Source organism: Gorilla gorilla, chromosome 17, assembly GCF_029281585.2.
Source record: "Gorilla gorilla gorilla isolate KB3781 chromosome 17, NHGRI_mGorGor1-v2.1_pri, whole genome shotgun sequence".
Lineage (NCBI taxonomy): Eukaryota > Metazoa > Chordata > Mammalia > Primates > Hominidae > Gorilla > Gorilla gorilla.
Window position 1 is genome coordinate 28400208 of NC_073241.2, and position 134793 is coordinate 28535000.

Here is a 134793-nt window from a genome sequence, read left to right on the forward strand (position 1 = left end):
AGAAGGACAGGCAGTGGGGTGAGCAGGTGGCAAAACCAGGATGCTCCAATAAAAATAGTTTCTCTGGGAGTCCCGCTCATTTTTGGAGTGAGCTGTTAGCGGGCTGGTCTGTCCTTTAGTGCTTGTTCAGTCTTAGGTGGTGAGCGAAGGTCCAGGGGCCTGAGGAGAGGAGACAAGACTGTCTGAAGTTTGATAAAATCAAGTCAATGGGTAGTTATGAGTAATTGTGAGCAATCGGTCAGCTTTGGGCTCAGCACACACCCCACCTTATGTTGTTTACCACAAACAAAACTTGTCCCTAAAAATTTTTAGGAATGGCATCAGACATAGCGAAGGTTTGCAAACTGATTTTCAGGGTTGGGCTGGTCTTCATGTGTTTGTTAACCTTGAGGACTAGGTATATCATTTGTTAAGTGTGTTATTGGACTGACAGCTGCTCTCTATGAAAAGTAGATAATCATTGAATATAATAAAAAGAATAATTATTGAAGGTTGGATAAAGAGGTCCGCGATGGGCGAGTACGCGGGTGCCACACGCTCCTCGCCTTCTGCTGCCTGCAACTGGTGGCAGCGCTGGAGCAGCAGATCTTTGACTTCCAGGGCCGCCTACCAGTGAGCTCCCACCCTAGCCAATTTCCTGCGCCTCGTGGCGCTCACCCTGGGCATTGTGGGCACCGCAGTGTGGCTGACACTCCGGGCTGGCCTGACTGCGTTTATCACCTGCTTCTACCCGAAGGCTGGACCCAATATCCCCAGACCGCGACTTCCCCACAGCGTCCAAATGCCCCTGTACCGATCCAGGGATGGAGAATCGCCGGGCAGCGGGCGACTCCGGTTCTGAACTTCCCCTGGCCATGGGGGGCTGCCGTGCAGTCTTGTCCCTCGCTGCCTGCTGCACTGTCCCTGCAAAGAAGCCCTCAGCAGCGCCCGCAGATCCTCCTGGCGCTGCTCCACTTCCTGTTCGCCAGCTGTGGGAGCAAAGTCTTCCTGAAGGAGGAGGCAGCTTTGACTTCATCAGCGGCTTCCACTCCTAGGGATGCCAGGCGCCCCAGAAGACGTCCCGTTGACACCAGCAGCCTCTATGCGCTTCGGGTAGCCCTGCCCTGCCTGCCCTGGCCCTGTGCCCTTGGCGCTGGACAGACCTCGGCAGCCGCGATCTTGGTCAGGACCAGCGGGCACAGCCCTGGGGGCTCGGGACCCACTGCAGCCTGTGAAGGCCCCATGGCTCTGCACACAGAGAGGCGGAGCAGCAGACTTTGGGACTTGGCCCTTCACAACCAGGACTTCAGAGAGGAATGGGGCGGGTAAGGGAGGGGCCACGGAGTCCGCATTTTAAAAAATTTCAGACTTAGTGTGAGCTGGAGCTTTTCTCCCTTCTCCAGCCTCTTCCTTTCACCCTTCACCCAGCATCCCGCCCCTGTCCAGAGAGAAACAGCAGGAGGGCTTGCCCTTTCTATTCACCGCACTCACTCCCCAGCCTGAGGAAAGCCGGGGGAACTAGGGGCAGGAGTTCTGGTTTCTCATCGCAGGTCCATCAGACTCTGGGTGACAGCTAGCAGAGCCCTAGCCCTCTCGGTGCCTCAGTTTCCCCACCTTGCCATTAAAAGAGTCCCTTGGTAGGTGAGCTCTTCTAGCCTTCTCATATAACTCTGAATTCTGTGGGCTGGGGTAGGATTATAAATCCCATTTTGCAGATGTAGAAACTGAGGCCAAGAGAAGTGAAATGGTTTGCTTGAGGCCACACTGCTAGATTTTGGTGGAAGCAGGCCTTGAACGCAGCGGACTTTCTGTAGTTTCAGCCTCTAAAACCCAGTGTCCTCTCTGAGTTCCGTTTTCAGGCCCCTCACTACATTCACACATCACCGCTTGCCAAGACCTCTCCTCAACAACCATCTTATCAAAGGTGACAAGAGTCACCTTTGCTCCAGTTCCCAGCAAGTTCCTCATCTCCATCAGAGACTGCCTCAGCATGGATTTCATTGTCCATATCATTATCAGCATTTTGGTCAAAGCCATTCAACAAGTCTCTTGGAATTTCAAACTTTCCCACATTTTCCTGTCTTCTGAGACCTGCAAATTGTTCAACCTCTGCCAGTTACCCAGCTCCAAAGTAGCTGGGATTACAGGCACACACCACCACACCCGGCTGATTTTTGTATTTTTAGTTTCATCATGTTGGCCAGGCTGGTCTTGAACTCTCGACCTCAGGTGATCCTCCCCCCTTGGCCTCTCAAAGTGCTGGGATTACAGGTGTGAGCCACTGGGCCTGGCTGCTGCTCCTTTTTTTGTAATGGACCTGGGAGATCTTTAGGAATGAGGGAAATGATCATTTCTTTGAATAAGGCAGAACACTAAAGACTAGCCAGCCCTCAGGCTCATGGTGGTTGCTGCTATTCTGTTGAACGTGAACCATAGCCTTTAGAAAGGAGCAAGTCTTTGTGGAATACACAGGATTTGAAGTGCAACAAAGGGGTGGAAACGCAGCTGACCATGATACCTTCAAGTGAGTTTTTCCACTGAATTTGATTATTTTCTCATTTGGCACTTCTTTCTGGGTTTTTTAAGCAGCCCAAAAACTCTAGGTGATTTTACTTTTGTAATTGTATTCTCTTGGGAATGCTCATTCCTGATTCCTCGTTTCACCAAATAGGTGTGTAACCTTCTTGTTTCTGCCTATAATAATTCTGGAGTCTTTAAACAAAACGACTGTGACTTTTCATGATGAGTAGAAGATAGGTTTTACTCATGCTACAATCAATATTAATTCATTGCAGTTCAAAAACACTGAGGCCCTGTCTAATAATATAGAAGTGGAACTTGGACTTGGGAGATGACTCCTGCCTGTCATCCTCTCTGTGGCTCTGCTTTCTATTATTTTACTCATAAGCTTGTTTTGTCTCCTTGCTGAGAATTGTCAAACATGAAATGTAATTTCAGGCTATAGTGAAGAAAGATGACGTAGGCAGAAGAAATTGGCAATCATTTGGCCTGTACATGTTGCTTTTTGTTTTTTTTTCTGGACTTAGGATATAGACCACACCTTGACATTTCTGGCCTTTGAGTCTTTCACAACTGTGATTATAATACATTAGCTCTTCTAGAAGTTAGAAGTGACTTTGGATTAAGTCTTTCATAAGGTGGCTAAATGAATTTATATGGCTCATCACAATTCACTAGATTGGTTAAGCAGGAAGTTTACAGAGATTTTTTTCTTTGCTGTAAATGTTTTTCTAAATTGAAAAACTTCTATTACTGTCTTCTGGAGTACTAGAAATAAGTGCAAGTGATTGTTTTTGGCAGGAGGCCACATAAACATTTCTGCTTCTCTGTGCCTTATGGGTAGCATTGATATAAATTGTTAAAAATAAAGATTGTAGATAGATAATGTATCAGAGTTTGGGCTCAGCCATGGTAGCTGCTGTTGACCCAGAGGGACCACTGGGATCCTCACATCTCAGGGCAGCACATCGTTTGCAGCAACGGTTGGTTCTACACAACCTTTTATGAAATTAGGTGAGGCCCTTGCTTAGAATTTTTTAAAAGCTTAATATGAGTTTATATCTCTTTAAATATCAGTTTCTAATATTTTTTTAAAGGCCTATGTTTACAACAAATTTGGGAGATACCTATATGCACTACTAACTAGTGTTCTTTTGTGGTGCTTTAGAAATTCTGGCTTACTTGTATTTTTGCTGGCCTTCTAATGATTTCACTCATCAATCAGAAGATATTTGTGTCCACCTCCCTGCTTCCTCTCCGGTGATCTTGTCTATTCTTGGCCGTTTTAGAGTTGACTTAGCAGCCTTCACAAAACTGATTGGAATTTCCACTGGGATTAAATTGATAGGTCATTTTTGGGAGACCTTTGCAATACTGAACTTTCCAATCCATGAACTTTACTTATCTGCCCATTTATTATGTTTGTTTTTGGTAGATTACAAAATTATATGATCACTCCAAAAATTACCTTGCCTTTTATAGTAAAACCTTCCATTGTAAACTTCTGGCAATCACTGATCTGTGTTCCTCTAGCATTGCTTTTTTTTTCAGAATTTTATACAAATGGAATCGTTCAGGATGTAGCCTTTTGAGTCTGGCTACTTTCATGTACTGTATCAACAGTTATTCCTTTTTATTGCCAAATAGTAATCCATTGTATAAATACTACATGGTTTGCTTATTGGTTTGTCATTGGAGGAATATGGACTATTTTCACTTTTTGGTAAATTATAAGTGGATTGGAATTCACAAAGTGCTTTTTTGTCTGAGCATAGGTTTTCATTTCACTTGTGCAAATGCCTAAGGGTAGGATTGCCGAGTCACATGGTCCATGTACGTTTGACTTTATCAGAACCTGCCAAATTGTCTTCCAAAGTGCTGTGCCACTTCTGTTTCTTTAATAAATACAGGGGTATTCAAGCTGTCTGTTTCTTCTTGAGTTTTGGTAGTCTGTCTTCCAAGGAATTGATCTATTTCACCTAATTTGTAGAATTTAGAAGCATATAGTTGTTTGTTTTGTTTTTGTAGTATCCATTATAGCCTTCTAGTGTCTACAGGATTTGGAATAATATTCCTTTCATTTCTGGTATTGGCAATTTGTGTTTTCTCTTCTTCCTTTGTCAGTCTGCTAGAGGCTTCCTCATTTGATTGATTTCCACCTCCCACCACCCCTGCAAAGAACCAACTTTGGATTTCGTTGAATTTTTTTCCTTTACTGTCTTTGTTTAAATATTACTGATTTACTCTGTTTTTCTTATGCCTGATTTGAGTTTATTTGGTTCTTTTTTTACTTAAAGTAAATGCTTACATTATTGATTTGATGCTTCATTTCTCATAATTTAGTGCTATAAATTGCCCTGTAAGCACATATTTTGATAAGATGATGTCATATTTATTAAGTTCAAACTGTTTTCCAGTTTGTCTTAAGATATTCTCTTTGACCTATGGGCCATTTAGAAGTACGCCATTTAACTTCTCATATTTGGGGATGTTCTAGAAATGTTCTAGATTCCTAGTTTAATTCTGTCATCAGAGAAAATAATTCACTGAATTTTAATTGTTTAACTTTAGGGTTTGTTTTATGACCCAGAATATGATCTCTCACCACCGCCATCCAGATAATTCTTCAGGTTTTGACGTTTCCCAACCTGTCTGCTGGTTACTTTTCAGAGTACTTGGGTCATTGCTATTTATATTTTGTCCAGAGTTTCAAATTGTGATCAGTGGAAATGACAGGCCGTAGCATGCATACGCCATCCTGGCCAGCATCACAGGCGGTCAGCATATCTTTCTGTTGTTGTTTTGAGACAGGGTCTCACTCTGTTGCCCAGGCTGGAGCACAGTGGCATGATCAGGGATCACTGCATTCTCAACCTGCTAGGCTCAAGTGATCCTCCCACCTCAGCCTCCCAAACAGATGGGTCTGTAGGTGTGCTGCCATGCCCAGCTAATTTTTGTATTTTTTATAAAGACGGGATTTTGCCTTGTTGCCCAGGCTGGTCTCAAACTCCTGAGCTCCGGCCATCCTCTCACTCGGGCCTCCCAAAATACTAGGATTATAGGCATGACCACCACACCTGGCCAGTACATCTTAAAAATAATTGCTGATCCATGTTGAATAATGATGGCCTGTAAATATTTTTTCTTGCACTTGCCTTGTTGGGTTTTGATATCAAGGTTATTTTTATTTTAACCTTGTAAAATGAACTGGGGAGTCTTCTTTTTTTATTCTCTGTTTGTGTTGGTGGCAGAGTTTTTTTTTTGTTTGGTTGGTTGGTTTGTTTCTTTTGTATGTTTCATGGAACTTTTTAGTGAAGGCACTTGGGCCTGGAAATTTCTTTATGGGAAGTTTTTTCATTACTGATTCAATATAGTTAATCTATGTAAGTTTTTTTCTACTTTTTGAGTCAATTTTGATTTTTTTCCCTAGAAATTCATATCTCACCAAGTATGGTGGATTATGCTTGTAATCCCAGCACTTTGGGAGGCTCAGGTGGGAGGACCACTTGACTACAGTAGTTCAAGACCAGCCTGGGCAATATAGTGAGACTCCATCTCTACAAAAAAAATAAAAATTAGCTTGGTGTTGTGGTGGGTGCCTGTAGTGTGAGCTATTTGGAATGCTGAGGTGGGAGGATCATTTGAGCCTGGAAGGTCGAGACTGCAGTGAGCTGTGATTGTGCCACTGCACTCCAGCCTGAGCGACAGAATGAGACCTTGTCTCAAAAAAAAAAAAAAAAGATTTTTCATCTATGCTTTAAAGTCTGTTGGCATAAAGGTATTCATAATTTTACATTATGAATTTGTTTATTTGAGACAGGTTCTCACTCTGTTGCCCAGGCTGGAGTACAGTGGTGCAATCATGGCTCACTGCAGCCTCCACCTCCCAGGTTCAAGCCACCATCTTGATTCAGCCTCCCAAGTAGCTGGGATCACAGGCACGTGCCACCATGCCCAGCTAATTTTTGTATTTTTGGTAGAGACGGGGTTTTGCCATATTGCCCAGGCTGGTCTCAAACTCCTGAATTTGAGCATTCCTTCCACTTCGGTCTCCCAAAGTGCTGGGATTACAGGTGCGAGCCATCGTTCTTGGCCTGCAAGTTATGACTTCCTTTCAGAGTCTTTCTATCTGTAGTACAGTCCTCCTGTGCAAGATTGTTTTTTGAATGTTTTTTCTTGACAAATCTTGCTAAAGGTCTGTGAATTTTATAATGTATTTTTAAAGAACCAGGTTTTAGTAGGGCATGGTGGCTCATACCTGTAATCCCAGCACTTTGAGAGGCACAGGTGGGAGGATCGCTTGAGCCTGTAAGGGGGAGGCTGTACTAAGCTGTGATTGAGCCACTGCACTCCAGCCTGGGCAACAGAATGAGACCCTATCTGAAAACCAAAAAAACCACAAGTTTTAGCTTGGCTGATTCTATTGTGTGTTTCTTTTGTATTTCATTTGTTTGTTATGTTTTTCCTTTTTCTTTCTTTGAATTTAACTTGTTCTTTGTCTGATTTATTGACTGATGCTTAGTTTTTTTTTGTTTTTGTTTTTGTTTTTGTTTTTTTTTGAGACGTAGTCTCACTCTTTCACCAGGCTGGAGTGCAGTGGCACAATCTCGGCTCACTGCAACCTCCAGCTCCCGGGTTCAAGGGATTCTCCTGCCTCAGCCTCCCGAGTAGCTGGGGCTACAGGTATGTGCCACCACACCCAGCTAATTTTTGTATTTTTAGTAGAGCTGGGGATTCATCATGTTGGCCAGCACAAAGTGCTGGGATTACGGGCATGAGCCACTGTGCCTGGCCAGTGCAAGTGTCTTTAGCCAGCTTCACTTACTCCCTAACTCCTTGCCTCAGGTTCTGCATCCATAAAGTGAGGTCACTAGGAGTATTTACCTCAGAGGGCTGTTGCCACGGAATAAGAAAACTCTTAGTCACATTCTGTGTCATGAGAATGTTACTTAACCTTGAAAACCATTTCCTTGTCTGGTAAATGCGGCTGTAATGAAATCGACCCCATTCACTGTTGTGAGGATTAAATGAGATGATGTATGCAGAGCAACTAGGACAGTGTCTGGGAAAGTGCTACTCATGATCATTTATCTTCAGTTTAGAACAATATATACTTGCTTATTTAAAAAAGGAGGCAATAGAGAAAAGGTATTGAGAAAAATAGGAGAGGAGAAAATCACTCACATTTTCACCATTCAGTGATTCAGCCCAGTATCATCAATGTTTTGTTTGGTTGTTTTTGTAGGTGTAGGATTTTTTTTTTTTTAAACGTAATTTTCCTGCATATGCAGTTTTGCATTTTTAACCCAAACTTAATGTTCTTTTTAATGTTCTTGTACTTACAAAGATTTATCCTGTTTTTAGATTGATATCTCACCTTGACAGAAATGAGATAAAATTTTAAAATATTCATTTGGTGGCTTTCACAGTATTATTTGATCTCTAGGGTCTCCTGTGAGTTTGCTACATGGTGCATTGTATTACTTTCATCTTATAGATGAAGAAAGATACTAGTGTGGCTGAGTCGCATGCAGAATTTGGAGGAGCATGGTGCTGAATGGGCTTTGATGATTGTAGGGGCCACAACTGGAAAAGTAGATGTAAAATGGTGAGGTTGATCCCTCTGACACTTTCACATGCTCAGTCACGCATCTTGAACATGTAAGTTGGATCCTGTGCCTAGAGAGGTAGGTTTCTGAGCCAAGGCATATTCCAAAAATTGCATGAGAAGCTGGCTTTCCCAGGCAGAGTGAGCCCTCCCAGCTCACTAACTCCCGAATCATACCTCCTGCCCCTAGCCAGGTTTATCTAGGACTTGAGCACAAAGAAAAAGTGGGAGCATCTTTGAACAAGAAATATCTTGAAAAACTAGTTAAGTGGTATCATATATTTGTGGGATGGGTGATTTCAAAACCCAGTCTAAAAGGACAGGACCTTGCTCAATGACAATTTATTATCTGATGCAATGTTTCTTAATCTTTTTGGGTCTTGGCCTTTGAGAATCTTTTGAAGTTTATGGACTCTTTTCCCAGAAGAACACTCTCATGTGTATGTAACACAATTTTGCATCCAATCTTAGGGATATTAGTTATATATTGGTGTAAAAAAAAAAGCCCCAAACTTAAGGCTTAAAGGAAAAATAGATGTTTATTATCTCACAGTTTCTGTGGTTCAGAAAGTCAGTAACATCTTAACTGGATACTTCTGACTCAGAGTCTCCCAGGAGGTTGCAATCAAGATGTTGTTGGGGGGAAAGGGGCAGGTTCAGTGGCTCATGCCTGTAATCTCTACACTCTGGGAAGCAAAGCCAGGAGGATTACTTGAGCCCAGGAGTTTGAGACCAGCCTGGGCAACACAGTGAGACCCTATGTATTAGTCAGTTCTCACATTGCTATAAATACATGAGACTGGAGAATTTATAAAGAAAAGTGGTTCAATTGTCTCACAGTTCCACAGGCTGTTCAGGGAGCATAATGCTGGCATCTGCTCGGCTTCTGGGGCAACCACAGGAAACTTTCAATCATGGTGGAAGGTGAAGGGGAAGCAGGCACGCCTTACATGGCCAAAGCAGGAGCAAGAGAGAGAGGGGGGAGGTGCCACACACTTCAATTAGATACTGTGAGAACTCTAATGAGCACAGCACCAAAAGGGTGATGCTAAATCTTTCATGAAAGATCCATTCCTGTGATCCAGTCACCTCCCACCAGGCCCCACCTCTAACATTGGGGATTATAATTGAACCTGAGATTTAGGTGGGTACACAGACCCCAACCATATCATCCCGTCTCTATAAGAAATAAAAAAGTTAGCCAGGCATGGTGGTGTGTGCTGGTGGTCCCAGATACTCAGGAGGCTGATGAGGGAGGATCACTTGAGCCTCGGAGGTCAAGGCTGCAGTGAGCTATGATTGCACCACTGCACTCCAGCCTGGGTGACATAGTGAGACCCTGTCTCAACAACAACAAAAAGATGCCTGGGGTTGACATTATCTGAAGGCTCAACTGAGTTGACTGAGGCTGGAGAATCTACTTCCAGTCACATGCTAGCAAGTTAGTGCTAGCTGTTGGCAGGAGGCCTCATGCGGTCCTCCCCATATGGCTGCTTTGATGTCCTCATAACATCGTGCTTGTCTTTTTATGACCTAGCCCTGGAAGTCACATTCCACCATTTGTGCATTTCCTATTGGTCACATAGGTCAGTCCTATTTAGTGCATAGGGCAAGGTCTGAGAGGGGAGTAGTGCTGACTGCCCATGCCCTCTCCTGGTGCACGCCGCTTCCAGCACCCAGAAGCTCTCCTAACTCCGTTATTTAGGGTTTTCATATGGGATTTCATTACATGGGTATGACTGATCAAATCACTGACCAATGCTGATTGGATCAATCTGCGGTCCCCCTCTTGTCCTTGGAGGTCTAAGGGTGGGGCTGAAAACTCCACAACTCTAAGCGTGGCCAGCTCCTTCCTTGAAACTGCCTCCGTGCTCACCTTCAGTCACCTCATTAGCATAAACTCTGGGATGGCCAAAAGGGGTTTCTTATAAATAACAAAAGGTATTCCCATTGCTTAGGAAGTTCCAAGGGGTTTAGGAGCTCAGTGCCAGGAACTGGGGACAAAGACCAAATATGTATATATATATATAAATACTACAGTAGTGAATTTTATATAGCAAACATGCATTATTTTTCTTTTCGGCTAAAATTTTTTTCTAGTTATAAAACTGGTACACACTCATTGCAGAGGACTAGGGGAAGGAGTAAAATATTAAGAAAAAAATAAAAATCACTTGCCATCCTGTCACCTAGTATTTTCTTTCTAGTTCTTTTCATGCAGTTATATATAACATTTTGATCTTTCTTTTTATGTTACAGAAGTCATATTTGCTTATTGCAGAGTAATCCAAAGAGTACAGAATGTCTAAAGTTAAAAAAGTTATTTAAAAAAAATGATCCTTGCCTGGGAGGAACTTTCTATTGTAGGTTGAGAGGGGAGATAGAGGGGCTGTGGGTCAGAGGATGCCCTGGTCAGGGTTGGGTGCCTGTGTCTCTTTGGAGACAGCAGAGGTCTGCACAGCAGTGTATTACCATTATAGGGAAATGGGGGGGGGGGTGGGATGTGTGGAAGGGGAATTAAACTGCCAAGAAGAAAACAATTATTTTTATGTTGAGAAGCATTATTTTCAGGGGTCAGAAGCCCTTTGTGGGGCAGAGGAAAATTAAGGAGGTATTTAATAAACAGGTGCAGCTGAATGTGTGTGGTTGAAGTGCAATCCAGTAGTTATTTATTTGTCCGGATTGTTTATAACCTGCTTCCAGCCTAGACAAGTAGATTTGACCCTGCTGTCCTGGCTCATTCAGGCCACTTAACACTGTTTACCTTTGGGTGGGGAGGACATGCATGATCCGCTGGCCGAGTGCCTTTGTAAGGTCTGTAAATAGGATGCATTCTGGTTAAACTCATTATTGCATCACAAAAGCCAGTATCTGATGGGTCTCAGCTCTTTTCTTTTGCACTGGGGAAGACTGGAGGAGAATGAAACTTCCTTGAACCAGTGATTGGGTCTCTACCAAAGAGAGAAACTTAAAGCTAGTGAGAGCCTTAAGATATTTCATTTGAGCACTTGGCCGGCACCATGTAGGTAGAGACACTTTAAAGTAACAGTGCTTTGCTACACCTGATTTGAATCATCTGTGGAGCTTCAAAAAAAATCCTAATTAATCCTAAGACCAGTTATGTCAGGTGGGGTCCAGGCACTGTTATTTTTTTAAAGCTCCCCAGGTGATTCCAGTGTAGGTCCAGGACTGAGAAGCAGTCCTTGAAGATGCTGGTGTACCCTGACCTGCCTCCAGCCTTCTTTGCAGGAGATGGATGGGGGTTGGTTGTAGTTGCTCTGTCATACAACACTGCAATTCAAAGGATACCTAATGTTATGAATGTAGGTAAAAGGTTTGCAAAATGTTCTGTGTTTCAGGAATACTGCAATCATTTGATTCAAATGTCACCATATGTGTGTGTGTATACAGTCATGGGTCACTTAATGATGGGGACATGTTTTAAAAAATGTGTCGTTAGGCAATTTCATTCTTGTGTGAACATCATAGGGTGTATTTCAACAAACCTAGATGGGATATATATTTTCATTTATATATTTTATTATGGAAAATCAAATGTCCCAGCACTGTTGCTAAATAGCAGTCATTTCCCCTACTTGATCTGCCACGCCAACATTAAGTGCCATATATTAGATCTCTATATATGCTCCATTATAATCTTACAGGATCACTGTTGCACATGTGCTTCCTCATTGACTGAAATGTTATTCAGTGCATGACTGTACATATAGTAAAAATGTTATGCAGCATATTTTAACATACTGATATTACTAATGAGTTGTCCTCATGGTGACTTTAAGTATCATAATTAATGCCATCAACCAAAATATATCAAATAAATTCAGATACCACTTGTTCTGTTTATTTCCTTCCCCTGCCAATTTTTTATTTTTCCTGATTCTGCTGAAGCCAAGATGGGGTTCTGTGTAAGATTTTGTTTGTGAGGAAAGGTTCTGCATGAATTAAAGTTTTGCAAGCCATGGGCATTTTATTGTATGGGCCGTTTTGAGGTCTGTCATCTTGCAGATTAGATTAGCTTACACTGAGGCACAGTCACCTGCTGGGCTGGGCAGAGAGCTGCACTCCACTAGTATTTGAGCTGTCCCAGCTGTTCACCAGCTGGATCCACTTCAGATAGGCATAGCCAGGGCAGCCGCCATTCCCATTTGTGGGGGAAAAGGGAAGCTATCACAAGAATGGGCTGCAGCTGTGGGATGAGGTGGGCAGCCCAGCGATGGTGTCATTGTCAAGGGGCCATTGAAATGTCCTTAAGCAGTCATTGGCCAAATCCTGTCCTCTATGGATCCAGAGCCACAGAATGTTCCAGCAGAAATATGTCTTAGCCAGCAGCTCTTTATTGAGGACTGATTGTGGGCTAGGCTCTGTGCTACGGTCTTTACAGATGTTACTAAATCTTCTCAATAACCCTATGAGACAGGCATTATTATCCCAATCTTACTGATGAGAAAACTGAGGCTTAGAGAGGTTAAGCAGCTTATACAAGACCACAGTTAATAAGTGACAAAGCCAGCATCGGAACCCATGCTAGTCCTCTCTAAAGCCTTCTTAGAAATCATGTGATAGATGAGAAGATCAAGGTCTGGAGAAGAAAAGCAAGTTGTCTGAGATGACACAACCAGCTCTAATTGGTGGCAAAGCTGCGCCTATAACTCACCTGCGCTTTTCACAACCTGCAGTACGTGAGCACTGCCGAAATGAAGAGGCAGCGGTGTGCCCCTCCCACCTTCTGAGTGGCTCAGGCACAATCAGTGTTGAGTTGGCATGAAATGAGAACTTAAACTCACCATGCCACTTTAAGAAGAACATGGAGAAGGCAGGCAGAAGTGACCTTGGAGAACAGTATCTGAGCCAGAAGGCAGGAGGTCAGCGGGGGAGTCTTGAGTGGGAAACTCAAGGGTAGCCTGACTGTCCTTGTCACAGGTTTAGCTGGGCACTGTTAGTTCCCCCCTTTGTCAGTTTGTGGGAATCTGGGCATCAGGGATCTGTTTCAGCCCTTCACATTTGTATTTGGGTGTGCTCAGCTTAAAACGATAGCAGCCTGCAGGAGCTCAGCTCTGCCTCCATTTATGGAGGGAAGAGAAACTAAGGAATGCTCCTTGGGGTGGTGTTGGGGAGCAGCTACATGGGAAAATGAAGGGTGCAGCACCAGTAAAAAGGTGCTCCCAGGACTCCCTCCCAACAGCACTCGGACCAAGGAAGAAGCATTTAATTTCAGCCAGATTTCTAGATGGTTGCTTTTATTTGTTTTCATCTGAATTTGTGCCAAGGATTCAACTTTTCCTGCTTATTTTATTAAAAACTTTATACACAGCATTAATAAATAGATATAAACTGCCATATACATGACAAACAGAGGGGCTAAATGAAATTCCCAAGGGTCAGCTGTTGAGTAAGTAACAAAAGCACATCTTGGCATGATCAAATTCCCATATATGCAAATTAGGGACAGTGCTTTACCACAGAGTGTTTTAATTAATATTTATAAGTCACAGAGTGCCTTTGAAAGGGCCAGTAAGCTGTTTATATTATTATCATGTCACACAAATAACAAACCCTTTGGAGATTGCTGTCTACTTTGCATTTTGGTCTGAGAAGTAAGTCAGCATGTTGCGTGTGTTTCTCTCCCTTGTAGGTGTGGTGTCAGCACAGCGGCAGGTCACCGTTCAGGAAGGACCCTTGTACCGCACGGAGGGCTCCCACATCACTATCTGGTGCAATGTGAGTGGCTACCAGGGACCTTCTGAGCAGAATTTCCAGTGGTCCATTTACCTGCCTTCGTCGCCAGAGCGAGAGGTGCAGATCGTCAGCACCATGGACTCTTCCTTCCCCTATGCCATCTACACCCAGCGCATCTGCGAAGGGAAGATCTTCATAGAAAGAGTCCAGGGGAACCCAACCCTATTGCACATCACAGATCTTCAGGCCCGGGATGCCGGAGAATATGAATGCCACACACCCAGCACCGATAAGCAATACTTTGGGATTTACAGTGCAAAGATGAACCTAGTGGGTAAGGAGAAGCTGTCTTCACGTTGCCAGCGTCTGGCCTGACTCAGTTCTTTAGTAGTGTAATTTTGCTTTATGCCATGCATTTGACTTTAAAAAAAATCCCAAAACTCCCAACATATTTTAGGGGTCAACAGATAGCACAAGGAAACTAAATTTCTGTGTTCACTTCTAAATAATAGGTGGTTGAGGGTGAAACTTTAAAAAGATCTAATACAGATGTTAAGAATTTCATAAGTTAACTAACTCTGTAACTGGTGAAAAGGGATATGAAAATATAAGGCAAGGACGTTTGTGGTTGATGATCTGAATGACAAGGAAGGTGAGACTTATGACATCAGTTGGAAGAGAGGAGAAACCTCTCGGAAGGATAGGCCTTTGGGTAGCTCTGAGACCCACGGGGCACTGCTGAAGCAGGAAGCACATGTGGCTGCGGGTCCTTGCTCAGACCTTGTACATTGAAGGTCCTTTGGCTCCATGCGTAAGGAACTATGAACTGGCTGTCTCCCTTGTTGCTCCTTAATGCTGAAGGAAACATGAGGAAGAGGGATGCAGGAGCTTCCAGTGTGGGCAGCACTGGTCACAGTGTTTGCCAGTGTCAAAGGGTTAACCATATCAAGGCTGTTCTGTTTTTCTGCCTATCTTAATGTCCAGTTTTTATTATCACAACTAAGCAGTGGGTGTTGCTAGTTCTTTTATTAATACACATACTATCATTTGTTTATTTTTCCTTTCTCTAACTAGTCTGTGTCCCAGCAGGAGACCTTTTATTTTTCATGTGTGTGTGTGTGTGTGACAGAGTTTCACTCTTGTTGCCCAGGCTGGAGTGCAATGGGGCTCACTGCAACCTCCACCTCCCTGGTTCAAGCAGTTCTCCTGCCTCAGCTTCCTGAGTAGCTGGGATTAGAGGCATGCACTACCATGTCCGGCTAATTTTGTATTTTTAGTAGAGACGGGGTTTCTCCATGTTGGTCAGGCTGGTCTCGAACTCCCGACCTCAGGTGATCCGCCTCCCTCAGCCTCCCAAAGTATTAGGATTATAGGTGTGAGCCACTGCACTTGGCCGTTCCCAGCAGGAGACCTGTAAGACCCAATCCTTGGGTGAGAACAGGGAGAAAACACATACTAGTTGTGACTAGGGTACTCTCATCATACAGAGAGGTGGTGCTATTTAATCTCCAGAAAGGTGCAAGCAAGGATCAGGGTATGATTCTGACCAAGGGATCACGGAGAAAATCTCTTCTCTTGCCTGAATCTCTCCAGACTGTGGCTTCCTTCCAGTGAGGACCCCTTTGATCGATGAATTACGTGAAAATTAAACCCACTAAAAATAGGGTATGATGATTATTGTTTCTACCAAAAATGGTTTTTTAAAAAAATCATCTTCCTAGGGCTGCATTGCTGAAGTAAGTTACAGGATGGGTATGTGGGAAGGAAAGAAAGGATGTTGTATAGAAATGTAAAACTAAAAGTTCCAGGAGGTATTTCCATTAGAGGATCAGTCAGAAGTGAAGTTAAAGTATCTCAAAGCAGTGCCAGAATCAACAACAAATGTTATTTGACCTATAAGACAATTGTTTAAAGACAGTATTTTCAGGGAGTTCATTTATTATGTAATATGAAATACACCCCATGTTTTATCCAAGTGTTATTAAAATTCGAGACAGGTAAGTGTAAGCACCAAATAATGCATTTCCAAATCTGAACAGAAAACTTTCTGTTTATGTGCATTTGGGGCTGTCTGTGGCCTTGAATCGATGGTTCAAGGATGACTGTTAGGGACGCAGTGCAGTGACACCTGCGTGGAATGGGAGCTTAGCCCCGGGAGTCTCAGATTCTGTGGCTTTGTGACTGCAGTCTCAGGACATTTCTGTGTTGCAGTGATCCCAGACTCCCTGCAGACCACTGCCATGCCCCAGACTCTGCACAGAGTGGAGCAGGACCCACTGGAGCTCACTTGTGAGGTGGCCTCGGAGACCGTTCAGCACAGCCACCTGTCTGTGGCCTGGCTCTGGCAGAAAGTTGGCGAGAAGCCCGTGGAGGTCATCTCCCTGAGCCGAGATTTCATGCTTCACTCCGGCAGCGAATATGCCCAGAGGCAGAGCCTGGGGGAGGTGCTGCTGGACAAGCTGGGGAGGACCACCTTCCGCCTCACCATCTTCCACCTGCAGCCTTCTGACCAGGGCGAGTTCTACTGCGAGGCCGCCGAGTGGATCCAGGATCCGGATGGGTCATGGTATGCTATGACCCGAAAGCGTTCCGAGGGAGCCGTGGTCAACGTCCAGCCAACTGGTCAGTCCCTCTGAGCCTCTTGTCCTGTCCTTTACTTGGTGGTGAAAGCTGTCAGATACTGGGAGAATGTGGAGACTCCTTCTTTGGGCACCTCTACCAGGACGGCAGGTTTTCATGTGAAGTTAAAGCAGGTCTTGTGTGCGGCCGGAGGGAGCTGAGGGATGTGCGGGACATAGGTATCCTAAGACCTGAGTCACAGGCAGGTGCCACACAGACTGAATCCTGCTTAGAGACATGCTTTCTTCCACCTATGTGGTGTTTACACTTTTTTGAATTAGAAACTCATTTTAAAAATTGGGAGATTTCTGAGAAACCATTTGTATCTTAAAACTCTGGGCTTTCATTCCCATTAGCCACAGTTGCTGCCCCGTTTAATGATGTTGCCTTCCTTGGGTACCCATCTGGTTTCATTTGCAGAAGCCATTTGAGATAATGAGACTTCCATCCAAGGTCTAACATTATGAACTAGAGAAATTTTGGCTTAAATTATTATTTTTTATCTAATAATAGTCTTTGGTGATATTTTGTAATTTCCAAAATGCTTTATCACGTATTACTTCACCATCCCCCAGACGTTCTGTGAGGTGAGTAGGTGGTAGTACTCCTATTTTGCAGGTGAGGATGCTGAATGCAGATTACTTTATGTTGGGGCTCAAGAGGAGTCATAGGGCATGTTGATGAGGCCAGTCTGAGAGTACCAAGTTCCACTGTAGATGTTTTCTTAAGTGAAGGCCTGGAAGCGGTCCTTAAGAGGTTGCATGATGTCTTTAGACACCATCATTTGTCTTGAGGCAAAATGATGGTGGCACAGCCAGCTGAAACCCTCCCTGACTTCTCTTGGTATCTCCTGTGGCCCCAGACTCTACTCCCCAGTCTCATGAGCCCACCAGGCTCCAGGCCAGAGCTGACAGCTGTTGCTGGCTGCCTCTGCTGGGCTGAGGGCAGGTTCTCACATGGGCCTTCAGTTCCCCCAGCTTTGATGGGAGCGTGGTTGTTGTGCCATCACTAAGTTGGTGATGAGTGGCCTGAAAGCCTTTCCTTGTGCGGATGCTCACTTCCAGTGAGGACTGTGGTGGTTCTGGTGAGTGAGTGTGGCTTTGTGGGAAATGAGCTGGTGAGTTGCAGTACAGGTGGGGTCCTTCTTCAGGACCTGTCTCTTGGGCTCCCTGTCCCATTTGCTGCAGTTAGTTGTCTGGGTCTTTGCATACTTTCTCTGCCATTCTAGAGTAATGCCTCAGACTCAGCTAACAGTACACATTTTGGGGCTTCTTCCCAGAAGTCTTCAATTGGAGGCTCCTGGGATGGGACCTGGGAAGCTGGATTTCTGGCATGCTTCCCAGGTGATTCTTCTGCTATCTACATTTTTTTCAAGCAAAGCTTCTAGGGCAGAAGCAATTCTCTGGACATCACTTTAATAAGTCATCTAATGGATGTGAAATCTTTTACCATAGGGGTTGGTAGGGATAGGGAGCACTTTATCTGCTCTGTAGGACATTTAGCTGCTTCTGGATTTTTCAGTATTAAAAAATCTATCCATGGGGCTTTATTTTATATTTATCCTTTCCCTTCCTGGATAGTTTTAAGATCAACTTCAAAAATTTGGGCCAAATTTTGAGTCTTAATGCTTTTAAATTAGGTTGCATCAGTTAATCTTCTTTATTTTAATCTTACCAATTTGGAATTAGAACTTTTTGAATTTACCCTGAAAATGTATCTAGACTAAGCCATCAAAAGGAAAACTAAGTGAAAAAAATTTGATGACTTCACTCTGCATTCCTGTGCTGTTTAGGTTCAGCAGTTGCATCTCCAACTCTACCCTTCTCAGTTTATTTCAGTAAACATGTAGCCAGTCTCCACAGCATTGAAGGTGTGATGGTGATAGGCATTAAGGGCTTCAAAGATGACTAGCACTGGTCCCTGCACTTAGGCAGACCTGAGAACCAATGGACAAGTAAAATGTGCTAAGTGCATTGATAGCATTTGTTTAGAGTGCTCTGGGAATACCGGAAATAGGAAGTGTTCTTGCCACCATAGTTTTCTCTGAATGGGATGGTTGATAAGACAAATCCAGGAACACCAATAAGTTTCTTGACTTGAACTGAGTCTGGAAGCTTGAGGAGTCAGCAGTAGAAGAAGCATAAAAGTGCAAAAGTGTTTGATATGTTTGGCAAGCAGAAAGGAGTCAAGTATGACTAGTTCCAGATGTTGAGTTCCAGATGTGTGTGATGAGAGGAAAGGGAGCCCAAAGCCCCAAATGCAGTGATATAGAGCCGGGGCTTGACTCTGTGGGCCAAGAGTTTTCAAGCTGTTCTTGGAACCCTGGAAGCCCCTCAAAGGTGCCTAGGAGGTTAGACATGGGTGTGTGTTGGTCTTCATGTGCATGTGTGCATACCCAGGAGTGCAGGGAGAAGGCATGCGAGGGCCTGGGTGGTCCCCCCTTGCTTCAACTATGTTTGGCAGCAGAAGATTTTATATGAATAAAAAGTCCCCTTCCTTTGTCCTCTTCTTCATGAAGTTTGAAGACCTCTGCTGCAGACAGCTGGAGAGGAGGTAGAGATTTTTAAGCAGGGAGTAAGACAATCAGATCAGGGTTTCAGAAAGAAAAACCTATGGAGGCCACCTGGAGGTTGATTAAATCCGTTGCATCTGAAGCCAAGAGACCAGGTAGAAAAGAGCTAATAAGAGCCAAGGCTAGGTCAGTGGGTGCCAGAGGTGAAAGAATAAAGAGCACAATGGAAGGAGGGGTCCAACTGTCTAGAAGCCCAGGGGCTGGGGCTGTGGCTCTGGGGGTTCCTTGAACTGTGGGAGGGAAGGAACAATAATGAGGACATGCGGGACCTTTGCATTTGTGGCAGCATTGGCTGCCTTTTCTTTTTGTAAATTCTAATGAAAGAGCCCATCCATCAGATAGACTCTGATAGAGATGCTCAGTATGCGAAACACCCAGTGGGTCCTCAGACATAGGGGTCTGGGGCTCAGAGACCGAGCCTGAGAGTGATCAGGGCCCTGGAAGAGCCCATGGGGTTAAAATGGGAAAGGGCCTGGGAGAACAGCAGCAGTAAGAGGTGACCAGAGAAACAGGTGAGAGAGTGGAACAGAATGGGCAGGCCAGCAAGAAGAAGAGCAGGAGAGAAGGGATCACAGAGCAGGCTCAGAGGCCTCAACCTGCTTAAGGAAAGCCTTTGGTTAGGATGGGGGTAGGGGTAGGGGTAGGGTGGATCATTCGTGACATTTGCTAAGTCAGTGAAGCCTAATTTCAGTGAGATGAAGTGGAAGGGGTATTGGAAAAAGCACAGGTCAGTTTCTAGAGATGTAATTGACTGGGCATAACCAAGGGCAGAAACGGGGGTGATGCGGGTAAATCTTGTGTCTTCAACCTGGGAACATGAAGGTGTCACCAAGGCATGGGGGGATTCCCCTGAGATAAGCAGAGTCTTTGGCCGCTGAAAGAAGAAAGCCAGAGTTACAGCCAGGCTAACCTGGAGCAATGGAAAGGTCTGAGGTCTAGGGTACCCCTTGCACAGCTCCAGTGGTGTTTATGTGGAAGGAGTGCTTTTCTGCCATTGATGTCGGGTTATAAATGACTAATTGGGTTGACGTGAGAGATAATATCCAGCAGATAACACGGGGACTGTCCCATATGGGTGTGTTCATCCAGGCAGATGGTGGCAGAGTGAAATGTGCTTCCTTCAATCCATGCCTCTTAAGACTGGTCTCTTGGGAGCTGGAAGCTGTGACGGCAGCTACTTCATTGGAGGGGAGGCCCTGGAGTTGATGACGTGGTTTTCCCTGTCAGGAAGTTTGGCTGCTAGAGGAAGTAGTTAGGTCACTGGAAAGAAGGGGTGTTTGCAGCAGGACACTGGCCTATATCGGGGGGAGGGGCTGGAGAGCCTGAGGAGTGGGAGGGGTAAAGCTGAGCTGGGGCTGGAAAAGAGGAATGTGGATGCTGCTCATTCGTGACTCTTATGTTTTCTCGGGGAAACAGAAACCTCGTCCGCTTGAAGAGTGCCTAGGACGGGATGAATGGGCAAGATCTTGAAGATAGTGGGAAAGACTAGACATGCCAGTCTAGGGAAGGCAGACAAGGTCAGAGCTAATGAATCTACATGGAATTCAAACATCTCTGCCATGAGATTTTTTCCACCTCAGTGTTCTTTTTAGAGGAACAGAGCTAGAACTGGGCAGTGGTCACAGCTCCAGTCCCTAACCCTTAACTCCGTTTTCTTCCCCCTGACTTCTGCCCTGGGTGCCTATGAGATACGATAGCTATCTAATGGGATTAATAGCCACTGTACACTGGTACACCGGTTGTGGTGATGCTGTTAGTGGTGATGAGCCCCTCTTTGGTCACCCCCTCACGCCTGGTTAAACACCCAACTCAACAAAAATTAGCCAGATATGGTGGCTACTCCGGAGGCTGAGGTGGGAGGATGGCTGGAGCCTGGGAAGTCGAGGCTGCAGTGAGCCATGATCATGCCACTACACTCCAGCCTGGGCAACAGAGCGAGACCCTGTCACAATAAATAAGTAAATAAATAAAAATTTAAAAAACACCTAGCTCTTTGGAGGCTGCTTGGGTTTAGTAATAATTTCAGAGGCTGTCTGGCTTTCAGCAGAAGTAGGTACTTTCCTACTAAAGTACCTACTAAGTACTTCCTAAGTGGGAAAGTACCTACTAAGGTTTAACCAGGCGTGAGTACTTTGTAGGTACTTTCCCACTAAAGTAGGTACTTTCCTACTAACGTAAGTACTTAGTAGGTACTTCAGTGGGAAAGTACCTACTTCCATTGAAATCTGCCTAAAGATTTGATCTGACAGGTGGTAAACTAGTGAACAGACATTAGTTTTTATTTTTTCTATGTAATTCTGTTAGGGTTTTGTCATAGCTACATCTTATTTCTAGTATTCACATGGCGGGGGGTAGAGAGGGAATTTTAATCTTTGAGCATTTGTTAGGATTGGGCCAGCACCTAGGCCACTCTGTAATTTTTTCCCACAGACCTCAGTGGGGTAAGTCTTACAATATCTGCTGAAAATGTTTATAATGCTGTTGCTTAAATAGAGTTCTGGGTGCATATATCAAGGCTAGATATTTGTAATCCACCATTTGAGTGATATTAGTAGCTTCTCACTGAACTGGGGGTCTCATGCAAGACATCTAAAGCTTCAGACTGAGCCCCATTGGTTTAACTGGGGTAACAGTTTGCTTAGACCGTCTGGGCTGAAGTAGTTTTGAATTCTGTCTGTGATATTCAGGCGTTTCTCTGGACCTCAGATAACCTGGGTCTGAGTTGGATTTTACTCTCAAGCCAAGTGCTGTGGTCCTCCCCGCAATTAGTATTGTAAAGAAGAGGAAGGATAGTGGGAATGTGCTAATGTGGTTTAGTTGGCTGGGGCCCTCATTCACCCAGAATGTGTCTCTTTTCTTAATTATTCTCTCAGACAAAGAATTCACTGTTCGGCTGGAAACAGAGAAGCGGCTGCACACGGTGGGCGAGCCGGTGGAGTTCAGATGCATCCTGGAGGCTCGGAATGTTCCCGACCGTTACTTTGCTGTCCCCTGAGCCTTCAACAGCTCGCTCATCGCCACCATAGGCCCTAACGCTGTGCCTGTCCTCAACAGCGAATTTGCTCACCGGGAAGCCAGGGGACAGCTTAACGTGGCCAAAGAGAGCGACAGTGTCTTTGTGCTGAAGATCTACCACCTCCGCCAGGAAGATAGAGGGAAATACAACTGCCGGGTGACTGAGCGAGAGAAAACCGTGACGGGGGAATTCATTGATAAGGAGAGCAAGCGTCCCAAGAACATCCCCATCATAGTCCTCCCCCTCGGTAAGTAGAGAGATGTGCTGCTTTCTTCTCCTTTGGCTCAGCATCATTTAGGAGAGGTAGGGGGAGAGAGAATAGTGTGGTGAGGGTGAGGGGAGACAGATGGAACCCTCGAGGTTAATGCAGAGCTGGGGGAAAAACCGTTGAGCCTCTCTTCCCTGTTGTAGCCCACCTGCCTACATTTAGCAGTCTCCCCATAGCAGAGGATCAGGATCAGGGGTGTCCAGGATCAGGGTGTCCAGATAGGGCTGGGCATAGGCCTATCTGATTGCTAGCAGCCCTGTGCATACACAAGCAGTGCCAGCTCAGCTTGGAGGGAAACCAGGAATCCCAGAAAGCTGTTTGCTCTTGTGTGGGAATCAAGTCCCAGAAGAAGTGGGTAGATAGATGCCTGCCTTGAAATCTCACTTAAGGAGAGCAGGTCATTTATGGGAGGATTTTAAATCATAAAGTGCATTATTAAGGATTTGCCATCTGGGTTTTTCAGGTATAAAGGCTGGCATTTCCCTAAATGGCTTTTTCCCTGTTGAAATTGTGTTTCTAAAAGTCAGTGGACAGGACCTCTCACATCTTCCTGGAGCATAGCCTTTTAAGCTTAGCTGATTTCTGAGGCTGCCTCAGTGGGCTCCCAGCCTTCATGTAGACTGGCCTTGTGTGGGTGGGTAGTGGCCATTGCTAGGGATTCCAGAAACTACCGGTGTTTGCTTGTGTTGTGTTTAAACGTTCACAGTATCAAGATATTCTTATTAATCTCATTCTCCCATAGTTCTGTTTTTAGTAAAGAGAATAAAAACCTATGATGCTCTAATTTTAAACAAGTGGTAAAGTTTTAAGACTAACCTTTAACCTTTTCTCAGCTGCTAAAACTATTCTTTCTCTGAGGCTTGTAATAATTTCCTTTACTTTTCATTTATATGTTTTACTATTTAAAATATTTCTCTTCAAGTGTGAAGTAGAAAGTAGCCATAGGGGTCCTCTTGTCAGTCTTTTCTTCTTTTCCCATCAACTGGATTATTTTCTTTTATGCTTATTATTATTTTGTTAAAAACCATGCACACACATATCTAATTATCTTTTTTTTTTTCCTGGCAATAAATATTTTAATTTGTTTCATTTTTATGATGACAAATAATTTTCAAGTTTATTTCCTTGTTTAAATACAAAGCTAAACCACAAACAGGTACAATCAAGACATTGTGTCTCACATTTATACTCCCATCGGATCCTCTTCCAATTTGCTGACCACTGACCAGGCTAGCGGGGTGGGGGGTTTGGGAGGGAAGACTTTCTTAGGTAACACCGTCGTAAGGCCTGAGGTGGGGTTGGGGGGAAATCAAAGATGAGGACAGGCTCTCATACCTGTCTCCATTCACATTTACCTGGGACCAGGGTGGGCAGGAGACACCAGGTCATGGCTCCTGAGCCCCGGCCCCCTGGACTGAAGGGACAGTGTGTGAGAATCAGTTCTGTGAAGGGCGGGAGGAAGCAGCCACCTATTCCTCCTGCCTTCACAGTTAAGGTGAAAACCTTAGCCCTATCCTTGATTCCTGGGGGCTGCCGGGCCCTGTGTGCTCCCCTGCACACCTGGGTGCCTTTCTGAGGCTGGCAGCAGCGGCTGGGGTCAGGGGTCCTGGGCTCCTAGGCTCACACTTCAGCTCAGTTGCGTCCTTGCAGGAGGACACTGGGTATCTGACAAACACAAGGCCTCGACAGCAGGTCTGGAACTTTCAACCCCAGCAGGATGAGGGGGAATGGGGGTGGATGTCAGGTAAGTAATTTCTGGTTCCACTACAAAACTTTATTTTTGATTAGAGTACCATTCTCAATCTCTTCTACAAAAAGCAAAAAAAAGCAAAAAAAAAAAAAAAAAGCAGCCACTTCAATCACTTCAAGACCTATATACATGTAAGTTGTTTTCGTGGTTTTTTTAAAATTATTTTTAATTTTTATTATTATTTTTAAAATAAATTCAGTGTTCACATTTCTATAAAGAATTAACCTAGTGTCAGGAAACCCTGCCCCAGCAGGGCAGGTAAGCAACACTCTCCCTGCCCACATCTAGTTTGATTTCGCGCCCTGATGCTTCAAGGTGCCCAGAAAAGCGGCAGCTTGTGGAAGAGGAAATCTATGCCCGGCCCGTGCTTGGGGCCAAGGGCTCAGTAAGCTTTCAAGAAAACAGAGGGGAAGACTAGCTTACTGCAAAAACCTTTTAAAAAAATATTCATACACTTCAGTGAGCGCCTGTAGAGACGTTAGGAGAACAAGAGCTTGGAAACATCCCGTCCAGGCCATTGGGAGGCAGCGTCTTCCTCACACCCCGTCCCTGGATGTCGGGGGTGCAGGGGGAAGGTCCCGGCTCTTCCACTGGAGAAAGGAGACTCACCTAGCTTCCTAGTTCATGTTTGACTATTTCCTCTAAAACCTGTGCTGAGTCTTTGACTGCATGCACGGGAAGCACAAACGTTCGGCTTGTATGCAAAAGAAAGTACAAAAACAACTAGAATATAAAAGTTTTGGTAATATAAGGCCATCTGTTCAAGTCCACCTTGGAAACCTGTAACAGATATTTAAATACTACAGTGAAAAGGCATCTTAATATACTTTTTAAAAACATCTGAAGTAATCCGCTAAGATTAAGTGTGTAAAAAAAAATTCAATTCCCTTTGAGGGCACTTTGTCCTTTGAAGAAGGGAAAGTGGGGCGGGGAGGGCGCGGGGCCCACCGGTTAATGCTTCAGCCACGGGTGGGCTTCAATGGAAGCCTTGCTGCGGTCCCCATAGTCATACAGGAGCTCCTCCCCAGCCGCCATGTCTTGGGAGGCGATGAGGGTGAGGTGAGGTACGCCGTCGATGTCGTGCAGTTTGGTTTGGCAGTTCCCACATTTGCTGTGACTGATCGGTCTTCCTAGGCAATTTGTCTCTCTAGTTGCATCCACGCAGTAGGTTTTGCTCAGATACTGAAAATAGTACATGTAGCAGCACGTGGAAGGGTCCTGTGCGTACAGAGCCTCCCGTTTCTTGGAGTCGGTGATCTCGATGAGGTCCCCGTGGTATTCCACCACAAAGTCACCCCGGGAGAACTGCTTGGTGGCAATCACACCCCTGCCTTTGCCATCGATGAGGTCAATCTTCATTCCTTCTTCCTTCCCACTTTCAATCAATTCATCTATTCTTTTCCTTTCTTCAGACTGCAACTCGGCTTTGCTCTTCCTGGAGCTCCTTTGGACAGGGTAGAAATCCGTAAGTTTGCGATTCTGTTGCGTTTTTCCTTGAGCTTTTTTTCGGGGGGCCTGTTTGCCCTTGATGGGCTTTTTCAGGGCTTGCTTGGCGATGGCTGCATTGGTGGAATCACAAGATGAGGGTGGAGTTTTTGGAGGTTCTGCTGCTTCAGATTTTTGGTTTGGAAAAGGTACCAGGGGACCTCTCCTGGCGTCTTTGATCTTCTGTTCCTCGGACTTCATGGCGCTCCGTACTGCGTTCCCAGCATTTCTTTTCTCTTCTCGTTTCCTGTAGATTCCGGCTAATGGTTTCCCCTGGCATTTGACTTGGTGATGTGTAACTGAGTTCTCTTCCTGAAGGGGGAAACGCATTCCAGAGCATTTGTTCGGGCTCATGTAGGAATAGATCTTTGACTGCCCGGTAAATACGTTCTCCCGTCGGTGCGGGACCTCCCCGGGCCCCTCCGCTCCACCATCTCCGGGCCCGGAGCCGTCGCTGCCACCGCCACCGCCGCCGCCGCCGCCGCCGCCTCCACCGCGCGGGGCTTGGACATCTTCCTGCCTGCAGCCCGGCCAGGCCCATGGCAGCGCGCCCCGCGCCCTAGCCGCCGCCGCTACCGGGCCACCACCGCTGCCGCTGCCGCTGCTGCTGCTGCTGCCGCCGCCACCAGCGCTGCCGCGGCGCCCCGGGGAAGGGCCGGCAGCGCCCCATGGCGCCCCCTTCCCCCGTGGCCGGCAAGGCAGGGCCCGGCACCCGCGCACCGCGGCAGCCCCGGGCCGCCCGGGGTGAGGCACACAGGGAGGGAGGCGCAGGCGGTGCGTCCTCAGCAGCCCGCCCGCCCGCCCGCCCGCCCGCTCCACCTAATTATCTTGAAATTCTTTTGTTTCTTAGCCTTTTCCGCCCTGCAATGCCTAGCATGGTGCTTTGCATAGAGTAGGTGCTTGCTGAATACCGTACAACTGAAATTATTGAATTGAATGCCCACTGTCTTTACTATTTTCCTGTCAGTCTGTGCTTGCCTTAACCACGGACTCTCTACTTTTAAATCTGCAACTAATTCCTCATTGTTTTCTAAGGATCAAGTGAAGGGCAGCCACGCTGTTTACTTCCTATATTTTTTGTACTAAGATTTCCCCCAACCCCTTCTGAGAACTGGTTTGATTATCTGTGGCCTGCTATATTGCTTTTCCAGCAGATAACTGGGTAGTTAAAATCCCCCAGCACCACCAGATGCTGTCCCAAGGCCACTTGGGTAAGTCGGCTGAAGAACAACAACAATCACATCGGTAATGGTGATAATGCCTTGGATTTTAATGGCGCTTTTCCTCCTAAGAGACCAAAGTGCTTCTGCATATATCATCTTCTCCGCTCCCACCTCTCAAATCCTCGTAGAGGCCAATATGATATCCATCGAATGAATGAAGAAATCAGAGCACCACACAGGAAGTGACAGAGCTGATTGTTCAGTTAGTGGTTGAGCTTGCATTGCATTAGGAAATATTTGCTTCTAACTCCACACCCACCGCCCTGCGCTTAGCCTGTGCTACACCATCAACTTCCTGATTTGAAATTTCATTTGCGAATGTGTACTCAGATTTTTATTAGTTCTGTCCTAGTTTTCACTTAATCCAGAGAGTTTAAAATTGTCGGCTGCCTTTTCTCAGGCCTGGAGATTCTTGTAAATAGTGTTAGTGGGCAGTGAGGCACCAGGTCTGTAGTTGCCTTTGCCTCAGCTGCTGTAATAAAATAGCATTTCTTCTTGTAGCCCCACATTCTAACTATGTGGGTTTCCAGGCTTGCTCAAGCAACAGAGCACCACCAAACAGTAGCCCTTTCAATCAATGAGCTACGACTTGCGTAAGAGTCCACTGGGATGACAGTAGGGGATGAGAGTAAGGTCCTGCAAGTCATTCTCCTACTTAAGACAAGTGAAAGGATTTTCTTCCTTGATGCTGCAGTTGCCCTTTTAATCCCTTATTTTGAATTGGTAACAGTGGGGATGAGTCTTTAATCTAAAGAGGAATATTGTTGTTATTAATGATGATGAAAAATAATTACCTCATCTAATCCTGTCAATGTCATGCCCTAAGAAGTAGGCACTATTAGTATCTCAATTTTTCACATGAGAAATTGGAGCTTTGGTAGGTTAAGGAAGAACCACAGGATTACAGAGTTAGGAAGTCTCCAAATGCATCCCCTTAACCATTAGTGCTATAGATGGTGACTGTTCAGGAGCCTGATTATCTCTATGAATCATCCTGGTATGACTCCTGGGGGAGGTTGCCCTCCTGGGAAAATTGCTATTCCCTGCCCCATCCAGACCTTTTATTTTTCACATAAAACACGCACATCCAGAATGGCTAGCAGGCATCCTCACTATAATAAGAGCTACATTTTGAGGCTCAGTGCTCGTCTTTGTTTCTGCTTGTTGGGGAAATAAAGGAGAGAAAAGATTTGATTCAAATGCATTGTTATGTGTATGTGTGTGTTTTCTCTTGGTAATTGGGTGTGCCTCTTAAAATCTGGGATTTGATTTAATTAATTGGTTTAAATTATTGCATGTATTTAATGTGGGTGGTAACCCAAAATTGGAGCCAAATTAGTTACTTTGTGTTCTTTAATACTTACAGACCTTCTGAACTCAATATAGATAATTATACAAAATACTACAGGCATAATTAAAACATATTAGGCTATCTGTGATGCTTATAAAAACAAAGAGTTATGTGGAATAGTAAAATTAATCATGATCATGATGACCAGTTTTTGAAAACCTACTATGTGTTAGGTGAATCTATACGCATCATCTCATTTACTTTTTAATATTTAAAGAATTCTACAATTAAAGGTTGCTCTCTACCTGTCTTACAGAAGAAGAGGCTGAGGCATGTCGAGTTTAAATAATTTGATTGAGTGAATTCAGATAGTTAAGTGAGCAGCAGAGGCTAGATGAGACAGAGAAGGGAGTGGAATCCTTATCCCAAACTTTTGATTGGCCGAATGTTTCTAGAAAGAGAGCAAAGGAGCCCCAGGGCTGACTGGACAGGCGGGAGAGTGGTGGATGACGAGCTGCTGGCTTTGTTTTCTTCCTGTGTGTTAATGAAAGAATGAAAGCCTGCTCCTCATGCACTCTGCGAAACTAGACCATCTGTGCTCCCTTATTACCCACACTTAAGCACACGTTATCATCCAAATACTTACTGTCAGTTTTTTTTTTCATATTTCCTAAATTGTCCTGAAGGACTCAAATGGCACATTATGGATGTTCAGCTTTTATTTGACTGCTGTAGTATCGAATGGTAGGAAGAGGGAAGTGAAGTAGGATTTTGGAGTTACTCTTCTTGCTGAAAATTCAACTTGAAAAACCCTGAACTCCAGCTGAATAGATTACCCAATAAATTGTTTTATGCCCTAATCATCATGCCACTATGTTGTATTTCTTAGGTTCTTATTCAGGCTCTGGTCTTAGAACCTCGTTATCACAGTTCTCTGCACACAGCAAAGAACATCCTAGATTATCAGATCTAAAACCACAGGGAGCAATGCCCAGAACCAGCCAGGGCTTACATCAGCTAGGGTCAGAGTGTTTTTGACCCTCTGAGGCTCACCGTACCTGAATATGATTCCATTTACACCCCTCCTCCTGTTTCCTCTGTGGGGAGGGCGCTGTGGAGACCATAAAGCCTCCAGGGTGTTTCTCTCTCCCTCTTCCTAGAGAGCAGCATCTCCGTGGAGGTGGCCAGCAATGCCAGCGTCATCCTTGAGGGCAAGGACCTGCGCTTCTCCTGCAGCGTCCGCATGGCAGGCAGGCTGCAGGGTCGCTTCTCTGTCATCTGGCAGCTTGTGGACAGGCAGAACCGCCGCAGCAATATCATGTGGCTAGACCGGGATGGCACCGTGCAGCCAGGCTCGTCCTACTGGGAGCGCAGCAGCTTTGGGAGCGTCCAGATGGAGCAGGTGCAGCCCAACTCATTCAGCCTGGGCATCTTCAACAGCAGGAAGGAGGACAAGGGCCAGTATGAATGCCATGTGACTGAATGGGTGCGGGTGGTGGATGGCGAGTGGCAGATTGTTGGGGAGCGCCGGGCCAGCACTCCCATCTCCATCATAGCTCTTGGTGAGTGAGCGGTGGGACTGGCAGTGGGTCTGGCATGGAGACAGCTTCAGTGTCAAACACCTTATCCTGACTTTTGTCTGTCAGAGTTCTAGCAGGAAACTATGGCCAGTCTTTTACCTATACAGTTTGAAGTACTTTCCTTTATATCTATTTTGTTTCTTATAAGGGTTTAATTAATTAAGATAGTGCTAGCAAGGACTAAGGGACCCACAGTGGATGATGGGGCTCCTGAGGGATAGCAATAGCTGTAAGCTGTGACTACTCCTCGTCTGGCTGGGAGAGAGTGATGTTATCAGAACTCCATCCATGTTAGTGAAGCCACCCAGCCATAGTGGTGGCCCCAGGTGGAGGAGCATGGCCACTGCCAGCCTGGCCTTAAAGAGAGCAGAGTGGCTGAGCACTGTGTGGCATGTCTTTCCTGCCCTGCTGCTCAGGGGCCAGCCTTCCTGAAAGAGAGCAGAGAAGGGTATAAAATTATCTGTTGTCATTTATTTAGCATTTACTATGTTCCTGGCTAATCCTTAACACTTAAGCTTAGTTGTCCCATTGAATCCCCACCTAGCCAAGTGACAGACACTTTCATTTTATGGAGGAAACTGAGACTGAGACACATTAAATACTTTGCCTAAGGCTAGAAGTTTCTACTACCTGATGGGGCCCATACCTAACAAAGCTATTCCCTCATTAGCATGGAATGAAAAGATACCTTGAGATTTGCTAAAACCAAGGAAGATTAGATTTGCTTCTCACTGGGGTAAAGAGGCTTCTATCAACATTTATCTGCCTGGATATAAACAGTATATTAGATTTTAAATGACCAGTCTGTGACTTTGCTGGGAAAGAAATTTGTTATGTCAGGTCTTCCTGTTTATCAGGAGACATCGGTTGTCCTCAGCAACTTTATGTCCCACTCCCTGGGACTGTGTCACCACCTTCCTTGCAGGTCGGGATGGTGGTGCTTTTGGATACTTCCAGTAAAGACGGCAGCCCCGAGTGGTTTTTGTCCTTGACAGAGTCCTCCATTTTCTTACCCCTTTGAGATTAGAATTACATTTGTTTTCTAAAGCTTAATCCTAAAGATTGACCTGCTTTTTGCAGTAATTATATGGCTCAGATTTCTGTCTTAGAAACTTCCTCCAGTGATTGCGTTTCCTGATCAGCTCAGTTCCTGTGTCCATACTCAACAACTATGTGGACCCAGTGAGATGGAACTTGGGGGACAACTTTTGGATGTCCAGTACTGGTTTTTTTTTTTTAACCATCCTGGAAGGTTAGGAATGTCCAATGAGTGATTAGAGTTAGTGAGGATTGTTTCTCTAGAAGTAATTTATGGTATCAGGTTATCCCCTGAGTTTTTTCTTACTCACCATATGTCTGGTGGTTCTCACAGCCAGGGGCACTGAGGGGCTCTGCCCTGGGATCTGGAGGCCAGCACTGTTCACCTGATCTCCACCACTGAGATACCTCTGGTTACAGCCATAATCAGGTGGCCCAAAGGACTAAACAAGGAAGAATGGGAGGGCACTCTAGATTAATTGAGGTTGTCTTTTCAGTCTAAAGTTAACAATGACACACATGAATTTTCATATCAGTATAATTAGATGCGGGTCCCAAATGTACAATGGGCCATTATGGCTGTTCAGTTAGAGCAGCTTGGGTGCTCTGTGACTGTGGCATGTGTCTGTGTCAGGACTAGACAAAGTCATTTGCTTGGGGAAGCTCTCTCCCCTTCAGGTGTGAGGCCAGGAGCACCTGTTGTGGGTCCTGTCCCTGAGGTTCTGTCCTACACCACCCTCATGCAACACCTACTACACACAGATGCACAGTGACTGTCAGAGATGCTTCATGTTTAAGGATGGGCCTCCATGTCATAAACTTTTTTAAAAGGTATATAGAGATAGCCCATGAAATCCAAATCAAAGGTCCAGAGTTTTCAGCAAATTGTACCTACCTATTTGCCAACTTAACCTCCCCATAGAAAGCCAAAAGATTCATCCTGTGTCCAGTCTTTCACATTACAGTGTTTAAAGTACTTTTTTAAAATTTCTATTTCATTTTTTAACAAAATATTTAACAAAATATAGTATATCTCATGTGCCAGGTACTATTTGTAATATTTATAAACACTGATTTATTTAATCTTCACAGAGACTCATTTTACAGATTGGAAAACAGAGGCAGAGAGAAGTTAAGTAACTTTAATGTCACTTAGCTGGGAAGTATCAAAGGCTTGGCTGCTGGCTCCAGAGTCTGGACCTTTAACCACCGTGTTATGCTTTCCATGGGTAAAGTAACCTAAAAAGGCCCCTGGAATCAGTTACATGTGGTTGGAGACTAACTCTGTCATTGACTTACCAAATGCTTGATATTGAGCAATTTATCTAACCTCTCTCTGCATCAGTTTCTACATCTGCAGGAAGAGATGACAAGCCTGCCTGTTCTACAAGGTTGTTTTGGGGATTCAGTGGAGCATGATGAGAGCAAAGCAGTTGGCACCATGCTTGCACCTAGATAGTGCTCAATAAATACTGGCTACTGTTAGCTTTATGATTGTGATCAATGTATGAATATTAAACAGTATTTCCCGGCTGAAGGAACTCTGAGGTACTCATATTGAGGAGTCAGTATTAGAGCTTAGCAGTGCTGCCCATTCAATAAGGAATATTGAGAGACCCACAGCCACTGAGACTGCAGAACCCTGCATTTAGGACAATTGTCCCACCCCACTGGAGGTCCCCACCTGCTCTGTTCTTGGATTTCATGAGGGACGTGAGAAAGGGACTGGAGGCCGACTCCATCTGCTTCCCTTCTCGGCACCAGTGCACTAAGGGACCAGGAAAAGAGGTGTTGGGGCTGTGTGGTTGTGTTTTCCTCCTGTGCATTGGAGGAAATTGGCTTTGGGGTTTTCTTTTCCTGTTTTCTCATGGAATCTCAAGATTTCTAGGAGCAACCCTGCCTACATGCAATCAGTCCCTGAGAGGATTGTGATGTCTAATTCCAGGGGAGGAGCAAATGCACGAGGATCTCATTGGGAAGGGTTAGGCTAGTGCTGTTCAGGGGGAATTGTGGTGGGCCTTTCTTTGGAGTCTTGGAAACTCTTGGACTGGGCTTCAGCAGGATAGTAAAAGCAACACTAGCCTGAGAACCCAAAAGGGGCCCCGAGAGCCTCTGCTCCACACTGCTTGCTTTGCCAGCTGCCCCATTGCTGATGTCATACTGCCCTGAGAAAGCCACATGCCTCCTCTGGTTGAATCTCTCTGCTCTCTCTCCAGAAATGGGCTTCGCAGTAACAGCCATCTCCCGGACACCGGGGGTGACCTACAGCGACTCCTTTGACTTGCAGTGTATCATCAAACCCCACTACCCTGCCCAGGTCCCCGTGTCAGTGACATGGCGGTTCCAGCCGGTGGGCACGGTGGAGTTCCATGACTTGGTGACCTTCACCCGGGATGGAGGGGTCCAGTGGGGGAACAGGTCCTCCAGCTTCCGAACCCGAACTGCCACCGAGAAGGCTGAGTCCAGCAACAACGTCCGCCTAAGCATCAGCCGAGCCAGTGACGCGGAAGCAGGCAAGTACCAGTGTGTGGCAGAGCTGTGGCGGAAGAACTACAACAACACCTGGACACAACTGGCAGAGAGGACCTCCAGCCTGCTGGTGATCAGGCTGCTGCAGCCAGGTGAGTGCTGAGGACCTGTGGGCTATGTGCCCATGCTGCCTGAGCAGACGTGAGGGAAAAAGAAAAGTGTGCATGGAGCCCTTAGCATCACTTCCCCTTTTCCCAGCTCTTCATTTAGAGACATTGCAAATCAACAGGAAGTTTTAAGAATCATGCAGTGGACACTTGTATTTCCTTTCCTTGATAGCCAGTTGTTGTCTGACGGCATTTATTTTCTTCCTCTGTGTGTATGTTTGTTGTTGTTTTTGAGCCATTGGAGGCAAAGCTGTGGACATTGGGACACTTCCCCCTAAGTACTTCAGCATGTAACTCCTAAGAACCTACCCACCCACTGCACCATTATCACACCCTTGGGGTTTTACGTTAGTGTAGTCCTATCACCTACATTTCCCCAGTTGTCCCAATCATGCCCTTTATTTTTCCCTTTCAGATTAGGATCCAACCAGGGATCACACATCACATTTGTTACCCTGTCTCTTTAGACTCCTTTAATCTAGAACAATTCCCTAACCTGTGTGTTTGCGTGTGTGTGTGTGTGTGTATGTGTGTGTCTGTAGACATGGACATTTGTGAAATGCACAGGCCAATTGTTTTAAAGAAAGCCCTTTTCTTTACTTAACCTCATCTCCTGTAATCCTCATACAATTATGTGGAAGTGATATCATTGTCTCCTGTTCATAGACAAGGAAATTCTGAGTAAAGAGGGAGGGTAATAGGCACCTATTGAGCATCTTCTTTGCATGAGGTGCTGAAGGTCAGTTATTCTATTAGAATTGCACAACAACCCCAGGAAAGATTTAAGTGACTAGCTTAAGGTCATGTACCTAGTGAATGGTGGAGCCAGGATTTGAACTCCGGTTGTCTTTCTCCCACAATGTTGCCTGCACCCAGGCCCTGTCCAGTTGTATGGGCCCTGAATTTGAGCTCCTTTCTCTATGGAGGCTGAGTCTGTCTCAAAGCGGATCATCAGGATGGATTAATTTGGAGAGCATTAGTCAGTAGGGCTTTCTGCAAACACTCTCGCCTTCATCAGGCTCTTCCGCTGACATGCGGGAGGAGTTAAGTACATGCAGCTCTTATGGTTTTCCTCCATCTGTCCTTGTCTCCTGCCAGGTTAGAAGCTGGTGGAGGGTGGAGCCCAGGCGGTAGGCTCCTGTGTTCCTTCCCTCACCCAGCCTATGCCTCGGCTAGGACAGATACCTGTGCAGGCAAGGGCAAGGGTTTGACTTTGCAAAGATGGTTGGAACGTCTTGCCAAAGGGATTTTTCTGTCCACTAACAGCCATGGTTAGGGCCTGACCTGGTCTTCCCGACTACTTTAGGTGGCCACAGTGTTGTTTTCATCAACATGAGGTTAAATAACGGTAACCTTTGGGTTTCTCCTTCACCTCTTCCAACCCCATAACAGAGTTCTTTTCTGTACCAGATTTGGAACAAGTGAGTTGTATAAATGATGAGACTGTTCCCTTGGCCAACGAGAGCCTAAACTTTGACTGACAAGAGGCCCAGAGAAGAGGCTGTTTTACTTAAGTGGATTTTCAGGTTAGTGGAAGGTTAAGCAGAGACCCCATTTTATGTGAACCCTTGTTGTGGAAAATGTCGACGTACCTACTTGCCTGCGTTATTGAGTGGGACATTAGGATGGTAATTGCACCTTTTTTGGTCCCCTCTGGCTCTCAAAGTCAGTTTTCTGAGCAGCATTGCCCATCACATGGTTCTGCAGCTGTAGAAGGTAGAGGAGATGCTGACCTCAAGACCTTGTCTGACATTGCCTTTTTGAATCCATCCCTAGTATTTGCCTGTTTCTGGTACTACTTGGAATCTAAGACTGGAGTGCCTAAGGGAAGAATACAGAATGAGTTCATTGAAGGTTCTAATTATTTGGATTAATTTATGGTGTTACTAAAGGCAGACAGGGAAAAATATGTATGAAGTACCTCTTGGATGCCAGGTTTGTGCTTAGTGCTTTACTCATGTTTTCTTTTTTAAATTTATCCAACAATCTAATAATGTAGGTGTTTGTATCCCTATTTTGCTAATGAGGAAACCAAGGCTCAAAGTGGTCAGGAATCTTGATGGAGGCAAGCCAGCTGGTTAAGGGGCAAAACTGAGATTTGAACTGAGATTGGAGCCCAGGTATCTCTGACTTCCATAGAGCAAACGTTTTCCTTTATACCATAATTGCCTCCTGGGTAAAGTAGCTGGAGGGTTGGGAGACCCCAGATCTGCTCTGAGGTTGTCTTTGTGTCTTGGGTGTCTCGAGTTGGTTTCTGTTGTGTTTTCACTGTAAAATGAGAATGAACAGTGGTTGGCAGAGGAGACTTATGAGTATCACTGTACTTGGGCTGTTATGAGGCCTCTACTTAAAGGTGCACAGTAATATACTTTTATGGCCCTTTGGAGGCTAGGAAGAGCAAAGGTGGGTGCTTGAGGCCGTGCAGGACTCCCAGAGGACAGCTGAGGCACCAGGAGAGTGCATCCCCTTAAGTGTTACTGTCTCTCCTCTATTAAATATTTGTGCATTTAGCACTTAATATTTTCCAGAGAGCTTCATAAGAGTTTTTACTCTTTCCTGTATACTTTGGTGCTGGCGCATTGATTTTGGGGAAATAGAAGTGGAAAAATACATGAGAGCTGACTGTGTGCTGGAGACTGTTGGACACTTGGTGTATATTATCTCACTTAATCTTCACTGCAACCCTGGGAGGAACATATTGCCTTCCCATTTTATAAATGAAGTAACAGAGGCTCTGAGAGGTTCTCAGTTCCTCAAATTAAACACCTAGTGAGTGGGGGAATTTGGGATTTGAATCCAGGTGTGCCTTGTTTAAAAGTAATTGCGGTAGGGAGACTTTGACCTTTTTAAAGGCTATGCAATCAGAGATTCTTCTTTCTGCATTCAGTTAATGCTGTCCTTTACAGAAGAATTTTCTCCTTGTAGATTGATGATGTGGAGGAGTTATGGCACTAGCGTTACTGGTAGTAACAACAGTAGCAGCTGATATTCACTGAGCATTTCTTGTAAACCACTGGGAATGCTTTACACATAATAACTTAGTTCCTTGTTTCTTAATCCATGCAGTGCTGTGAGGGGGACCGTTTTACCCAACTTCACAGATGAGGACACTGACACAGAAGTTACATAAATTGCCCAGTGTGCCATAGTAAGTGGCAAAGCCAGGATTCAAGTCCAGACAGGCAGTTTGGCTCCAGAGTCCAAGTTCCTAATTTTATTATTATATGTTCTAGGCAAGTGCTTTTCTTCTCAGGAATCTTCTTTGGTACCGTATGCTTGTATTTAAAGTTTCCTCTCTCTGGTTAACCACTCCTGATTTCCTAATCCCCTTTAGCAAATCCTTAAATTTGTTTTTTGGAAGTTGGGGTCATAAGACACTGGTAGAGGTTCCTCAAGACACAGTTTGCTGATGGTGTAGAAGTTTTATCTTGTGTCTCTTTTAACTCCTGATTCTTCCAGCTTCTGCCACAAGGTGGCTCTAAGACCTGGGGATACCAGCGCTATCCTCTCTTCTTTTGCTCTCCCTGCTTACCTTGCCCCTCAAAACACAGATTCTTAGCCCTGCTCTGTTGTCTTCCATAGAAGTGTCCCCTGCTACCCCCGTTTTAAAGAATATTGTGTTAAATATTCGTATTCCATCAGAATCAAATAGGAACCCAGGGACTGTTGACTCACTCATGCTGGTCCATTTACCATCAGCCTTCCACTGCTTTGATATCATTTATCACAGCAAGCTTCTTTGTGGTCTGTGCCCCAGACTCGTCCCTGATGATCCTGCCCCCATATCAGTATTCATCAGAATCTCTGGTTGGATGGCACAGTTGACTTGTGGATCTGTTATTTGATCATGCCCTCTGTGTGCTTCCTGTTGTGTATGCACATCCCCAACAGAATCTTCAAGGAATGCCATCACTGTCATATTGCCATTGATCTAGCTTCGTCTGATCCCCATTGATCACATAGTGTGACCCCTCAAGGGGTGCTTAGGCAAGACTTTCAGCCAGTTCACATATTTGATTGTTAGCTCTTAATCAGTTTTCTCTTTTAATTGTAAAGCATAACTGCCTTGCTTCCTTCTGATTTTCTTTAGCTCAAAACGCCCTCCAATTACACATCCCTAAATACAGAAGCAGTAAGGGAAATGTCAGCACTCATTTTTCAAATGTTTACGACAATATCTTGGTTTGGCTATTAAAATTGACAAAGCCATAAACAAGCTCCCATGAGGACAGCCTCCAGTGGTGGAAAGCTGACTTGTCAGAGGGTGTATTCTGCTGGGATTTTACTGATGGGCACTCAGGATGAATATTTAATACCCTCTGGATGTTGCCAAATCGGTTTTCTTCTATTTCTTATTGCTGACCTGGCAGATTGGGATAGCAGAGGGCTTTTCTTTGACTTCCATGACTCCAGAGCATGTGAACACTGGCTCTCCTTTCACATTCTGAGGGATGACTGCCCCATCCCTCAGAGGACTGGCCTCTGCCTTCTTTCAGGGGAGTCTGGGGTTCTCCTTCTTCCATCCCAGGTGGCTTCTGCCTGTTGTCTGTGCCAAGATAGAATGGGCATGAGTGCAAGAGCCCTAAGATGAGAGCCCAGCCCCTCCCAGATGCCTCAGGCCTGTTGTCATGGTAACACCGGGGCACTTGTTATTGGCATCAACGAGCCAGGGTCACTGCCTTGTCTGCAGACAGGTAAGGCAGGGTAGGGCACATCTGGGTAACCTTCATTAGCTATTTCCACCTGCAGACTCTTGCTGCTTTCCCCTTGCCCCTCCCTCCCTGTCTCTCTGCATGCATTGAGCACCTACTAAGTGCCAGGTTGCCATGCTGGTGAGGCTGCTGAGATGGGTGTGTCACATTCCTGCCTTGCAGGCTCTGTGGGAGGCAGGAGGCCTAGGGACAGAGGAGAGCAGAAAAGCATTACAGGTGTGGAGGCAGAGCCAGCACAGGGCATGAACACGGGGCAGGGGGCAGGGGGCGTGAGGAGGGAATGGGGTAGGGGTGAGGGTGGGAGGTTGGGAAGGAGGAGTGGAGCATTTCAGGCTCAGAGAAGAGTGTGAATAAAGATAGTCATGGAGGGTGGGAGCAGCATGCTTATCTTGAGATGACTAAAGCATGGGGTCTGGGAGGGGTTCACCCCCAGGCAAGCTGGCAGGGATCAAGAAGTCCCTTTTGCACATGGGAGCATGGGGTGAGGGTGGGCATATGTAATAGCTAAAAGCAAGGACAGACCAGACGGCCTCGGTTTGAATCCCAGCTCTACCACTAAGCCAGCTGTGTGACCTTGGGCAAGTGTCTTTATAAAATTGGGAATAATATTTATTTCATAGGATTGGTGAGGACCAAATAGTTAATATCTATAAAGTGCTTAGAATAGTGCTGAGCACATAGGACCAGATGAAAGTTTGCTAAATAAATAAGAACATCCTAAACTCAGAAATTAGGACTTTAGCTCATACCCAGATCATATACTCCATTTTTGTAATAATTTATAATATTCCCTTTACCCAGAAATGAAATTCATATACAATATAACATTCCTAATCATATCTTTAAAATTTGCTATACTGTCCTAGTTGTGGGATAAAGAAAGTATTTTTTTTTATAAAGTAGTTCATAGTAAAATAATGTGTTTCAATGTGTAAATGCTCAGGACAGCTATGCTAGGAGGCACAGTCACAGTCAACGCTGTCCCTAAATGCACACTAACAGTCACCGTATCAGACTTGGCACCATGAGCAGGACTGCCATCCTGACAGGGTTTCTGAAGTCCTGAGTAACTCTTGCTACAATTCTGAACAAAACAAAGGAAAATCCTCTCTTGACTGACCTGGCATATATTAAAACCATGCAAAATAAAAGTATTATGATTATAGTAAAATGAAAGTAGGTTCTAGGCTCAGAGGCATAATTTTTGCCCACATGAATGTCATTTGGAAGTCACACAGGACACGAGGCAGAGTTTTGTTGCATGGAGTTGTCCCAGATATGATTTTACATCTTTAATGGCTTTATTCTATTGAATATATACCCCTCCCCAAATCAATATGGCAACCAGAGACCTGCTTGCAATTAGCTGCCTTATTGAGAACTGCTGTCATGGACTGTGGGGTGGGCAGCTGTGGGCAGTAGCATGCCCCATTTGCCATTTAGGGAAATCCCCTGGCTGTGGCTAGGCCGAGAGGGAGGGAGTGTCACATGCAGGCCAATTATAAGAGCCTGAGAAGGAGATCATTGAGGGCCCAAATAGGGAATGGTCATGTGGAGAGAGCAGGGAGCCAAGGGGTGTTAAGGACAGAGGGACTCAGGGGTAGTAACAGTTTGACTGGCAGGCGCCTGTGCCACTGGCTTCCCATGCAGCTCACCCTGCATTCTTTCCTTGTCTCTCATCTGACTTGCTTCTCTCCACTTGAAACATCTCTCCTGCCGCAGACACTGGCCGCCTCTATCTCTAGCATTACTGTCTGTTGTCTTTAATAAAGAGCAGTGTCTTCCTCCCTCAGTGCCCATCTCTTTGCACCTGCCACTCTGGCTGCTGCTCACACCACTGCACAGAAACCGCTTTCTCCAGACTTACCGGCAACCACCTCAGCAGCACAGCTGTTGCTTCTCAAACTTGAATGTGCATCAGAATCAATTGGAGGGCTCATGAGCCTGCAGGTTCCTGAGCCTTATTCGCAGTTTTTCTGACTTAGCAGGTGCTGGCAAATTCCCAGGTGATGCTGATCTGCAGATCCATGGCATGCACCCTGAGGGCCACAGGTGGTCAGGATCAAGTACAAGCTGCAGGCACCTTGCAGTGTGGCCGAAGCTTACCTTTCTAACCTCATCCACTACACCTGAGCACTTGCTCCTCCTTGAATAGAGTGCACAGGGTAGTTGTCATCTTTCTTCACTTGTCCCCTCTCTCTGGCATGCCCTTTCACTCTCCTTCTCCGCTTGTTTCTCAGGGCCTAGCTCAGAGGCCACATACCTTTTGAAATGTTCTCTTTTCTATCAAAATCAGAATTGCCCCTCCTTTTAAAAAGTAACCACAGTTATTCAACTATTCATTGATTAGTTTAACAATCATTGGGTCAGAGTCCCTGCCCTGCATATGCTTAGAATTTTGTAAGAAAGAGAAGACTTTAAAAATTACCTTCGTTGTAAGGCAGCAGTAACAGCTATAGTGGAACATAAGGGAATCCTTTATTGAAGAAATAAATGAGTTTTGAGTGAGAAGAGCACGCACAGAGTGGAATCTGAAGGGAGAGTAGGCTGGCTGAGAAAGCTGCTGCTGGTCTCCGCTGTGGAGTTCTTCCCTCTTCCTGATGTCTCACCTTGAAACCACCCTATCCTGGCTTGTAACAAACGCAACAGCCTCTCCTACCATACAAAACACAGATCTTCCAAGTTTTAATCACAAGCCTGGGAAGGAAACTCTCCAGCTGCAGAAAGAAAGGGCCACTCCCTCAAAGCAGGGCCTGGCCCCTGGGGGCTGCTGTGAAGGCAGCTGCTGGCGTGAGCAGGAGCAGCTCTCGGACCCTCTTCCTGTCTCTTGCTGGATTCTTTCTTCCTCCTGCCAATTCACTGTTGGGGGTTAACCAAGCCTCACTCTTTTCTTTCACGTCTGCATTTATGGCCTCTCAAAGCCCGTTCACTCACACGCCAAGTCCAGGGTTTCTCAGGCTTGAAGCTACTTGTGAATCACCTGGGGATCTTGTTAAAGTGCAGATTCTGACTTACTGGGTCTGGGGTGGGGCCTAAGAGTCTGCATTTCTAACAAGCTCCCAGTGCTGCTGGTCTGAGAACAGCACTTTGAGCAGGAAGATTACCACTTATGCTTGACAACTCCCAATCTAAGTGTTGAACTTTGAACTTGGGACAAGGCACAGAAACCAAAAAGGAATGAAAATAGCTAAAATTCACTGGGTGTTTGTTATATACCAGGTTCTGTGCTAAACTCTTTTTATAGACAATTGCTTTTAGTCTACACAAAACTCCTAATGGAGATAGAGACATTGTTCTTATTTTGCAGATGAAAACACCTGTGGTCTCTAAGCGGGCAGGGCTCTCCTAGCTCTGTGGAGGAAGGTGGTGCACGCAAGCTGTACACCACCCAGGGCAGGGCTCTGGCAGGACATGGGAGGGCTCCCTAATTATATGTGGAGATTCCAGTCTCCCCTGTGCCTCAGGAAAGGTCCTACCTGCCCTGGAGATGTGGGAGGAAATCCAGAGCATAGAATAAGAGCTGACCCCTTGCCCACCTGTCAGACATGCACCAAATTTAAAAAATGCCTCTCTTTCAAACTTCTCAACACTTCACAATATTTTGACACGGGAAGGAAAAAAAATGGAAATGCTTTGGAACATTTCTCTTCCTTGAATTCTTGTTCTCAGACCATGTGACTGAATAGAAGTTTACTCACAGGATTCCAGTTTAACATATGCAGTTACTATAGCAATTGAGGTTTCCTTAGTAACAGTTGCAAAAATAATCCAGACCCAATTAATAATACATTTTAAACCTCTTTCTACTCCATGCTGAACAACCCAGTTTTTTTGGCCAAGTACCAGATAATTCAGATGGTGTCATTTGCACTGATATAGATATCACTTGCATGCGGTGAATTGGGTTGGAAAAGAATGAAAAGGGAGCCGGTTGTTTCAAGTATTATAGGAATCCAATCTGAAAAGTCGACTGGCAAGTGAATGCAAATCTAACTTCGAGAGCTTGGGAGCTTAATGGTAAACCCTGTCCTGGATTCCTAGTGTGCCCTAGAGGACTTTCTGCATTTGAAGAAGGGAGAAGGCAGAAGATTGGACTTGCTAACAAAAAAGATGAACCCGGGAGGGTGGGGCCGTGGCACACAGGATTTCTCTCTAAGTGGTGCCTGGTGTGTTCTTGATGGCGTGAGAAGGTCTGTGGGTTTGTGAATTCAACAAGTCTTCCTGGAGAGAATGTCTGATTCACCGCCGGGAGATGCTCCGCAGTGTTGCTCAGTCATGGCATTGGGAATTGGACTTTGCCACACCTTGGCTTGCTAAATCCTTCCATCCATTCAGAACATTTGTCTGTATGTTACAGGGAGACCAAGTGGCAGTCTGTGGCTTTCACAAGTTTTGGTTCTGTGATGCATGGGACTCAATCAACCCTTGATGCTGCCAAACCAAGCTTAAGCCAGCTGGCAGGCCAGGGTCATGACCAGTGGGCTGGGTCCTGGGTCTGGATGCAGTTCTTGGGGTTGAGCTGGACTAAAGAGACAAGAGTCTGTCCAGCAGAGTGCTGGAGCCTGGCCAGGCATCCCTGCCCTGCCCCTGCCCCTGCCCTCCACACAAGCTCGGTTGGAGGAGGCCTAGGTTGCTGTCCCTGGGTGGAATCTGCACCTTGCCCCTGCTTTCCTTCTCAGCTGGGAAGTGGTTTGGTCCCTGTGGCGGAAAAACTAAGTGTGAAGAGAGTGGTGGAGGTGGAACAATGCTTGTGCTATTAGTTCCCTAAGAGGAACTTAGAATTGTTTTTTTTTTTTTTCATTTTTAGTAGCATGAGAGGCGTGGGTGGGGGAATGCAGAGCCAAGGTTAATGATGATAGGGTGGGTGAGATCTCAAATCACCTTCCTAAGATGGATTTCATTAGACCTTGGCTTCTTGCCACTGGCAAGGTGAACATCGTCATTAATTAGCTGCTGGGGAGGCGCTCCACAGGCTGCCCTCTTGTCTGTTTTTGGAGCGGGACAGTGAGGAGAAGGGAGGATTGCAGTTGGCTTTGCCTTGTCCCGTGGTTTACTGTCTTCTCAGCCTTCTCTCTCACTCCCCTAGAGGAAGCCGCCTCTCCCCGCCCCCGCAGCATCCTCTAATTACCTGTTGCCGTGTTTCTCCAATGTGCTCTCATTCGCTCACCCACTCATTCACCTATTTCAGCAAACACTGATCAAATGCTTTCCTGGCCCAGGTGTTGTGCTAGGCTCTGGGGGTGCAGCGATAAGAATGTCCGCTAGGCCTTCCGCCACATGAGGGCTGGGACTCTGGCTTACTCTTCAGGGCATCCCCAGCACTTAGCATCCTGTGGGAAACTGAGTGGGCACTCCGTAAATACTGGTTGATTGAGTGGAAAGAGCTTGATCCCTGCCCTGCGGGAGCTCACCATCTAGGATATGGGAGAGAGATGTGAGGACACACAGCCCAAAGATATATAGAGGGTTCTGAGGAAGGGTATGGAGCCCAGGGGGATGGGAATGAGGTATAAGTGGAGAGAAGGGTGAGGGTGGGAGGTGGCAGAAGGAGACTGGCAGAGAGGACAGCAAGGGCAAAGGCCAGCACTCAGGGAAACTGCACCAGGGGCGTGCACCTGTGGAGGGTACCTGAGGGTGAGTCGTGAGAGATGAGTCAGGACACTTGGGTGAAGGCCAGATCCTGAAGGCACTTTGTGCTGTGAAAAGGAATTGTTTCTCTCTAGCCCGTAAGTAGTTCAGAGCCATTAAACTTTTCAAGCAGAGACCTGATATAGCTAGATTTGTACTTCAGCAGGATCACCCTCAGAGGCCCTGTGATGGTGGGCTGTGCAGGCAGTGGATAGGGGAGAGATGGTGAAGGCCTAAGCCAGGCACATGGCAAGGAGGAGACAGGGAAGGATATTTAGCGGTGGCCTGGGCTCCGTGCTGCCTTCCTCACACTGAAGCCAGTCGGTGTTAAATCCCCCAGGAACTGTGCTGGAAGAAAACTGACTCAGAGCCTCAAGGTGGATGGGCCACGTTTCTGGGAGTCTGTGGTGATTCCTGTGTTCCCCTTTCCTTTGCAGTGACAAAGCTACAGGTGAGCAAATCGAAGAGGACCCTCACCCTGGTGGAAAACAAGCCCATTCAGCTGAACTGCTCAGTCAAGTCTCAGACCAGCCAGAACTCCCACTTTGCGGTGCTCTGGTACGTCCACAAGCCCTCAGATGCCAACGGCAAGCTTATCCTGAAGACTACCCACAACTCCGCCTTCGAATACGGTACTTACGCGGAGGAGGAGGGCCTGAGAGCCAGGCTCCAGTTTGAGAGGCATGTGTCGGGGGGCCTGTTCAGCCTCACCTTCCAGAGAGCCAAGGTCAGCGACAGCGGCAGCTACTACTGCCACTTGGAGGAGTGGCTGCTGAGCCCCAACTACGCCTGGTACAAGCTGGCAGAGGAGGTTTCTGGGCGCACAGAAGTCACTGTGAAACAGCCAGGTAAGGCCGCAGGGCACGGCTGTCCTGGGCCAGTGGGTTTAGTGCAGAGACTGCCTGGGGGTGGGTGTGGCTCTGTGGGGCTGGTGTGGAGAGACTGTCTGCAAGGTGCATGCTGAGTGTGGGTGCAGGTACACAGACCATCACCCTAGCACACTGCAATCCCATCCATTTTACCTGCAGTGGGTACTGATGCTGACGGCAGACTCATGGAAGCATCCTTGACCCTGCTTCTGTAGATAGCATCTTCACCAAGGAGCAGGGCAGCTGTGGTTAGCAAAATGTGGCAAGGCAGGGTTCATGGCAGCTCCTGAATCTTCTTCTGGGTTTGCAGTTTGCACCCTGAATCTTGGGCTGACACCAGCTCCACACCCAGAGTTCCTACCTAGAAGGCATTTTCTGGTCTTATGCATCTGCATCCCCCTTCTTCCTTAGCTCCCAGCCCAGCCCAGACAAGCCTTTCCTGTCTCCAAACTGAATCATTCCTCCTCTGGCCCTTCCTCGACCCCATGGTGTAGCCCTTATTCCTCTCCCTCACAGGTGGCACTCAACCTCTGCCAGAATGCTTCCAGGGAGGGAGAGCTACTCACTCTGCAAGCCTCAGTTCCACTTTTGGGCAGCTCTGATTGTTGAAAAGTTCACTTTCCTGTAATTTCCCTTTTGAGATCTGCCCATGGAAAAAACAAAGAGAAGTCTGCGTCATTTCCTTTCAAATACATGAAATGTATGCCCCTTCTCTGTTAAAAATCTCTAGTTCTTTCAACTTCTCACATAGTGTAGCCTTAAGTGCCTCTCCATCCCTCATTCTCACATCCCTACAATTCGTTGTTGTCTCTGCCTGTCCTTCCTGATGGGCCATGGAGGGTGCTGTGTTGCCACTCTTAGCCTTGCTAAGAGTGACAATTCTGGCAGGCTGCAGACCATGTGTGGACCTTGATCTGAGGGCTTAGAGGCTTCGGCCTGCCAGCCCTGTGGGGGCACCCACCCTATCTCATCTCATTGAATGGGGCAGAGCAGGTGAGGGCATGATGGACGGATGGGCCTCATCCCCCTGCTTACGTTGCCTGGGGTCCTCGGTCAGCCTGTCTGCTCATACCCCTGAAACTGGGGGTTGAGGAAGGACCCTCCTGGATCACGTGACTCCGTTCAGTCCAGGTGACCAGGGTCCTTGGAGTAACAGCTCCTAGAGCCCAGCCTATAGCCCTGAAAGTTGGGGAGAGGGCCTGTTAGGAGAAGCATCCCCTGCCTTGGGGTTGTAGAGGTGATCTAGGCTCCTCAGACCTTGTGGGGCCTCAGATGCTTACATCTCCAGCTCCTCCTGGCATGGGCATCTGGCTGCAGCCCAGCTCTGTGGCCCCATCTCCCAGGGAACCTTTGGTCTAATCTGCCTCCCGCTGAAACCCAGCCTCATTCAGCCCCACCGAGGCTTTCAGAGTTCAGGTCTCTCATTCAGGGTTTGAGACCCCACTGGGCTCAGAGAGACCTGCAGCCTGCAGCGGTCCCAGATCACACAGCCCCAGGGATGGGACCAGGAGCCAGCCCACATCCCACCTGCAGCAGTTCCTGTGCCTTTAAAGCCTCCCCTCCCCCCTGCCCCGCCCCCAGTCCACTGGGGGAGGGAAGGAGGAGCTGGGTCACAGCAGGGAATCTTAGCTTGGTTTTAGTGTGCTGCTGGACGACCAGACCGGGCGTCGGGTGAGCCCAGAAGGGAGAGCAGTTGGCTGCGCCCCAGTGCTGTGTGACCCAGAGGAGCCACTCACCCTCTCTGAGCTGGTGGACATCATAGGTGGGGAAGCTCAGGTCAGGGCACTCCCATGAGTGTCTGGAGTCCTGAGTCCCATTCTCAGCTCTGCCATATGCTTGCTGCGCTCTAGAGGAGTTCCTCTTCCTCTCCGAGCCTCGGTTTATGTACCCGTGCAGTGGGAGTGAGTTGCACTTTGGGGTGAACGGGGCAAGACTTGTGTGGGCGCATCCTGCAGAGGGATCCCACAGAAGGGGAGAGCCCTGGGTTCTTTATCCGACTGGGTCTGGGCTGGGGGGGGCTCTGTTTCTTGGCTGATGAGTTTACGTGAGTTTGAGTGAGGTATGCGGGTGGGTGAAGGAGGGCTGAGGGGAGTCACCTGACTTGTGCGAAGAAGCTCTTGAGAGAGCCGTGGCTTCTTGGAATTAAGAGGAAAGAGTGCAGCATGAACAAACAGGCCCTGGAGGATCTGGCAGCCCTGAGTGGGGGTGGGGGGCCAGCTCTGGAGTACAGCCAGAGCTGTGATGGGGTTGGGGGACCTTGTGTCCTTGGGCCATGCTTGCCTCGCTCCTGGGTTCTGTTTGTGGCTGTGGATTGGTGTGGGGCAGGGCCAGTTGTGCGAGGGGTCATTGCCCAACTCCAGGGGGCACCTGCTACCTCTCAGCTATATATATAGGGATATATATAGTTCTTTCGACAGGTTTCCAGCAGGTAGTGGTTATTAAATCTTACTGAAGGGGTGTTTTTTCTGATTCTCAACTCTGTGCCGCAAGGGTGGAAACTGTGAGAGACAGATTCCATCTCCACATCTGGGTAGTAAGCATCCAGTCCAGGGGTGTAGACGGTCCTGGGGAAGCAGCCAGAGATCTGTACATTCTCATATCCAGGGATAGCGACTCCAGGCTGGGGGCTGGCAGGGTAAGGGGTGGGTGGGTCCTGGGCTCACCCGCAGGTCTGCAGACTTCCTGGAGCCAGCTGACCTTGGTAAATCCCTTTTGTCTAAGCTTCAGTTTCCTGCCTGTGAATGGGGTTGGGGCTGTGCTCTGGTTTCACCTTTGTGGCTCTGGGGTTGTGGTGACAAAGCCATCAAGCTGGGTTGAAGGATTAACCAGGAAACCTCAGACTGGCTGCCGTGTCTACCTCTTCCTCGTACTCCTCTCTCTGCTGCATCCTGGGAAGCTGCTCTGCTCAGCCTAGATGAGGCTCAGTTGTGTGTGTGTGCACGTGCTTGCACGTGTGTTGGAAGTGGGTGGTATTGATACCAGAGTCAGTGTCTCTGGGTGAGTGAGGCTTGCACATTTCTCGGGACAGGGAACTCACTACCTTATGTGCCCAGGACAAGAGCTGTGGGGTCTGGAGAAGACTTCTAGGCCAGCCCCTGCAGTCTTTCCTCAGGTGACATGGCTTCTCCAGACCCACTTACCCCTAGGTGCCCTCTCTGCATTCAGGGGGTAGAGGGCTGACTTGGACAGAATGTGACACACTCAGCATGTGAGGAAATGCCTCCTTCATTCTGTAGGCCCTACCTCTATTAACATGTCCTTTGATAAAGTGCCTCCCCTCCTGTCTCCCCTCTCTGGAATCCTCAGTTGCTGCCAGGCTTCAGCTGTGCCCTGTTGAAGGCAGCTCTGTCTCCCTACTTTCCCCAGCCCAGGGTTTTCCTTTTGGGGTCAGCTGCAGGGATCTGGGCCATCCTTTACCCACTCAGACTTTCTTCCTGCCCACCTGCTGCTGTGAATCCTGTATGTCATATATATGTGTGTATATATATATATAATTATTATATTTATGTAATTTATATAATATATTATAATATATAAATATATAGTATTATATATAAAATTATACTTTAAGTTCTAGGGTACATGTGCACAACGTACAGGTTTGTTACATATGTATACATGTGCCATGTTGGTGTGCTGCACCCATTAACTTGTCATTTACATTAGGTATATCTCCTAATGCTATCCCTCTCCCCTCCCCTCACCCCACGACAGGCCCCAGTGTGTGATGTTCCCCTTCCTGTGTCCAAGTGTTCTCATTGTTCAATTACAACCTATGAGTGAGAACATGCATGTCTTATATGCTCTCAGGCAGAGAGGAAACTGCTGAGCAGGGCAGGGGACAGAGCCCTGTGGCTCTCCACTTTAGACCCCTCCCAGCTGACTGCCATGGAATGCAGCCACTCAGCAGGGCCAAATCCCCTGATGTTCCTGTTGGCTGTCTAGCCTTCAGGGACAGGTCATGGGGCCTTGGTTCCTGCCCTGTCATCTTCCCAGTCACCCTGATCTTCAGGGGGAGGAATAGCCTGAGAAAGGGCTTGTTCATAGCACCTCCATCCTAGGGCTATTGAGGATCTCACAGTTGTGTGTCTGGTGGGTTCTGTCCAGAGCCCGTTTGAGAGCAGTGGATGACAGGACAGGCCTATGTGACCCAGGCAGGCAGCAATATTGGGTCAGCCTTCATGTCCCCTTCTGTCAGCTTGGGGCAGCCTGGAAGGATGATTGTGGGGTAGGTGTTATGGGCACGAAATAGACCTCAGGTGGAGGCTGCAGGGGCTCTCCAGCACTGTAGACACAGCAGGCCAGGATCAGGGGAGGAAGCCATGACTCATGGAGACTCTGGCCCATATCCTTGGCAGATGAGGGCCACAGGGGAATGGGCAGCACTGTCCAAAGTCCCCTGGGCTGGGTCCGCAGCTGTTCCTGGCTCAGACTTCTTGGTGGGCTGGTCAGAAACATGCAGTAACTTGGGGCAGTTACCAGGTGGCCAAGTCTGCACTGCTGGGCTCTGTGAGCTTGGGCCAGCTCAGGCCCTCTCTGGGCCCTGCCTTTCTGGGCCGTTCAGGTGGTTCCTTGGCTCTGGGGTGCTAATGTTTCTGGATGGGCAGCAGAACCAGTCTGCACTCAGGGCCCCAGGCCATGTTCCCGGAACACACTTTTAGCATTGACAGCAGCGTGTGGTGAGGCCCCTTAGTCTGGGTTCTGGTCTAGTGCCAGGGGCACCACTACTCCACCACCTCCAGAGCCATCTCTGGGACACTGGCTGTGAGTTCAGATGTTCTGAACAGGGACAGGGAGAGCCAGAGGGACCGAGCCTGGGGCTCACTGGAGGGGCTCGTGGGCAGACAGTGCCCTTTGGAGGGAACTGAGTCTGAAAGGAAGGAAACCCTTTCCCCGGCTCATAGCACCTGCCATCCAGGGCCCTGCCAGGGCTGCGTGAACTTTAGTCATGTGGTGACAGGCCGAGTCACCGTGCCAAGTCACTGTGTGCCTCCTTGCTGCTGTGACGTCAGCTTCCCTATCCTCCCAGCCAGGCTGGATCTCTGTGAGAGGCCTGCCTGTCCTGCACCCTGTGCGGATGCCTCCCACTGTCCACCAGGGCTGCTGGGCACCCCCTGGCTGGTCTCTTGGACTAGGTAAGCTCATGGGTCCTCTGGCCGCTCCTGCTCTTTCCCTGCCTCTGCTCCTCCTCGGAGGTGGCCACCCCCAGATCCCACTCCCAATTCGGAGGCCCCCTGAGGAGTGCTGCAGGGGGCCGCAGGCGTGGCTCTGAGCCACTCTGGAGAGTGGGGGGGCCCAGCCAGTTCTGTGGCTGGGACTTTCCCAGGCAGACAAGTCTGTCTCTTCCTCCCCAGCGGGTGCAGCCCAGAACTGTCTTCTGAGGAAGAGGTGCTCTCCTGGGCCCCCACTGTCCCCAGGCCTCAGGTAAGCCCATCAGGGTCACAAGGAAGGGGTTCTGGGTTTGAGGCCAACCACGGCAGCTGACCTACTTTCTAGCCTCAGTTTCCCCTAGTGTGTGCAGCTCTCACACTGTTTGGGTGAGAACCAGGCCTCTGGGCTTGGACATTCTTTCAGTGAGTTTTGAGGGTGGAGGGATGGGAAATGGAAGCCCAGGACCTCAGCAGGGTGTCTTCCTCCGAGCCGGGGACATCTGCCTATGGGAGGCTGGGCCCACCCTCCCTTGCTGACCTGCCCTGGGAGGAAGGGACAGGGCCCAGCACTGCCTACTCCCCTCCCTGTTCTTCCCAGCAGTATAAGCCTGGCTGGGTGCCCCCTGCTCCTCCAGGTGCCTACTTGGGCCTTTGGGTAGACAGATTAACAGACAGGGGAGGCTGGGTCATGGTTGGACCACCCCAGGACCCTGACCGGGGGCTCAGCTCATGACCCTGAGCCTGGGAGAGATGAGGCCATGCCCTCCAGGGCACTCAGCATGACCCGGCCCAGTGGACGGGACTGGGTAGCTTCCTTGGTGCAGGGGGCTGTCATGCTAGGACAGGGTCACTCACCAGGCCAGGCCCCTGCCCCATGACTTGTGGTGGAAATGTCCTTTTGTTTTTGTTTTTTGCTTTTGTTTTTTTGAGACGGAGTTTTCCTCTTGTTGCCCAGGCTGCAGTGCAGTGGTGCAATCTTGCCTCACTGCAACCTCCACCTCCCGGGTTCAAGCAATTCTCCTGCCTCAGCTCCTGAGTAGCTGGGATTACAGGCACCTGTCACCATGCCTGGCTAACTTTTTGTATTTTTAGTGGAGATGGGGGTTTCACCATGTTGTCCAGGCTGGTCTCCAACTCTTCACCTCAGGTGATCCACCTGCCTCTACCTCCCACAGTGCTGGGATTATAGGCGTGAGCCACTGCACCCGGCCATGTGATGGGAATGTTCTCTGTCCATAATAGATGCTGCATATTGCTGGCCCAGCTCCTGAGGCTCTTTGGACCTCCAGGAATCGGTGTCTCTATCAGGAACCCTTAATCCTGACCCGGACTCCCGGCTGGGACCCAGGGTGTTGGAGTGGCAAGAGCGCTGTCAGGCCTGGTGAAGGGTGTGAGCTGTCCAACGGGGCAAGGAGGAGGCAGGGCCTGTTCTGTAGTTGGACAGACAGAACCCTCTAGCTGCTTTCTGGAAGACTGAAGGGAAGGCGATGTTGGAGGGAGGGAGTGCAGGCAGCGGCTGTGAGGGAGTTCAGGTCAGAAACAGGTGGCACCTGGATTCACACTGTGGTGGTCACGGTGGGGATGAGGGGCTGCTTTGGATTGTGCTGGGGATGTGGGGTGGTGTGCTGCTGCATGACTACTGCCAGGTCTCTCTGCTCTTGGTGTCTGCATCCAGGGCTGGGAGGGGGTCAAATGTATCACACTATCGGCCCCAGGCCCACCAAGCCTGGGGAGGTGGCCACACTTCCACGATGGCATCTGGATGTTCCCTGTGTGTGGGGAGGGCACAGGGACTCCATTCGTAGACCACCTCTTGGACAGTGTGTCTGCCTCTGAGGTCAGACGCTCTGCACTGGGACAGGGTGGAGTGGAGGGAAACCCAGCTTGGGGCTCATTGGAGGGGCTTGCTGGCAGACACCGCCCTTTGTGGGAAACTGACTGTGGGAGAGGGGAACTCCAACCTCTGTCACCACATCTCTCTTCCCTGTTGTCACACCTGTCACCTGCTGCCATAGCCATGAGACTTCCCAAGGGTCACTGCTGCCACTCACTGCACAGCCTGGAAGGGAGTCCACAGGGGACATAGAGTGAGCAAGAGACCTGTGCCACTCAGGCCTCCTGGGGGTGTCCCCAGTGCAGCCATGATGATAATCACAGCTACCATTCACCAAGTCCTGCCCACAGTCTAACCTACTCTATTCACAAAACTCCCAGCAGCAAGGCAAGTGAGGTGCTGCCGTCATCCAGGCTGGACAGTTCAGTGATTTGCCTGAGGCCCCACAGCAGGTGAGTGGCAAGTCCAGCGTCAGAGCAGGGCAGGCTGGCAGTGCCCCCTGAGCCCTCTTTGCCATGCTTACCACATGCACATCCTGGGCTTCTGCAGGAATGCCCTGTCCCCTACCTGCCCTGCTCCATGCAAAACCCTCTTTGAGCTGTGCCTGGGAGACGTGCTGAGAGAATTCATGGAAACAAATGTGTTACTGACAGCCTCTTTGCCTCCAGAGTTCAACTGGAGACAGAGAAACCAGCCAGAGGCAGAGGGAGGTAACACGGAGTCCCCCAGAAAGGTCTGGGCTGCGCGTGCTTCAGGTAACCTCCCTTGACCTTCAGGAGAACGAGAAGGCTGCCTGATCAGAGAGTCTCTGAAGAAGATCCTGTGGCTACAGGCTTCAGCAGAGTGTGAGGGAGACCCCAGTTATTTCCTCAGGTGTTTCCACCAAATCCTCCTGTCTTTCATGGCCAACACCCCAGGCAAGGCTTGGGGTCCCCGTCTGCTGCTGGACGGTAAGTCCTGGCCCCGTGGCAGCGAATCTGTGGGGTGTTCTGATTGTGGGCACTATGGAAGCTAAACCCCATGCTCCAGGTGGGGTGGAGGGTCTTCAGAGGACTCCTGGACAGTGCCTGGCTCTAGACTGAGGTGGGGGACACAGGAGAAACCAGGCCAGGCCCATCCCTACTGGAGCTTCTCCCTAAGCAGTGGAGGCTCAGCCACTGTGAGGAGGTAGGCAAGGCCCTGCAGAAAGAGGGGTGAGGAAATCTGGGGGCTCCCAGGAAGGGTCGCTGCTGGAGATGGGGTTCTTACCAGGATGGGCTCTGAAGATAAGCAGGGAGGATTTGGGAGGGCAGAGATGAGGCCCAGAGCTTCTGGCAGAGAGCATGGCCTGCGCAAAGGTCTGGGGGCCGGACAGCCTGCACGTATTCTGGGAAGCAGGAAGGAGACACAGGCCTTGTGTTTCTGAGCCCCGACTTTAGACTGTGCCCTGTTGGGGAGGGGCCAGGGAATGTCTGAGGCTGGGCCTGACCCTGCTCCTTACCCCGTGGGAGCAGCAGAGCCATGAAGAAGAAGTTAGTGGTGCTGGGCCTGCTGGCCGTGGTCCTGGTGCTGTTCATTGTCGTCCTCTGTCTCTGGCTGCCCTCAGCCTCCAAGGAACCTGACAACCATGTGTATACCAGGGCTGCCGTGGCTGCGGATGCCAAGCAGTGCTCGGAGATTGGGAGGTGAGTGGGGCAGGGCATGGGACATGGGCCCTGAAAACTGGGCAAGTGGACCAGAGCAATACCTTCACCCCTCTGAGACTCAGTTTCCCCACATGTAAGCTTTGCTTAGACTCTCTCAGTAGCCTTTGGGAAAGGGACGGTGACTCCGAGAGCAGGATGTGGGTCTCCTAGAGCCAAACAGGGCCCCTTTTCTCAGTTCTAAGAGTCTCTGTCTCTTTGGATAAACTCCACTGTTTTGTTGTTTGGTGGCTATTTTTACTTATTTCTTCCTATCTATCTATCTATCTTTCTATCTATCTATCTATCTATTTAGAGATGGAGTTTTGCTCTGTTGCCAGGCTGGAGTGCAGTGGTGCAATCTCAGTTAACTGCAACCTCCGCCTCCCAAGTTCAAGCGATTCTCATGCCTAAGCCTCCCAAGTAGCTGGGATTACAGACATGTGCCACCACGCTCAACAAATTTGTGTGTGTGTGTGTGTGTGTGTGTGTGTTTCCGAGACAGAGTATCACTCTGTTACCCAGGCTGGAGGGCAGTGGTGCAATCTTGGCTTACTGCAGCCTCCCCCTCCCAGGTTCAAGTGATTCTACTGCCTCAGCCTCCACATTAGCTGAGACTACAGGCATGTGCCACCATGCCCAGCTAATTTTTGTATTTTTAGTAGAGACAGGGTTTTGCTATGTTGGCCAGGCTGGTCTTGAACTCCTGACCTTGTGATCTTCCCACCTCTGCCTCTCAAAGTGCTGGGATTACAGGTGTGAGCCACTGTGCCTGGCCTAATTATGGTGTTTTTAGTAGAGATGGGGTTTCACCATGTTGGTCAGGCTGGTCTCGAACTCCTGACCTCAGGTAGTCCACCCACCTGGGCCTCCCAAAGTGTTGGGATTACAGGTGTGAGCCACCATGCCCAGCTTATTCTTTTCTGTTTTTTTTTTTGGATAGGAGACAATTTCTTTCTTTCTTTTTTTTATTTTATTTTATTATTATTATACTTTAAGTTTTAGGGTACATGTGCACAATGTGCAGGTTTGTTACATATGTACACATGTGCCATGTTGGTGTGCTGCACCCACCAACTCGTCATTTAGCATTAGGTATATCTCCCAATGCCATCCCTCCCCCCTCCCCCCAAGGAACGCTGTTGCCCAAACAGGGACATGAAGGGCTTATTCTTTTTTTAAGGTGGAGTCTTACTCTGTCACCCAGGCTGGAGTATAGGGGAGCGATCATAGCCCACTGCAGCCTCAAACTCTTGGGTTTAAGTGATCCTCCCGCCTCAGCTTCCTAAAGTGCTGGGATTACAGGTGTGAGCCATGGTGCCTGGCTTCTACTGTTTTATTCTATTTTAGACTCTTATCTCATGTTATATATAAAGATCAGTTCCCTTCTAAAGACTTAAACAGAAAAAATATTATGTTTTTCATATTTTGAGACAGGGTCTTGTTCTGTCACCCAGGCTGGAGTGCAGTGGCATGATCATAGCTCACTGCAGCCTTGAACTCTTGGGCTTTAGCGATCCTCCCACCTCAGCCCCCTGAGTAGCTAGGACTACAGGCGTGCATCACACCTGACTAATTTAAAAAGACTGTTTTGTAGATATGGTCTCACTCTATTGCCCAGGCTGGTCTTGAACTCCTGGCCTCAAGTGATCCTCCACCTTGGCCTCCCAAAGTGCTGAGATTACAGGTGTAAGCCACCATCTCTAGCAGGGGAAAAAAATGTTATTAATGAAGTATAGCAATTTCCCTTTTTGTCCCAATTATAAAAATCATGTACATTTGTTTGCTTCATAAAGAGGAAACTGTCTGGGCAAGGTGGTCTACACCTGTAATCCCAGCACTTTGGGGGGTTGATGCGGGCAGACCACCCGAGGTCAGGAGTTCGAGACCAGCCTGGCCAACATGGTGCACTCTGTCCCTACTAAAAATATAAAAAGTTAGCGGGGCTTGGTGGTGTGCGCCTATAATCCCAGCTACTCAGGAGGCTGAGGCAGGAGAATCGCTTGAACCCAGGAGGCAGAGGTTGCAGTGAGCTAAGATCATGCCACTGCACTCCAGTCTGGGCAACTGAGTGAAACTCTGTCTCAGAAAAAAAAAAAAAGAAAAGAAAAAGAAGAAACTGTAATCCCAGCACTTTGGGAGGTTGAGGCGATAGGATTGCTTTAGACCGTGAGTTTGAGACCAGCCTGGGCAACATAGAAAGACCCTATCTCTACAAAAAAGACAAAAAATTGCCCGGTGTGGTGGTTCTTACCTGTAGTCCCAGCTACTCAGGAGACTGAAGTGGGAGGATTGCTTGAGCCCAGGAGGTCAAAGCTGCATTGAGCCAAGACTGTGCCACTGCACTTCATCCTGGGTGACAAAGTGAGACCCTGTCTCATAAAACAAAGGCTGGGCACAGTGGCTCATGCCTGTAATACCAGCACTTTGGGAAGCCAAGGTGGGTGGATTACTTGAGCACAGGAGTTCTTGACCAGCCTGGGCAACATGATGAAACCCCATCTCTACAAAATACACAAACAAACAAAATTGGCTGGGCATGGTGGCATGTGCCCATAGTCCCAGCTACTTGGGAGGCTGAGATAGGAGTGTCAATTGAGCCCAGGAGACTGAGGCTGCAGTGATCTGAGATCACACCACTGCACTCCAGCCTGAGCAACAAAGAGAGACTTTGTCTCCAAAAAAAAAAAAAAGAGGCCAAGGCAGGCGGATCATGAGGTCAAGAGATAGAGATCATCCTGGCCAACATGGTGAAACACGGTCTCTACTAAAAATACAAAAATTAGCTGGGCATGGTGGCATGCACCTGCAGTCCCAGCTACTCAGGAGGCTGAGGCAGGAGAATGGCTTGAACCCGGGAGGCAGAGGTTGCAGTGAGCTGAGATCGTGCCACTGCACTCCAGCCTGGCAATAGAGCAAGACTCCATCTCAAAACAAAAAAGAAAGAAACTAAAAACAAAAACCCCAAAACTCGAATGGACTTCTCTTCCATCCTCCTTTGGGCAGGTGGGCAGCAGGGTGTGTATGCGGGGCCAGGGTGGAAGCCTGCAGGTTCTCATGCCTTTATGTGCCACAAGGCAGGGATGCACTGCGGGACGCTGGCTCTGCAGTGGATGCAGCCATTGCAGCCCTGTTGTGTGTGGGGCTCATGAATGCCCACAGCATGAGCATCGAGGGTGGCCTCTTCCTCACCATCTACAACAGCACCACCCATGAGTGCCTCGGAAGAGGAGAGGGAGAGGGGCAGGGGTTGTGGGTTGGGCCGAGGCACAGCTCGGTGGCCCCCAGGCTCACGTGGCATAAAGGGTTTGGGTGGGTGGGCCTGCCTACCTGCTTCTCCTTCTAGGAAAAGCTGAGGTCATCAATGCCCACGAGGTGGCCCCCAGGCTGGCCTTTGCCAGCATGTTCAACAGCTCGGAGCAGTCCCAGAAGGGTAAGCCATGCTGCAGACTTGGGGCATGGGTGCAGAGCTGGCTGAGCCACCGGGAAGGGGCCTTGCCCACAGGAGCCTGCTCCCGTCAGGGTTCAGGGGCAGTTCTAGTACCCCCCATCCCTTCCTGGCCCCATAGCACCGTCCCACAATGAGTGGTCAGGACCACCATCACCACGGTAAAGGGCCGGGAGCTTCTGTTATTTCTGCTAAGGCCTCCGGGGCCACTCTGTGCAGCACATGGAAAGAATAATTATTATGCTAGCAGACCTCATGGACCAGGGCTCACTGGGGCCCACGCTCTGCTCTGCGCTTTTCACCCACGAGCCTCTCACAACCCTCCCTGCTCCTTTGGGCTAGGGGATGCTGTGTGGATTCCCATTTTACAGGGTGAGGATGCTGAGTCTCAGACAGGTCATGCAAATCAGCTGAGGTCACACAGCTGGGAGGTGGTGAAGCTAAAATTGAACCCAGGCTGTCTATATCCTGCCTTTTCAACAGGCATCCCATTCACTCATTTGTTCATTTGTGGGGATGGCGCTCTAGAATGTGAGGTGGAGTCTCTCTTTTCTAATCTGGTCTTAAGTGGAGAGGAGGCCCCCAAATTCCCCAGGTACCTGAAGGGAAGCCACTGTCCATCCAGGAAGCCACTGTCTGTCCCCAAAGGAGGCACAATAGATTGTGAGATAAAAGTTGGAGGATGGGAGGGTCTCAACAACTCAACGCCTCTAGTCCTAGCACTTTAGGAGGCCAAGTCAGGAGGAGCACATGAGCCCAGGAGACCTGCCTGGACAACATAGCAAGACTCCATCTCTACAAAAAATGGGAAAAAAAAATTAGCTAGGTATGGCGGTGTGTGCTTATGGTCCCAGCTACTCGGGAGTCTAAGGTGGGAGGATCACTTGAGCCCAGGAGGTTGAGGCTGCAGTGAGCCATGATTATACCACTACACTCTAGCTTGGGCAACAAAGTGAGACCCTGTCAAAAAAAAAAGGCTGGGCCTTTTTTTCACAGGCTCACGCCTGTAATCCCAGCACTTTGGGAGGCTGAGGCAGATGGATCACCTAGGTCAGGAGTTCAAGACCTGCCTGGGCAACATAGTGAAACCCTTTCTCTATTAAAAGTACAATAAGTCGGGCATGGTGGCACAGGCCTGTAATATCCCAGCTACTCAGGAGGCTAAGGCAGGGGAATCGCTTGAACCCAGGAGGTGGAGATTGCAGTGAGCCGGGATCATGCCACTGCACTCCAGCCTGGGCAACAAGAACGAAGCTCCGTCTCAAAAAAAAAAAAAAAACAAGTTGGAGGATGGAGGGGCAGGACACACTCACCATAGCAGGCCTTAGACATCAGGTGGGGGTCCTGGGTGGCGCCCTTTGGAGTCTTCTGCAACATACTCAAGCTTTGATTTTTTTTTTCTTCTTTTTTTTTGAGATGGAGTCTCACTCTGTCGCCCAGGTTGGAGTGCAGTGGTGCGATCTCGGCTCACTGCAAGCTCTGCCTCCTGAGTTCACGCCATTCTCCTGCCTCAGCCTCCCGAGTAGCTGGGACTACAGGTGCCTGCCACCACACCCGGCTAATTTTTTGTATTTTTTAGTAGAGACGGGTTTTCACTATGTTGCCCAGGCTGGTCCCTCGATCTCCTGACCTCGTGATCCCCCTGCGTCGGCCTCCCAAGGTGCTGGAATTACAGGCGTGAGCCACTGTGCCCCGCCAATCTTTCATTTGTTTTTAATACTCATTGAGAAACTCAGCATCTGTAGATATGAAGTTGCTCAGGGTAAGAGAATGCGGGAATCATAGGCTTGGCACCTTGTGGATGCTTAGAATCATTTATTTAACTAGAATGTATTGAGCATTGTCTTAAAGAATCAGCTGTTGTTCCTGAAGCTGGGGTGAAAAACAAAGATGGCAGAGGAAATCTGTGACACTCCAGGTGGGAAAAGAAACTAGGCAGGTGCGGGTGTGTTACGGGCTGCAGAAAAACAGACCTGGAGGGCCTCAAAATCTGGGACTCTATGGAGGGTGACCCAGTCAGGGAAGGAGACATCTGAGCAAAGACCCAGAGGCAGAGATGGGGTCAGGGGAGTTATCTCCTGGTCTGCTATCCAGGTGTGATGGCAGGGACAGAGCCCTGTGGGGAGCTAGGGAGGCTGCAGCAAGTGACCCAAGGGAAATGGCCCAGGTTGTGTGGGATCTCTTAGGTTATGGTGAAGCCTCTGCTTCCTGTCTGAGGGAAGTGGGGGCTCGTGGAGTGTGTGAGTGGAAGGGGATGGATCTGGCCTACGGATTGCTGTGTAAGGGGCAGGGAGCATGTGGGGACCTGTCCAGAGGTCACTGCAGTAATTCGTGGAGAGGGTGCTGGGAAGTGGCTGATGCTGGACAGACACACTTGGAAGTGGAGCCTGTGGATTTGAGGATGGGTTGGGTGTGATGCTTGTGTAGGGAGTCCCCGGGGACCCCTGATCTTTTGTCTGTACCTGGAAGGATGGGGTGACCCTAATGGAGACAGGCAGAGTTCTCAGGACGCAGGTTGAGCAGACACTCAGAGCTCGGTTTTGGGCACGGTGAAGTTTGAGATGTTTTCTTCGAGCAGGCAGGTAGATACTCAGGTCTGGTGATCAGAGGAGCAGTCCAGGCCAGCAGGTCAATTTGAGAGTTAGTGCATAAATGGAGGCTGAAGCTCAGATGTCAAGCAGACCACGAGGAGAGAGAGCAAAGACAGAGGGGAGAGTAGGAGCTAGGATGGCAGGCGGGGGAGACTCGGGTGGAGCCAGGTGCTGGGATGCAGGGGCGGCTCTCAGGGAGAGTGATGAGCCCAGTAAAGCTGAGAGGGGCACTGGGTCTGGCAGTGTGGGGGTCACCAGAGAACTTGGCAAGTGTGGCGGCATGAGAGTCTGATTGGCCTGAGGTCAGGAGAAGATTTTTTTCTGATATTGATACATGATATTTTCTATATTTATGGGTACATGTGAGTGCTTGTTACATGCATAGAGTGTATAATGATCAAGGCAGGGTATTTGGAGTCTCCGTCACCTTGAATATTTTTCATTTCTGGGTGTTAGCACCATAGTCCTCTCTTCGTTACTTTGAAATATACAAAATACTGTTGCTAAGCATCATCACCCTGGTCTGCTATCAAAGATTAGAACTTCTCCTGTCTTGGCTGGGCACGGCGGCTCACGCCTGTCATCCCAGCACCTTGGAAGGCTGAGGTGGGTGGATGACCTGAGGTCAGGAGTTTGAAACCAGCCTGGCCAACATGGCAAAACCCCATCTGTACTAAAAATCCAAAAATTAGCCTGGTGTGCTGGCCTGTGCCTGTAAACCCAGCGACTCGGGAGGCTGAGGCAGGAGAATCTTGAACCTGGGAGGCAGAGGTTGTAGTGAGCTGAGATCATGCCACTGCACTGCAGTCTGGGAGACAGAGCAAGACTCCATCTCAAAAACAAACAAACAAAAAACAAAACAAAACAGAAAAGAACTTCTGTCTAACTACAAGGTGGAAGGAATCATGTGCTGGGTGTCAGACCTTCCGGGATGTATGTGCAGCTTCTAGGAATTGAAACCACCAGCTCTTGGAAACTTGCGCCAGGCTTCAGGGTGGGAGAGGCAGTTCTAGAGCAGCAGCCGCCAAGCCAAGCCAAATGGCCCCAACATCTCTCGCAAGAGCAGGAGAGTACCTGGGGGCAGAGGCCATCGTTGTACCTTTCTGGGCAAAGGGTCAGTGTCTGTAGTGTCCATATGGGCAGTGGGGCTCGGGGGGAAGCAGGCCCAGGGGTCTGTTTCCAATGACCTCCTCAAAAGTCAGAACTGGAAGGCAAAACCCCTTATAGACTGGGTGCACCTGTAATCCCAGCATGTTGGGAGGCTGAGGTGGGAGGATTGCTTGAGGCCAGAGTTTGAGACCAGTCTTGGCAACGTAGCAAGACCCCTGTCTCTACAACAAATAAAAATAAAAAATTAGGCTGGGAGTGGTGGCTCACGCCTGTAATCCCAAAACTCTGAGAGGCTGAGGAGGATGGATCACCTGATATTAGGAGTTCAAGACCAGCCTGACCAATCTGGTAAAACCCCGTCTCTACTAAAAATGCAAAAATTAGCAAGGATGGTTGTACATGCCTGTAATCCCAGCTACTTGGGATGCTGAGGCAGGAGAATTACTTGAACTCGGGAGGTGGAGGTTGGAGTGAGCCAAGATTGTGCCATCGCACTCCAGCCTGGGCAACAAGAGTGAAACTCCATCTCAAAAAAAAAAAAAAAAAAGCCATGTGTAGTGGGGTATGTCTGTAGTCTTAGGTACTTCAGAGGCTGAGGTGGGAGGATCGCTTGAGCCTGGGAAGCCAAGGCTGCAGTGAGCCATGATTGCACTACTGCACTCCAGCTGGGACAACAGAGTGAGACCCTGTCTCAAAACAGACAAACAAACAAAAACCCTTATAGTTGGATGGAGAAACTGAGGCTGCGAGAGGGGACAGGATGGAGGTTAAGGCTCAGTCTTGCCTCTCTGGGGCAGTAGAAAAGAGGAAGGGAGCCCTTTCTTAGGGCTGGCTGTGTCTTGAAGGTGGCCTGTGCTTGACCTGGGTCAGGGTGGGATCTGCTCTTGTTTTGGCACATTCTGGTGGAGCCCATGAGTCTTACAGGATAAGCCCTTGTGGTCAGCGAGATGGGAGGGGGTCTGGCCTGGCACAGGATTTTAGACATGCAGGAACCTGCACAGACAGACACCTCATCCTGGGACAGCAAAACCCAGCCGCATGCTACTGCTTCCCCTCCTGTGCCCTCCTCAGACATCCCTGGTCCATGTACACTCCTACCTGCTGAGCCCCTCTTAAAAAAAATTAAACATCCCCTCCTAAAAAAAAAAAATTAAAATTAAAAAATAAATAAAAAAATAAAAAATCCCCTTCTGCTGGGTGTGGTGTTCAAGCCTGTAATCTCAGCTACTCAGGAGGCTGAGGTGGGAGGATTGCTTGAATCCAGGAGTTCGAGATCAGGCTGGGCAAGATGGCAAGACCCCAACTCAAAAAAGAAAAAAAAAATCTTTCCTCCTAAGCCTCATTGCCCCATCTGTAAAACGAGTCAGGGACTGTGCCTGGGATGCTGCCTGCGAGAGATCCCGATGTCCCCCACTCAGGGTCACTAACTGTGGCTCTCTCTCCCCAGGAGGGCTGTCGGTGGCGGTGCCTGGGGAGATCCGAGGCTATGAGCTGGCACACCAGCGGCATGGGCGGCTGCCCTGGGCTCGCCTCTTCCAGCCCAGCATCCAGCTGACCCGCCAGGGCTTCCCCATGGGCAAGGGCTTGGCAGTAGCCCTGGAAAACAAGTGGACGGTCATCGAGCAGCAGCCTGTCTTGTGGTATGTCTGTGGGTGTGGCCCCCTGACACAGGCAGGGCAGGCACAGCCCAAGGACCTTGCAGGCTGTAGCAGCAGTGGAGCGGCCCTCTGCCTTCAGGACCCTGCGCTGATAATGGGATGAGGAGATACAGACCCTTCCCACCACGTGTGGGGACACATTCTGAGCGTGGGGTCCCAGTGGCCACTGTGGCTGGCCATGTGTCCTGAGTGGCAAGGGACACTAGGAGGTTCCCGGAAGGGACACTAGGAGGATGAGCGCTGAGTGACAGGGCCACCCACCTGTGACAGGCGCTGCCCCTGCTTTGTGCTGGTCTCCTGTGTGGGCAGGTGTGTGGGGTGGTCTGGCTAAGTCCACCCCACCTGCTGCCTCACATGAGCCCCCTCTGCCCCAGTGAGGTGTTCTGCCGGGATAGAAAGGTGCTTCGGGAGGGGGAGAGACTGACCCTGCCACGGCTGGCTGACACCTACGAGACGCTGGCCATTCAGGGTGCCCAGGCCTTCTACAACGGCAGCCTCACGGCCCAGATTGTGAAGGACATCCAGGCGGCCGGTGAGTGGGTAACCTCAAGGGCCTGGGTGAGGAACTCTGCAGTGGAAACCCTGAGCTGTAGCCCAGAGCCATGGGGTCCTCCTGTCTTGCCTGAGCCTGCAGGAAGTTCCTGGTGGAGGAGGGTCAGTGACTGGCCATGTGGGTCCACAGCTCCTGCTTATATCAAAACCAAGAGAGGCCACACAGTCCAGGAGAGCAAGTCCCTGTTGGGGTAAATGCAGGTGTAGGCAAGAGCCAGGGCTGGGGAAGCACTAGAATACAGCCTGAAGATCCAGGAGGACTTCTTGGAGGAGGTGGTGGCTGGGCTGCAGATAACTTCGTTAGGCAGAGAGAGGAAGGGATTCCTAGCAGAGGAACAGCTGGGCTAAGGCCCAGTAGAGGGGGCTTTGATTCACCAAGAGGGTTACAAGGGATGAGGGTCGCCTTGAGAGAGGCATGGGGAAGGGGATTTGTGGGGCAGGGGCCTGGAGCTTGGCTGTGGCTTTCTTCAGGTAATTTTTGTCACTGTTTCATGGAGGAGGGTGATTAGCTTGTCGACCTTTACCACTGAGGCTGGAAATTGGCATGCCAATACCCTGTCTGTTTGGAGCTGACTCCAGGAGAATTAAGAGCCTCCCTCCCTCCCTCTATCCATTCATCGTGAGGAGAAGAGGCCAAGCAGCAGGGACACCGGCAGGAATTCTCCAGTTAGAAAAGGCCCTCTGAGCCAGGTGCGTGGCTCACGTCTGTAATCCCAGCACTTTGGGAGGCCCAGGCGGGTGGATCACCTGAGGTCAGGAGTTCAAGACCAGCCTGGCCAACATGGTGAAACCCTTTCTCTACTAAAAATGCAAAATTAGTCAGGCATGGTGGGTTGTGCCTGTAATCCCAGCTACTTGGGAGGCTGTGGCAGGAGAATCGCTAGAACCTGGGGGGCTGAGGTTGCAGTGAGCCGAGATTGCACCACTGAACTCCACAGAGTGAGACTCCATCTCATAAAAAAAAAAAAAAGAAAGAAAAGGCCCTCTGAGGCCAAGCTTGGTGTCTCATGCCTGTAATCCCAACACTTTGGGAGGCTGAGGTAGAAGTTGAGGCCAGGAGGTCCAAGACAAGGCTGGGCAACATAGTGAGTCTACAAAAAAAATATTGAGAATCTACATAAATATAGTGGGGGTGGGGGTGGGGAACAAGAAAACAAAAAATTCAAAGCATAGTGAAAAGAAATATAGCAAAACCCGGCCGGGCATGGTGGCTCACGCCTGTAATCCCAGAACTTTGGGAGGCCGAGGCGTGTGGATACAGGGTCAGGAGATCGAGACCATCCTGGCTAACACAGTGAAACCTGTCTCTACTAAAAATACAAAAAAATTAGCCAGGTGTGGTGGTGGGTGCCTGCATTCCCAGCTACTTGGGAGGCTGAGGCAGGAGAATGGCGTGAACCTGGGAAGCGGAGCTTGCAGTGAGCCGATATCACGCCACTGCACTCCAGCCTGGGAGATAGAGTGAGACTCCATCTCAAAAAAAAAAAAAAAAGAAATATAGCAAAACACAACAAAAAAAATTAAAATTTGCTGGGTGTAGTTGTGCCTTTAGTCTCAGCTACTGGGGAGGGTCTGCTGGAGGATCACTTGAGCCCAGGAGTTCAAGGCTGTGATTAAGCCACTGCACTCCAGCCTGGGTGACAGAGCAAGATCCTATCTCTAAAAAAAAAAAAAAAAAAAAAACAGAAAACACTCTCTGGCCACAGATGAGAGAAGGCAGACAGGAAGCCACTAAGCCAAGCAGGCAGAGGGCAGGTGGCCCCAGACCGGCTGTCAGGTGGTGAGCAGTGTCAGGGAGACAGGAGTGCCAGAGCTGGTGAGGTTCCCAAGGAGGTGAGGTTGCCTGTGGCCCCCTCCCAGGGCACAGTCTCACCCCTCCAGTAGTGCACTCTGTCCTCCCTGGTAGGTACAGGCTTTTCCCCACCACCATGGTGAAGCCATGCCTGCCCCCAACCCCACTGGGGCAGCTCCATCCTCCACGCAGTGGTGCAGCCCCATCCCAGTGCCCATTCGAGCTGCTGTCCCATTGCAGGGGGCATTGTGACAGCTGAGGACCTGAATAACTACTGTGCTGAGCTGATCGAGCACCCGCTGAACATCAGTCTGGGAGACGCAGTGCTGTACATGCCCAGTGCGCAGCTCAGTGGGCCCGTGCTGGCCCTCATCCTCAACATCCTCAAAGCTGAGTGGTTGCACCACAGCCGTGTGGTAGGACCCATGACACTGCCTCTCTCTCCCCACGCCCCACCCCTGCTGCATCTCTGCTCGCCCCCCATGCCACATCTTTCCATCACTGAGCTCCCGAGGTGTGTCCCTGCGTCACAGCTCACCATGTCCTGAAGGAGGCAGTGCAGAGCGACAGGGCTGAAGCGGGCAATGCTCAAGGGTTGGAGGAGGAACAGGAGTCATCAGGAGGGAGAGAGGTGCAGGAGCTCAGGGCTGCAGGGCCTGGTCCAGAGGGTACCCTGGTCCAGTGGGTGACCCTGCCACTTGGTCACTGAATGGCCAGAGCTGATGCGTGACGTGAGGCCCAGGCTCAGGAGCCCTCACCTTACTTCACTCTCACCACAGCCTTCTGAAGCAGCTGCTGCTATTGGTTATTAAACGCTCCTTGAGGTGGGCAAAGTGGCTCAGGCAGTTGTTAACCCTCTGAGCCCCTCAGAGTCTCTGGGGCTCAGCAACATGCACCTGGCTCTGATCAACCAGGGTACAGCTTCTCCCGGGAGAGCGTGGAGACCCCCGAGCAGAAGGGCCTGACGTACCACCGCATCATAGAGGCTTTCCGGTTTGCCTACGCCAAGAGGACCCTGCTTGGGAACCCCAAGTTTGTGGATGTGACTGAAGTAAGGGGCAGGGGCTGGCCCACTGTGGGTGTGGGGCCTGCTGTAGAGGCATCGGGTGGGCTCCCCAGGGTGGCTACAGCCTCACATATGCTTTCTGAATCCATTCCTGCCACAAACTTTGATTGCGGGCCTACTGTGTGCTCAGATGGACTGGTGGGTGACCCCCAGTCTTGGCTTCTGCCCCACAGAACTGACAGTGTGGGGAATTAGTGGCCACCCTCCTACCTCAGGTCCTTTGCACATGCTGTGGTTCTCGAGTGCTCAGTGCTGAGATGAGGAACACATGGGGGCATTGCAGCCCTCGGGCATGGTGAGATGGATGGGTGAAAGGGAGACGGCCAGGTGAACAGAGACCTCGGCCACCCACTCCCTGTCACTCCAAACTAATGCTTCCCAGATGCCACCCTCAGCCCTGCACCACCTGACCCACTCACTCAGTAGCTGCCCCAGCTCCACGCTGGGTCCCTATAAGACCCTGTCATATCCCTTCCCGCTGAGGATCCTCACATTCCTCCTTACCTACTTGGGTCCTTGGCATTCCTGGGTGGATCTGAAGACCCCACCACACTGACCAGTGACCTCCCAGGAGGGGCGTCAGCTGCCCGGGTGGTGTCTTCTCTTTCCCCGTGAGCATTCTGCACCTCTGACTCCCGCTGCAGCCAGTGACCTGGTGTCTTGTCTCTCTGAGGGGACAGAGCCACTGCAGCGTGTCCCTCTGCCCTCCCTTTTGGCTAAGGCCAGCTCTTTCATCTACTTGCTGGCTCGGGGTGCTGTTCCCACAATGCTCCTTTCTGCCTCTGACGATTTACTTCTTTATCACGGATTATTCCCGAAAGAAAGGCAGCTGTTGTTGCTCTAGAAATTTCTATCTGCTGCCTCCTTCTGTCCTTTGCTCCTCTTAGAGCAAACATGGCTGGGCTATGTCCTCTCTCCCTTCAGGGTATCCCCTCCCCTGCTCTATCCCCATGCCACCAGATCTCCATGTCCAGCCTCAGTTTCCCCATCAGGCCCCACTCAGCAGCATCTCACACAGCTCACCACACTCTCCTCGAGTTTTCATTTTGCAAATTTTTCGCACCTACAAAAATGTAAAAAAATCCCAAAACTGCCCAAGCATCAATGTTCCCTTTTCCTGGAGTCTGCAGTGTGGACGTTTCTGCCAGATTTCCTAACTCTCTCCGTCTCCACCCACATCTATTGGGATTCGTGTTTTTCTGAAGGATTCCACAGTAGGTTACTGATGTCACACCTCAGGGTGTGTCTCAAAAGTGAGACTTGAAGATAGCACAGCAGGATGTTGGGGTGACACAACCTGCTGTCCCTTCTCTTTGCCTACAGTAGGCTCCCTTGGCTGTTTTGTTTTTGTTGTGTTTTTGTTTAGACACAGAGTCTCTGTCATCCAGGTTGGAGTGCAGTGGTGTGATCTTGGCTCACTGCAGCCTCAACCTCCAGGGCTCAAGCAATCCTCCCACTTCAGCCCCCTGAGCAGCTGGGACCAGAGGCACGTGCCACCAAACCTGGATAATTTTTGTATTTTTTTTAGAGACAGGGTCTTGCCCAGACTGGTCTCAAACTCCTGGGGTCAAACTATCTTCCCACCTCAGCCTCCCAAATTGCTGGGATTACAGGTGTTTTTTTTTTTTTTTTTTTTTTTTTTTTTTTTTTTTTTCACAGAGTCTTGCTCTGTCACGGAGGCTGGAGTGCAGTGGCGCTATCTCAGCTCGCTACAAGCTCCGCCTCCTGGGTTCACGCCATTCTCCTGCCTCAGCCTCCCGAGTAGCTGGGACTACAGGCGCCTGCCACTGCGCCCAGCTAATTTTTTGTATTTTTAGTAGAGACGGGGTTTCACCATGATTGCGATCTCCTGACCTCGTGATCCGCCTGCCTCGGCCTCCCAAAGTGCTGGGATTACAGGCATGAGCCACCGTGCCTGGCCTGTTTTGTTGATTTTTAAAGCCCAGGGCAGTAGTCTTGGAAAATGTCCCACATCGTGGATTTGCCTTTCTGTTTCCTTGAGGGCAGTTTCAGACAGAACACCTTTCCCTGGGATTGGTCAACTAATCTGTGGGGTGTTGCTGAAACTTTATTTTATTTTATTTTATTTTATTTTATTTTATATTTTATTTTTGAGACGGAGTCTCGCTCTGTCCCCCAGGCTGTCCCCCAGGCTGGAGTGCAGTGGCGGGATCTCGGCTCACTGCAAGCTCCGCCTCCCAGGTTCACGCCATTCTCCTGCCTCAGTCCCCCAAGTAGCTGGGACTACGGGTGCCCACCACTGCGCCCAGCTAACTTTTTGTATTTTTAGTAGAGACGGGGTTTCACTGTGTTAGCCAGGATGGTCTCGATCTCCTGACGTCATGATCCGCCCTCCCATAGTGCTGGGATTTCAGGCCTCGGCCTCCCAAAGTGCTGGGATTACAGGCATGAGCCACCGCGCCTGATGTTGAAACTCTCTTGAGGCATTTTCTTCGGCCTTTGGGTCCATCCTCTCTGTCTCCTCCTTGACCTCCTCATCTCCTCCTCGCCACTGCCTTGGGGACCTTGGCCAGGCTCATGGCATCCAGCAGCCACTCAATGTCAATACTTCCATGTTCATCTCTCAGCCTGCCCTTGCCTGTGAACCCATGCTTATTTATTTATTTTTTTTATACTTGCACCCATGCTCTTCAGGTCTGATGAAGTGTCCAGTATCAAGCTTCTGACCATCCCCAAACCTGCCCCTTCTGCAGGGTTTATCTCGCTAGTCGGCACCATCCTTGATTCTTCTCTTTCTCCCACCCAGGCCATCATCTCTTGCCTGGTTGATACCCACAGCCTCCCCTTTGGGATTTATCCTTATCCCTGTCATAGCTGCCAGAGGGACCCTGTGAAAACACTCCCCAGCCTGCTCATTCCTCTGCCCTAAGCCTGCATGGCACAGAGCAAAAGCCAGTTTTTATGGGACCTAGGAGGTCCTGTGGGTTGGGCCCCAGCCTGCATCTTCATCCTCTTCTCCCCACCCCACTCCATTCACTCTCTGCCTATCGCTCACCAGCCTATACCACCTGCCTCAGGGCCTTTGCACTGACCATTTAGGCTGCATTCCAGGCTCTTTTCACACGTTGCCTCCTCTGAGAAGCCCTCCCTGACCACTCTGCCCATACCTCATGCCTCTTGATTCCCCTTACCTGGCTTGTGGTTTCAGCACTTTCCCTGTGTGTGTTTGTTTTTCTTGGCATGAGGGCAGGACGTAAGTGTCTGTTCCCTGTTGATTCCCCAGTGCCAGGCATGCAGTGCAAACTCTAGAAATATTTTTTGCGTGAAGGAATGAGTGATTGAATGCGGCAAGGGTCTGGAGGCTCAGGACCAGGCAGACAGACATTCAGAGTTACTGAAACGCAACAAAGACAGGGAGTCAGACTGGTCGTGCAAGGTCCTGGGCCTGCCCTTGGGTCCTGGGGAGCCACGGAAGGTTGTGGGTGCTAGAAGGTTTTGGTCAGAGTCACAGTCAGGGGCCTTCTGAGACCTGTGCCCCCTCCCTACCCTCCCTCCCCACCTCATCAGGCCAGCTCTGGGGCCTCGACAGGTGGTCCGCAACATGACCTCTGAGTTCTTCGCTGCCCAGCTCCGGGCCCAGATCTCTGACAACACCACTCACCCGATCTCCTACTACAAGCCCGAGTTCTACACGCCGGATGACAGGGGCACTGCTCACCTGTCTGTCATCACAGAGGACGGCAGTGCTGTGTCCGCCACCAGCACCATCAACCTCTAGTAGGGGTTGCTGGGCCGCCTGGGTGGGAAAGTGCCAGAGGCGGGTGGCCCAGGGACCGCCCACTTATCCAGTAAGGTGGCTCCGTCACCTCTTTTCCTGGTGGGAAACTGAGGCCCAATCTTGGTAGCTTATCCTGGGCCTCTCAGTGAGTATGTTTCAGCCTCAGTGGGTGGATAGGGACCAGGCTGGGCCAGGCAAGGTCGGGCGCTGTCTGACCCGGCTGGGTGGTAGCTTTGGCTCCAAGGTCTGCTCCCTGGTCAGCGGGATCCTGTTCAATAATGAATGGACGACGTCAGCTCTCCCAGCATCACCAATGAGTTTGGGGTACCCCCCTCACCTGCCAATTTCATCCAGCCAGGTATGGGGTGGAAGTCCGGGGGTGGGGGGACTGGGGTGGAGAGGGGCGGGTGTCCTGGGCAGGCAGCTGACGGGCATCCCTGTCTTCTCCCATCAGCCGCAGGGAAGCAGCCGCTCTCATCCATGTTCCCAACGATCACGGTGGGCCAGGACGGCCAGGTCCGGATGGTGGTGGGAGCTGCTGGGGGCACGCAGATCACCACAGCCACTGCACTGGTATGCGTCACCCCTTTTCTCCCTGGCCCTTCCCACTCCGCACAGCCCCCAAGCCATGCTGATCACACTCCCAATGCCCCAGACCATCATCTACAACCTCTGGTTCAGCTATGACGTGAAGCGGGCCGTGGAGGAGCCCCAGCTGTACAACCAGCTTCTGCCCAACATCACGACAGTGGAGAGAAACATTGACCAGGTGGGCCAGGGGTTGGAGAAACTGAGTCACGGTGTGGGGCCCCAGAGCATCCTGGGCTGGAGGCCTGGATCATCACAGAGTGGACAATGGTTGGTGTCCTCTCTCTAGTGTCTGGGCCATCTGGAGCCCCTGTGCCATGAGGGCCAAATCCCCTGCTCCAATGAGACCCAGAATGCCCCAACCTGCTCTTCCTGATGACCTGGCCTGAAATGGCACCACCTGGGCTGAGGCCTGTGACCACACAGGCGTGGTTCAGGTGGCATCTGGAGCCCTGCTCAGGCTTCCCCTCTCCTCCCACCCCCAGGCAGTGACTGCAGCCCTGGAGACCCGGCACCATCACACCCAGATCGCGTCCACCTTCATCGCTGTGGTGCAAGCCATCGTCCGCACGGCTGGTGGCTGGGCAGCTGCCTCGGACTCCAGGAAAGGCGGGGAACCTGCTGGCTACTGGTTGCTCCAGGCAGACAAGGCTGACAAGCAACCCAGGGACAAGATACTCACGAGGATAAGGAAGAGGACTTTGGGGGACGGGCTTCCCCTGTGAGCAGCAGAGCAGCGTAATAAATGAGGCCACTGTGCCAGGCTCCAGGTGGCCTCCCTGGCCTGTCTCCCCACTCTCTGGGCCTCAGTGTATTGTGTGTGAAATGGAGCCATCTGGCTGGGGAGGAACAGAGAGGTGGGATTCGGAGATCTTCACAATGCGGGCACTGGAACTAGCCTCAGCATCTTCAGCATGGGGAGAGCGGGGCACATGGCTGGGGGCCAGGGGAAGGTTCACACCAAGCCCTGCCCCTTCCCACCCTGATCCCTCGGACTTTGGGGCCAGGCCCTCCCTTACTGGGGCTGGGCAGTGACACTACCTAGGAGCAGCCACCAGGGGGTGTCACGACCCTGGCGCTTTCTTAGGCAGAGGGTGGCCAGCTGATGCTGGGAACCCGGGCGCCTTCTCAGACCCGTAGGCCTCCAGCTCACCCTGCCGATGACACTGGCGGTGAAGCTGAGGTCCGAGGAATGGGGACTGGGCAACAGGCTGGAGGAAAACATCTCGGTCAGAGCCACGCCCCTGGGGGGTTCCCAAGAGCAAGCCCAGAGTGAAACCCAAGCTTGTGATCCTCTCCAGAGGGAGGCCTGGTTCTCAGGGAACAGCAAATGGGAAGATGTCCCCAGATCCCAGGGATCAGGGCTTGGTCCAGCCGGGGACGCAGCCCAGAGGGAGTGGGTCCAGAAGGAAACAGCTAGACACAGCAGCCTTCACCATTGGCAGCCCCTCCAGGCCTCCCTCGGGGCCTGCTCCCTCCTCTGTGCACAGTTCCAACACCTGGAGCAGGGTTCTGGGAAGGGCTGGTGGAGGTGGGCTGGTGGGAGGCGGTGATCACAGCCCAGCACCTGGATATCACCAGGGGCACTGGGGCCAGGGGCCAGGTGAGGCCAGGTCAGGGCTATCCTTCAGGAGCCCCGAAAACCTGGTGATTCCAAAGGGCCCATAGACAAACAGGGTTTTATGCCTGTGGAGTCAAGTCCCACTGGGTCTGAGCTCTGGAGGGCTGTGTCTCTGGGGCTCTGCAAGGGTGAGGTGGAGGTAGGCTCAACTGGTGTACAAGTCACTCTTCAATCCTTATTTTATTTATTTAATTTTTTTTTAAAAAAATTAAACCAATAGAGATGGGGTCTCACTATGTTGACCAGGCTGGTCTTAACTCCTGACTTCAAGCAGTCCCCACATCTCAGTCTCCCAAAGTGCTAGGATTACAGGGGTGAGCCACTGCACCCGGCCTCAATCCTTATTTTGGCCTGAGAGGAAAGGCTGTGACCCCATTTGCAGGGGAGAAGACTGAAGCTGGAGGGGCAGGCCTTGCTCTGGGTTGCACAGCAGCAAGAGAAGTGGGAGCTGGCCATGAGACTTCCTGGACCCGACACGCTGGTGGGGTACAGCCTGGTTCTCCAGGTCCCATGGGGCTCAGCCCAGGACTACCTCGGGGGGTGAGGGACTTAAATCCTCTCCTTCATTCTCATCACCCCTTCCCCCATCATTTTCTGAGGAAGGACATTCAGGGACCTGAAGGGGTGGCCTGCCCCTCCACACCTGTGGGTGTTTCTCATCAGGTGGGACAAGAGACTGAGAAAAGAAAGAGACACAGAGACAAAGTATAGAGAAAGAAAAGTGGGCCCAGGGGACCTGCACTCAGCATATGGAGGACCCACGCTGGCACCAGTCTCTGAGTTCCCTAGTATTTATTGATCATTATCTCTACCATCTCAGAGAGGGGGATGTGGCAGGACAATAGGGTAATAGTGGGGAGAGGGTCAGCAGGAAAACACATGAACAAATGTCTGTGTCATAAACAAGGTTAAGAAAAAGGTGCTGTGCTTTGATGTGCATATACATAAACATCTCAATGTATTAAAGAGCAATATTGCCACCAGCATGTCCCACCTCCAGCCCTAAGGCAGTTTTCTCCTATCTCAGTAGATGGAATATACAATCGGGTTTTACACCGAGACATTCCTTTGCCCAGGGACAATCAGGAGAGAGATGCCTTCCTCTTATCTCAACTGCAAAGAGGCCTTCCTCTTTTACTAATCCTCCTCAGCACAGACCCTTTATGGGTGTCGGGCTGTGGGATGGTCAGGTCTTTCCCTTCCCAGGAGGCCATATTTCAGACTGTCACATGGGGAGAAACCTTGGACAATACCTGGCTTTCCTAGGCAGAGGTCCCTGTGGCCTTCTGCAGTGTTTTGTGTCCCTGCTTACTTGAGATTAGGGAGTGGTGATGACTCTTAACAAGCATGCTGCCTTCAAGTATTTGTTTAACAAAGCACATCCTGCATAGCCCTAAATCCATTAAACTTTGAGTCGACACAGTACATGTTTCTGTGAGCACAGGGTTGGGGCTAGGGTTACAGATTAACAGCATCTCAAGGCAAAAGAATTTTTCTTACTACACAACAAAATGGAGCCTCTTATGTCTACTTCTTTCTACATAGACACAGTAACAGTCTGATATCTCTTTCTTTCCCCCACAGGGACCTTCCTGGCTGTGCCTCGGGTCAGGACCAGAATGACACCCATTCATTTCCCTGGGCCTTTGCTCGGGTGGTCCCTGCACCCTGGCCTCTGCCTGACGAGGATGGTGGGGAGAGGAGGGAGGACGTCCCCCACACTGCTGTCTCCACTGTTCCTGCTGCCCAGGCCTCTGGGCTTCCAGGACTGCAGCGGGTCGATGGGTGGGCTGGCCTGAGCCCAGGAATGCACTTCAGCTCCTGGTTGAGCAATGTCACTGAGGCTTGGGAGTCGGGTGGGGGCGGGAGGAGGCGTCCACAGGCCCCCATACCGTGAGAGGCAGCCGTGGGAACAGCCTACCTCTAAACAATCACTGCAGCCCAGGCTGACCAGGGGCTCTGGCCAGACATAGGGGCCTGGCAGGCTGTGTGGCCTGTAAGGACACAGTCTGTCTCTGTGCCTCAGTTTCTCTGCTACCCAGATGGAGGCGCCCGGACTCCAGGTGTAGACATCTGGAGCAGGCAGTGTTCAGCTAGGGAGGAAGCGGGGAGGACTGTGGGGGCCATGTGGGAAGGATTCCACCCCACATCACCTGCACCCCTGCTGAGGCTGGTCAACGGAGCCCCTCAGTGGGTCCTCACTCCCCTGGCTGCCTCCCATTTAGGCACCCTGAGGCCTGGGGAGAACAGAGCCAGGACAGTGTCCCCAGAGAGGCTGCGCTGCCAGCACAGTAGTAGCGGATTTGGATTCAGGGAAGCAGACCTGCAGCCAGGGTGGGGAAAGAGCTGCAGGTGGGGTGGGGCCCCCACATGGCACAGCCCCCCTCCCTGGAGGTCCATGCTGCATTTCCAGGACAGCAAGTCCCAGGGATGGATGGTGCCGGGTACCAAGGGCTAGAGGCATGGTCTGTCTGCATTTCCCACGTCAGTGTCTCGTAGTCACCAGCATTTGATGCTGTCAAGTCCCCCTGTCCTCTGTGCAGACTGGGAAGCCCTTGGCCACCCTGGGGGGGTTGGGGGACCCAGGCCAGGCTACAGAAGCATAAGGACTTGAACCCGGGTCCCGAGTGACACCACCTTGGGTCCTCCTCCTTCTGCCTCTCTTCAGCTCCACCTTGATGCTGACTAGGCTGGGCCATGCGGAGAGGGTTAGGGGATAGAGATGGGAGCTGGGGAGCAGGGCTCCACTCTGGGAGGGGGGCAGCCTTGCCGGATCCAGGGCAGAGTTAAGCGGCCCCAGCTCTGCTTTCCCAGAGCTGCTGAGAACATGGGGAATGGTGTGGAGGTTCCAGGGAGCCCTGCCCCTACCTGGCAACAGCAGTGCAGCAGGCACCAAGTTCTCCTGCACATTGCGACAGTGTGACCATGGGCTCTGTCAGGCGGTAGGTGGGGCCTTTGGACCTACCAGCAGTGAGGGAGTTAACACAGCAGCTGACTTCTCTAGGCAAAGAAAACTCCCCTCAGACGCTTTGCTGCCTGGCCTCCTGCCAGGAACAAGCAGGAGCTGAAAACTAGAAGTTGAGGCGTGAGTTTGGCCACTCCGTAGTGTGCACTTGGTGAGGGCAGCAGCTCACCACAGCTGCCAGCCATCTGTCCATTCACCCATCTGTCCATCTGGCAGCCCGCTGTTCAGACCTGTCTGTCTGTCCGCCCATCTGTAAGCCCATCTCTGTCCCATTGTCTATCTGACCATCTTTCTCTTACTGTCCTCTTTTTCTAGCTATCTGGCCTGTCTGTCGATCCATCTTCGTGTCTGTCTTAAGCCCCCACCTGTTTGTCCATCTGTCCAATTACCTGTGAGTCTATCTATGCATCTTCTTGCCCATTCATCTGCCCAACCATCTGTCCCTCTGTCTGCCCACCGGCCTCCCCTCTCCTTCTGGGCCGCAGAGCCATGGCCCAGGACTGCGGAGCCATGGTTGACCTGGTCCTGCTGGGGCTGGGGCTGGGGCTGGCGCTGGCTGTGATTGTGCTGGCTGTGTTCCTCTCTCGACACCAGGCCCCAAGTGGCCCCCAGGCCTTTGTCCACACTGCTGTTGCTGCTGACTCCAAGGTCTGCTCAAATGTTGTACGGTGAGTGAGACGTGGGAGGAAGCTGGGTGGCCCTTGGCAGCCAGCCCCTCCTGGAGAAGGCGTGTGTGTGTGAGCATGTGTGTGTGTGTGAGATTATGTGTGAGTGTGAGTGTGTGTGGGTATATGTGTGAGTGTGTTTGTGGGGTGTGGGTGGGTGTGAATGTGTGTGATTGTGTTTGTGTATGTGTGAGTGTGTGGGTGTGTGTGGGTGTGAGTATATGTGAGTGTGAGTGTGTGGGGGTGTGGGTGGGTGTGAATATGTGTGATTGTGTTTTGCTGTGGGAGGGTGTGTGTGACTGTGAGTGTGTGAGTGTGAGTGTGTGGGTGTGTGGGTGTGTGTAAATGTGTGTGATTGTGTGTGTGAGTGTATGTGTGAGTGTATGTGTGGGTGTTTGTGGGTGTGTGTGTGTGAGTGTGAGTATGGGGGGTATGGGTATGTGTGAATGTGTGTGATTGTGTGTGGGTATGTATATGTGTGGGGGTGTGTGTGTGTGCGTGTGTGTGTGTGTGCACGTGCACTGGCCCAGGAAGCAGGAGCTGTGTGTGTGGGCTTCAGCACCTGCAGGGCTTGAGCGCAAGGAGACAGCCTCAGGGCCCTTGCACAGAACAGGTGGCAGGGTGTGCCCGTGGGGCAGATGGGGACTTTGGGACAATGGTGGTGTGTGAGTCCATACCTGGCTCCAGGATTCAGGAGGCCCATTTGCATATCCCAGGTGGGAACCTGCCTGGCCCCGCCTGACCCTGCTGGCTGGCGCAGGCCCCTTCAGTGAGGCCAATTCTCCAAGGCTGGGGTCTTCTCCCAGGGTCATGGGTGAAGGGGTTTGGAGGCTCCCTGCGTGGTACTGGCCTGCTGGGGTACACACAATGCTGCCATAGCCAGTCTGCCCCAACAACCAGCCCGGGGCCACATCTCAGGTCTCTCAGTCCTGAGGAGCCCGGTGCCCCACCCCTCACATCCTCTCTTCCTGAGTCAGGGCCTGGGTCTCGTGAGCTGAGTGACTGATACTTGGTGTCCTGGATGAGGTCGTGATGGAGAGGGGCCACAGTGGGTGTTTCCTGATCCTCTTTCAGGAAGGTGCTGCTGCCACTGCAGGGAGGACACATACAGGATGCCCCTTCCTGCCCCCTGCCTCCCATTGGGCCCACAAAAGCCAGGGCAAGCCTCCCCTCCCTGCTAGCCACCTGGTCTGCTTCCCAGAAATTCTGTCTTGCAGGCTGTTGGGAGGATCTCAGTACTTTGTAAACTAAAGCAAGGGAGGAGTGGCCATTCTCTCTCTTTGTTCATTTATTCACCTTTTCATTCATTCCTTCTTCCCTCCATTCCCCCATCTGTCCATCCTTCCCTGTCCTGATTGCTCACGCCACCCCCCAACCCCTCCTGACCTGATCCTTTGGTTTCTCTTCAGGGCTTTCTGTCTCCTCCCACAGGGCTGAGAATGGCAGCTCAGGGACAAGTGGGGGCTGGGGACTGCTTAGTCTCCCCAGTGGCTCTCAGGGGATTTGAGGGTTTGACGCCAGCTGCCACCCCGGGCTGTGCCCCTCCTCTGCTCAGGAGGACATACAGGGATGCGACACCCACTTAAACTCGAAGTTGCAAAGATGCAAACGAGACTGGGGTATCAGGCACCAGAGATCACCCGTGGGCACGTGGCTTTTGGGAGTGGGGACCTGCTGCCACAGATCTCTGAAGAGTCTGGACCTGCTGGGTCTCACCGAGTGACTGTCTGGGGGTCTCCATAGCATGCCCTGCTGTGTGCGTGACGGTCACTGGTTGGGTAGGGGTCTCTACTCTAAAGCTCCCTCTGCCGGCATCCCCTCGAACTGTCCCTTGGTGAAGAGAGGATGTGGTTTGCCCCAGTGTTTTATCAAACAACTCTCTCCACTTCCAGTTTTAAGAAGCTGAGAGTGGAAGAGAGCCTGGGGCTGGCCCCAGCTGCTGCTGTGAAACAGGGGTCACTGGATGCTGGGACCCTGGCCAGGCTGGCTGGAGGCCTCAGGAAGAGGCCTGCTACAGCGTCATCCTGGCCAAGATTCCTCCCTGCAGAGGACCCTGGCCACACTGCCACAGGGTCTGCTGGGGCCACCAGAAGCCCATGCTCCTGCCTCCATCTCTCCCCTCTGTGCTCACCTCTCACCAGGAGGCCCTCCCAGAGTTCAGTGTCCTGCTTTTTTTTTTTTTTTTTGAGACGGTGTCTCACTCTGTCACCAGGCTGGAGTGCAGTGGCGCGATCTCAGCTCACTGAAACCTCTGATTCCTCGGTTCAAATGATTCTCCTGCCTCAGCCTCTTGAGTAGCTGGGACTACAGGTGCCAGCCACCATGCCCAGCTAATTTTTGTATTTTTAGTAGAGACGGGGTTTCACCATGTTGGCCAGATGGTCTCTATCTCTTGATTAGCCCGCCTTGGCCTCCCAAAGTGCTGGCATTACAGGAGTGAGTCATGGCGCCCGGCCTCATCTCCTACTGTTTCAGCACCAGGTTTTATTCTTAGGATTCTGCTACAGCCGGAGCCCCTGGGTGCGACCTCCTAAGATTTCTGTGAGTGTGGACCCAGCACCGTGCCTAGTAGACATACAAAAGGAGCATGGTGACAGTGAGGTCTGTCATCTCCAGCATAATGACTGCTTTGATCCTTGTGAAAAAGGTGATTTTTGGCTGGGTGTGGTGGCTCACACCTGTAATCCCAGCACTTTGGGAGGCCGAGGGGGTGGCTCACTTGAGGTCAGGAGTTGGAGACCAGCATGGGCAACATGGTGAAAACACGTCTCTACTAAAAATACAAAAATTAGCTGGGCATGGTAGCGGGTGCCTGTAATCCCAGCTACTTGGGAGGCTGAGACAGGAGAATCACTTGAACCCAGGAGGCAAAGGTTGCAGTAAGCCAAGATTGTACCACTGCGCTCCAGCCTGGATGACAGAGCAAGACTTGGTCTCAAAAAAAAAAAAAAAAAAAGAAAGAAAAGTTTATATTTTTGTTCTAATGGTTATCTTAATATCTTCATTGTATAATTATATGTTTTATATAATTATAATAGCTATATAAGATATAATACCCCTAGTATGTTTTTTTTTGGATATTCTACTCGTTCCTGACGGTTAATTTATGTGTCAACTTGGCTAAGCTATGGTGCCCCGTTGTTTGGTCAAATACTTGTCAATATCTTGCTGGGAGGTTATTTCATAGATGTGGTTAATACTGACAGTCAATTGACTTTAAGTAAAACAGATTACCCACCATAATATGGGTGGACCACCTCCAATCAGTTGAAGGCCTTAAGAACAAAAACAGGTTTCCCAGAGAAGTAGGAATTCTGCTTCAAGACTGTAACACACAAACCCTGCCTGAGTTTCTGGCCTCCTGACTGCTCTACAGATGTGAGGTTCCAGACTTCGAGATCAACTCTTACCTGAATTTATAGCCTGCTGGCTTGCCCTACAGATTTTAAACTTGCTAGTCCCCACAATCATGTGAGCCAATTCCTAAATAAATCTCTCTCTATGTATAATCTATTGGTTTAGTTTCTCTGAAAAGCTTTCACATCCAGTTTCCTGGATGTTAAAAATTACTGAAACTAGCTAGTAACTTTTTTTTTTTTTTGAGACAGAGTTTTGCTCTTGTTGCCCAGGCTGGAATGCAATGGCACAATCTCAGCTCACCGCAACCTCCACTTCCTGGGTCCAAGCAATTCTCCTCCCTCAGCCTCCTGAGTAGCTGGGATTGCAGGCATGTGCCACCATGCTTGGCTAATTTTTGTATTTTTAGTAGAGACAGGGCTTCTCCATGTTGGTCAGGCTGGTCTTGAACTCCCAACCTCAGGTGATGCACCGTCTTGGCCTCACAAAGTGCTGGAATTACAGGCATGAGCCACTGCTCCTGGCTCCTAGTAAATTCTTCTTTTCCATGATGTGTCTCTTACCGCTAATAATACTTTTCTTCTTAAAGTCTACTTCATTAAAAATAGTTATGCTGGGCATGGTGGCTCATGGCTGTAATCTTGGCACTTTGTTGGAGTTCGAGGTGGGTGGATCACTGAAGCCCAGGAGTTCAAGACCAACCTGGGCAACATGGCGAGACCCTTCCTCTACAAAAAATATGAAAATTAGCTGGGTGTGGCTATATGATATATTTTGTATCATATTTTAGATACTATATATCATATATGTTATATATCTTATGTTATATATCATATATTTTCTATAATATATATAATATTATATATAATATAAGAAATATATTATATATGTGTTATATAATATATGATATATAATATACAATATATCATATTAATATATTACATATTATATATATTATATCATATATATTATATATGTAATATATAGCACATTATAATATGTAATATATATTATATATGTCATGTAATATAATATGTCATCTTATATATTATATATATGTAATATGACATATAATATATTTTATATATCATATATATTATGACATATAATATGTATTATATGTTACATATATAATATATTATATCTTACATATATATTATATATGTATATAATTTTTTTTTAGACAGAATCTTGTTCTGTTGCACAGGCTGGAGTGCAATGGCACCATCTTGGCTCACTGCAACCTCTGCCTCATGGGTTCAAGCGATTGTCCTGCCTCAGCCTCCCAGGTAGCTGGGACTGCACCACACTGGGACTACACCAGCTGCCACCATGCCTGGCTAATTTTTTTGTATTTTTAGTAGAGACAGGGTTTCACTGTATTGGCCAGGATGGTCTTGATCTCCTCACCTTGTGATCCTCTTGCCTTGGCCTCCCAAAGTGCTGGGATTACAGGCCTTAGCCAAGATACATGTTTTTTAAATGAAGAAAAATTTCAAAGGTACTCTGCTTGGTACAATAATCAAATATGTAAATTGAGGAATAAAACATAACCATGAAACATATTTATAACTGCATATGGAAAATACAGAGGATAATTTTTTAAATAACATATTTTGAAAGCATTAACTATTAATTTGAAGAGTTCGCATTTGACAGGCCAGTATGAACATACCTTGAATGCAGCACACAGGTTCCCCATAAGAAATCAAAATCAGGGAAAATGAAACCACAAAGGTTCAATCTGCTCTGACCTTTGAAAAACTCAGCACAGACAGTGGCACTTAGCACCAAGGGCAGGAGATCCCTAATCCCATCACGATGGCGATAGGGCATAAACATTCCAGGGTGAAGGCACAATCCACATTGTGAAGTCCAACTGCTGCCATGTAGACAGGTGTGCTTTTACATGTATAGGAAGGTCATTGAAGGCTCAGTGTTTTGTTTCAAAAACTGAATCCCAAGCGCACTCATTATTTTGCTGTGCTTCTTAAAATAAGTTATGAGATGGGAAATAGGGCACCCCCAAATATAGCCAATAGTGGGAGTTTCAAATTGAAGAGTGGCACAACTGATACGTCGAGAATAAACAGAGATTCCATTCTGTTTTTTCTTTTTCAACTTTTATGTTAGATTCAGGGTGTACATGTGGAGGTTTATTACCTGGGTATATTGTGTGGTTCTGAGGTTTGGGGTATGAATGATCCCAACATCCAGGTACTGAACATGGTACTCAGCAGTTTTTCAACCTTTCCTTCCTCCCTCCCCCTCCTAGCAGTCCCTAGTGTCTATTGTCACCATCTTCATGTCCATGGGTACTCAGAATTTAGCTCCTACTTATAGGAACATGAGGCGTTTGTTTTCTGTTACTACATTAGTTCACTTCCTGGATTCCAGCTCTATCCATTTTCCCTCAAAGAACGTAATTTTATTCTTTTTTGTAGCTGCATAGTATTCAATGGTCTATATGTACCACATTTTTATCCAGTCCACTGTTGATGGGCACCTAGGTTGATCCCATGTCTTTGCTAACGTGAATAGTGTTGCAATAAACAAACCAGTGCATATGTCTTTTTGGTGGAATGATTTGTTTTCTTTTGGATACATATTCGGTAATGAGACTGCTGAGTTGAATGTTAGTTCTGTTTTATGTTCTTTGAGAAATCTCCGAATTGCTTTCCACAGTGGCTGAACTAACTTACATTCCCACCAAAGGTGTATAAGCATTCCCTTTTCTCCTTATCCTTGCCAGTATCTGCTATTTTTTTTTTTTTGACTTTTCAAAAATAGTCATTCTGACTGGTGTGAGATAATATCTCATTGTGGTTTTGATTTGCATTTCTCTCATGATTAGTGATGATGAACTTTTTTTCATGTTTGTTGGCTGCATGTATGTCTCCTTCTGAGAAGTGTCTATGTCTTTTGCCCCTTTTTAATGGGGTTGTGTTTTGCTTGTTGAATTATGTTCCTTATGGATTCTAAATATTAGACCTTTGTTGGATGCATAGTTTGTGAATAATTTCCCCCATTCTGTAGGTTGTTTACTCTGCTGATGTTTTCCTTTGCTGTGTGGCAGCTCTTTAGTTTAATTAGGTCCCATTTGTCAACTTTTGCTTTTGTTGCAATTTCTTTTGAAGACTTAGTCATGAATTATTTCCCATAGCCCATATCCAGAATGGTACTTTTGAAGTTTTTCTTCTCGGATTATTGTTGTTTGAGGTCTTAAATTTAAATCTTTAATCCAACCTGAGTTAATTTTTGTGTATGGTGAAAAGGTGACCAGTTTTTTGTTTTTTTGTTTTTGTTTTTTGTTTGTTTGTTTTTTGAGAGGTAGTCTTCCTCTGTCACCAGGCTGTAGTGGAGTGGTGCCATCTCAGCTCACAGCAACCTCCACCAGTGGGTTCAAGCGATTCTCCTGCCTCAGCTTCCTGAGTCGCTGGGATTACAGGCACGTGCCACCACACCCAGCTAATTTTTGTATTTTTAGAAGAGACAGGGTTTCACCATGTTGGCCAGTCTGGACTCGATCTTCTGACCTTGTGATCCTCCCACCTTGGCCTCCCAAAGTGCTGGGATCACAGTCATGTGCCACTGTGCCTGGTCAATAAGGTGCATTATTAACATCAATAAAGCTCTGGAACCAGCTTTCACCATATTTGTGTTTAATTTACAGTTTTTCTCAGAGTCTTTGGAATAGATTCCTCCCTCCATGAGCCAGAGAACTTACAATGTTCACTGCAGTGTCTTTAAATGTAGCAGTAGCAGCTGTGGGTTGAGAACACAAGTCTTCCACTTTTCCTTTTAGAGCCAGCCATTCACGGTGCTCTGTGTTCTTATTCAGCATTGGGTAGGGGCATCTGGGTGCTGGGCATAGCACCAGTGCCCCATGGAGGAGGGAGGCAGGAAGCCCCTTTCTTCCTTCTCTAAAACCTTTTTTCTTTATGTAGATCCAAGTTTTTAGCCTATATCATTTTCTTCTCTCTGGATAACTTCTTTTAATATTTTGACAGATCTACTGACAGCAAATTTGTGTTTGTCTGAGAAAGTCTTTATTTTTCTTCACTTTGGAAAGATAATTTTGCAGGATACAGAATTTTAGGTTGGTGGAATTTTCTTGCTTGCTTGCATGGGTTCTGAAGAAAAGTTTGATGCAACTTTTATTCTTATTCTAACATGTGTTAGGCCCTGCTAAAGCCCAAGGTGGTTAGACTCTTGTGAAATAGTTTCCCTGGGGCAGGCTTTTGCTAAGGAGAACGGAACACCCAGGGCGTATTTCAAAGTAGTTACTTTTCCCCTTCCCTGTGGGAAGCAGGAGGGAATTTTTCTGTGATGTGCATAACAGCGTCTGGCAGAGCTCTTGGAGGTTCATGAAAGTGTAGGGCCCCCTAAGACTGGGCTCCCTTAATTCTTAATTCTCAAGTTTATGCGCATGGAGCCTCCAGCGATTTGTTGTTTACATGTAAGTCTTCCCACCGTGGTTCTGGCTCCAGTGGCCAGCCTCCGATCCTGTTAGGCTAGGACTCACTGCCTCTCCAATTTGGGGGATAACGGTTTGCCCCGTTAACCTCAAGTCTCTGATGGATCTAAGAAAAGTTGTAATTTTCAGTTTGTTCAAGGTGTTTTTTGTTGTTGTTGTGAGGACAGGAGTGACAGCTTCCAAGCTGGAAAACAGAAGTCACATTTGGGTTTTGTTTCAAGATATTTTTCCAATGACAGAGAATGATGCCACACACATTTCCATAGATGTCTTTTGATGCAGATGTGTGTGCGTTTCTGTTATCCTAAGAGTGAAATACCTGAGTCCTAAATGTGCTCCTTTCTAGAACCATTATTCAATGCCAAACACAGTATCCCCTCCAGCAGTGATGAGAGTTCTTGTTGCTCCAGATTCTCTCCAACACTTGGTGTTCTATCTTTTACATTTTAGCCGTTTTGGAGGATATGTTATCCTGTTGTGATGTTAATTTGCATTTACATGAATATTAAGAAAGCTGAACACATTCAAGTTTTGCTTTTATAAATTACACATTTAAGTGTTTTACCCATTGTTCTTTCTCTTAGTGATTTTTAAGAGCTCTTTACATATTGTTGATGTGAGCCCTCTGTCAGTTCTATGTGTTCATAGATCTGTTTCCACTCTGCAACTTGTCTTGTCACTTAGTGGTGTCTCTTAATAAACAGAAATTCTTAATTTGAATATAGTCTAATTTATTAATTTATTCCCTTAGAACTATGGCTCTTTGTGATCTGTTTAAGAAATCTGTCCCCATTCATGGTCATAAAAATCGGCTGGGCACGGTGGCTCACACCTGTAATCCCAGCACTTTGGGAGGTCAAGGTGGGAAGATCACCTGAGATCAGGAGTTCGAGACCAGCTGGCCAACATGGTGAAACCCTGTCTCTACTAAAAATACAAACATTAGCCAGGTGTGGTGGCAGGTGCCTGTAATCCCAGCTACTTGGGAGGCTGAGGCAGGAGAATCACTTGAGCCCAGGAGGTCAAGGCCGCAATGAGCAGTCATTGTACCACTGCATTCCAGCCTGGGTGACAGAGCAGGATGCTCTTTCAAAAATAAACATAAAAGTAAATCTAATGAGCTCTAGGATTTCTAATTTGAAGATAGAAGCAATAAACAAAATGAGAAACCAAAATACATTTGTTTTGATTAAAGCAGAGGTCAGCCATAACTCTGAACCTAAAAAGGAGGTCACCTGAAGCAGCTGTGAGTGAGCAGGGTAAGATAGGAAGCAGAGAACCGATGCTCATTGCCAGATCTTAGGAAAAAAAAATAAATTAGGATGACATACTTTTGCAAAATTAAAGAAATCCCCTGAGGTGCTAATACAAAATTTCATTTGTGATAGGACTAATAAAGAAATTCAGCTAGTAGTGCGATCTGTCATGGACTGAGCTTGATTCCAAGAACAGAAGAGGCAGGACCAGTGAGAAATAGCACAGACATATTTGCAAAAGCAGCCCTCCCACGTTAGGAAGAAGGGATACTTTTGCACAGTGAACAGCACTACAACTGCTCATCTCTTTCATGTACTATCACACATGGAATGACTGAGATAATCCTGTGTTCCACACATAGTCCTCCCCGCCCCTACTGAATAGAGAAACCCAATTTCACCTTGGCTATCTCTAGATCAATTACCTGTTAATAGGCCTGCTGTTTTCTTTACCGTTAGTTTCCAGAAGAACTAAATATCCCCAAATGGTATTTCAGCTTCCACTTAATGAAACCTGTCATCTAAAGCCAGACCCTGGCCTCAGTGCAAGCTCCAGCACAGACCCCAGCACCCGCTCTGCTTGGTCCTGCTCTTCCAGGGCCCTTCCCTGGTGGCCGTGTGGTCAGGCTGCATCCAGTCATTTTGGCCTCCACTGTGGACAGCTACGAGAGACGCAACAAGGGTGCTGCCCGAGTTATCGGGACCCTGTTGGGAACTGTCAACAAACACTCAGTGGAGGTCACCAATTGCTTTTCAGTGTCACACAATGAGTCAGATGAAGTGGCTGTTGACATGGAATTTGCTAAGAACATGTATGAACTGCATAAAAAAGTTTCTCCAAATGAGCTCATCTTGGGGTGGTACGCTGCAGGCCATGACATCACAGAGCACTCTGTGCTGATCCATGAGTACTACAGCCGAGAGGCCCCCAACCCCATCCACCTCACTGTGGACACAAGTCTCCAGAACGGCCATATGAGCATCAAAGCCTATGTCAGCACTTTAATGGGTGTCCCTGGGAGGACCGTGGGAGTGTTCACACCTCTGACAGTGAAATACGCATACTATGACACGGAATGCATCAGAGTTGACCTGATCATGAAGACCTGCTTTAGCCCCAACAGAGTGGTTGGACTCTCAAGTGACTTGCAGCAAGTAGCAGGGGCATCAGCTCGCATCCAGAATGCCCTGAGCATAGTGTTGCAATATGCAGAGGATATACTATCTGGAAAGGTGTCAGCTGACAATACCATCAGGAAGGTGGGCCACTTCCTGATGAGCCTGGTTAACCAAGTACCAAAAATAGTTCCCGATGACTTCGAGACCATGCTCCACAGCAACATCAATGACCTGTTGATGGTGACCTACCTGGCCAACCTCACACAGTCACAGATTGCCCTCAATGAAAAACTTGTAAACCTGTGAAGGGACCCCAAGCAGTATGCTTGCTGGTCTAGGTCTTAACCCCAGGACTCAGAAGTGAAGGAAAAATGGTTTTTTTGTGGTCTTGAGTCACACTGAGACAGTCAACTGTGTGTGACTCTAATAAACGTAGCCTACCTTTTGTAAATTAAAAAAAAAAAAAGAAGTTAGTTTCCTCCCTGGGGAATCAGTATCTCTAAATGAGGAGAACCCAAAGTTTCACAAAAGGGAAGAAAAAGTCTGCAAGTGCAAATTAGGCATAATAGTGCAGGGAGCCCCCTCCCCTTGACTTTCAGATTCATGTGTTTTTGTTGTAAGATAAATAACACTACACGGTGGTCACTGACTCTAAGTTTATACCACACACTGTAGGACAACATCCCAACCTCACTATGTGTTGTTTGCCAGCTGGGAGCATTAACTGAGTTACATGATTCCATTCCATCATGTCAGATTCTTCTAGGTGATGGGGATTATGTTGTAAATCCAATGAATTGCACAAACATGAGCCTAATACCCTATTTTTTTTTGCAGTGAAATGAATTCCTTAGTCAAAAACAATGTTGTATGGGATATCATGATGGTGAATAACAAATTATTTAAGTTCACTCATGGTAGTACCAGCAGAACAATTGCAAATGTAAGGGGTGAGTTCATACCCAGAATAAGTGTCTATTTCGGTGAGAACAAAATCCCTGAGGGATGGGTTTCAATGTCGTCAATCTGCAAGTTGACTGGGTAGCCCCTGAGGGAAGGCTGTCATATTAGCCTTAGTTGTTCTACATTGTTCCAGATACAATTTGATTATGTAAAGTCGTGAATACCTTCTAACCTTAATATTATGTGCATTTGTCCATGAGCCCATTGAACAAGTATCAGCTGACTAACATCTATTATATAACATGTCATTGTATGCATATGATTACTCCTCTTCAGTGGATTCCCTCTAATAAGAATTTACTTGGGCTACAAGTATTTTCATACTTTGTGTCTATTTTAAGAAGTCATCTTCGGCTGGGCGTGGTGGCTCACATCTGTAATCCCAGCACTTTGGAAGGCCAAGGTGGGCAGATCACGAGGTCAGGAGATCAAGAACATCGTGGCTAATACGGTGAAATCCAGTCTCGACTAAAAATATAAAAAATTAGCTGGGCCTGGTGGTGGGCACCTGTAGTCCCAGCTACTCAGGAGGCTGAGGCAGGAGAATGGCATGAACCCAGAAGGTAGAGCTTGCGAGCTTGCAGTGAGCTGAGATCGCGCCACTGCACTCCAGCCTGGGCGACAGAGTGAGACTCTGTCTTGAAAAAAAAAAAAATCCAACTATTCAAAAGTAAAGAAAAAAATATGTCAATCCCCCATGTGTCCACTGCACAGCATCACAAATTTTAAACCATGCATGAGCTCACATTTTGAATAGAAGGATCTTGGGGACAGGGGACACTAAAAGCCCCAAATATGATCCTGTGTGGCATAATGGTTTTTTGGTAAATGCTATACTGCAAACAATGGTGGTCGCTTAAGATAACAGAGCTGAAAAATTCTTACCATCTAGTAACACTGTGGCCATGATGACATCATAGCACAACGCATTACTCATGTGTTTGCAGTGAGGCTGGTATAAGCAAACCCACTACATTTGTCAGTGGCATTAAAGGTTAGCACATCTAATTATGTACCATATGTCATACTTGGTAATGATAATAAATGACCATGTGACTAGCTTATGTACAGTTGCTCCTTGAACAGCATGGATTTGAAATGCACAAGTTCACTTATATGCAAATTTCCTTCTGCTTCTCCCACCCCTTAGACAACAGGATCAACTTCTCCTCTTCTCTTCCTCAGGCTGCTCAACATGAATATGCAGACGAAGACGTTTATGATGATCCGCTTTCACTTAATGAACAGTAAACATATTTTCTCCTCCTTATGATTTTCTTAATAGAATTTTCTTTTCTCTTTATTATAAGAATACAGTATACAATTAACAAAGTATGCATTAATTGTTTATTTGATCAGCAAAGCTTGCAGTTAATAGGCTATTAGTAGTTAAGTGTGGGGATAGCCCAGAGTTATATATGGATTTTCAACTGCACAGGAGCTGGTCCCCTAACCCTTGCACTGTTCAAGGATCAACAGTATTTACAATACTATACATTTTATTCATATTTTAGAGTGTAGTACTTCTACTCATTAAAAATAATTAACTATAAAACAGCGTCGGGAAGGTCTTTCAGGAGTTCTTCCAGAAGAAAGCCTTGTTATCATAGAAGATGACAGCTGCATGTATGTTATTGCCCTTGAAGACCCTGAAGACCTTTCACTGGGACAAGATTAGGAGATGGAAGACAGTGATATTGATTATCCTGACCCTTACAGGGCTAAGCTAGTGTGTGTGTTTGTATGTTTTTAATACAAAAAAGTTTAAAACATAAAAAATAAAAATAAATAAAGCTTATCGAATAAGGATATAAAGTATTTCTGTACAGCTGTTCAATGTGTTTTTGTTTTAAGATGTGTTATTATAAGAATCAAAAAGTTAAAAAAATTAAAAGTTTATAAAGTTACAATAAGCTAAGATGAACTTGTTAAAGAAAGAAAAATTTTAAATACATTTAGTGTAGCCTAAGTGTACAGTGCATATAGAGTCTATAGTTATGTACAGTAATATCCTAGGCCTTCGCATTCACTCACCAAGTACTCACTGACCCATCAGAGCAACTGCCAGTCCTGCAACCTCTGTTCATGCTAAGTGTCCTATACTGGTGTACCACTCTCTCTAACTTTTGTAATATATATATATTTTTTTCTTTCTTTCTTTCTTTTTTTTGAGAAGGAGTTTTCTTTTGTTGCCCAGGCTGGAGTGCAATGGTACGATCTTGGCTCACTGCAACCTCTGCCTCTGGGGTTCAAGTGACTCTCCTGCCTCAGCCTAACGAGTAGCTGGGATTACAGGCCCACGCCAGCACGCCCAGCTAATTTTGTATTTTTAGTACAGATGGAGTTTCTCCATGTTGGTCAGGCTGGTCTCGAACTTCTGACCTCAGGTGATCCGCCCGCCTCGGTCTCCCAATGTACTATGTTTTTACTGTATCTTTTCCATGTTTAGATATTACTATTGTGATATAACTGCCTACAGCAGTGGTCCCCAAAGTTTTGACACCAGGGACTGGTTTTGTGAAAGATAATTTTTCCACGGAGTGGGGATGGCTTTGGGCTGAAACTGTTCCACCTCAGATCATCAGATCATCAGGCATTAGATTCTATTTTTTCTTTTTTTTTTTTTAGATTGAGTCTCCCACTGTCGCCAGGCTGGAGTGCAGTGGCACAATCTCGGCTCACTGCAACCTCTGCTTCCCGGATTCAAGTGATTCTCCTGCCTCAGCCCCCTGAGTAGCTGGGACTACAGGCATGCGCCACCACACCCAGCTAATTTTTGTATTCTTAGTAGAGACGGGGTTTCCATGTTGGCCAGGATTGTCTTGACCTTGTGATCCACCTGCCTCGGCCTCCCAGAGTGTTGGGATTACAGGCGTGAGCCACAGCACCCAGCCTAGTTAGATTCTTATAAGGAGAACACAACCTAGATCCCTTGTATGTGCAGTTCACAATAGGGTTTGCGCTCCTGTGAAGGTCTAATGCTGCTGCTGATCTGATAGGAGGTGGAGCTCAGGCAGTAATGCTCGGCTGGCCAGCCACTCATCTCCTGCTTTGTGCCCAGTTCCTAACAGGACACGAACCGGTGCTGGTCCATGGTTTGGGTGTTGGGGACTACTGGCCTACTGTATTCAGCACAGTGACATGCTGCACAGGTGTGTAGCCCAGGAGCAATAGGCTGTACGATATAGCCTAGGTATGTAGTAGGCTACACTGTCTAGGTTTGTATAAACTACACTCTATGGTGTCCGCACAGCCACAAAATCACGTAATGATGCATTTCTTGGAATATGTTACCATTAAATGAGATTTACCTGTATTAGTGTCATCTCAGGTTTATTGTCTAGTAATTTTAAAAGTATTTGTATATTCTTTCCCAGACACATCATCATACTCCGGTGCATATCTCTATTTTATTCCCTAGACCCACTCTTAATTTTTCTACGTTCTGCTTTTTTCCTTAGGAGACTCACCTGAATTGGATACTGCAGAGATCTCCCTTACCCTCATGCTTTTACTGGGGTTCAGCTAATGGAGGGGGTGACAGAAGATAGGTGAGAGAAGAGTGTGTTTATCCCCCACCTCTGCCCCTGCAGGGTCAGCACAGGCAGACTGTGTCCCTTTGCTGAAGATCACAGCTTCTGTCTGGGGCCTTCTTGGCAAGCTGGCACTGTCTCTAGTCAGGTGACTGCTTGGCCCCTTACTACTTACACTCTTCTGTCTGGTTCCTTTGTGTCTTTCCTGCTGTGCTGTAAGTAGTCCCTTTATTAGAATCCATCCACATTACCCAGTTATATAAAGACAAATGGTTGGTCACTGATCTAGTTCACTCCCTGAGAATCAGCCTTCATCAAAGATCCCTAACAGTCAGATATTCTGTTGGCCACTCCATTCCTGCTCCCCATTATTCTAGTTGTGCCTTCCTTGTCTCTAGTGCAGTCACAAAGCATAAGCGCCTCCACTGTCACTTGTTCTTTGCAACTCTAGGATCACATCATTCCCCTTGAAATCAGAGAACCCTCAATCTCCCCAAGCCCACAAAATTCAGCCGTCACAGTACTTTTCAAGCATGCCAGCAGCCCTCCCCAAAAAACGAATCCTTGATTTCTTAGAGAAATATCTTCTGGGGCTTCCTGTGGGACACAGTGGGGGTCGGCTTGGCATGTGGATCACACCTGATATTTTTACCCCCACCTCCTACTATTCCTATTCCTTTGTATGCACCTCTCTTTATTATGCTAGGAAAGCTCTGGCAACACAACCTCAAAATAAGCAGGCCAGTGTGGATTCACAGTTTCTGTCAGACAAACTTGAGCACCCCTTCTAACTTCCTGGGCTAAGACTTTAACTTCAGAATCTCTATGTATCCATGTTGATAAACTTAGCCTATGTCAAGATTATATTCTGCATGCCTTAGTCAAACACCATGTAAACCTATGCCTCATATATTCTCTAGGCTTTAGCTGATAGGGATTAGCAAAGTAGTGTGGTTGTTTTGGTCTTTAAACAATGTCCATTTTGTACCAGCTTTCCATTGCACTCTTTTTTTTTTTTTTTTTTTGAGATGGAGTCTTGCTCTGTCGCCCAGGCTGGAGTGCAGTGGCACAATCTCGGCTCACTGCAAGCTCTGCCTTCTAGGTTCACGCCATTCTCCTGCCTCAGCCTCCCGAGTAGCTGGGACTACAGGCGTGTGCCACCACGTGTGGCTAATTTTTTGTATTTTTAGTAGAGACGGGGTCTCACTGTGTTAGCCAGGATGGTCTCCATCTCCTGACCTCATGATCGGCCCGCCTTGGCCTCCCAAAGTACTAGGATTACAGGCGTGAGCCACTGCGCCGGGCCGACTCCATTGCACTCTTACAGACCATGTTGACAAAATCATAACTGCAACAGTCAACTACAATAGCAATTTTACCTCTCATATACCACTTGAAAAAACACATCATTCCCGATAACCACATTTGATGATTTAAGTAATCGCAATACCACCGTACACTACAGGTGATCAGGTTTCTGTCTCCTCCTGACAAGAAGGTCAGGAATTCATTCTGACTAAAACAGGTCAGCAAACCAGTTCCAGATTCTCATCTGTAAAGATCTATTTCTAGAGGTGTCCACCTGGAGCCTGGTGAACATTGGACATCAAACACCAGGTTGACACTGTTTCTTGATCTTCAACAAAAGCCACACAAACAAGCTTTGGAGAAAGAACTCCCTCCTCTCAATAGATGGTGCTGGGATAAAATGGCTAGCCAGTTGCAGAAGAAAAACTGTGGGCCCCTGTGTCTCACCATGTACAGAAATTAACTCAAGATGAATGAAAGCTGTAAATGCAAGACCTCAAACTATTAAAAGCCTGCAAGGGAACCTAGCAAATACACTTCCTGACAGAGGATTTGGCACAGCATGGATATGCCTAAGTCCCCAAAAGCAAGTGCAACTAAAACAATTATTGACAAGTGGGACCTAATATACAAAAGAGCTGCTGAACAGCAGAAGAAATTACCAACAGAGTAAACAGAAAGCCTACACAATGGGAGAAAATGTCCCCACGTATGCATCTCATGAAGTCTGATATCCAGGATCTACCTCAAAAATGTTAAGCAAATAAATCAGCAAAACGAAAACTCAGTGAAGAAAGGGCAAAGGGCATGAAAACACACATCTCAAAGGAAGGTTTATAGCAACCAACGGACAGGACATTTTTCTACCTCAGTAATCATCAGAGAAATGCAAAGCAAAAGGCCCATGAGATAGTATTTCACACTGGTCAGAATGACAATTATGACACAGTCCACAAGAATGAATGCCAGCGAGGCAGAGGAGGAGAGGATGCTGGTCTGCTGTTGGTAGAAATGCAAACTAGTTCAGACACCATGGAAAACGATGTGGGGATTTCTCAAATAACTTTCTCGACATCACCAATCCTCACAAAAATGTCCACAAAAACCACACTAAGAGTCCATCTCATTCCACTCAGAATGAATACTACCAAAAACAAACAAAACACAAATTTTTAAAGGTGACAGCCAGTGTAGACTTACAGAAGAGAAACCTCTTAAATGCTATTGGTGGGGATGTAAATTAGTATACACACTATGAAAAACAGCTAGAGGTTCCTGAAAAAATTCACAGTACAACTACCATGTCAGCTAGAAGCCCCATCACTGGTTCCACAATTAAAGCACTTGAAATCCCTAGGTTGAAGAGAGTTACCCGCCTTCCCATGGGTACTAAAGCACTCCGAACTGTGGCCAAGGTACAAAACCAACCTAACTGTCCGTACACAGCTGCAGGGATGAAGAAACTGCCATACAGATACACCACGGAATATGTTTCAGCCATAAAGCTTTGGGAAATCCTGCCATCTGCAGCCACGTGAAGAAACCTGGAGAACATCAGGTCCAACAAATGAGCCTGGTAGAGAAAGTCCCATGCCACGTGATCTCAGACATGTAGACTGAAAAAAGCTTTATCTCCTAGAAGTAGAAAGTTCAATAGGGATTACCAGAGGCTGCTGGGGAGGTGGAGAGGGTCTGGGAAGGAATCAGTAATGGGTACAAAGTTACTCTTAGATGACAGTAATCAATTCTGGTCTTCTATTCTACAGCAGAGTGACTAGCCTTAATAAAAATGTATCATATATTTCAAAGTAGCTAGAAGGAAAGATTCTGAATGTTGTCACCACTCAAAAAGTAGTAACTATGAGGTGAAGAGATGCTAAATAACCTGATTTTTTCATTACTCAACACATATATATATCGAAATCTTCCTTGTACCCTCTACTTATATACACTTAGTATACGGCAAATAGTGTTTTAAGAAATACAAAGAAACAATGCCAAAATTTATGTGGGAATATGAAACACCCTGAATTTCTAAAGCAATCCTGAGAAATACAAACCATATGGGCTGCATCACACTCCCTGAGCTCTAATTAAACGAAAATCCCTAGTTAACCAACCCATATGTTACTGGCATACACAGAGAAACACAGACCAGTGAGCAAAATGAGGGCGCTCAATAATAAACACAAATTTACATAGAGTGAACACATTTTTCGAAACACCACCAACACAACACAATGGGGAAGGTTTCCAAAACTAGATATCCATATGCAAAAGAATAATACAGGACTCTTGTTGTACTAAATAATACAGGACTCTTGTGGTACCAAAAAAAAAAACCACTTTAACTCAAAAGGATTAAAGATTATTCACAAAACTTGCAACCATAAATCTCTTATAAACACAACCTCGAGTGTGTGTATATTTAGGGAAACTTGGATGTATGCTCACGGTTTGCAAAAAGTGTGGTACTAAATAATACAAATAGTGTGTATTAAATAATAAAAAATATTTTTATTTTGTATTATTTTGTATTTATACTAAATAATACAAAATATATTTAGTGTACTAAATAATACAAAAAGTGTGGTACTAAATAATGCAGAAATAATTCACAAAACTTGCAACCATAAAGCTCTTATAAACACAACCTCGAGTGTGTGTATATTTAGGGAAACTTGGGTGTATGCTCATGGTTTGCAAAAAGTAACAAAAATACAAGGGAAAAATCACTGACAATGGACTGCTTTGGCAGTGATTTTTTTTTCTTGATTAGTAACCAATAGCACACTAACCAAGAAATTATACACATGTGGGACCGCATCAAACTGAAGAATTTGTGCCCAAAAAAGGAAAGAAACAACGAACAAAATGAAAAGGCATACTAAAACTTATAAGAAAAGTTTGGGCAAACATACAGTGGATAACAGGTTACTTTTGAAAAGGCACAAGCCAGTAACACTAACAGCTGGCATAAAACCAAAACAACAGAGAAATAACCAGACCAAAATTGGGCAAATAACCTGAGTAGATATTTGTGCAAAGAAGACAGGAAACAGATTCAACATTTATAAAAACGTGGTTAACATTACTACTCATGAGAAAAATGTAGATCAAAACCACACTCAGATCTTATCTCACTCCAACTAGAATGAACATCACAAAAAGATTAAAATATTTAAAAAGAAAATTCCTGGTATGAATTTCCAGAAAGGGGGACTGTTTGTGGAAATGTAAATTGGTATTAACACTATAAAAAACAGTTGGGGGTCCTGCAAACAATAGGAAAAAAAAGAAATACCATACCATCTAGCAGTCCCGCTACTGGCTATACATTCAACCTAGCTGTTCACCCACAGATAAAGAGATCAAGAAACTCTCACATACATACACTGGGGAATATTCTTCGGCTATCAGAATAATCAAACAGTGTCATTTAGAGCAACCCAGATGAACCTGGAAAACATTATGTTAAATGTGATGAGCTAGGCCTAGAAAGACAAACTCTGCATGATACCACGCATGTGAAATCTTAAGATGTTTATCTTAAGGAAGTAGAAAGCACAATATTGGTTACCAGAGTCTGGGAGACAGAAGGGGAATGGAGAAGGATTGGTTATGGAAACAAAGTTATCTTAACATTGAAGGAATAAATCTGAGTGTTCTCCTCAGCCTGGTGACTGGACTTAACCGTATTACATTTTTCTAAAGAGCAAGGAGAATTTTGAATGTTCTCTTTACACAAAAATAATACCTGTATGAAGGAATAGAGATCCTAAGTACCCTGATTTGATCATTACCCAATTTATGTGTATAAAAATGTACCCCTAATTATGGCCCTTTATGTTGTAAAAAAATTAACAGAAATAAATACATAGTGCTAAAAATCACAGGGAACCACAAAAGCAATGAATATCTAAAGGAATCCTGAGAAATACAATCAAAGTGAGAACCCACAATCCTTGATATCAAATTAAATTGCCAAGTTGTAGTTATGCAGTAGATATATGGTACTTGCATAAAAAGAAATATCTAGAACTATGGACAAAAACAGGGAGGACAAAAACAACACAAATATGGACACAGTCAACTGACTTTGATAAAGAACACCACAACGTGGAAGGCAGAGTCTGATCAATGAATACCTTTGAGAAAAATGATATCCGGATGCAAAAGCCAGAAACAGGACCCTTATTTTACACGATGTATGAAAATCAACCGCACCCCAATCAACTGAAGGCCAAAACAAAATACCATAAACCACAAAATGTTTTTAAGTAAAACACAGGTTGAGCATATATTTTAGGTCACTTGAATCTCTGCTAACCTTTGCAAAGAGGAAAAGAAACAAACACCCTGGAAGAAAAACCTCATTGAAAATTAAATGCTTTGTTACTGATGCATATTTTCTAATATGGGTGACCATTATGACACGCATAAAACGCAAAAAAAAAAAAAAAGCATATGGGACTACATCAACGTGAAAAATTTCTGCATAGCAAAGAAAACTACTTTCCAAATAAAAAAGCATCCCATAGATTACGCAAAAATTTCAGGCAATCATGTAATTCACGAGGAGTTGTCAACTAACGTGTACACAAAAAACACTACAAAGTAGAAAAAGAATCCAATCTAATATTTCGCAAATAACCTGAACAGACAATTCTGCACAGATATAAAATTGAACAACAGATAAGAGATAAGGTCCTCAAAATTAACTATTCATTAGAATACTGTAATTCAAAACCACAAGCAGATAATCTCACACTTATTGAATATTCCTAGACAAATTTTTTAAAAATAGGAGGGGCTGGGAGCCGTGGCTCACGCCTGTAATCCCAGCACTTTGGGAGGCCAAGGCGGGCGGATCACCTGAGGTCACGAGTTTCAGATCAGCCTGACAAATATCGTGCAACCCCCTCTCTACTAAAAATAAAAATACAAAAATTAGCCGGGCGTGGTGGCGGGCGCCTGTAGCCCCAGCTACACAGGAGGCTGAGACAGGAGAATTCCTTGAAACCGGGAGGTGGAGGTTGCTGTGAGCCGAGATGGCGCCACTGCACTCCAGCCTTGGAGACAGAGAAAGACTCCGTCTCAAAATAACAGAAACAAAAACAAATTGGAATGGGGGTTTGGTTTTGGAGAACGGGGAACTCATACACTGTAGGTGGAAATGAAAATTAGGGTACACACCATGGAAAACAGTTAAATAGCTGGAAACTCCTCAAAGAATTGAAACTACAGATGTCCCCTGCTCTAGCGAGGTCTCTTTCTAAAGGTCCTGAGGCATAAAAAATAACCCTACACCCCAGCTCAGAGGCCCGTGGGGCTCGGAAGGACCCAGCCCAGCGCTTCACCGCCGGCTCTGGGCCAGGGCCCTCCTATAGGCTGGACGCGGGTCGGACAGGGGCATAGCCTTCCCCGCGGGGGTGTGGACGCTGCCTAGGCCAGGATCCCACAACCGCCCCAACGCTGATGACTCGGGCCCAGGTGCCCACTTAGAAGTCAGGGCCCGAAAGCAGGGAGCGGCCGAGAAGGAGTAGGGAGACCCAGAGGGTTCCAGGTGGGGTTCATCCCCCTCCACTTACCGCCGAGGCCTGCCACCTCCTCCACCAACAAACGGAAGCCACCACATCTTCTCCGAGACTCGCTCTGACCACGCCGCCGATGCTGCCCGGGCCTCGCACGAAGCGCAGTCTCGGCTTCCGTCGGGGCCTGCGTGCTGGCAGCGTCCCTGGCGCCAGGCTGAAGCACCACCCCCTCTTAAAGGGGCCGCGGCTGGGACTGGGCAGAAGCAGCTTCGGGTTGCACAGGCTGAGCGTCTGCCCAGCCCCAGGGGTGGACGAAAGGCCCCCAGTCTCTCATCCTCCCGGGCACTAGGGCCCTAGAGGTCGCAGAAGCCCCTCCTGTGACCCCAGCCCCTAAATCGGCTCCCTTTGCCTGATGAGCGCCCGGGACCTGCCCCTGCCCTCCTCGGGACCTCAGCTTCACATCCGCAAAGAAAGCGGCCTGGTTGCAGCTCTGGGGTCCCTCAAGCTCGGCGCCTCAGGATCCAGGGTGGGCTCCCCTGCCTCTCTGCAGAGGGGGCCCAATAGCCACGGAAAGCTGGGGGCTGGAGGGACAGTCCCGAGGGCAGCAGGACGTCCTTGGCCTCACCGTCTACATTCGTCCTGTGGGATCCCGGGGGCGTCGCTAGGGCCCAGACTCCTGCGGCCTCACCAGGGCTGCCTGGGTCGCCGGGCTCCCCAGGAGGCAGGCAGGGACCCTGGGGTCCAGCGCTGCCCCCACCTCAACTCCATTCTGCGTCAGCGTCCGCGAGGGGGTCGTGCGGACTGGACCCAGACCCACTCCTTCCCGGGGAGCGGGACCCGCATCGGTCTCTGTGACACCCACGGGAGGGGCCGTGCTGACCTCTCCCGGGGATCTGGGGGCGAGGTGGGGGAATCTCGGCCACCTCTTGAAGCTTGCTGAGCCCCTCACCCCAGAGAGCGCTCAGGAGCAAAGGAAAGGATGGAGAGCCCACACATTTTCTATCTTTCATTTCCGTTTTTTCTTTTTTCCCCACTCCAAAATGAAAGACATGTGTAGCTTTGTCCCCTGTACACCATCCATTCCCCAGGGCCGCTGTGCGGATCCAGACCGCTGGTTGCCTCTAGGGTCCTGGGCGCCCGGCGGTCCGCATGCAGCCCGGGGCCTGCCCAGGTGAGGTCTGCGGCCGCCACAGCACTGAGGTCCCGCCTGGCTGGGGCGCACGGGCCGCTGGGGATGCTGGCTGCGAGGCTCCGGGGAGGTGGAGCGGGAGGTTGCCCCAGGCCCTGGCTGCAGAGCTCTTGATGTCACGCCTGACACCCTCCATCCACCGCCTCGGGGCAGCGCTTCAGAGCCCCAGCAGAGGCAAGAAGTCGATCACTTCGTTCTTCATTCGTTGGAAAAATGGAAAAGCACATTATAATCCCTGGAACAACCACTTCAGAGATAGAGCAAAAAATTAAAATAGGATTGTAAATGACACACTGAAATAAGTTTCTTTTAAAAATGGTAGTCAATGGAAAAACAGGATCAGAAGACAGGAGAGACAGGGAAAACAAGTAAGTTATCTGACTGAAACAGAATTAGAAACTAACAACAGTAGGAAATATTGGACATCTGAAAATATGTGAAAATTTAACAACCCACCTCTAAATCATTGGATCAAAAAAAAATCACAAGATAAATTGGAAAATATTTTGAGCTGCACCCCAGTTTGGGTAACAGACTGAGACATTGTTTCTAAGAAAACAAAACAAACTTCAAAAAGCTATAAAATTAAATGCCAACTTTCCCCTTTACCCAAACTCTCCGTGGCTCTCCTTTGCCCTCAGAGTCAAGCCCATGCTTCTCACTGTGGACTCCAGCACCTAGGTGGCCTGACCAGTGCACACCCTATCACAATCCCCTCCTCTGCCCACTTGCTCACGCTGTCCAGTCACACACACTCTTTATTTTTCCAAATGCCAAGCTCCTGATCACCGCTGGGCCTTTGCCACTGTAGTTCCGCCTGCCAGGACCAGTCTTTCCCTAGACCTTCCCATTCCTGCCTCTTCCTGGCTTGGCTGCCTCTTTCTGGTGCTTCAGGTCTCAGATCAAATGTCACCTCTTCAGAGAGGACTTCATTGAAATCTCTGCCTAACACAGCCCGTATCAAGGTCAACACTTTTCTCTTTTTAGACTTAGGTTTTGATATAAAGAAGTTTCATAAAAATGACTTGGGCAGCTATCATCTGTTTAAAAGGTCCGACTTTGTTGAAATAATTTGGGCTTTCCTGTTCTTTGAGTTTTGATAAAACAACTGTAAAACCATCTGCCTTTTTAAAAAAAGTTGAGATTGATGTATACTTTCCGTTATTACTATTTTTTTACATTCTGTCTCCCAGGCTGGAACACAGTTGCTCATAGCTCATTGCAGCCTCAAATTACCTTGCCTGTGTAACAGTAGGTCCTCATTCACCTTTCTCATCTACAGATGTTGGTTTACTTAAGCTTTCTAATTACTTGGAGGTCAGCTTAGCTCAGTGGTTAGCACAAGTTGCTAATAAATGCTCGAGTATGAGGGTGCAAAGAAAGGGGTAGGGAGGTGCAAGACTCTTGGCTTCAAATGCCCAGTCCCCTACTCATCCGCTCAGGCCCCTGTCTAGCCTCTGTATCTAAGCCAAACTACACGCCTCCTCCCCTGAGAAGCCCTCTTGGATTTCTCCTGTCCCATCTTCCCTGCTCTATCCTCGGGTGAGTGGATCCACCCATCTGCCTCTGTGCTGGGCAGATGCCACTGCTCTCTGCTTTCTGGCTGGACAAGGCAAGGGGGCAGGTGGGTGTGTAGAAGTGCCCCTAAACCTTGGCCTTTGCCTCATGCCTGGCACATTCAACCTTTGCTGACACCTCCACAGAAATACCAACCTCACCAACATCTGCAGAATGGGCCGCCAGGGTCTGTCTGGAGCTTGGGTGGGATTGTCACTTGACTACAAATACACACACATACACCCTAGGCTTCCAGGTCTGCATTCCTTGGCTGGCTCTTCACACTTGAGTCCAAGACAGGTCAATGGTTAGTGGCTGGATTTGCAAGCATGTGTGTTTCTGGGCAGGATATCAGCTGGGGCAGTCTGAGAGGAAGCTGTCAAGGGAAGCTAAAGAGGAGGGAGTCAGTCACGTCTCTCTTCACCTGTTGCACTCTCTAAATTTTACTGTCCACTCCTAGGCCTGATCTAGAGGGCTGTCTAGTCTAGGGGAGACAAAGTTGGATATATCTACTGCCAGCCCCATGGGGTCAGAACTACAGGGGAAGGATGGGGACTGTGGGATTCCAGAGGAACAACAGGGAGGGCTTCTTGGAGGAATGCTTGTTCTTGAGCTGAGTTTTTTTTTTCTCTGTAGCTCAGTCTGAAATGCAGTGGCACAATCACTGCTCACTGCAGTCTTGACCTTCCATGCTCAATTGATCCTCCTACTTCAGGGTGGGACTACAGGCACATGCCACCACACACAGCTAATTTTTGTATTTTTTGTAGAGATGGGGTTGCATCATGTTGTTCAGGCTGGTCTCAAACTCCTGGGTTCAAGTAATCCTCCTGTCTTGGCCTCTCAGAGTGCTGGAATTACAGGCATGAACCACCTCGTCTGACCTGAGCTGAGTTCTGAAGTGTGAATAGGAGTTGGCTAGGTGAAGAAAGGAAAAAAGGACCTTCTAGACAGAAATATTTGTCAAAGATAGAGAGAAGTAGGCAGGAGCTGATTAGGGCAAGGTGTTTGAATGTCAGGCTGGATGCAGAAATTTTCTTACAAGGCCAATGTGGAACCATGGAGAATGTGTGAGCAAGGGAGGCCATGATTAGAGCTTGATCTCTCAGGGGCAGAGTAGGGGACAGCTTGGTTCTTTGGTGATGGGATTAGCAGAGTTCCAGTGTCATAGGGGGTCAGGAGAGTTAAGCCCCGCATCAACTCATCTGCACCTGTCACCTCGCACCAGAGTTGGTGGGGGACCTCCTGATGTTCTGGAGGGCCAAATAAGCCGTGGGATCCAGTGACTTACAGTGTGAGGTACAGACCAGCACAGAGAGGGTACCGCCACAGGCTCTGCTCAGATGGACACAGCCCTGACCTCATCTCCAGCCTCCTGCCATCTCCACCCCAGCCCTGATAGTCCTGCTTTCCATGGTAGCCATGAGCTGCGTGTTAAAATGATAAATCACCCCATCCCTTCTCTCCTCAAAACCCTCTCATAGCTCGTCTTTGCTCTTAGACTAAAACCCAGAGCCTCCTGCAGCTCAGAAGGCCCAGTGTGGCCCAGCCTCTGCGGCCTCTTGCCCTCCCCACCCACTCCAAACTCACTGCTGTTTCTCTCCCCCTTGGGATCCTTGTAACTGCTGTTTCTTCTGCATGGAATTCACTTCCTGTCTCAGCTGTAGGACATCAGTCCAGAAAGGCCCCCAACTTCCTGCCTCTCGGGGTTCCCCTGTTACGTGACCTCTGCACTAGCCATAGTGTCCCTATAACTAAAATTGAGACAGATTGAGAAGGGGCTTAGTTGAGCCTTCTATGCTCAAGAGACTCAGGCCCAAGCTCAGCCCCAGTCCCTGCTCTCATGAGACCACAGGCATAGGGGTCATTTGGGGGATTATCTTCGCACTGGGTCCTGTGGGATGGTGTCATCTCCAGCCTCCAGGGACTCATCCTAGCCATGGGAATGTGTCCAATTCCTGCCCAGGATTAAAATTAGCCCTGGAGATTACATTTAGTAAGTCAAGCTGGAGGTCAGGGGCTGGAGCCCACAGCCTGGGCTCTGCAGAGCTGTGGCGGCTCAGACTCAGCCCAGAGAACATGGAGGTATGCTTAGGGTCACACAGTGGGCCACAAGTGCCACCTGAGGTGTCAGATACTTGTGGGCCTGGGACACCTGGATGATGAAGGGTCCAGCATGGGCTGGAGCAGTGCCAGGGGTTGGGGTTCTGAGAAGCATCTGTGGCCACTCCCAGAGAATGACCTGAATTTCCTGAGAGTTTGTTGCCAGGCGTTGTGGTGGGCACTTGGCATTTCATGCCTGCCATAGAGGTCTGTTACCTGTCCCATTCACAGAACAGCACATAGAGGCCTAGAAATCAGCCTCCTGTGCTGAGAGCCACCTCAAGGGTCATAGAAGAGGCTGGGACCCAAGCATAGGCCCATGTGACTCTAGGGAGTCACTTATCTGAAGCCTCAAGTCATCTGTGACATGGCAGAGGCTGGGAGGTAGAGTGTATTCACACAGTTGGCAGAGCGGGGATGTCCCCTGGGGGTCTCAGAGGCCAGGGATGGCATGCCTGCTGTGCAACGGGCAACATGATTTCTTTCTATGGAGGAACCTTGCATGGGGGTGCCGGAGAAAGCCTTGTCCCTGCTGTGGCCCAGCAGCCTCCTGCTTCTGAGACCCCCACCAGGGGATCCAAGATTCCTTGAGGTGGGGTCCAGGGTTTCTCCTGAGTCACCAAGTGGACCCCTGGACCTAAACTCTGGTCTGAGGGCTCTAAGCCAGAGTCTTTCCAGGGAATCCCTGTACTCTCCCACTGGAACAGGGTGGGTTTTCATCATTCTCTTTTCAAAAACAAAAAATAATTAGCAGAAATAATTCACTGGTGGTTGGGGGGAATTGGAAGATTCAGATAATCAAAGAGTTAAAACAGGCTGGGCATGGTGGCTCATGCCTCTAATCCCAGCACTTTGGGAGGCTGAGGCAGGCTGATCACCTGAGGTTGGGAGTTCGAGACCAGCCTGACCAACATGTAGCAACCCAGTCTCTACTAAAAGTATGTAATTAGCCAGGTGTGGTGGTGCATGCCTGTAGTCCCAACTACTTGGGAGGCTGAGGCAGCATAATTGCTTGAACCTGGGAGGTGGAGGTTGCAGTGAGCCAAGGTTGTGCCATTGAACTCCAGCCTGGGGGACACAGCGAGACTCCATCTAAAAAAAAAAAAATTGGAAAAGTTGTTGGGCATATAATCCACACAAAAATATCCTCAATCACATTAGAGTGGCCAACATGCCAATTCAAGAAATTTAGAGTACCTTTGTGAAGTACTATACAGGACAACAATCACCAAGACACAGTTATCAGATTCTCCAAGGTCAACATGAAAATAAAAGCCTCAACAGGAGTTAGAGGAAAGGGTCAGGTCACTTTCGAGGGGAACTCTATTAGGCTAACAGTAGACCTATCAGCAGAAACCTTACAATCCTTAAAATCTTAGGAGCCTATTTTCAGCATCCTTAAAGAAAATAAATTCCAACCAATAATTTCATATCCTGCCAAACTAAGCTTCATAAGCAAAGAAGAAATAAAATCCTTTCCCGGCAAGAAAATGCTAAGAGAATTTGTTATCATTACACTAGCCTTACAAGAGGTTCTTTAGGGAAATGAAAAATAAAACCTGCTAACATAAAACACACTTAAATACATAGCCCAAAGACCATGTAAAGCAACTACACAGTTGAATCTACAAAACAACCAGCTAACAAAACAATGACAAGATATAAATCTCACATATCGATATTAACCTTGAATGTAAATGGTCCAAACACCCCACTTAAGAGGGACAGAGTGGTAAGTTGGAAGACTCAACCATATACTATCTTCAAGAGACCTATCTAATATGTAATGCCATCCATGGGATGAAAGGAAAGGGTTGGAGAAAGATCTCTCATACAAATGAAAAACAAAAAGACCAGAGGTTGCTATTGCTATGTCATATAAAACAGACTTTAAACCAACAACAGTAAAAAAAAAAAAAAACAAATAAAAGGCATTACATAATGATGAAGCATTTAGTTCAACAAGAAGACATAAAAATCCTGAAAATATAGGCATCCAACATTAGGGCACTCTGATTCATAAAACAAATACTTCTAAACGTACAAAAAGACTTAGACAGCCACACAATAATAGTGGGGGCGAGTTACTGGGTGCAGCACACCAACATGGCATGTGTATACATATGTAACTAACCTGCACGTTGCGCACATGTATCCTAAAATTTAAAGTATAATTTAAAAAAAAATAGTGGGGGATTTGAAAATCCCACTGACAGCTTTAGACAGATCAATCATTGTGATGAAAACTAACAAAGAAATTCTCTTTTTTAAAATGTATTATTATTATTATTATACTTTTCTAAGTTTCAGGGTACATGTGCACAACGTGCAGGTTTGTTACATATGTATACATGTGGCATGTTGGTGTGCTGCACCCATTAACTTGTCATTTAGCATTAGATATATCTCCTAATGCTATCCCTCCCTGCTCCCCCCACCCCACAACAGTCCCCGGTGTGTGATGTTCCCCTTCCTGTGTCCATGTGTTCTTATTGTTCAATTCCCACCTATGAGTGAGAACATGTGGTGTTTGGTTTTTTTGTCCTTACGATAGTTTGCTGAGAATGATGGTTTCCAGCTTCATCCATGTCCCTATAAAGGACATGAACTCATCATTTTTTATGGCTGCATAGTATTCCATGGTGTATATGTGCCACATTTCCTTCATCCAGTCTATCATTGTTGGACATTTGGGTTGGTTCCAAGTCTTTGCTATTGTGAATAGTGCCGCAATTAACATACGTGTGCATGTGTCTTTATAGCAGCGTGATTTATAATCCTTTGGGTATATATCCAGTAATGGCATGGCTGGGTCAAATGGTATTTCTAGTTCTAGATCCCTGAGGAATGGCCACACTGACTTCCACAATGGTTGAACTAGTTTACTGTCCCACCAACGGTGTAAAAGTGTTCCTATTTCTCCACATCCTCTCCAGCACCTGTTGTTTCCTGACTTTTTAATGATCGCCATTCTAACTGGTGTGAGATGGTATCTCATTGTGGTTTTGATTTGCATTTCTCTGATGGCCAGTGATGATGAGCATTTTTTCATGTGTTTTTTGGCTGAATAAATGTCTTCTTTTGACAAGTGTCTGTTCATATCCTTCGCCCACTTGTTGATGGGGTTGTTTTTTCTTGTAAATTTGTTGGAGTTCATTGTAGATTCTGGATATTAGCCTTTTGTCAGATGAGTAGGTTGCAAAAATTTTCTCCCATTCTGTAGGTTGCTTGTTCACTCTGATGGTGGTTTCTTTTGCTGTGCAGAAGTTCTTTAGTTTAATTAGATCCCATTTGTCAATTTTGGCTTTTGTTGCCATTGCTTTTGGTGTTTTAGACATGAAGTCCTTGCCCACGCCTATGTCCTGAATGGTATTGCCTAGGTTTTCTTCTAGGGTTTTTATGGTTTTAGGTCTAACATGTAAGTCTTTAATCCATCTTGAATTACTTTTTGTATAAGGTGTAAGGAAGGGATCCAGTTTCAGCTTTCTACATATGGCTAGCCAGTTTTCCCTGCGCCATTTATTAAATAGGGAATCCTTTCCCCATTGCTTGTTTTTGTCAGGTTTGTCAAAGATCAGATGGTTGTAGATATGCGGCATTAATTCTGAGGGCTCTGTTCTGTTCCATTGGATTATATCTCTGTTTTGGTACCAGTACCATGCTGTTTTGGTTACTGTAGCCTTGTAGTATAGTTTGAAGTCAGGTAGCGTGATGCTTCCAGCTTTGTCCTTTTGGCTTAAGATCGACTTGGCAATGCAGGCTCTTCTTTGGTTCCATATGAACTTTAAAGTAGTTTTTTCCAATTCTGTGAAGAAAGTCATTGGTAGCTTGATGGGGATGGCATTGAATCTATAAATTACCTTGGGCAGTATGGCCATTTTCACAATATTGATTCTTCCTACCCATGAGCATGGAATGTTCTTCCATTTCTTTGTATCCTCTTTTGTTTCATTGAGCAGTAGTTCGTAGTTCTCTTTGAAGAGGTCCTTCACGTCCCTTGTAAGTTGGATTCCTAGGTATTTTATTCTCTTTGAAGCAATTGTGAATGGGAGTTCACTCATGAATTGGCTCGCTGTTTGTCTTTTATTGGTGTATAAGAATGCTTGTGATTTTTGCACATTGATTTTGTATCCTGAGACTTTGCTGAAGTTGCTTATCAGTTTAAGGAGATTTTGGGCTGAGATGATGGGGTTTTCTAGATATACAGTCATGTCATCTGCAAACAGGGACAATTTGACTTCCTCTTTTCCTGATTGAATGCCCTTTATTTCTTTCTCCTGCCTGATTGCCCTGGCCAGAACTTGCAACACTATGTTGAATAAGAGTGGTGAGAGAGGGCATCCCTGTCTTGTGCCAGTTTTCAAAGGGAATGCTTCCAGTTTTTGTCCATTCAGTATGATATTGGCTGTGGGTTTGTTATAGATAGCTCTTATTATTTTGAGATATGTCCCATCAATAACTAATTTATTGAGAGTTTTTAGCATGAAACGTTGTTGAATTTTGTCAAAGGCCTTTCCTGCATCTATTGAGATAATCATGTGGTTTTTTCATTGGTTCTGTATATATGCTGGATTATGTGTGTTGATTTGCATATGCTGAACAAGCCTTGCATCCCAGGGATGAAGCCAACTTGATCTTGGTCGATAAGCTTTTTGATGTGATGCTGGATTTGGTTTGCCAGTATTTTATTGAGGATTTTTGCATCAATGTTCATCAGGGATATTGGTCTAAAATTCTCTTTTTTTGTTGTGTCTCTGTCAGGCTTTGTTATCAGGATGATGCTGGCCTCATAAAATGAGTTAGGGAGGATTCCCTCTTTTTCTATTGATTGGAATAGTTTCAGAAGGAATGGTACCAGCTCCTCTTTGTACCTCTGGTAAAATTTGGCTGTGAATCCATGTGGTCCTGGACATTTTTTGGTTGGTAGGCTATTAATTATTGCCTCAATTTCAGAGCCTGTTATTGGTCTATTCAAGGATTCAAGTTCTTGCTTGTTTAGTCTTGTGAGGGTGTATGTGTCGAGGAATTTATCCATTTCTTCTAGATTTTCTAGTTTATTGTATAGAGGTGTTTATAGTATTCTCTGATGGTAGTTTGTATTTCTGTGGGATCGGTGGTGATATCCCCTTTATCATTTTTTATTGTGTTTATTTGATTCTTCTCTCTTTCCTTCTTTATTAGTGTTGCTAGTGGTCGATCTATTTTGTCGATCTTTGCAAAAAACTAGCTCCTGGATTCATTGATTTTTTGAAGGCTTTTTGTGTCTCTATTTCCTTCAGTTCTGCTCTGATCTTAGTTATTTCTTGCCTTCTGCTAGCTTTTGTATGTGTTTGCTCTTGCTTCTCTAGTTCTTTTAGTTGTGATGTTAGGGTATCGATTTTCAATCTTTCCTGATCTCTCTTGTGGGCATTTAGTGCTATAAATTTCCCTCTACACACTGCTCTATATGTGTCCCAGAGATTCTGGTATGTTGTGTCTTTTTTCTCTTTGGTTTCAAAGAGCATCTTTATTTCTGCCTTCATTTCATTATGTACCCAGTAGTCATTCAGGAGCAGGTTGTTCAGTTTCCATGTAGTTGGGCCGTTTTGAGTGAGTTTCTTAATCCTGAGTTCTAATTTGATTGCACTGTTGTCTGAGAGACAGTTTGTTGTGATTTCTGTTCTTTTACATTTGGTGCGTAGTGCTTTCCTTCTAACTATGTGGTCAATTTAAGTATAAGTGAGATGGGGTGCTGAGAAGAATGTATATTCTGTTGATTTGGGGTACAGAGTTCTGTAGATGTCTGTTAGGTCCACTTGGTGCAGAGCTGAGTTCAAATCCTGGATATCCTTGTTAACTTTCTGTCTCGTTGATCTGTCTAATGTTGACAATGGGGTGTTAAAATCACCCATTATTATTGTGTGGGAGTCTAAGTCTCTTTGTACATCTCTAAGGATTGGCTTTGTGAATCTGTGTGCTCCTGTATTGGGTGCATATATATTTAGGATAGTTAGCTCTTCTTGTTGAATTGATCTCTTTACCATTATGTAATGGCCTTCTATGTCTCTTTTGATCTTTGTTGGCTTAAAGTCTGTTTTTCCTGAGACTAGGATTGCAACCCCTGTTTTTTTTTGTTTTCCATTTGCTTGGTAGATCTTCCTCCATCCCTTTATTTTGAACCTATATATGTCTCTGCATGTCAGATGGGTCTCCTGAATACAGCACACTGATGGGTCTTGACTCTTTATCCAATTTGCCAGTCTGTGTCTTTTAATTGCAACATTTAGCCCATTTACATTTAAGGTTAATATTGTTACGTGTGAATTTGATCCTGTCATTATGATGTTAGCTGGTTATTTTGCCCATTAGTTGATGCAGTTTCTTCCTAGCATCGATGGTCTTTACAATTTGGCATGTTTTTGCAGTGGCTGGTACTGGTTGTTCTTTCCGTGTTTACTGCTTCCTTCAGGAGCTCTTGTAGAGCAGGCCTGGTGGTGACAAAATCTCTCAGCATTTGCTTGTCTATAAAGGATTTTCTTTCTCCTTCACTTATGAAGCTTAGTTTTGTTGGATATGAAGTTCTGTGTTGAAAATTCTTTTCATTAAGAATGTTGAATATTGGCCCCCACTCTCTTCTGGCTTGTAGAGTTTCTGCTGAAAGATCCGCTGTTAGTCTGATGGGCTTCCCTTTGTGGGTAACCCGACCTTTCCCTCTGGCTGCCCTTAACCTTTTTTCCTTCATTTCAACCTTGGTGAATCTGACAATTCTGTGTCTCAGGGTTGCTCTTCTCATAGAGTATCTTTGTGGTGTTCTCTGTATTTCCCGAATTTGAATGTTGGCCTGCCTTGCTAAGTTGTGGAAGTTTTCCTGGATAATATCCTGAAGAGTGTTTTCCAACTTAGTTCCATTCTCCCCGTCAATTTCAGGTACACCAATCATAAGTAGATTTGGTCTTTTCACATAGCCCCATATTTCTTGGAGGCTTTGTCCATTTCTTTTTACTCTTTTTTCTCTAAATTTCTCTTCTCACTTCATTTCATTCATTTGACCTTCAATCACTGATCCCCTTTCTTCCACTTGATCAAATCGGCTACTGAAGCTTGTGCGTGTGTCACGTAGTTCTTGTGCCATTGTTTTCACCTCCATTTGGTCATTTAAGGTCTTCTCTATGCCGTTTATTCCAGTTAGCCATTCATCTAATCTTTTTTCAAGGTTTTTAGCTTCCTTGCGATGGGTTCGAACATCCTCCTTTAGCTTGGAGAAGTTTGTTATTACCAACCTTCTGAAGCCTACTTCTGTCAACTCATCAAAGTCATTCTCCATCCAGCTTTGTTCCATTGCTGTGGAGGAGCTGTGACACTTTGGAGGAGAAGAGGTGCGGTGGTTTTTAGACTTTTCAGCTTCTCTGCTCTGGTTTCTCTCCATCTTTGTCATTTTATCTACCTTTGGTCTTTGATGATGGTGACCTACAGATGGGGTTTTGGTGTGGATGTCCTTTTTGTTGATGTTGATGCTATTGCTTTTGCTTGTTAGTTTTCCTTCTAACAGATTCCTCAGCTGCAGGTCTGTTGGAGTTTGCTGGAGGTCCCCTCCAGACCCTGTTTGCCTGGGTATCACTGGCAGAGGCTTCAGAACAGCAAATATTGCAGAACAGCAAATGTTGCTGCCTGATCCTTCCTCTGGAAGTTCTGTCTCAGAGGGGCACCTGGCTGTATGAGGTGTCAGTTGACCCCTACTGGGAGGTGTCTCTCAGGCTACTTGGGGGTCAGGGACACACTTGAGGAGGCAGTCTGTCCATTCTCAGAGCTTAAACTCCATTCTGTGGGAACCACTGCTCTCTTCAGAGCTGTCAGACAGGGAAGTTTAAGGCTGTAGAAACTTCTGCTGTAGAAAGTTTCTGCTGCCTTTTGTTCAGCTATGCCCTGCCCCTAGAGATGGAGTCTACAGAGGCAGGCAGTCCTCGTTGAGTTGTGGTGGGCTCCACCCAGTTCAAGCTTCCCGGTAGCTTTGTTTACCTAGTCAAGCCTCAGCAATGGTGGATGCCCCTCCCCCAGCCTGTCTGCTGCCTCCCAGTTCGATCTCAGACCGCTGCGCTAGCAGTGAGCAAGGCTCCATGGGCGTGTGATCCTCCGAGCCAGGTGCGGGATATAATCTCCTTGTGTGCCATTTGCTAAGACTGTTGGAAAAGTGCAGTATTAGGGTGGAAGTGTCCCAATTTTCCAGGTACCATCTGTCATGGCTTCCCTTGACTAGGAAAGGGAAATCCCCCAACCCCTTGTACTTCCTGGATGAGGTGATGCCCCACCCTGCTTCAGCTCACCCTCTCCGTGGGCTACACCCACAGTCCAACCAGTTCCAGGTACTTCAGTTGGAAATGCAGAAATCATCTGTCTTCTGTGTTGATAGTGCTGGAAGCCGTAGACCAGAGCTGTTCCTATTTGGCCATCTTGGTGCCTCCCCTTGTTTTTTTTTTTTTTTTTTTTTCTGATTTCAACTTAACAGCAGAACTCAACCATGCTGATGGTGCAGACACATGTTGGTGGGAACTTTTCATTGTTTGATTCTGACATTTATGATACATGGATTCACTTACTAAAGTTTTATAGAGAGAGTAATAACCATTTAATCACCTAGGTGATATTTCCTTTATAAAATCAAACATATCTGGTGGTTTTAGAGCAATATTTTTTACCTCAGTCACTTGTGTTTATTAGACAAGAATACTAAGTGTCAAGATGTTTGCATTGCCTTTCATATTTTTATTTAGGGGACAGTGTAATGATAAATGACTTTGAATATATAACCAGACACACCTTCATACACCCCCAAATCTGTGCTAATTTACTGTTTTTTATATTTCATGCATGAAGCTAAATTGTTTTTACCCATGGATTAAAGCAAAATGATACAATGATACCTGAATCCTGGCCAAATAACATGAAACGGCAACTGCAAAATTGTTCTGCAAAATTTTACAAGGTATTATGGTATTGAGGATATCCCAAGAAAACTTGAGAGGCATTATCTTTCTCATTGGAGACTGACATTCCTGTATCAAGTAAAGTCTCAGGAAAAAGAACCATGTGTGACTATTTTAATGCAACCTCGGTTGAAATAAAATGATTAAAAGTAGTGTTTATCTTGTTGATAACTGAGAGGCAAATATTAAAAATTTTGTTCTGAGATGAAGAGAGTTCACATGGTAAGTCTCTGGGATGTGAAATAAACTGGGAAAGCACCAGGACCATTTCTAAGACATACAGTTAATTAGGGTTTGGATAAACAGAATAATGTTCCCCACTCCCTAAAAAAGATATTAGATGCTGGAAATACATTACAATTCATGGCAAAGAGAATATAAGGTTGCAAATGGGATCAAAATTGCTGATATGCTGATGAAAAATAAGAAGACTATTATGAATTATCATGGTGGGCCCAGTAGAATCATAAGCATCAAAAACCATGGAAGAGTGAAGAATAAACCGTATCAAAGTGATAGATCATGAGAAAGACTCAATTGGATATATTTTTAATTGTTTGCTTTAGTGAGTCTTTCCACTTTAGCATACATTTTATTCAATTCAACTGTGCAAATGTGATTCATTTTATATGCCTGTCACTGAATTGGGTGCTAAAAATAAAATGAGAGAACACAAAATAACAAAAATTGATTTCTAAAGATGGAGGGCAAAGGGCATTAGGAATATAGATAGTGTGCACCCTATACAGGCATGATTGTAAATGTATTCATTATATATAGAGAGTAATAATTATATATATATATATATAATTATTTGGCTTAGAAAAGAGTGCAGGGGGTATATTATCAAGAATTTAGCGTCAAGGTTAATCAAGAATAAGTGAGTAAAATAAAAATAATAATGATGGTAATAATTTCAAACACTGAAGAAAGAACATTGATGATATGAAGTCATTTTTTTTCAGATCTACAAAATATGTTTCTTCTATGCCATTAGGATGAACACAGTTTTCACTTATGTTATCTTTTAAAAATGCCTTTAATTGTCAAGCTAGCATTAGAATCTCAGCCAACATCTTCCATCTTCTCTTCCACATTTTTACATTCTTTCAGGATCACAGGCCTAAGACCCATGACCTGGTCACCTGTCATTTGGCCTTTGTCCACCTAGTAATGCTCTTCACTGCAATGGAGTTTTTGTCTCCAGACATGTTTGAGTCACTGAATTTTCAGAATAACTTTAGATGTAAAGCTTTCTTTTCTTTTTTTTTTGGAGATGGAGTCTCACTCTGTTGCCCAGGCTGGAGTGCAGTGGCACGACCTCAGCTCACTGCAAGCTCCACCTCCCGGGTTCACGCCATTCTCCTGCCTCAGCCTCCCATGTGGCTGGGACTACAGGCGCCTGCCACAACGCCCGGCTAATTTTTTTTGTATTTTTTAGTAGAGACGGGGTTTCACCGTGTTAGCCAGGATGGTCTTGATCTCCTGACCTCGTGATCCACCAGCCTCGGCCTCCCAAAGTGCTGGGATTACAGGCGTGAGCCACCACGCCCAGCCTAAAGCTTTCTTCTATTTGCACAAGGTGATGAGGGGCCTCTCAATCTGCACCACCTGCCTCCTGAGCATGCTCCAGGCCATTACTATCAGCCCCAGCACCTCCTGGTTGGTGAGATTTAAACATAAATTTACAAAATACGATATCCTGGGCTTATTCGTTTTTTGGTTTAGCAATTTGTCTTTCAGTAGTGACATGATAATCTACACTGTAGGTTATTCCAATGACCCAGATGATTTTGAATATCAGCAAATATTGCACATTTTTCCCAATGAATGTCCTCATCAGGGCGCTATTTCTTATGCTGTCATTATCCAGAGATGCCTTCTTCATAGGAATCACGCTGCTCTCAATTATATACATGGTCATTCTTTTGTCCAGGCATCAGAGGCACTCCCAGCACTTTCACAGCAGCAGCCTTATATTAAGGACCTCTCTAGTGAAAATGGCCACCAAGACCATCCTGATGCTGGTGAATTTCTTTGTGCTGATGTACTCAGTGGACTTCATCCTCTCATCATCCGCAATGCTGTTATGGGTAATTGGCCCTGTCACCTATGGTGTCCACAAGTTTTTGGTCAATGCCCATGCCACTGTCAGTCCTCTGGTGCTAATCAGATCTGATAAAAGAATCATCAATATTCTGCAAAAGTTGCAATGGAAGTGCCATCTATTTTTAACAAGTTGGTGATAAAATTTTCTAAAAATTATTTCTTTGTAATCAAATAAATTATACAAAAAGCACATAATTTTCTTTCTGATTTAAATAAAACATGTGAATTGTACTTTTATAATATCTCAATATCTTTTAATTTTTTGGTGCCAAGAACTTTGTGCTTTCCTCAATTCAATGTCCACTATGATTTTGTATTCTCAAGGTCTGTCTCTCACCCCTTCATTTTAATTTTACCTTTATACAGGAAAATGTTATTTTCTTCTTGAGTACACTCTTACGCAGCTCCTATTGGCAAGCAAATCTCTTAGTTTTAATTTTTGAAATTATTTTAATTTTTCTTATTTATTGAAGATATTTAGCTATATTCAAATTCTAGCTTGAATAAAAAATTTTTTAAGCATAATTTTAAAATTTGTTTTTAATTGAAAATAACATTGTGTAAGTTTATTATGTATGTTTTGAATTACATATAGATTATAAAATGATTAAATCTAGCTAATTAACAAATGCATGATCTAAAAGTTATTGTTTTTTGTGGTGACAACACTTAACATCAACTACCTTTTCATTTTTCAGGACTGCAATATATCATAATTAAGTATGGCTGCCGTGCTGCATAACAGATCTTGTAAAATATATTGCTTCTATCTAATAATAATTATGTTTCCTTTGACCAACATCTTTCCATCCTGTCCTCCCCACTAACCACCGCAGGCTCTGGTAACCACCATTCTACTCTCTACTTCTAAGAGATAAGCTTGTTTAGATTCCACATTTAATAAATTCCTGTGTTATTTGTCTCTGTATGTCTGGCTTATTTCACTTAACATAATGTCCTTCAGGTTCATCTATGTTGTCTTAAATGGCAGAATTTTATTCTGCCATTTATTTTATTATGCCATATATTTATGGCCAAATAGTATTTCATTATGTTTACATACCATGTTGTCTTATACATTTATTCTTTGATGGGCACTGTGATTGATTCCATATCTTGGCCATTGTCAATAGTGCTGTAATAAACATGGGAGTGTAGCTATCTCTTTAACATACTGATTTTATTTCTTTTGGCTATATGCCTAGTTGTGGAATTGCTGGAACATACAGTAGTTCCATTTTAGGTTGAGAAACTTCCATACTTGTTTTTCATAGTGGCTGTATTAATTTGTATTCAAACCAACAGTTTATAAGAGTTCCCTTTATTCCACATCCTTGCCAACACTTGTTCTCTTTTGTCATTTTGATTATAGCCATTCTACTTAAGATAAGGTAATGTCTGATATTGTTTTGATTTGCATCTCCCTGGAGGTGATAAACGCCAAGACAGAGAAACTGGGAGATACAAGAGGACAAAAATGACTCAGTGATAGACACCATGGAGTCTCATCCACAATCGGCACACTCTGATCCTCTAACCAAATGACAAGCCACAGTTCAACTACTCCTTTTAAAGAAAAATGAGAAAAAAAATCTCTAAAATCGAGGACAGGCAAGGAGAGTGTCCCCCTTTGGGCACCCCAGCTGGTTTTATGTGTGATAATTATAGCACCTCTTCTTGCAAACATTTATGTAAAGGGAGGATTTTACTAAGGACGACCAACATCTAAGGTTCCCAAAGTGAAGAAATTTAAATATTCCCAAACTGGTCTTCTCGTATGCTAAATTAGAGAAGTTAGGTTTCCGCATCAAGGAAAATAAATGAGGGTTGTATTTTAGCTGGCACCTAAAAACATCCAAAAGTAGAAACGATAAACTTATTTCTTTCCAGAAAGGTAACAACAAAATATTTGAAACTACCTCAGAATTAAAGAAAAGTAGCAAAATCAGCTTCTAAAATCAGGAAGCTGCCAGAAACTGTCTCTTCTTTTTCTTCTCCTAAACCTCTGCTTTCTAAACTTCCTTGCCTGGATGATTTCATTTTTTTCTCTTTCTCCTCCCTGTATTCCTTCTTAAACCACAAAGGGTCCAGAAATAGCTACAGAAGACAAAATAGTAGTCATTTCTTTTAAAACAAAACCCACAGGAAGAGTGGGTTCAAACATAAGATATACACTTTACACCAAGTCCGAATTAAGTGCTCTGATGTTTGGATTTCCTGATCTGACTCAAGACACCTTAGGTTTGCCAAGGAATTCCAAATAATGCTTAAGACCTATGATTCAGGGTTTTCAAACCAATATCAGCTAACTGATTTACTAGTCCTCCAAAACAAAGCCAAAGAATGCTACAAAGTAGTGAATTAGAAACAGCTTTAGCAGATTTTAACAAACTAAAGTGCAAATGGGAGAGAGAAGTGTAGGGAGTTTTGCAACTGCCTCTGTGGGAATTTACCACAGCTATTCCCCCTAATCCTACAGACTAGGCAAAATACAACAATGTAATATATACCCCAGCAAAACCATACCTGATTATTATATCACATTTATTTTTATTTTTTGTGGGTATACAGTAGTTGTGTGTATAAATGGGGTACATGAGATACTTTGATACAGGCATGCAACGTGTAACAATCACAGCATGGTAAATGGGGTATCTATCTCCTCAAGCATTTACTCTGTATTACAAAAATTGAATTATATGATTTCAGTTATTTTAAAAGGTACAACTAAATTATTATTGATTATAATAATTGTCAATTATTGACAATTGCAGTGTTGTGGTATCAAGTACTACTGTTGTGCTACCAGTACAAACTGTGTTATCAGTACAAATACTACTGTTGTGCTATCAGCACAAATACCCTGTTGTGCAATCAAATAGTACCTCTACCTCTTATTCATTCTTTTTAACTATTTCTTGTACCCATTAGCCATCCTCACTTCCCTCCATGGCCCTACCAAACTGCCCCCCTACTATGCTTCTCAGCCTCTGGTAACCATCCTTCTACTCTCTATCTCCGTTGAGTTCAACTCAATGGGATCCTTAGCGCCCATAAATAAGTGAGAACATGCAAAGTTTGTCTTTCTGTGCCTGGCTTATTTCATTTAGCATAATAACCCTCATCCATGTTGTTAAAAATGACAGAATCTCATTCTTTTTTTCTGGCTCCACTGTGTATACATACTACATTTTCTTTATCCATTCATCTGTTGATTGACACTTATGTTGCTTCCAAATCTTGGCTATTTTCAACAATGCTGCAACAAACATGGGAATGTAGACATCTTTTCAACATACTGAGTTCCTTTCTTGTGAGTATATACTTAGCAGTGAAATTGCTGGATTATATGGAAGCTCTAGTTTAGTTTTATGAGAAACCTCCAAGCTGTTTTCCATAGTGGTTGTACTAATTTACATTTCCACCAACAGAGTACCAAGCTTCCCATTTCTCCACATTCTCACTGGCATTTGCTGTTGCCTGACTTTTGGACAAAATTCATTTTAACTGGGGTAAGATGATATCTCATTGTAGTTTTGATTTGCATGTTTCTGATAATATAACTGCTTGCAATTCATATGCCTTCTTTTAAGAAATGTTTATTGAAATATTTTGCCCATTTTAAAGATCAGATTACTAGATTTTTTTGCTATACAGTAGTTTGAGCTGCTTATCTGTTCTAGTTATTCATCCTTTGTCAGGTGAATAGTTTGCAAATATGTTCTCCTATTCTGTGGGTTGTTTCCTCACTTTATTGATCATTTCCTTTGACATGCAGAAGATTTTTAACTTGATGTAACTTCATTTGTCCATATTTGCTTTCGTTGCCTGTGCTTGTGGGGTATTACTCAAGACATTTTTGCCAAGACCTGGAGAGACTTTCCCCAATGTTTTCTTGCAGTAGTTTTTTAATTTGAGGTCTTAGATTTAAGTATTTAATCCATTTTGATTTGACTTTTGTATATGGCAAGAGTTGGGGTTATAATTTCATTCTTTTGCATGTAGATATCCAGTTTTCCAAGCATGATTTATTGAAGAGATTGTCTTTTCCCTAATTTAAGTTATTGGCACCTTTGTTGAAAATGAGTTCAGTGAAAATGTATAAAATTTTTTTCTGGGTTATCTGTTCAATTCCATTGGTTTATGTGTCTATTTTTATGCCAGTACCAGGCTGCTACAGTTACTATAGCTTTGTAATATAATTTGAAGTCAGTTAATGTGATTCCTGCATTTAATCTGTGAATTGCTTTGGATAATATAGACATTTTAACATACTAACACTATCGATCCATGAACATGGAATATCTTTCAATTTTTGTGTCTTCAAATTATTTTATGATTGTGTTATAGTTTTTGTTGTAGAAATCCTTTACTTCTTTGGTTGATTTCTATGTATTTAGTTCTATTTGTGGCTATGATAAATGGTATTTCTTTTTAAATTCTTTTTCAGATTGTTCACTCTTGGCATATAGAAATGCTACTGATTCCTGCTAGGCGCAGTGGCTGATGCCTGTAATCCCAGCACTTTGGGAAGGTGAGGTGGGCAGATCATGAGGTCAGGAGATCGAGACCATACTGGCTAACACGATGAAACCCCGTCTCTACTAAAAATACAAAAAAAGTTAGCCAGGTGTGATGGTGGGTGCCTGTAGCCCCAGCTCCTTGGGAGGCTGAGGCAGGAGAATGATGTGAATCCAGGAGGCGGAGCTTGCAGTGAGCCAAGATTGCACCACTGCACTCCAGCCTGGGTGACAGAGCGAGACTCTGTCTCAAAAAAAAAAAAGCTACTGATTTTTATATATTGATTTGTATACAGAAACTCTACTGAATTTATCAGTTCTAGTAGTTTTTGTGGAGTCTTCAGGTTTTTTACAAATATAAGATTATATCATCTGCAAAACAAGGATAATTTGTCTTCTTCCCTTTAGATGCCCTTTATTTCTCTCTCTTGTCTGATTGCTTTTGCTAGGACTTCCAGTACTATGGAGAATAACAGTGGTGAAAGTGGGCATCCTGGTCATGTTCCAGATCTTAGAGAAGGGGATTTCAGTGTTTTCCTTGTCAGTATGATACTAGCTGTGGGTATGTCATATATGGCTTTTATTATGTTAATAATGTTCTTTCTCTACCCAGGTTTTTGAGGGTTTTTAGTCATGATGGAATGTTGAATTTTAGCAAATGCTTTTTTTAAAATGCCTTAATTTAAATGATTATATAATCTTTTCCTTCATTTTGTTGATGTGATGTATCATTTGGATTGATTTGCAACCATTCTTGCATCCTTGTGATAAATCACAAGGGTGTGATAAATCACACATGATCATGAAGAATGATATTTTTAATGTATTGCTTAAAGGTTTGCTAGCATTTTGTTGAGGATTTTGGCGTCAATATTAATTGGAGATATTGTAGTTTTCTTTTTTTAAAGTGTCTTTGATTTTGGTATAAAGGTAATTCTGGTGTTATAGAATGAGTTTGGAAGTATTCCCCATCTCTATTTTGTGGAATAGTTTCAGTAGGATTGGTGTTAGTTGTTTAAATATTTGTTAGAATTCAGTAGTGAAGCCATAGAATATTGGGGCTTTTCTTTACTGGGAGACTTTTTATTACAGCTTTGATCTCATTATTTGTTATTGGTCTGTTCATGTTTTGTATTTCTTTGTGTTTCAATTTTGTGTGTTTCTTGGCCCTAGTCTGGTCCACTCAGACCTGCTCCATGCTCACCATCAGGCAGCTGGTGGTCCTTCTTGAAGAGTGAGTGCAGCAGGGACCAATGGTTGGGCTGAAGCCCCTTCACCTCATGGGGACTCTCCAATACTCATTGAACTTCATGGTGAGGGACAGAGGACCCACCCTGGCTCTCAGCGGGTGAGCAGGGAATTCTTATTCAAGGAAGCCCCTGGGGCAGCCTCAGGAGGCAGCCCTTGGGAAAAAGCGCCCAAGGCCCCCCTCAACCGGCCATCCTGCCTCCTCTGCAGGACCTTCTCTTCCCCTCTTTCCCTCCCTCCTGAGGTGAAAAGGAGGGGAGGAGACCACGGAGCCCGCTGTGTCAGGGAAACCTGGCCCTTCCTTTTGAGCGTCCAGGGGACTCGCATGGGTCTCGCCCCTTCTCCAGGACCTGGAAGCTTCTCTCTCTGAAGAGCCCTGAGTTCCAGTCTCAAGTGTCTCATTCCCCATTGCCTCCTGCTTCTCCTTTCATCCCTGCCACCACCACCTGGGGCTCACACTCCCTGCCTTTGGGCTTCAAATGTTGTACTACGTGCTTGACCCACTAGCCTGCTTAATCTTCAAAATCACTCTATCAAAAAGACATTTTAGGCTGGGCATTGTGGCTGAAGCCTGTAATCCCAGCACTTTGGGAGACCCAGATGGGCTGATTACTTGAGTGTATGAGTTACAGACCAGCCTGGGAAACATAACAAGATCCTGTCTCTACAAAAATAGAAAAAAAATTAGTGGAGTGCTGTGGCCCATGTCTGTAATCCCAACTACTTGGGAGGCTGAGGTGGGAAGATTGCTTGAGCCTGGGATGTCGAGGCTGCAGTGAGCTGAGATCACGTCACTGCACTCCAGCCTGGGCAACAGACTGAGACCCTGTCTCAAAATAAAAATAAAAATAATTTAAAAAGCAAAATTGCCGAAATCATTCATTTAACCAATAAGATGAGCACCTACCTATCAGGGACAATAAAAGTTTAAAGGGGCCAACAATTATGAAGGCAGTATTGAATTCACTTGAAATATGAAGAACACCACATTGGGTGAATTTAGATAGGAAGGCCAAGGAGATATTCCTAGGAATATCATTATATATGAAAAACACTGAAAAAAGACACTGCGGTGTTTGAGAAAATAATGGCCATAGAAAGAGATTTCATGGGCCTTCCAGCTTATGAAAAAATCAACTGAAATTGCTCGACATTAGGTTAGAACATTAAAAAGGAAAAATAAGCCATTATAGAAGGAGAGAATTGGAATAGGGGACAAGAATGACCCATTTCCCAGTCTCTTCCTAGAACAGGGCTGGGGAAAAGTCTGTGGTCATCACATTCACCATTGCACAAACACATATTCTTTCTATATGTCAGCAAGGAGCAAGGGCTACCAAGACAAGGCAAGGAAAAGGAATAGAGAATATTGCTGGGTGCTTTTCTGTAGGGTGATCAGGAAAGGCCTCACTGAAAAAGAGACATTAGAGCAGAGCAAGTGAGAGAGAGAGAGTCATAGAGAGATCTGTGGGAAGAGCATTCCACGTGAGGGCAACAGACACTGCAAAGGCCCTGAGGCAGGGAGTGCTTGGCATGTCTGAGGAGCCAGAAAAAGGCCAGTGGGGCTGAAATGGAATAAGTGAGGAGTAATAGGGGCAGAACACATATGGCCTTAGAGATCATGGCTCTAGGTGTTTTGTTTTATTTTCCAATTTTTAAAATTGTGTTAAAATACACATAACATAAGCGTCTGGGATCCCACAGGACGCTGGCCCCAAACGGGCCAATTTGTCCTGTCTCTGTGGGATTTCTTGGTTCTAGAAGATCAGATTTGGTCTGGGTCAACCAAATCTGTCTGTACCCCAACCTCCACTGTCTGCTCTTACCTCCCTAGGTGCTGGCTCAGGTACTGGGCAAACTTTACCAGGAATATATACATTGTGTGGAATTTCTTAGCTTCCATTTCAATAAAGTTGAAACTTGGGGGAAATGATTTGCCAAGGGTTACAACTTGGGGAAAATGATGATAGTTTGCTTTACAAATTGTTCTAGTTAACCAATAAAAGTATGGCATGCGTACCCAGGTACAGTGGAATTCGAGGTAAACAGCAGAACAGATGCATGCTCAGGTACATTTGAGTTGGAGATAAAACAGCAAAACAGATGCGTGCTCAGGTACACTTGAATTCGAGGTGAACAGCAGTATGCGTGCGTGCCCAGCTACACTTGAATTCGAGATAAACAGCAGAAAAGATGCGTGCCCAGGTACACTTGAATTTGAGATAAACAGCAGTATGGATGCATGCTCAGGTACACTTGAATTCAAGGTGAACGGCAGCACGATGTGTGCCCAGCTACACTTGAGTTTGAGGTAAACATCAGCACGATGCATGCCCAGATACACTTGAATTCGAGATAAACAGCAGAACAGATGTGTGCTCAGCTACACTTGAATTCAAGGTAAACAGCAGAACAGATGCGTGCTCAGGTACACTTGACTTCAAGGTGAACAGCAGCACGAGGCATGCCCAGATAACACTTGAATTCAAGATAAACAGGAGAACAGATGTGTGCTCAGCTACACTTGAATTCGAGGTGAACAGCAGTATGCATGCATGCCCAGATACACTTGAATTCAAAGTAAACAGCAGCCCAGGTACACTTGAATTCAAGGTAAACAGCTGTATGCATGTGTGCCCAGCTACACTTGAATTTGAGATCAACAGCAATATTGAATTTTCTACCAAAAATGCATACGCTCTGTCTCCGAATAAATGTGCAAGAAATGAAAGTTCTACATGCCCAACAACTCTTTGCTTCCATTTCCTTACGGTCATGAAGCCACACCTGCCTGGAGCTACTAATCTATTTCCTGAGCATCAGAACCCTCTTGCTCATTTGGGGAATCCATCTCCCTGCAGTTGACCTGTGGACCTCCAGCATCCCTGGGCAGCCTGAGGACCCTAAACCCTGTAGTTCAGTTTATGACACGCAGGCTTGGAGGAATTTCCCTCCATAAGGCTGCTGTGAACTCCCACGCCAGGAGAAATTAAAATTTGTAATACAGCGGAGATCCCTGAATGAGCTTTTCTCCCTGATACATGTCAGCGAACTCAGTGTGTCTTTGGAAATCCGGAAACCTCCTTTTCTCAGTTCAGGCTGCCTGCATCATGCTGGTTTGCTTCCTGCAACAAAACAGATCATCCAGACATCTCTCTGTTTTCCTTCGAATATTCCCCACGCTACCACGCCATTCGTGGGCAGGACCTCAGTGCCTGAGGTCAGAATAGAGACACCTCTGACATCCCATGGCTGTACCTGCAAATAACCCTTCCTCGGCAGTCGCTGAAGCCACACCTCTACACAGCTGTCTGTTGTCTTACAGTGGCATAAGCATAAAAGAGATTTTTTTTGACATGTATTATAGCACCTGCTGGCTTTGTTTCCCTCCCTTATACCATAATATTGCTTGTTGATTTGTATCAATGGATTTGCATCTTCTGCTCACCACACACACACACACACACACACACACACACACACATCCACCCCACTCCCCCCACTAGTGACTAGGTACACTTGAATTCGAAGTAAATAGCACACACAAGAGATATGTCCAGCACGTGATTCTCACAGGCCTGATTTCACAGCGGTGCTGGAGGCAAACCTCGCAGCCTCCAGCCTGTGCAGACGGCATCATGACAAATTGTATAAATATGTGCAAATTGTCCAAATGATGTCATGTGTGCCCCAGCCTGCTCTCCAAGCGGGCAGAACGCTTCAGCGGAAGGTCAGGGCAGGCCTTGCTCTGAATTCAATTGAGGTAATTGCATTCAATTTGCTTAAATGTATCACAGAGAAAAGCCCTGTCTGTTGATCTCAATCGTATTAAGAAGTTTATTTTCCGCCGGGGCCGGACTCCACGGCCTCACGGAGAGGAAGCCTTCTCTCGGTTATGTCCTTCTTTCTCCTGCTTGATTCCAGGTCCTGGGGGCAGCCCTGGGAATGCCAGGGAGGGCCCCCCGCCCTCGCCACAAGAAATACCTTATGGCTCTCTCCCTAGCCACCTGCAGGTCTCAGAATGGCCGCAAATAAGCATGAGGATTTCTGTGCTTAGGGAATGGTTTGCCAACTCTTTGCAGGTGTGGTTTGACGACGCCAGTGAGTGAACAAAGCCTGAGGTTTCACCCCAAAAGATCGTTCTGTGGTTTGCCTACCATGATTCAACAGCCCAGGATCTGCTCGGCACAGACAACCTGAAGTGTAAAGAGGCTCCTGAGAGCCGGGTCCCACCTTGGCCCCAGACACCCCCCCTGCACCAACCCAGTGAGCCCCCAAAAGTCATCTCTACCAGAGGTTCTCCTCATTTCTGAGAAGAGGGAAGCAGGGCCCATGCGTTTTGAGGTTGCCTCTGGCTCCAACCCGGTGTCAAGCAATGCCAGCCTCATGAGGGTGAGAGTCCTCTGAATGGCCCACGCTCTCTTGTGACAATGCCACTTGTCTGTGAAGGAGAAGGCCAAGCTGACTGGCACGCTGAGTGACCCAAGGATGGAGGGGGTCCCCGGGGTGGGTACCGCACCTCCCTCTTTGCAGACAAGGAGGGGGCGGCTCTGAGACCCACAGGGATGTACCTGAAATCATATCAATTATTTTTTCTGACCGGAGTGGAAGAGTATTAAAAAATCAGTAACAGGAGGAGTTTTTTTCCCGACCGTCTTTGGCTCCCTCTCTCGCCACCCTTTTTCTTCCTCCATCTACCCCAAAACATTTTCCCCACCATTTTTTCCCCACTGCCTTTTTGCAAAGCCTTCTATACTTTACCGCTCACTTCCGTTTTCCCCACCCATCTACCCCAAAACTTTTCCCCACCGTCTTTTCTCCCTCTCCCTGGCCACACTTTTTCCCCCTCCCGCTCTCATCACCCTCTTTTGCTCCTTCATCTCCCCAAAAACATTTCCCTCATCTTTTCCCAAAGCCTTCTCCCCACTCCTGCTGCTCGCCACCCTCTCTTTCCCCTTCCGTCTACCCAAAAACTGTTTCCCTATCACCTTTTTTCCCTTCCTCGTTGCCACCCTTTCCCTTCTCCATCTACCCAAAAACATTTTCCCGCCGTCTTTTTGCAAAGCCTCTTCTCTACTCCTGCTCACCACGCTCTTTTAACCCATCTACCTCCCCAATTTTTCCCTGCCATCTTTTCACAAAGCCTTCTCCGCTTCCCGCTCACCCTCTTCTTCCTCTATCCTGCTTGCCACCCTCTTTTTGCCCTCCATCTTCCCCAAAGTATTTTCCCCATCGCCTTTTTCCCAGTCCTCTTTCCCCACTTCCTCTGGCCACACTTTCTATTCTCCTCCCGCTTGCCACCCTCTTTTCCCCCTCCATCTACCCAAACACTTTTTACCCACTGTCTTTTCTTTCTACACTTTCTTTTCTGCCTATCGTCTTTTCGCAAAACCTTTTCTCTTTCCCGCTCGCCACCCTCTTTACCCTTCTCCCACTGGCCACCCTCTTTCCCCCCTCCATCTACCCAAAAGCTTCTCTCCTCACTGTCTTTTCGCAAAACCTTCTCTCCCTCCTGCTCGCCACTCTCTCTTCCCCCTCCCTCTCTGCACCCTTTTCTCCTCCCACTTGTCACCCTTTTCCCCCCTCCATCTACTCAAAATCTTTTTACCCACAGTCTTCTTTCCCTTTCTTCTCTCCCCACCATATTTTTGCAAACCTTCTCTCCTTCCTGCTCATTCCCGTTCCCCCCTCACAACCCTCTCTTACCCCCTTCCATCTACCCAAAAACTTTTTCCCCACCATCTTTCTGTGAAACCTTCTCTCCCTCCTGTTCATCACCCTGTTTTTCCCCCTCCATCTACCCCCCAATTTTTTTTTCCCAACATCTTTTCCTCACCCTCTTTATGCAATGCCTTCTCCGGCTCGCCATCCTTTTTTCCTTTTGGCACTAACCACCCTCTTTACTCTTCCATCTATCCCCAAACTATTTTCCCCTTCCTACCTTTCCAGCCACACTACAGTGTCTGTCGCCACCAACTGCAAGGAGGCCAGCCACGGTGCAGCAGGCTACAGCCTCCAGTCTGTCCTGGTCCTCTAAGCCGGGCTCGGAGCAGCTCGGTGAGCAGACACAGAAGAACCTGGAATAGCCTGACTCTTCTTCAGCACCATTTATGTACTGAAGTTATGCATATGCGGTTCATGGACTACACGTTCCAGCATTGGATAAGAGAAAGCCCGGAGGCCTACTCTGATTGGACTTTGTTATCATGTTCTGATTGGATGAAAGAAAGTCTTAGGACAACCAATCAGAGTATGAAAATAAAGTCCAATCAGAGAAGGCCTAGAGATTTTCTCTCACCCAATCAGAACATGTAGTCCAGAAACCATGCGTGTAACTCCATGTGCATGCTGAGGAGGCCTCACGCCAGTTTAGGGTCTCCGGTATCTCCCACTGAGCTGCTCTGTTCCCTGCTTAGAGGACCAGGAGAAGGGGGAGCTGGAGGTTGAAGCCTGTAACATCGTGGCTCATCTTGCTCTGGATGGTGGTGGCAACAGAGATGGCAGCACGGCTGGAGTGTTAGGAGGGCGGCCTTAGCAGTAGGAGTGGGGCTGGAGCAGTAAGATGGCGGCCGGAGCGGTAGGAGTGCGGCCTGAGCAGTAGGAGGGTGGCTGGCAGCTGGAGCTGCTCTTGACTGGCTAGAGGTCTAGGAGAAGGTGGGGACCGTGCCCAACGCTGGCGGCTGGAGCCTTGGCCACCGTGGCTCGCCTGGCTGTGGTTGGTGGTGGCGACGGAGACTGCATCTCTGTTAGAGTAGTAGAAAGGTGACAGGGTAGGTGCGCTCTCTGCGGCCGCACTGCCCGCTTGCGGGGTGGTGGGGGAGCGGGTTTGGTGTACTTTTGGAGCTGCACTGCCTGCCGCGGGGGGCTGGTGGGTGGCACTATCAGGTGTTGAATTGCTGGCAGTGGGGCAGGTTTGCTGCGCTATCAGAGTCTACACTGCCTAAGGTGGCGGGGGGTTGGAGGCAGGTTGTGTGTGCCATCGTGCACTGCCAGCGGCGGGTGGTGGGGTGTTAGGGGCATTATTAGCTGCTACACTGGCCGATGCAGGGGGCGGGTTGGGTGAGCTATCGTGAGCTACAATGTCAGCAACAAAGCCAACTGGCAGGCAGTCGTGGGTGCTTTAGGGGAGCTGTGAAATGTTGCATTGTCCATGGGGAAAAGGGGAAGGTGGGGTCGGGGGGTTAGTTGGGTGCACTACCCCGGGCGTTCACTGCCCGCGACAGGAGCAGACTGGGGGCGCTATCTGGGGCTATACTGCTTGTGGTCCGGGTGGGGGGCGGGTTTAATGGGGTGCTATTTGGTGCTGCAACACCCGTGGCAGGGATGGGTTGTGGACACTATCGAGTGTTACACTGCCAGGAGCAGAGGGGTCGTTTGGGGGCGCTATCAGGGTTACACTGCCTGCAGCAGTCTCTGGGTGTGTTGTGGGCACAATCCGGGGGCTAAGCTTGTGGTGCAGGGGGCAGGTTAGGGGCGCTATGGGGGGAAGCTGCACTGCTGCTTCCAGCGGCAGGTTGTGGAGGTGGCCACGACCGTGGTGGCCTCTGAGGAAGGGGCCCTTCTCCTCTTCCCGGACTCAAGGCTCTAGAGGGTGAACAACTTCTGCTCGTTTTGGAGAGCGGAGGGTGCACAGAGTTTTTGCGGCAATCCTCTGACCACCGCAGGGCCCTCACACCCACCATGGTTACCCGGCCCTTGCCCTCTTGCTCTGTGTTGTGGGGACCATCTGGGAGCCCCAGGCATGGAGTAGTGGGCACCACGGGGGCTCAGGTTCCTGTGGGTGGAGGAGTCAGGAATGGGAACTGGTACTTGGGTGGGGAGGACTGCCTGGGTCTGAGTTTCTGCTGTTCTTGCTCCCCAAGGAGCCGCGGACACTGTGGTGTCTCCAGTCCCCACCCCAGGTCAGGAGGCCAGCTTGGTCTAGGAGGAGAGGCTGGACTTTGGAGGGTGGGTGTGAGTGCCTTCGCTGAAACTGGCCCCAGCCACCCAGTGGGCAGCATGACAGGGTGAGGCTCTAACACTGCCACTTTCTGCACCCTATTGTAGGTTTTTCTGGCATTGTCTGCCCAGCTGCTCCAAGCCAGGCTGATGAAGGAGGAGTCCTCTGTGGTGAGCTGGAGGTTGGGACCTGAAGATGGCACAGCTCTGTGATTCATCTCCTGTGGTTGTGGCGGCCACGGTGATGGGGACGGCAGCTCAAAAGGAGCGGTAGGAGGGTACCCGTGGAGGCCAAGTGGTAGGAGCCTTGGAGGGTGGGCAGGTGCATGGAGGGTGACAGCAGCGCTGATTCCTTTGGCGTCGGTGCTAATGGTGGCAGCAGCAGCAAGTCTAGGGGCCAGGAAGGAGAAGTAGGAGAGCTTTGGGGCCCGGCCCGGCCTGGGGTGGGTAAGAAGCTGCTGGTTCTGTACTGCAGGCCTCAGTGACAGTGGTGGAGGTGCAGCCAGGGCAAGGAGGAGTCCTCCCCCTTCTCCTGTGGTCTCTGGTCTCTGGACGGTGCCGTCCTTCTGCTGGCATCTGAGCCAGGTGTGAGTGGCAGCATTGTTTCATTCTTAACAGAATTTAGGGGCTTACTATTTGTGTATCTTTTTGTTTTTGGTTGTGATAACCCTTAAGGGACAAAAGGCTTCCTTGGCTGGGTTTTGGTGTCATGGGATCCCCCCAAGTAAGACACAGGGTGCTTTCCTGGCAAGCTGTGTGTTGGAGGGAGTTCACCAAGTGGAAGAAAGGGAACCTCTCAGGAAGGTGGCTGCTGTGGCAGGTCCCCTGCCTCTGGGCACTCTTTGGGACACCTAGTTTCCCCTGTAGAAGAGGGGAGGCTTAGACTGGTGTCACTTGTATCATCAAAGAGGCATCCTGGCTGGGCCAGTTGATTTGACCTTCCCACTTCTTCAGCCCACCTGGCCATGGTGTCACCTGGGTAAAGTGGAACCTCAGGCCACAGGGGCAGAGGCTTCTCCGGCAGACTGATTGCTATAGCAGATTCTGTTCTGCCTGCTGCTCAGGAGGGCTTCTATGGCCACCGATCACTGCAATCTCCACCTCCTGAGATCAAGCGGTTCTCCTGTCTTAGCCTCCCAAGTAGCTGGGATTACAGGTGCGCTACCATGACCGGCTAATTTTTTGTTGTTGTTGTTTGTCTTTTTTTGAGATGAGTCTCGCTCAAGATGAGTCTCGCTCTGTTGCCCAGGCTGGAGTGCAGTGGCGTGATCTCGGCTCACTGCAAACTCCACCTCCTGGGTTCACGCCATTCTCCTGCCTCAGCCTCCCTCCCGAGTAGCTGGGACTACAGGCGCCTGCCACCATGCCCGGCTAATTTTTTGTATTTTTAATAGAGATGGGGTTTCACCGTGTTAGCTAAGATGGTCTTGATCTCCTGACCTCATGATCTGCCCACCTCAGCCTCCCAAAGTGCTGGGATTACAGGTGCGAGCCACCGTGCCTGGCCTATGCCTGACTAATTTTTGTATTTTTAGTAGAATACTAAAAATACAGGGTTTCACCGTGTTTGCCGGGCTGGTCTTGAACTCCTGACCTCAAGTGATCTCCTCTGCCTTGGCCTCCCAGAATGCTTTGATTACAGGCATGAGCCACCATGCCCAGCTCTGATCTCTTATTTTTATTAAAGTTTTGAAATGCCACTCCCTAAAAAGGCTGCATCAATTTGTAATGTCATTAGCAATGTGTGATAGGTCTAGTTTTATCAAACCTTTGTCAAGTATAATATACTAAAGTCTTTATCTTAACAACTGAAAAAAAGTACTTTAGTTCTAAGTTTTTGCTTACTTGATTAGTAGGACTAACGAATATTTTACATTTCTTTTTCTTTTTTCTTTGAGACCTGAGTCTTACACTGTTGCCCAGGTTGGAGTGCCGTGGTGTGATCTTGGCTTACTGCAACCTTTGTGTCCCAGGTTCAAGCAATTCTCCTGCCTCAGCCTCCCAAGTAGCTGGGATTACAGGCACCCACCACCACGCCCAGCTAATTATTTGTATTTTTAGTAGAAATGGGGTTTCACTATGTTGCCCAGGCTAGTCTCGAGCACCTGATCTCATGATCCACCTGCCTTGGCCTCCCAAAGTGTTGGGATTACAGGCATGAGCCACCGCGTCAGCCTTTTTTTGAATTTTATTATTTGTGTTTCTTGTGAATTGTCCAGTCGTGTTTTGTCCATAGTTTATTAGGGTGGGGGCATTCTAACTGTTTCATATTATTAATTTAAGCTTGTTGTATGATATACTTTAAGACATTTGCTCTAAGAATTTCACCTCATTTCATTGTATAGGTAATTATCTTTTGTGTAGTGAAAAGTCCCATTATTTCTTTTAGTTCCTTTAAGATTTTATTCAATTATTTATAGAAGTAGTAAGATAAATATTTGTAGATTAGGTAAACAAAGCATTAGAATTTTTGACTTTTAGAAAGTAAAAAACATTTGATTTAATGTCTATTTTTGTTCATTCCCATTTCTTATCTAATTAATAGAACACAGTACTGGGAGGAGGAACAAAAATTTAATCATGATATTGCTGTTTTTCATAATAATCTAGGACTAGTAATAAGTCCTCTCTTTCATCAAGAAAATATTGAAGGCCGGATGCCATCACCTGTAATCCCAGCACTTCAGGAGGCTGAGGCAGGCTGATAGCTTGAGCTTAGGATTTCAAAATCAGTCTGGGCAAAATCATGAGATCCCGTCTCTACAAAAAAATAAAAAATAAAAAATTAGCTGCATGTGGTATGCACCTGTTGCCCCATCTGCTCGGGAGACTGAGGAGGGAGGATCACTTGAGCCTAGGAGATTGAGGCTGTAGTGAGCTGTGATCATGCTACTGCACTCTAGCCTGGTGGCAGAGCAAGACCCTGTCTCAAAAAGAAAAAAAAAAAGAAAGAAAGTATTGAGAAGTTAACTTATTTCATTACCTTAATGAAAAATAGTTAAGGCCGGGTGCAGTGGGTCACGCCTGCAATCCCAGCACTTTGGGATGCTGAGGTGGGTGGATCACCTGAGGTCTAGAGTTTGAGATCAGCCTGACCAACATGGCGAAACCTCTTCTCTACTAAAAATACAAAAATGAGCTAGGCATTTTTCTGTTAAGTTGACCATCCTTTTTAAATGATTTGTAAATAATTTTTGCATGCTAAGAAAATAAGTATTTGTTATATAATTCTAGATTCTAAATATTTTGAAGCTGTAAATGAGGTTTTAAACTCTGAGATCAGTTTTCTAATTTTGAAATAAAGTGAATCTCCATTGAAATTTACAAGTAGGGTCTGGTGATTGCAGAGTCCAATGCATAATTTATAGTTTTTCCTATTCTGGGTGCAGTTGTCATTTTAACCTGAATGCCAGGTAGTTATCTTTATAAAACTATCATTTGTGAGTTATAGAGGTATCATTGGGGTGGTGGAAAAAAAACACCCTGTGCCTCTATATGTGCAGTTTTGCCAGAGGCAATTTTTATTTTTATTTATTTATTTATTTATTTATTTATTTATTTATTTATTTATTTATTTATTGAGATAGGATCTCACTCTGTTACCCACGCTGGAGTGCAGTGATGCAATCATGGCTCCTTGCAGCCTCAACCTTCCTGGCTCAAGTGATCCTCCCTCTACTCAGCCTCCACAGTAGCTGGGACTACAAGTGCATACCACCATACCTGGCTAATGTTTAAATTTTTAGTAGAGACAAGATATCACTATGTTGCCCTTTCTTCCTTCACCAAAAAAATCTGATAAACTGGCTTATTATATAACAAGGAATTCTCATTTTATTCTATTTATATTGTATTATTATTCTTTAATTTCAGTGATGCGAAGCAGTGTTTTTTGGAGGTTTTGAGCGTGAGCTTTCTCATCAGACACTGAAGAGTTTTTGAGCCTTAACTCCATTACTTAATTAGCTGTGTGACCCAGACCACTTCATTGTACAGCTCTGTTCTTGTGCCGGGGAGGGCATTCACACAAAATACAATGAAATTGTGCTTCCTGGTGGTTCTGATATGGCTTTAGGCAAGTTCATTAAACACTGCGCTTTCAATAAGATAATGCATGTGGAATGCTGAGTACAGTGCCTTTAAGGCACTTAACGGGATATGAGAACAGTTCCATAGCCCTTCATTTTTACTTTTGATTAAGAGTTGTATACTAATAACTAACTGGGTGAGTTATAAATGGGGAAGTAGGGTCACTGTGAAGTGGCTATGAAATAGCATAGAGGATATATTTAAAAAGCTGTATTTTTACTACATATTTTCAAACTACATATTTCATTTTAGTTTGGAGAACTTTACTGAAGAATAAAGAAGTAGTAGTATGTGAGTTTGGATCATTTCTATGGTTAGGTGGTGGCTGCACTAAGGCCTTTCCAATTCTTAGTCCCGTGAGAGGTAGATAGGTTTGTGGGGGGTAGGGGAGAACAGATAAATGAGATACATTTATATTTTTTTGCATGGTAACTTATAAGGAATTGCCAAGAGAGGGAATTCATTGGAGGCAAAGAAAAATATAAAACATAGTGTATATAGGGCTTTGTAGCATCCGTGGTTTCAGGCATTTATGGGAGCCAGGCAGGGGTGGGGTATGGGGTTGAAATGTATTTCCTATGGATAAGCACAGGACTACTTTATATCACTTAATCCAAGACCCTCTTACTGGTGAGGAATCCAGCATTTAAATTTATGTATGTATATGATAAAGCTAGAATTTTTCCAGATCTGAGACTCAAAGCTCTTTGTATTTTCGTTTATACTCCAGCTCTTTTGAGGAGCTTTAAAGTCTATTTACAAAGACAGGAAAAACAAGAACGGACATAGTGGCTCACGCCTGTAATCCCAGCACTTTGGGAGGCTGAGGCCGAGACCAGCCTGGTGAATATAGTGAAACCCCATTATCTACTAAAAATACAAAAATTAGCCTGGTGTGGTGGTGTGTGCCTGTAATCCCAGCTACTCAGGAGGCTGAGGTAGGAGAATTGCTTGAACCTGGGAGGCAGAGGTTGCAGTGAGCTGTGCCACTGCACTCCAGCCTGTGTGCCAGAGACTCTGTGTCAAAAAAAAAAAAAAAAAAAAGGCCGGGCACGCGGTGGCTCATGTCTGTAATCTCATTGCTTTGGGAGGCCAAGGCAGGCAGATTACCTAAGGTCAGGAGTTCGAGACCAGCCTGTTCAACATGGCAAAACCCTGTCTCTACTAAAAATACAAAAATTAGCTAGGCGTGGTGGCAGGCACCATAATCTCAGCTACTCGGGAGGCTGAGGCGGGAGAATGGCTTGCACCCGGGAGGCGGAGGTTGCAGTGAGCTGAGATGGCACCCGTCAGCGCACTTCAGCCTGGGTGACAGAGTGAGACTCTGTCTCAAAAACAAAAAGCAAACAAAAAACAAACAACAACAAAAATCCTAGGAAAAACATACATGCAACAGAATGTTAAAGACGAGATTCTAAGGCTTTTTTTTTTTTTTTTTGGAGACAATCTCACTCTGTCGCCCAGGCTGGAGTGCAGTGGTGCGATCTTGGCTCACTGCAGCCTCCGCCTCCCTGGTTAAAGCAATTCTCTGCCTCAGCCTCCCAAGTAGCTGGGATTACAGGCGCCTGCCACCAATCCCGGCTAATTTTTGTAGTTTTAGTAGAGGTGGGGTTTCACCATCTTAGCCAGGCTGGTCTTGAACTCCTGACCTCGTGATCCATTTGCCTTGGCCTCCCAAAGTGCTGGGATTACAGGCATGAGCCACTGCTCCTGGCAGAGATTCTAAGTTTTTTGAGAATAGTGACTGTGTTTCTTGGGTCACGGCTCTATCTTATACATCTGGCACAGTGTGTGTGTGTAGCAGGTGTTTAATATTTGTTAAACACAAGTGGTCCTTAATATCAAACAGCATGGGATTTAAGACACGAACTTGGGTTTGAGTCTCAGCACTTTCACTTCTTAGTTGTATGACCTTGGCCATTTAATCCCTTTGATCTTGAATTTCCTTATCCGAAAAATAGGGGACATACTAATTAACATCTATCGTGATGGGTTGTAATGAGAATTAAATGATAATGTGTACAAAATACCTAACTTGATTGGATTTGTGGTACGCAGTAGCTATAATGACCATTTTAACCCCAATATGAGAAGGATTCACTCATCACACTGTTGTATACTTCGTAGCTATTACTTCTTTAATCCCCAAGGACTTGTTTAAAAAAGTGTTCTTCAGTTTCTACTTCCCAGTTCCCTTGTGGAACTGGTAAAAATTTAAAATATCTTAACATAATATTTTATTTCAAATGATAAACAGTAAGGTAAAATGTAGTTTTTCTTGGACAACATATGGTAGAATGATGTCTGGAATATTTAGTTATGTCATTTAATACTTTTTTCCTTACCAGTTTTTAAAAAAATTATTTTATTTTAGGTTCGGGGGTACACATGCCGGTTCGTTACATGGCTAGATTATGTAATGCTGAGGTTTGGCCTGCTAGCGCAGCCATCATCCAAAGTGACCCTAGTACCCAATAAGTAGTTTTCAACCTGTGTACCTCCTCTTCTACCTTCTCTTTTGGAATCTCTGGTCTGTTACTTCCATCTTTATGTTCACGTGTACTCATTGTTTAGCTCCCACTTAGAAATGAGACCATGTGGTATTTGATTTTCTGGTTCTGAGTTACTTCTTTTAGGATAAAGGATGAAAAAGAATGTAGCCTCCAGCTCCATCCATGTTGCTGCGAAGGACATGATTCCATTCTTTTTTATGGCTGTATATTTTTACCTTTTTTGCGAGGGGGAGAGGATTTAAATATGGACCAGCATAATGAAGAAAATATCTGTAATCCCACTATTCACATAACCCCTGCTAGTTTAAAAAAAGTTCGTGTAGGCTGAGCATGGTGGCTCACACCTGTAATCCCAGCACTTTGGGAGTCCAAGGCTGGAGGATCACTTGAGCTTAAGAGTTCAAGACCAGCCTGAGTAACATAGAGAAACCTCATGTCTACAAAAAATAAAAATGAGCCAGGTATGGTGGTGCATGCCTGTAGTCCCAGCTACTTGGGAGGATTGCTTGAGGCCAAGAGTTCGAGGCTGCAGTAAGCTGTGATTGTGCCACTGCACTCCACCAGGTGTTTAAAAAAAAAGTAAATAATTAGAAAATTTAAATAGTGTAAACTAGAGGCCTCTCCTATTAGTTTGCTAGAGCTACCATAACAAAATACCACAAACTGAGTGACATAAGTGACACTATTTTTTTTTTTTTTTGAGACGCAGTCTCACTCTGTCGCCAGGCTGCACGATCTCGGCTCACTGCAGCCTCGGCCTCCCAGGTTCAAGTGATTCTCCTACCTCGGCCTCCCGAGTAGCTGGCACTTCCAGCCTCCAGAATTGAGAAATTTAATTTCTTTTAATTTCAAAAAATTAAGAGTGACACTCGGCCGGGCGCAGTGGCTCATGCCTATAATCCCAGCACTTTGGGAGGCTAAGGCGGGCAGATCACGAGGCCAGGAGATTTAGACTATCCTGGCTAACACGGTGAAACCCCGTCTTTACTAAAAATACAAAAAGTTGGTGGGGCGTGGTGGCTCATGCCTGCAATCCCAGCACTTTGGGAGTCCGAGGTAGGCGGATAACCTGAGGTTGGGAGTTTGAGACCAGTATGACCAACACGGAGAAACCCCGTCTCTACTAAAAATACAAAATTAGCTGTGCATGGTGGTGCATGCCTGCAATCCCAGCTACTTGGGAGGCTGAGGCAGGAGAATCGCTTGAACCCGGGAGGCAGAGATTGCACTAACCCAGATCACGCCATTGCACTCCAGCCTGAGCAACAGGAGCAAAACTCCATCTCAGGGAAAAAAAAAAAAGTCGAAGTAGTCCCAAAAACATAAAATTTGAGCCTCAAATAAGAACTGTTTTAAAATTTTAATATATTGTGTTTTTTCGCCATATAATCCCAGGTATTCTTCAGGTTAGAACTCAGTTTCACAAAAAAGGGTGTGCTTGAAAAACTTATCAAAATCTCCTGATTAGATACTTTTTTCGTTTGTTTCTGTTTTTTTGAGACAGAGTCTCGCTCTGTTGCCCAGGCTGGAGTGCGGTGGCACAATCTTGGCTTACTGCAACCTCAGCCTCCCGGGTTCAAGCGATTCTCTTGTCTCAGCCTCCCGAGTAGCTGGGACTACTGGCACACACCACCATGCCTGCCTAATTTTTGTATTTTTAGTAGAGACAGAGTTTCACCATGTCGACCAGGCTGGTCTTGAACTCCTGACCTCAGGTGATCCACCCACCTTGGCCTTCCAAAGTGTTGGGATTACAGGCGTGATCCACCACGCCTGGCCAGAACATACTTATTTAGCAGGTGTGGATATGTGTATTTACACAGACTTACTTGTAAATAGATGTATAAATGTATACCCATAATGAATGAAATTGATGAAATTATATCTATTTATATATTCATTATAAGGGGTTACATTTTTTCCCCCAGCCTAGAAAGCTTCACTACATAACATGATTATGTGGGAATTTGAGAGTTGGATCGCTTTGCATTACTGTAAATGATAGAGCTTTATTTTAAAGTACTTTTTATTCTAAAGGTATATGTGCTTTTCATAAATTCAAATTCTAACAAAAGGTATACATCACAAG

General features: G+C 46.8%; 3 protein-coding genes, 1 long non-coding RNA gene and 3 pseudogenes across 4 annotated transcripts in view; 5 read left to right on the plus strand and 2 right to left on the minus strand.

Moving 5' to 3' along the window:
- The first annotated feature begins 314 nt into the window (after positions 1–314).
- On the plus strand, positions 315–53046 carry LOC129528455 (immunoglobulin superfamily member 3-like). Its single transcript, XM_055368849.1, is given in 13 exon segments — positions 315–397; positions 492–1304; positions 1839–1903; positions 13761–14138; positions 16016–16426; positions 21869–22258; positions 29189–29590; positions 32863–33267; positions 44060–44470; positions 49846–49915; positions 51856–51927; positions 52252–52425; positions 52969–53046. Coding segments are annotated over 12 exon segments (3573 nt in total). The 3' UTR covers positions 52325–52425; positions 52969–53046.
- LOC129528200 (N-lysine methyltransferase KMT5A-like) lies at positions 24491–26041 on the minus strand (annotated as a pseudogene).
- A 23-nt stretch (positions 53047–53069) lies between the features above and the next one.
- LOC129528201 (glutathione hydrolase 1 proenzyme-like) lies at positions 53070–70499 on the plus strand (annotated as a pseudogene).
- A 9890-nt stretch (positions 70500–80389) lies between these two features.
- Positions 80390–96691, minus strand: LOC134757412 (uncharacterized). Its single transcript, XR_010131301.1, has 2 exons — positions 96536–96691; positions 80390–82949 (listed from the first exon to the last, which is right to left on the minus strand). It is a non-coding gene; the product is annotated as an uncharacterized lncRNA (long non-coding RNA).
- On the plus strand, positions 83032–85576 carry LOC134757414 (eukaryotic translation initiation factor 3 subunit F-like). The gene is made up of 2 exons (XM_063699358.1): positions 83032–83051; positions 84549–85576. Exons 1-2 carry the CDS (start codon positions 83032–83034, stop codon positions 85444–85446), a joined length of 918 nt encoding a protein of 305 aa, XP_063555428.1. The 3' UTR covers positions 85447–85576.
- Positions 96692–111304: 14613 nt separating the features above from the next.
- LOC129528203 (putative vomeronasal receptor-like protein 4) lies at positions 111305–112533 on the plus strand (annotated as a pseudogene).
- Positions 112534–124726: 12193 nt separating this feature from the next.
- Positions 124727–134793, plus strand: part of LOC129528228 (B melanoma antigen 3-like) — a 50727-nt gene continuing 40660 nt past the window's right edge. The window contains exons 1-2 of the mRNA XM_055368040.1: positions 124727–124741; positions 126211–126311. Coding sequence (XP_055224015.1) covers positions 124727–124741; positions 126211–126311 — 116 coding nt within the window. The remainder of the gene's footprint in view (positions 124742–126210; positions 126312–134793) is intronic.

Coding starts and splice junctions, on each gene's coding strand:
- LOC134757414 (XM_063699358.1), top strand. CDS start 83,032: ATGTCTTTTGATGCAGATGT. Junction 83,052..84,548: donor ATGTCTTTTGATGCAGATGT/GTGTGCGTTTCT, acceptor TGTCATCTAAAG/CCAGACCCTGGCCTCAGTGC.